Genomic DNA, 122567 nt, shown 5'->3' on the forward strand with positions numbered 1-122567 from the left:
GATATGTTGGTGGTACCTTGGGGTGTCGGTCATGGGATCGGACATGTGGAGCACTTGGACCAAGTGCATAGGTTGAGTGGCGGGGATGCCATTCTCGGGGCTAGTAAGCCTAAGTCCAAAATAGGACTTACGGAGGTTGTGAGTAAGACTCCTCCAAGTGGTCGGAAGTGCGGTTAAGTGACTAAAGTAGAATGGAAAAATTAGTTGCTTACAACTTAGTATCGGAGCTGTTCCTTAGTCCGACTCTTATTGGTGGCCAAGCATATCACCACTTGTATTGGAGTTGGAAGGTCCTAGATATGGACATATCCTCGAGGAGTAGTATGTCGAGAGGACATGGCTCTCCACTCAAGTTCATGCGTGAACTTGTGCACGATGTGGTGGATGGAAGAGGGCCAGTAAGGGAACGACTTTGGGATCTTGGGAACAGTATAAGGGTTTCTTCAGAGAGCTGAGGATGTGATCCAGATGAGTGTTTGATGCAGCAAACGAGCTAATGTAGTTGTGGTAAACAACTATAGTTGGGATCACGGGGAAGATGCAGACTCCAAAAACAATAAAGGAGTCACAAGATTACCCTTATATGGTTGAGGCTGGTACTCATAAATTTGAGACTGGAATTGTTGACCGTGGGAGGTCAAATACAGAAGAGGGCACCAGTCCTTGAAATGGTAGCCGGGGTTACCTCTAGTAAATGCTGGAACAACCCAAGGAGTTGGGGGTGTACTTAAAGATGAGTTGCGATTCTCATCACATGGACAAGTAGTCATAAGGGGCAAAGGTTAGCCCCAAGACAATCATCAAGTGTCAGAGTAACACTTGCAAAGATTGTCCTTGTAAGTAGGACATGAATACAAAAAGTTGTATTCTAGTGAGTTGGCACCTCTAAGACTGAGACCTCGCAGGTTGTTGGATTAGCAAAGTCCAAAATGCTGGATGACTCAAGCGGAGTCAGGGAATGGTCCTAAGGGATTGGTTGGAGCATTTGGACCGAGGTGTATGGTAGCCATGAGGTATGGGGAGGATCATAAGATCCAAGTATGAGAACAGTAGGTATCTTATTGATGGCAGAATGTGCCATACTAAAGTTGTGGGAAAAATGTTTCCAGAAGAAAGCAACTTTGGCCTAGAGTTGGGTGCAAACACTATGGTGCGGTGCTAACGGATAGTTAGCATGAGGAGCAACTATATTGGTCTTGGCAAAGACCTAGACACTAATGAGTAGTGTCATAAGGGTAGGCTCATGGGGCTGATGGTGTGGAGACACCAAATGTGCCAAGGTGTGATACCTTGAGTTTATGATGGTGGGTTCATAAAAACCCCTTGCCAAGGGAATCCCAACGGAAGCAGGAATGGCATTGCCTAAGCTGGAAGGCATGCAGTTGGAGTGTGGTGACCCAGATAATGATGGAGGTGTGGAAGCACTAAGCAATGAGTGGTAGGACTTGACAACTATGGGGCAACTAAGCAAAAGGTGCAAGATAATTGGTTAAATGGGTAGAAGGTAGCTACCCAAGACTTCTTGGGTGATAAATTGCTTATGTTGCGATATAGTAAGTCAATGTCGTAAACGAGAATGCTCATTGTCAGGAGGCCATCATTGGGACACCCAAACACTTTAGAACACCAGGAGGTGGTGTTTCGTGTCGCAAGGGCAAAAGATAAGGCCCAAGGGACTAAGTCCCTAGCGAATGATGGATAGTAGGTGCTATCCAAATGTCCAAGGTTGTGGAGACAGGAGAAGACTGTCTACCCGAATTGGACAAATCCAAAAATGGAATTTTGGCAAGGCTAGTGATGGGCATGTAAAGGCCCATAAGTAGCAACGTTAATCCCAATGTGTGGGATTATAAGGTGAGCATGCCCATGATTGAGGAACCACTCCCTAAGCTATCGGGTAGGTTCATCCCTAAGAATATTTGCTAAGGCATAGTAAAATGTGCAAAGCTATCCTCCTACTCTGGAGGAGAATAACCAAAGGAAACATATGGGGCCAAAAGGCAAGTAGTATTGGGATGGGACTGAACCATAGAAATCGAAGGGCATATCCAACGGTGGTTATGCAAGTTGGGAGTGGAGAATCAAGAGGGTGCTCGAGGATGTTGTTGCTAGCAACCGTGATGCCATGGAGAGTCTAAAATATGGAATTGTCCATGTTAGACTATATGGCAACTATAAAGCTTGCGAAAATGGAGGCCTTAGCAAGCTAAGGGACGGAGTTCCTTCAAGGTTCCCAAAGACGATTCTAGGTAGCTTAGTACCTAGAAAGGCCAAGTGTAAATGGTTCATGGAACGCGCGAAATCAGAGTGGCGCAGCAGAAGCGTAGTCTTGAAGCTTACCATGAGGCAAAGTTATCAAGGTTAAGGAAGTAGTTCCCGAGTGTTCAAAGAGGGGGCTTTGAACGAAAGTCGATGGTCAAGGACTTTCATGCAGGAACCATATTACAGTGGTCGGAGGACTTGCCAAGCGAGATTGGCAAGTCGGGGGAACAAATACCCTAGTTGAAGGTGATAACTTCAAAAAGGGTGGGCCATGGGGCCAAGCATGGAGGAGTCCATGCATGATCACAGATTTGTCAAGCGAGAGGACTTGGCAGTGTGGAGGAACTAGGTTCCTAAGCTGTGATCTATAGCGCGCTTTAAGTACATGTTGGTGCACCGGCGTGGGGAGTCACGCCAGGCATCCGGTGTGATGCCATCCGTAGATGCATATACAGAGGTTGGGTTCGAGTCCCGACCCTCTAGTGCTTGGGTTTGAGTCCCAAATCACTAGGGCGTGGTGATGGTTTGGAATATGAGGACACTAATATTTTGGTGGTCATGGACTTTCAGTGGGGAGACTGGTTTGGGCACACCGCCAAGTGAGGGATGCCTCGGAGTCATGATGCACGGTTAGATTGCTTAGTGTGAAAGCTCAGCATATCTAACTTGAACGCTTTGGTGCAAGTGGCACCAAGGACGTGGTGAGTGAGATGGGGACACCTAATCTCAGTTGCTATGAACCCTTGGCCATAAGGGCTGGCTTGGGTGCACCGCCAAGTGTGGGGGATGCCCCCGGGGTTATGGTCAACAACTTGAAGGTCTAGAAGACCAAATACCTCTTGGCAACTCTGTTAAGGTGCCAAGGTGAGATCACTAGGTGATCTTATGGCCAAATAAGGACAAGGTCCTTGGTTGGCTAAGGAAGGAAGTTCCTGGTTCAAAATGTTGATTTGAACTATTTAAGATGGTGTGGCTTGGTCAAAGTGATCAAGTGGGAAGGGTACCTAAGGGAAATAAGCTATGTCCGTGCGATGGTATAGTGAGTCCAAGGAAAGTAGTTTTTATAAGAGACCCATGGGAGGGTCACGAAGTTGGGCTGTGGATAGAGCTCATAGCAGAAGATGCTAAAGAGACGTACTAGGAGTGAACATCCTCCAGACTTGGCAAAGAAGAGTCTTTGCTATGGAACTGAAGGGATACCTCAAAAATGGAGGTAGCGATCCTGCGTTGTTGGGTGCAACAATCAAGGATAGGAGCAAAGGACTAGTGGCCAAGTTTGGGCCATGGAATTTAATAGAAGGGATCCAAATGACAAAGTTAGCCAAGGAACACTAATGTGTTTGATGCTAATGGCTTGTGGGAAAGGAAGTGGACTTCCAAGGATGGATTCCTAAGTGCTCCAATTTGGCGAAGTAAAAACTCCAAATGAGGGAGCGGCAAAGTAGCCAAAAGATAGGGCCGTGGAAAGCCCTAGCACAAATTATGATAACCGGAATTTAGTGCCAAAGGTGGCATGAAATCGAAGAGAGGATGATGTTGCCCTCGAGTATAGGACTTCCTAAGATGGGGAAGTGGAGTTGCACAATAGGTGCAATGCAAGGTGTCAAAGACACCCAGGAAATTGACTTCGAGGAGTCAAGAATTAAAAGTTCCAAAGTGCAAGGGTTATATCGATGAAAGTGAGACCACTCAAGAATGTATAGTGGGATCGAGTTAGAGAAGGTGTCTCTAACAGGTTTAGTGAGAACTAAACCAATAAAAGGAGAGAACCACCACAAGTGGTCAAATGAGCCTCTAAGTCAGGGAGGCTATGCTCCTTAGAGGATGGACAAGGCATGGTAAGCTTTCAGAGTACAACCATAGACAAATATTGGCTGGGTGCCAAGGATGGAAATGGTAATACCTGCGGGTGTTACTTTATAAAAGGGTTTACCGTTCGATGAGGACATCGAACTTCGTCTATGGGTGGTGGACTTCTGAGACACAAAATCCCTAGGCCCCAAAGTGGAGCCGGAAGGGCACCACGTGGTAGTGGCCGAAGTGAAAGCCAAACGAGCGTAACACGTTTGGAGTAAAAGCTCCGACTTGGAAGGTCAAGAGCAAGAGTGGAACTCCCAACAAAGTGCTCGAGGAGCAAGCACGAGGCAACCAATAAGCAAGGCTCCAAAAAGGGACCCAAAAAGGACCAACACATGACACGTGGAAGTGTCCGAGATGGACCGAGATGGAGTCCGATATGGAGTCCGAGATGGAGTTCGAGATGGACCCGAGTTGGGGTTCGAGGTGGAGTCCGAGATAAAGTCCGAGATGGACCGAGACGGAGTCCGAGATGGAGTCCGTGATGGACTGAGACGGAGTCCGAGATGGAGTCCGAGGAGGACCGAGACGGAGTCCGAGATGGAGTCCGAGGTGGACCGAGACAGAGTCCGAGATGGAGTCCGAGATGGAGTCCGAGATGGAGTCCGAGATGGACCGGAGATGGAGTCCGAGATGGACCCGAGATGGACCCGAGATGGAGTCCGAGATGGAGTCCGAGATGGACCCGAGGTGGAGTCCGAGATGGACCCGAGATGGAGTCCGAGATGGAGTCCGAGATGGACCCGAGATGGAGTCCGAGATGGAGTCTGAGATGGACCCGAGATGGAGTCCGAGATGGACCTGAGATGGAGTCCGAAGTCGAGACCGAGACCGGGACCGAGACCGGGACCGAGACCAAGACCGAGATCGGGACCGAGACCGAGACCAAGGCTGAGGCCGAGACCGAGCCCGAGCCCGAGTCCGAGTCCGAGTTCGAGTCCGAGTCCGAGTCTGAGAGGGTGAAAGCCCAAAGCATTCGTCTCCCAGACCCTGGAGGGTTTGGTGAGCTCCAAAAGTATAGTAGGGGGAGGACTGCAGTGGAGCCAGTTGGGCCAGGAAAGGCCAGTTTGGCCCAGGAAGGCCGGACCCAATGTTGGGTGATGAGCTGCCCACTGGGAAGTCCAAGACTAGAGTGAACACAGACCGACAAGCGGGGTAGCTTGGTGAAGTGTTCAAGAGCCGGCTCTAGTTCCCTCGGGAGATCGTCTGGCCGATGCTCCCAGTCCAAGTGTGGGTGGCACTACTTACTTGGATACCTGGTGTGGCTCAATGGAACCTCGCTCTAAGCCCATGGCTAGAGCACCTAAAGGCGAAAGGCAGGGAGAGTACCCATGAGGCCCGCGTAGGGCCACGGTGTTCCGAAATGTTGTCCCAAAGTCCCAGACTGTGGAAAGGAAGAGGAGTAGTCCTTTGGTGTGGTGACCAAGGACACGGTCACACAGGGAGGAAGTCCTAGAGGACAGTGGGACTTAGTGGTCGGGCCCGTGGGCCTTGATCCAGTGGTAGTGTTGGCGAGCACGGCTAAGGACGAAAAGGGACTTGATGGGGACTGGAACAAAGATATTGGGGAAGGCTAATCCCCATGTCTGTGGGCATCTTAAGGATGCTAAGGAGTGGATCTGGGATGATCACTCGTGGATGGATAGCCCAGTATTTGAGTGACGGGACTGGGATGCAGGTGGTGTCAGACCATTGTTGTGACCAAGGTGAATGGACATGGCCTTAGCGTAACAGGCTGATATGTTGGTGGTACCTTAGGGTGTCGGTCATGGGATCGGACACGTGGAGCACTTGGACCAAGTGTATAGGTTGAGTGGCGGTTGAGTGAATGCCATTCTCGGGGCTAGTAAGCCTAAGTCCAAAATAGGACTTACGGAGGTTGTGAGTGAGACTCCTCCAAGTGGTCGGAGGTGCGGTTAAGTGACTAAAGCAGAATGGAAAAATTAGTCGCTTACACATTGGCATGCACCGATTGGGCTCTCAAGTGCAGTCCGGTTACAGATGGCGTCTAGCCTCACGCCATCTTAGGATGCAGCCTCAAGACATCTGATGCAGTGGTGAATGGCGTGTGGCCTCACGTTATTTCCAGCTGCTAGCTTTTCATCTGTCAGCTCTAATTGTTGTGCATTTCTGAACAGGCGAGGAATTGCGTTCTTCTTCCAGCCACTGTCAATGTGGATGCAGAGAAGGGGGAGGAGCTCACCAGTTGGACTTTCGGGATGGAAGGCGAGGATCTGAGGCTGTACAACACAGATGGTGGGAGAAAAGAATGCATGGGGATCCTCATCCAAGTGACAGACACTCCATGCAGTTCCATGCAAGAATATGGACTGGCACTTGTGGTAGAGACAGCGTCCGCCTTCAAGATCCACCTTGCACATCCTAGCGGCTTCCCGGAGGGGGGCAGCGGCTATGAGGAATTCCTAGAGGGAGCTAGGGAGAGGTTGTCCAGGAGGCCCACAATTTCAAAGACACTGCGGGTCTATGAAGATCACATGGAATCCACGAACTTCACCTACGGCGATGTTCAAAAACTATATTCCGACATTGAGCCGTTGAGAGTGACTCCAGTTCGCGAAGCGAAGGGGAAGGGGGTCGATCTGGAAACTACCCCGAAACAGAAAAGGGTGGTCAAGCTCAAGCCGACATCCGACTCTCCTGCTCCAAAAAAGAAGCTACTCGGTGATGCCATTGCCTCGGGTTCGAACACTACACCCACCAAAAAGAAGAGCCGCAAAGAGCAGAAAGAGCAAAAAGAGGCAGCAAAAATCGTCGCAGATAATAGTACTTGTTACTATTCCAACAAAGTATATACAATCGACGTGAGCCACATCGACATCCAAAGCAAATACAACCACAGGCTAGTATCTGATGAGTGGGTGGAGAAACTGAAGCAGAAGATGCTGGCAAGTCCAGTAACACCCGACATCGCAGACGTGATCCCCTACTACCGAACAATGAAGGGCGAGACGAGGTTTCTAAACTTGATCAATAGGAAGGTGTTGGACGATCAGAACATCCGGTTCTATGCCGTCTCCAGGCAGCATTCTAGCTTGGCGATGCAAGAGATAGTTGTGGATATTATGGTGGGCGAGGAGGTGAAGAAAGTCTTCAAGACAAGAGTTGTCCGCCTGATAAAAGGCAACTCACCCCTCCGATCTATCATATACATCTCCCACACGCAGAATGTCAAGCAAGAAACGTGCTACAAATTGGGTCTGCACGAGACATTGGCACGAACACGGAAGCTCTGGGTTTAACTGAAGAAGCCACAAAAACCAGGACAAGGACATGCACTAGCAACTAGCGCCTTGCTGGTAAGCCTCGTTGCATGTGGCATAGCATGTGGCCTCACGCCATTTCCATTGCAGGAATTCTCGAGTCTTCTCTCGAAAACACTGGGGGTCAATGACACACTCAGCATCCATAACATTCTACTCGCGACAAAAGTTGTTTTTGACAAATGGGTAGATGTGCTGAGGAGGTACTATGACGGGGAGTTGCTAAACTCAATGGGTGTGGAGGACGGCCGGAAGCCCAATGATTTGAAGCTCAACGCCTTGCGTTTCTCGCGGTCTCTAGACGACGACGACCTTCTGACAGTGGCTAACGCTCTTCTACATGGTGAGGTAGTCTTCAACAAGACCAAAATGACTCCCGGCCATATTGTGACATACGAGGACTTGTGCACGACTCTGAGAGCTCGTGCGCTATTGAAGGATTGGATCTTCGAGCAAGTGGCCATGGAGAGGGTGAGCATCGACACCATGCAAGAGATGATGGAAGAGCTGGAGTTGTCAAATGAAGATATCGACGAGTACGTGAAGGGGGCCCCCAAGTTCATCGATCTGCTGCGGGATGCCACGAAAAGTAAAGCTGAGAAGTTGGATCAGTATCCAAATTTCATTAAGAGGGATGTCGACCGCCGGCTTCAGAAACAGCTCGACCCCGCAGCAGAGGCCTATCGAGAACCTTACCGGGTATACGTGAATTCGGATGAGGATCAAAGGTGGAGGAGCATCGTTTCCCGCGAAGATGAGCAGGTCAAGAACATCTTTTGTGTGATGGACTTCACAAACGAGGAGATCACTCATGCAGACGAAGTCAGCTCCATCATTGACTTAATGGTGGGACTTGCGGAGGTGGAATCTTTAGTCCACTATATGATCTACGACTCCGAATCCTATCACAAGTTCTGGAAGGCCTTGAACGAGGTGAAGGCTCGGTTGAAAGGCAAGGAGATGCGGGAGATCCATGGGATAATGGCTAAGAAGAAGATACCGACGAATGTCCGCATCTTCACACTCGCCCTTGTTATTGGTCCTGCAGCAGAGTGGGACTAGAGTGACTTCCCAGCTTCGTTCGACAAGGCCGATCGAATTGATCTGAGGGAGGTCAATTTACCTGTGCCTGAGGAACTGAAGACGGCTATGGAGCTTTGTCTGAGATGGCATGTATTTATTTAAAAATGTAACTTATTATGGCATGGGGTTCCATGCCATTGTATTAATATTAAAAGACAATTCTTTGAGAGGATTTGCATTATACTAGAAGTGTTACAGTGTGTTACAGCATGTTATTGGAAGTCTACGAAGTTGTTTTATTAATAAGGGGAAAGTAAAGATTGAATGGGGACTTGGGCTCCACCTAGACTCGGAGCAACTGAGCCAATATTAAAAGGATGGAAAGAAATTGGATGACGATGACAAGGAGAAGAGAGAGGTGAAGCAGTGGCAGGGGGAGGAGAAGTGATTGAGTAGACATTTCCTTGTTTAAAATAAAATGGCATGTGCCTCAATGCAATTGAATTTTGTTATATTTATATACTATATAAAGGTTTGGAAACCTTATTTTACAAGTGGGATAATGACAATTCCCACTTTAACGAAATAGAGCTTCTTTACTAACTACGTTTTTAATGTTGCATCTTGCAGTCTAAGCCTGATTAGTCTTTTGATAACTTTGATATTCCTTTTTATTGCTTGCACTTTGTGGAAAACTTTTCTTCGCTTGCTTTGTGTTTTTTTCCGGATTTCATTGGCTATCTTTATCATGAACTTATGCAAATCCCCTCCCCCTTGCTAATTCCACTTTTCTTTTATGTATCCATTGAGTTCCCCATCATCAAAGTTTTTTCTTGATATTGGTGGAGGCCTCTTTGTTCCCCACCTCTTTAAGATGGGGAGAGTCAATGATATTGAGTTATGGTCTGAGAAATCTTTATATCCTATGGTAATATCCAACTTTCCACTATTTTGACATAGCTTGGGTGACACATAAAACCTATCTAGTCTTTGTTGGATTTCTTGTTGTTGGTGTTCTTGCCATGTGTACCTTAGTTGGTGTTGCATAAAACCGGGGATATTGTAAGTATCTTCAAGCCCTAGTGCAAACACTACTTGTGCCCACGTTGCTCTTTCTCTTTTTGTCCTTTTATCTCTCATTTCTCCCCCTTCTTTGTCTAACTCTTTTTCCATAAAGTTGAAGTCTCTAGTGACCATCCATGTCAAGGGTTGTGCAGGTAGTTGGCATACTAACTCATTCCAAAAATCTGCCCTTTTGGATAAGCTCTCTATTGGCACATACACATTCAGGAAGCTCACTAACATATCCCCAATCCTAAATTGAACACACTGTGCTCTACTCGGTATCAGTATTGGATGATCTTCACACAAGGATTCCCATGATCCTTTTACTACTATTAGTGTACCTCCACTATATGAGACTGCCAAATTCCAAAAATATTTTCCCTTTGTAAACTTATAAACTAGGTCCACATTTGAGAGTTTTATGCTCTTGCACACACAAGAAGTCAAAACATTGAGTCACTCCTATTTATCTAAGATATTGTTTAAGCTTTGTTCTCTTATTATTCACAATTGATCTCTCCTTTCTTAGTCCTCCCACATTCCATGTCCGTACATTGATGTTAAACATTTTAGAATCCTTGGACATTGCCAAGACACTATCTCTCCACCCAATGATATGGTCCCATTGAATGGAGTGGCCATGCAAATAGGATTTTCATAGTTCCCCATAACTTAAATGAGTTCGGTGCCTACTCCATGAAATGATCTTCTCGAATCGAGAACCTCTGCAGATTCCAATTGAAGTTGTACACCAATATATCTTCTAGAGTCTGGCCATTATCTTGTTCTAGTGCATAGCTGACTCTATTGTCGATCCACTCCCCCAGAAACTTGGGAGGAGCTCTACTTTGAAATGGCTCTTCTCAGGGGAGTAAAACCTAGTGGACATATCCCTTTTGCAACATCCTCCATTCTTGATCTTGATCATGATTGTTGTTGCTCAGGCCCACAAGCTCTCTATGTTGTTTATTGTGGAGGCAGCTCTTCCTTATCTTGGATGGTCTCTACTTCCAGGCCCTATCCCCTTGCCTCCTCCCCATTATGTCCTTCCACGACTCTTCCTGTCAGTCTTTAGCCTTCCTAACCTTTGATTTGAAGCTTCTTGCTTTCCCCACTCGAGGCCAATTTCTCTCTTGTATCTCTTTCCACTCTAGCCTCCCCATTTCTTCCGTTCCAAGCCACTTGCCGCTTTTTGTTGCTCCTCGCCTAACTCCTGAGCCTTGCCCCCCCCCCTATTTTTCGCCTAAGTCTTTCACATCCTCCGATACTATTGTGACTATCACATTGTGATATGCCAATGCTGCACATATCTAGTCCGCTATCACAAAACCTGCTGGGACCGTTCCTTCCACTATCACATGGATAGTTTCTTTGGCCCTTCCCACTTGCAGTTTTACAGCTCTTCTATAAACTCTTCTGGGTCCACTTTCAACACATTGTTTGCTGGCCCATGTGGCATTCTGGGTGGCATTATCTCTTCAATATTCACTAGGGGTGGTCCAAACTGGACTATGGGTGCATCTGAGCACACAAACATTTTTGAGTACTATGACAGTAGGTACCCTATTTCCGGCCTTTTCTTCCCTTTTGGGGATATCTCGACCTCTGGAGTTAACTCTTCCTAGAGCTCCTTTGAAGACTACGCCTCCCATTGTCCTACCTCTTCCCATTTCCCTTTCCCTTTGTCTTCCCTCATCCTATTCCACATTTCTTGCCTAATCAGTGCTTCATATGTTCATGTTATCAGATCCATTTCCCTTGGTCCCTCCTGTCTAGCCTCCTACTCTCGTGCTTCCTTACTGGCCTTTTCTCTTTCTTGGCTCACTTCTTCTTCCAGCAGCTTCTTTGCATCCTCTTCTGCCAGGCATTTGGCCTCTTGCTCCTTCCTTTTATTTACTTCTTGAATTTCTTTGAAACAAGGAGGGTGTAAGCTCTTGAGTTTGGACTTCCCGAGAGGTCACCCAGTACTATTCAAACCCAAGGACACTTAACCCCAAATATCCCAAGACCCTTAACCGATTGGAAAAGGCCAGTAAAGAAGCACTTATGGATCGTCTCTCGAGTCGTTCCTTTTGGTTGCTTACAATCCACCATGCTTCTCTACAACTTCACGCCCTTGTGAACGGAAGCTGAGAGCCGCAGCTCTCCCGAGAGCCCCACTCTCTTAACACCCTACCCCTCAGGTCAAGCCCAGCGGGAGCCCCGCTCTCTTGACACCCTACCCCTCAGGTCAAGCCCAGTGGGAGCAAACTGGACCAGCCAGATGTCAATCAACATGTGGTGCAATTCCCCTAGCCAACCAACAGAGTCGGACCCGAGACCTCTCTGATACCAAATGTAAGCTCTTGAGTTTGGACTTCCCGAGAGGTCACCCAGCCCAGTACTATTCAAACCCAAGGACGCTTAACCCCAAATATCCCAAGACCCTTAACCGATTGGAAAAGGGGGTGCACTCTTATTCATGGGCCCTTTCCTTCTATATTTGAACCCCTATGGATCGTCTCTCGAGTCGTTCTCTTTGGTTGCTTACAGAGGGCCTTTGTCCAATAGGCAATTTTGCTTTACTTGTCATTTGATCCTTGCAGGAGATGCCACCCCTACTTCCTTCCCAATGCTTTCTTTTTCCACCTTTGCTGCTGGATTTTCCTTGCCTTTCCCTAGAAATTTGGTCACAAAGTTCCTTCTGGGTGCTCTTAGAAGGGGCACTCCCTCGTCTTTGCTTGACTTCGTCTACCTTTTATTCTCAACATTGACTGATGATACCTCTCCTACCAATACTTCTTTTGGGTCTTAATCCTAAACTTCCGACAGTTGCACTCCCTTGGCTCTCCCTCTTGCTGTGCTCATCCTCACTATTGTCTTGGCTTGTGGCATTTTTCCCCCGTTGCTTTCCCCCTTTTCTCCTTTTGACTATTGTTTTTCCCTTTGCCCCTTGCCTACTTTCTACTTTCCCAACCCTTCCCTTCCTTGTCTACCTTGCACCTCTTCCCTTTCAGGGATTCTTTCTGATTTCTCCCTTTCTCTTCCCTCTTTCTCACCCCCTTTTTTTTGTCTTCTCTTTGTCCCTCATCTATTACAGAAAACAATGCCCTCTGAATTGACAAGTCCCCTTTAAATAGCATTGACCCTAGATGCCACATGTCACTTCTTAACTTGATGTGCTCTGTTCCACGTCCTTTCCTGTCCACATTGACAGTCCATATGATGGGTTTCTCGGCTTCTTCGGCTTCTCCTTAGATACTACACCACCACACATCCCTTCTTTAGATCACCTACCTATCGTTTCCCATGCATCTCCATGTGTCATTCTGTCCTTCTTCCCCTCTCTTTCAATAGTGACCGGTCCAGCTCCTTCACTTCCCACTCATTGGATGGGGATGTCATCCTCTCTATCCTCATATTCTGCTAATTTGCCAAGATCTTCGCAGTTATGCCCCTTTTCCCCTCCTTTAAATCATTCCTTGGATTTCCTATGCCCAGTGTCTTTTATGATATTGCCAAATGTGCTGTCGATTTGCTGGAATTCCCATTTATCTGCCGCCTAGCCATTGTCTCGGGATTCCTAGCTTGCTCCATCCCTCCCATCTTGTTTTGCTGTGTGTCTACTTTCTCTTTTGTTCCCTCTTTTCTACTCTGGCACATCCTAGTTGTCTAGATTAGCAATTTTTTGCCTTTGAACATCATGATCCTATTTTGAGTTTTTCACTTCTTTTCTTGAGCATTTCTTGGGCCAACAAGCTTAGTCTTCCGATTTAAGCAAGATTCCCTATGTGGAAATTAACCTTACCTTTGTCAACTGGGTTTTACTTATTTATTCTCTATAAAACCATAAATTCTAGTTAAATTAAATTAAATTAAATTAACTAAATTAAATTATCCTTACCTTTGTCAACTGGGTTTTCTCTATAAAACCATAGTGTCTAGTTTTGCCATGCTCGAAATTGGAAAAGAGCAGAGAGGTAGGGGTTGAGGGGGCCAGAGCCATACTAAAGCTCAAGGTCGTGTCCGTCGTGGTCCATGTGGTTGATGTCCCAAATAGGGAGGTCAAGGGACTTGGGGAGGTACACATTCCATCACTTTTGGACAAGTGATGCCTTGATATCTATACTAGGGTGTGAATTGGATTAAGGTGGTTTATTGGGATGTACAGGTATAAAAAAGCTGTGATAACTCTTCTAAAGCATCACTATTAATAAAATCTTGCAGCTCTATAATATACAATTGGCAATAATTTGAGAGTCTAGTTTTAGAATGGTATAGGATTTTGGCTAATGAAGATATTGAAGTAGTTTTTGTTCAACTTTATATACATTTTAGTTGAGTTTTTTGGTTTGCATAAACAAAACCTATAAAGTCTTAGTGGATATATTTAAAACATAAAATATGGAAATGGAATACAGAAATGTTAATTAGCCCAAAACCTTAGCTTATATATAAGAATGAATGGTCTGGATTGAAATCAATTTGATAGCTATCAAAATCCCATTATGCTAATATTAGTATATGGCATTGTAGTTGTACACTTGGACCTCACATCATCCCTTCTTCTCAGAATGATGGAAGACAATCAAAGTTCTCTCTTGGACGGGCTGAGATCTAAAGGAACATCAGGAGGAGACATTAGTGAATCTATAAGCGGTGCCAGTTATTCTTGAACCCTTTGTATAAAGTGTTTTAGCCGCTGCACATACACAATTTTTGGAGGATTGGTCTATTGGATGTCATGCCAAACCTTATAAACTTATGATCTAACTTGCTGCAACACCTAATATGGTCCCTTCCACTAAGCAAGAAGCCTATTAGACAAACCATATACCGTAAGATTGGGAAAATAGATTAGTTATCCACTTTATATGCCATAGATAGATGATAATGGGAGTTGTATGTAAGCCATAAATTTTTCCTTTTGTAGCGCATCTTATCTCTCTTCCCTTAAACCAACTGGAAAAGGGGCAATTGCTTGATGAGAGAGCCCTTGGTGGCTATTTTATCCCCATTTATCCCCCAAGGTTCCAAGGATCCATAGTGACAGTATATCCAAATCTCATCCCATGATCACATGCGCTACACTCACCCCCCCTTCAGAGATGTCAATGTCCTCATTGACTATTGACTAGGAACCCCTATTAAGCCAAAGGGAATCAGCACCTCCATTTCTGCACTCAATCTACCAATCCTTCCATTGTGTAGACCAACTATTCCATGTGAGGCAACTAGTCATCCACCCGTACCGAAGTCCCACGGTGGATACCTTCGTCCGTGGATACACCACACAAGAGGAAGGACATACGCATGGATGTCCAATACGTACGATTTCAAATTTAGGGGTAGGAATATATCTTGCTCAAGGGTATATTATATTTTTAAGTAGCCACTAATCAATGGGAATCGAACCCGTGCCATTTGCTCCGATACCAACGGTAGCGCACCTTATCTCTCTCCTCTTAAACCAACTAGAAAAGGGGCAATTGCTTGATGAGAGAGCCCTTAGTGGCTATTTTATCCCCATTTATCCCCCAAGGTTCCAAGGATCCACGGTGACAGTATATCCAAATCTTATCCCATGATCACATGTGTTACACCTTTTCAATTTGCTAGCTTTAAGACTGGTTTTCAGACCTCATTATCCCTACTAGACTTTTGGAACCCCCTACAACTTCCCCCATGGGAGACACATACTTTGGGCTTTCACCCCACGACCTATATTAGTATTCAAACTCGGTCTTAGACTCAATCTTAAACTCAATCTTATATTCGATCTTAGACTCAATCTTGGATGCGGCCTCGGACTTGGTTTTGGACTCGATCTTGGACTCGATCTCGGACCCAACCTTGGACTCTGTCTCGGACTCGGTCTCAGACCCAATCTTGGACCTCGGACTTGGTCTCGAACTCAGTTTTAAACTCAATCTTGAACTCGGTCTCAGAGTTGGTCTTGGACTTAATCTTAAACTCAGTCTCAAACTCGGTCTCATCCGATAAACTTTTTATCATTTCAATTGTGGTTTCAGGGATCCTTTATCCTACAACACCTCGTGTTGGTTCCTTACAACTACACCACCCATAAAAGAAGTTCGACACCCACATCGATCATCTCTTTTTAATCCTACAACTTGTTGACCATGTCTCCGGGGGCATCCCCCCATTTAGCGGTATACCTAAGTTAGCCTCCCCGGCCAAAAGCCCATGACAATGGAGTATAGATGTCCCTATACCTCTCATCTCACCACACCCTAGTATGGGGTTGGGACTTGAACCAAGCCTTGCTTTACTAAAGGGTTGGGATTCGAACCCAACCTCCATAGAATATGTCTACAGATTTGACATCCATGTGGGGAGTTGGGCATAGTTCCTTATGCCTGGTCAACCTAGTTAAGCCATGTTAATTAGCTTACTTTTGGCGTGCCTTCATGTCCCAATGTATAATATTACTCAATTTTTCAAATAGATTCTAGGTTCTCCTCGGGTTCCCATGTTGCTTCTCAATGTTGAAATCCTTTCCACTTCACATGGAACTCCCTCACCTCACGTTTTTGTCGCTTGTTCATACGCACATTAAGAATGGCCTCGACCTCGTATTCCTCTTCCCCTTGGATGACCTTAGGTAAAGGTTTTATTTGGTTTTTGTAAAGTGGATCCTTAAAGTACGGCTTGAGGAAGTTCACGTGGAACATAAAGTGCATCTTCCCCATCTCCTAAGAAAGTTGGAGGTGGTAAGCCACTTTACCAATTTGAGCCTCAATTTCATAAGGCCCTGCAAACCTACTTAAGGAATTCAAGATCAGTTCATTTTCAGGAATACATGCATTTTACCTTTGGGTCAACTTCCAGTTGATCCCACTTGGTAATTTTAGGTTCTTAGTGTTCAGCCACACCTTTTCCCTATGTTAGAATTCTATGTCTAGATGTTTATGGTTCACATATTTAATTTGCCTTTGTTGAGCCTGTTCCAAGGAATCCCTTACTAAATTCCAAATGTTGAGTCTTTTATTGTTCACTATAGGCAACTTTCCATGATACTCGGCCACACCGAGTTCCACAGGATCTTCAATAGCTTGCCTATTGATGACTTCCCATGGACTCACCTCGATACTCAAATGTAATGAGTTGTTATAGCACATTTCTGCAAGTTCCAAATGACTTACCCAATCAGTCTTGTCTCTAGAGACATAGCATCGTAAATAATCCTCTATCTGTCTATTCACCTTTTTCGTTTATCCATCTGTTAAGAAGTGTTATTGCCTCAAACTTAACTTAATACCAAATATCTGTTTGTGGGTGATACACTATGCTGAATTTCAACTTGATGCAATATTGTTCTAGAAAAGTTCTTCAGAACTTACTAGTGAAGATCTTATCTCAATATGAGATAATTTTTCTTGGCCTTCCCTGCACTTAAACCACTTGTTTGAAGAACAGCTTCACCATATATTTTGCATCCACTTCTGTTGTGGTATGAAATGTGCCATCTTCGAAAACTAGTCCACCACCATAAATATCACATCAAACCCCTCACTTAGGGGGAATCCCATGATAAAATCCATTGTAAAGCATTTCCACGGACGATTTGGAATTCAGAAGTTTTGTAACAAGCCCCACTAGCCTTAGTCATAGCTTTGACTTGTTGACATGTTGGATATGTCTTTACATAGTCTTGGACGTCCTTAGCTATGTTTGGCTAGTGATATTTTTTCTTGAGTAAACCCATTGTCTTAAGCACTCCACTATATCCTGCAAAAGGTCCATCATAACACTCTTCTAGTCTTTTCTTCAGTGGGTGGCTTGTCTTTTTGGTGAGCATCTTACACTTCTTGGTTCCTTAGCAACACTTTTTGTGTTAAACCATCATTCTCAGATGTTATCTACACATCATCCCAAAAGGTTGATGTTGTGTTGGATATCACAAAATTCAAGCTTGTGTTTCGACTTAGAGCATCTACCACAATATTGCTCTTCCCAAGTTTATACAAAATCTCACAATCAAATTTGGCCAAAACATTGGCCCACCGACCTTATTTCCCTCTCAGGTTGGGCTGTGATAAGAAGTGTTTCATTGCCACATTATCCGTGTAAACTTTAAACTATTTCCTAAAGCAATGTTGCCACTCTTTAAGCGCCTTGACCACCGCAAACAATTCTTTTTCGTGGGTAGGCCACTTTTGTTGAGCCTTGTCCAACTTTTTCAAAAAGAATACTACTGAATGGTTGTTTTGCTTCAAAATTGTGCCCAATACAAAATCTAAAGTGTCTGTTTCTACCTCAAAGTCTTTACTAAAGTTTAGTAATGCCAACATAGGAGCCTTCTTCAACTTCCATTTAAGGTGGACAAATGCTACTTTACATTCTACTATTCATACCATCCTCTATTTTCCTGTTTAGTCTGTTAAATGTAGGATTACTTTTGAATAGTGTTTAATAAACTTTCGGTAGTAATTGTATAACCCCAAGAATGCCCTTAACTCGATGGTTGTTTCATTCCTGGATTGTTTGGACCTTCTCAGTATTCACCTTAAGCCCATCCTTGCCTACCATATGTTGGAGAAATTTTACCTTTTGTTGAGCAAAGTCATTTTTTTTTTTTAGCATATAAGCTCTATTTCGTTAAAGTGGGAATTGTCATTATCCCACTTGTAAAATAAGGTTTCCAAACCTTTATATAGTATATAAATATAACAAAATTCAACTGCATTGAGGCACATGCCATTTTATTTTAAACAAGGAAATGTCTACTCAATCACTTCTCCTCCCCCTGCCACTGCTTCACCTCTCTCTTCTCCTTGTTATCGTCGTCCAATTTCTTTCCATCCTTTTAATATTGGCTCAGTTGCTCCGAGTCTAGGTGGAGCCCAAGTCCCCATTCAATCTTTACTTTCCCCTTATTAATAAAACAACTTCGTAGACTTCCAATAACATGCTGTAACACTTCTAGTATAATGCAAATCCTCTCAAAGAATTATCTTTTCATATTAATACAATGGCATGGAACCCCATGCCATAATAAGTTACATTTTTAAATAAATACATGCCATCTCAGACTGTTATTTTTTGCCTCCAACGCCTATACAATAATCTTGGAATTTCATCACTCTCCACACTATCAGGATTTAAACCCAATAGTAATGCCATCTCTTCTCTAATACGTCCACGCTCATGTTCAGTGGTCGAAGAACCCATCCGGTTGAGCAAATTATGGAGATGCGGATAGTGCTTGGCTAGACAATATACATGCCATAAATGATGACTGGTGTCTGTCCGATCAAATGGCTTCTGATATACCGTTCCATCTGCCATTTGGTTGATTTCTGCAGCCACCTCCTGGACTGGCCGGTTCTCTATCACCATCGCTCCAAGCCGTTTTGCAAGGTCCCCCAGAACATACGGTTTCTTCTCCCTAGTTTCCATACTGCAAGAGATGGGGTGCACTGCATATGTGTGTTCGCTGCAGTTTTAATCGGCGAGTCATCGATGATGAGGATTTCACTTGACCTAGCGGTCCGGTTCATCACTACAGCCTCTGGCTTGACGAAGATGGGCTTGCTACCCCTCACATGGACCATAGTCAAGCAATCCTTCTGCGTTAGGAGAAAGTCAAATGGTAATATTACTCGCGTCTGATCGTGCATCATCTGTAGCAACGTTAATGCATTGTGGCGCATCATGGATGTCCAAACTCCCAATTGCAAATTGAACCCGGCCCTCTGTTTTAAGTGTCGCATGGTCATTATTAGATCCCGTAGTTTCTCCCGTGTGATTAATGTGAATCTGTCTCTTTTGACCAACTTGCGACCGCAGGCTTTGGAGGGTGCAGTGACATTCGAGGACGAGCCACGCTCATGGGAGAAAAGGACACCGTTCAGATCAAAAACGATACAGTACTTTCGCCGTGACTCTGAAATGAAATGCGTCAGCATAAAAAATGGTACAAGTCAATTTTACCATCTACAATATTAGCGAATGGTGCTCCCGATGGTCTTTCAGAGGGTTTTGGTCGAGGAAACGTGAAGGGCGGAAATACTCTCCTCTGCAATGTGGGGTCAATCGCATCCGATGGCGTGTGGGCACATGCCATTTCAGCTGTAGACTCTGGTACAACTGGCTCAACAGTGGCATGGGGTGGTTCCGATGGCGTGTGATCACACGCCATTTCAGCTGGTGCCTCCGTTGGCAAAGTGGACATGACCGAACAGGCAGCAGGGGCGGTGTAGGGAGGTTCCAACGGCGCGTAGTCAGACGATTGGGCACATGTTGAGTCCGTTGGAAATGAGGATACGACCGGCTCGGCGGCTGGGGTGGCCTCATGCGGGTCCAATGGCGCCTGGTCACCGTCAGTTGGATATGTGGACAAGATTGACTCAGTGGTATGGGCAGCATCAAGTGGAGCGTGGTCAGCTTGCTTGGCGTTGATATGGATAGTAGCCTCCACCAGCTCTGATGACTCTTGCAGGCAAGTAGAGTCCACTGGCGGATCCATATGCATGTCCAAATATCTCCCTTCGATTGAGATGGTATCCTCCCTACTGGCTACTAAAAACAAACTCATTAGCACATTGAATCGACTATACTGTATTTACCATCAACTGCTATTGGGCGCACTGCTGATTCTGAAGGATTGGACATATGTTTTGACCCTTGCTTGGCACTATCCTTCCTCGACACTAAAGGCTAGAGTTTGTATCTTAATTCAACTGAATAATCTCTACTTACCATTTGCTTTGCAACCTACATGGACAATGTTAGAAATGGTAAAAGGTTAGGAATGGATGTACTATTATTTACCTGATGGTTTGTCTTGTATGACCTTCCTCCGCTGCTCTTTGGCCACCTCAGGCTGGCCATCGTCATCATCATCGTCGTCGTCGTTATTATGATCGTCACCATTGTGAGGACCATCCAAGTCCTCTTCATCCTCCTCTTCTTCGTCCTCCTCTTCTTTGTCCTCCTCTTCGTCCTTCTGCTCTTCCTGCTCATTATCTTTCTCTGGCTCCTCATCCCCCTCCTGCATTTCTTCCATAGGCTGCTCAGGCTGGATGGCTTGTTCTTCCAGGACCATCTTGGGAAAATCATCTGGCCGAGTCTCCATCTCAAAATACAAGACATCCATAGCCTGTTTTAGTGCGTGACCTAGGACCGTATCCTCACCCGACTGTCTTAACATGGTTTCTGCACGTTCTTGCACCCTTTGAAGACGACGAGATGAGAAAAACGTGGCCCTGACTTGAAAAGCATCCCTCATCCATTGTACCTCTCCATTGAGATTGGGGAAGGGGAGTCCGCCATAGGAATCTGAGTCAGGAGGTGGTGACCGCGAGGCATTACCTATCATCTTTTCGTTGCCCTTCTTCCTTTTCGAATCAAACGCCTCTGATCCCGACGACTGTCCAACGTGCTTTCGCTTTTTATGACCACTGTCAGTTTGAGCTTGGCTGGTGCTTGCCTGTTTTGCCTTTGAAGAAGTGTCTCCTGCAAGGAATGGCATGAGACCACACGCCATTGCAAATATAATTTGTACCCCCTTTTTTCCTATTGCTTGTCTGTTTGTCCTTCTTCGACGCGCCACCAGTGCGCTTTTCAGTCCTCGTGTCTGAATATTCACAACGATCTATAGTCAAAATGGCGTGAGGCTTCACGTGACCTTACCTTGTGCAGGTTGTGAGCTCGGCCCAACAGTAGCTGTTAACGCCGTTTCAGCATCTGGGGGTGGCCACGCTCCTGCATACAGAGCTTGTGAGATAACATTTAAACTTAAAGTGTGTACTCACCAGGTTCGCAGAGAAGATACTGTTTTTCTTTGGCAACTGTAATTATGTGCTTCATTGAAGTCACCTCTTCAATGGAGTTTGTCACCGCAACACACGGGACACCCTTGAGTAGTGCGGCTCGAAAGAATAGTCTGCCGCAGTTGTACTCGACAACGCATTTGCCCTTGGAGTCAGAAGCAGGTGCTATTGCGTTGAAGACCCAGCTGAGCATTTCCCATGCTGCACCTGGAGCTTTCTTTGGATTCGAAAGCTCCATAGCCGTCTTCAGTTCCTCAGGCACGGGTAAATTGACCTCCTTCTGATCAATTCGATCGGCCTTGTCGAACGAAGCTGGGAAGTCACTCTAGTCCCACTCTGCTGCAGGACCAATAACAAGGGCGAGTGTGAAGATGCGGACATTCGTCGGTATCTTCTTCTTAGCCATTATCCTATGGATCTCCTGCATCTCCTTGCCTTTCAACCGAGCCTTCACCTCGTTCAAGGCCTTCCAGAACTTGTGATAGGATTCGGAGTCGTAGATCATATAGTGGACTAAAGATTCCACCTCCGCAAGTCCCACCATTAAGTCAATGATGGAGCTGACTTCGTCTGCATGAGTGATCTCCTCGTTTGTGAAGTCCATCACACAAAAGATGTTCTTGACCTGCTCATCTCCGCGGGAAACGATGCTCCTCCACCTTTGATCCTCATCCGAATTCACGTATACCCGGTAAGGTTCTCGATAGGCCTCTACTGCGGGGTCGAGCTGTTTCTGAAGCCGGCGGTCGACATCCCTCTTAATGAAATTTGGATACTGATCCAACTTCTCAGCTTTACTTTTCGTGGTATCCCGCAGCAGATCGATGAACTTGGGGGCCCCCTTCACGTAGTCGTCGATGTCTTCATTTGACAACTCCAGCTCTTCCATCATCTCTTGCGTGGTGTCGATGCTCACCCTCTCCACGGCCACTTGCTCGAAGATCCAATCCTTCAATAGCGTACGAGCTCTCAGAGTCGTGCACAAGTCCTCGTATGTCACAATATGGCCGGGAGTCATTTTGGTCTTGTTGAAGACTACCTCACCACGTAGAAGAGCATTAGCCACTGTCAGAAGGTCATCGTCGTCTAGAGACCGCGAGAAATGCAAGGCGTTGAGCTTCAAATCATTGGGCTTCCGGCCGTCCTCCACACCCATTGAGTTTAGCAACTCCCCGTCATGGTACCTCCTCAGCACATCTACCCATTTGTCAAAAACAACTTTTGTCGCGAGTAGAATGTTATGGATGCTGAGTGTGTCATTGACCCCCAGTGTTTTCGAGAGAAGACTCGAGAATTCCTGCAATGGAAATGGCGTGAGGCCACATGCTATGCCACATGCAACGAGGCTTACCTGCCAGGCGCTAGTTGCTAGTGCATGTCCTTGTCCTGGTTTTTGTGGCTTCTTCAGTTGAACCCAGAGCTTCCGTGTTCGTGCCAATGTCTCGTGCAGACCCGATTTGTAGCACGTTTCTTGCTTGACATTCTGCGCGTGGGAGATGGATATGATAGATCGGAGGGGCGAGTTGCCTTTTATCAGGCGGACAACTCTTGTCTTGAAGACTTTCTTCACCTCCTCGCCCACCATAATATCCACAACTATCTCTTGCATCGCCAAGCTAGAATGCTGCCCGGAGACGGCATAGAACTGGATGTTCTGATCGTCCAACACCTTCCTATTGATCAAGTCTGGAAACCTCGTCTCGCCCTTCATTGTTCGGTAGTAGGGGATCATGTCTGCGATGTCGGGTGTTACTGGACTTGCCAGCATCTTCTACTTCAGTTTCTCCACCCACTCATCAGATACTAGCCTGTGGTTGTATTTGCTTTGGATGTCGATACGGCTCACGTCGATTGTATATACTTTGTTGGAATAGTAACAAGTACTATTATCTGCGACGATTTTTGCTGCCTCTTTTTGCTCTTTTTGCTCTTTGCGGCTCTTCTTTTTGGTGGGTGTAGTGTTCGAACCCGAGGCAATGGCATCACCGAGTAGCTTCTTTTTTGGAGCAAGAGAGTCGGACGTCGGCTTGAGCTTGACCACCCTTTTCTGCTTCGGGGTAGTTTCCAAATCGACCCCCTTCCCCTTTGCTTCGCGAACTGGAGGCACTCTCAACGGCTCAATGTTGGAATATAGTTTTTGAACATCACCGTAGGTGAGGTCCGTGGATTCCATATGATCTTCATAGACCCGCAGCGTCTTTGAAATTGTGGGCCTCCTGGAAAACCTCTCCCTAGCTCCCTCTAGGAATTCCTCATAGCCGCTGCCCCCCTCCAGGAAGCCGCTAGGATGTGCAAGGTGGATCTTGAAGGCGGACGCTGTCTCTACCACAAGTGCCAATCCATATTCTTGCATGGAACTGCATGGAGTGTCTGTCACTTGGATGAGGATCCCCATGCATTCTTTTCTCCCACCATCTATGTTGTACAGCCTCAGATCCTCGCCTTCCATCCCGAAAGTCCAACTGGTGAGCTCCTCCCCCTTCTCTGCATCCACATTGACAGTGGCTGGAAGAAGAACGCAATTCCTCGCCTGTTCAGAAATGCACAACAATTAGAGCTGACAGATGAAAAGCTAGCAGCTGGAAATAACGTGAGGCCACACGCCATTCACCACTGCATCAGATGTCTTGAGGCTGCATCCTAAGATGGCGTGAGGCTACACGCCATCTGTAACCGGACTGCACTCGAGAGCCCAATCGGTGCATGCCAATGTTGCTACTAAATGGCATGTGGCCTCATGCCATTTTCTACTTGGCCTAAAAGACTTACCATTTGAAGCCGAATGGAGGCCGTGACAATCGAGGTCGGACTCGCTGGTGAATGTGCACTGTGTGTGCAGCGGATCATAGCAGCAATGCTACTCTGCCACTTACAGTTGGAGAGTGGCGCTGAAATCTCCCGGGACGCCAAGTGGGCTGCGTATGGGTGGCGGAGTGGGCGGCGGAGTTGGCGGCGAAGTTACAAACTGGGTGTGTCTTGAAGTGGACGCCGATGCACACGAGCGCGATGCGAGCGCGAGTGTGATGCAAGCGCGAGTGGACGCCGATGCACACGAGAAACCTGTAGAGAAGGTAGATGAGCACGAATGTGAGCGTGATCGCGAGTGGGAGCGCGATGCGAGCGCGAGTACGAAGCAAAATGCAAAACCTAACCTCACACGCGGGAAATGTCACAACGGTTGGTAATCCCGCCATATCATCATTCCTCGGACTTGGGCGCCACCATTAATTTCTAGATTGCCGCGCGCATGCAAGCACGCAAAATCCAAAAGAAATCCGCAACGTCATCATTCCTTGGACTGCATGCACGCGAAATCCAAAAGAAAGATCATGATTGGGATATCATTTAATACCCTCGCTATATTTATACCATGCATGATTGGATATTCCAAAGCATCTTGTATTTCCAAAAATGGCAGATGTTCAGCTAAATAAAGAAATTCTATCTGTTTCTATTTTTCTCTCAAATCAATATTATAGCGTGTGGGCTCATGCAATTTTGAACCAAAGAAACCCAAAAAACGTTGGACCCAAAATATTTTGAAAAAACCCAAAAAACCCTAAACATTTTAAACCCAAAAATCCAGGCATCCTGTGGCATTATTCCTTGAATGGCGTGTGGGCGCATGCCATTTTCAGGGCCAAATGCTAAATGGAGAAAAATTCCCTTTCAGTGCAAATGCTGCAAGAGGCAGATGCCGAGCACAAAGGACTGTAACTACCTCACATGACACAGATAAACTTTTCTCTATTTGGCAAAGATAAACTTTATAGCGTGTGGGCTCATGCAATTTTGAACCCAAAAAATGCACCAAAAAATTCTCGGCGTCATCTGGCATTATCTCTTGAATGGCGTGGGGCCACATGCCATTTTCAGGGGCACATAGGAGTATATTCCTAGGATATTCTGACACGCGCGAGATTTTTTTGAGTTTTCTGGAGATCCAACCGTTAGATCGCAACTAGATTTTACAGAATGGTATACAATGTCTTTCTTGATGACCCTGCAAAGAAGCATCTCGATCGGACACCACATGAGACCACATGAGCCTTACAATGTTTCAGGGGCATTTGCCATAGATCCGACCGTTATTTTGCTCCAAGATTTTACAGTTTGGTGTGCATTGACCTTTCCATCGACACTGCAAAGGGACATCACAATCAGATGCGGGATCACAAGAAACTAACTTCACTAACTCTGGTTTCACCAAGATCTACGTAAGGAGTTATGAAATGAAAGGACCCTCTCTATTGAAATGTGTTTATGGTCCTAGGGGCATTGTGACATATGAAAGGATTTTGCATCAAGTTCTGTATTTGCATGTTTATCAAGCTACTGAATTGCTAAACCCTAAACCCTAAACCCTAAACATGTGGCAAATGCTGCGTGAAGAAAGATGCCCTTTCTGGGCAAATGCTGTAAGAGGCAGATGCCGAGCAGATGTATCTTAGGCTAGCGAAGGGGACAAACGAAAGCTAGCTATAAACATGACGGGATGCAAATAGATTACTACACTGGTCCTGCGAAAATCAAAAACCATAATTGAAAACATTGAAAATGCAAAAAGAAAGGTTTATAATATTTTTGAATTTTAAGCAACCAAAGGAATGTAAGTAGGGCATGTGTTTGTAAGTTTAAAAATGCCTCAACCACTTAAATTCCCAAGTAAATAAAGCTGTTTCTATTTTTGGTACAGGTAAACTTTATAGTGTGTGGGCTCATGCAATTTTGAACCCAAAAATGCACCAAAAAATGCTCGACTAGCATTATTCTTTGAATGGCGTGTGGCCTTATATTGCCATAAATGGACGTACACACACAGCATAATTATTCCTTTACACGGCGAATAATCTTGGCGCGGATCGCTGACATGGCATGGCAAAGTTCGAATCACTGACATGGCACAGCTGGATCGAGGCAAGGACATGATGTGACAAAGTTCAACCTCCGACAGCAAAGTCTAGAAGCTACTCAGTTTGAAATTTGTCAGAGGAGTTATAAGATCTGGTTTGTCAGAGGATTTGATGTGACGTTCAAGCGTGTGTTATTTTTGAATTCTCGAACTCATTCCTAGGTCTATCATTTTTGTGCGCCGTGTTCTTGGTTCCGCTGAGCGCAGTGAGCGCTGCTTGTGTAAGCGGCGTTGTGAGCTGTGGTTTATGCGTCTACGAGCAGTTGCGGCATTGCGAGTGCCATTGCGAGCGGCAGTTTATGTGAGTGGCAGTTTGTGCGAGCGGCGCTACGAGCAGTTGCGGTGTTGCGAGCGGCACTGTCTTTGGTGTGGCTACCGCTTCCTCTTGATATTCGGCACTTGTGCTTCCTGGTATGTTCACCATGGAATGGCTTAGGACCACATTTAGAAATGGCATGAGGCCACATGTCATCTTGGGCCCTTGCAATTTCATGGCTAGCGTATTGTCATGTATGTTTTTACTTGCCTGCAGCTGTGTGTATATCAAGATGGCATGAGGCCTCATGCCATCTTTGGCCCCTGCTAGCCTATTGCCATATTCCTTTTGAACTGTATATATTTTTGTATGGGTGACTAGTCACGCACACAAAAATATATACAGTTGCAGCAAGGCAAAAGGAATATAGCAACAGGTTAGCAGGGGCCAAAGATAGCGTGAGGCCTCATGCCATTAGTGGTACCACTAATGGCATGAGGGCTCATGCCAATTTTGTGAATGCGAAATTTCACGTGGGTGTCAATAGCATGTTTGAATAATGGCATGTGGCCTCATGCTATTGAGGTTGTTTGGTATGTTATGATTTAAGCCATTCTCCAATCATTTTTTGTATGGTCTTAACTTCTTTTCTGCACTTTCAGAATGGCTTTCAGGGTTGGGGAAAAGGTTTACATTTTGAATGGTGGGAAGAGAGTTGCAAAAGGGACCCTTGTGTCTATGGATCGGAACTTTGTTATACACTGTCAAAGGCTTGGGGAAGGCAATGTTGCTGTATCAGTAGAGACTGCCTTCGATGGGAATGTGGTCGCTATTGAACAAGGAGAGATGGTCGTTGGGGTAAATGTTGTTGTTGCCTTGAAAAATCTTCAGAAGAAAGCAGATGTTGGGGACAGCGCAAGTGCGACGCATGTTCCCTCCGTGGATCTTAAGAACCGTGCTACATGGATTCAGGCGAAGGTGTTTCTAAACAACCCCGAGGGGGAGGTGGTAGCTGAGGGCTTAGCCACAGTTGTCGATCCAAGAGATGCGATTGCTAATCAAGAATTGGGCTGGGATGATATTGGAGTTGCGATTTTAGAGGTTGTTGACACAGAAGAAAACAGTCTGACTATTGGAAGCATTGTGCGGTGGAAATTGAGGCACTTAGTGTTTGAGAATGTGAAGGATTCACAATCAAACACCACTACAACTGATGACAGAACATCTCTTCATGGGAAAAGAAAGTACACCTTCCTAAAGCGCAGCCAAAGGGATCTGAGGAACGAACCGAAAAGGCAGAAAATGGCGATGGAGGTTCGAATGGTCTCGACAGTTGCTTGTTGCAAGAGGAGGTGCTGTCAACATGCTGATTGGGATGCTATTGAAGAGGAGAGAGCAAGATACAAGACATTGTCCTGGAAGGCAGCTCGCAATTGTGTATGAGGCATTACGGTCATCTGTTGATGCTTCAGAACATCAGGTGGGGGGCATGGTCTTCCAGAGGGGTTTGGTCTGCATGAAGGCATGGAGAATCATTTATGGAGTCCCTCGAACCACATTCTACAGAATCAAAACTGAGTTCGAGGAATAAAGGGTTCAACAGGCAGTCCATGGGAACGACGGTACGCACAAAACCAGGGGTCATGTTGTATATGGAGAGGCAATCTTCAAGAGGTTTGTCGAGACATGTAGTGAGCAGCAACCACATAAAACCCGCCTCTTGGAAGATGGAACACGAGACACCCAACGAGTTCTCCCTTCCATGTATACCAAGGGGGCCATATTGGAAGATGTGAATCGGGAACTCCAGAGTAATGGCTACAGGAAGCTGAGCCAATCTAGATTTAGTAGATTGTGGAGCAACAGGTTTAGGGATGTGAGTATAGGAAAGTACTCCAGCTTTTCAAAGTGTGACGAGTGCACTGCTATCAAAATGGCTTTGTCGAAGAATTCTTGCAGCGCTCAAGAGCGAGAGACGTTGGTTAGAAGGCGGCTCGACCACAACATCGAGCAGAGAAGCTGCAGGACTGCATATTATCATTCCATGGAGAGACTTGACTCTTACCTCTGCATCATCCACAACAAAATGGACCACAAAAAGACGTGCTTACCTCGACTCAATCCTGCCCCCAAGGCAATCTCTTCATCCATGCAGCTGCCTATGTCTCTGTTTGGCATAATCGCTCATGGGCATGGTGCCCAGAACTATGGGAACTTCTTTGTACCTCTATGGGGTGGCGGGGGTGCAAACATGATGATTGCGTCCCTAGCAAAACACTTAAGGTCTCTGCAAAGTGCGCAGACTGAGCTGAATGGCCAACCCTTGCATAAGGCCCTTGTCGATCGAACCCCATACAGGGTTCAGCTGGAGGAGGAGCAAAGGCTTGCAGTATCGCGTGGGGCCCCATGCCATCCCAGTGAATATGTTGGCCGTCAGATTGTAGGGTTATCACGTGAGGCCTCATGCCATTCCGACGAGGCTGGTCGGTCGGTGAATGCACAGCCTCATCCAAATGAAGCAGAATCTCAAGGAAGTTCTTGCAGCCGATGTGGCCTTCCACCCCATCTTCTGCTCCAAACAGACAATGCTGGCAGTGAGAACAAAAACATGTACGTCTTCGCGTACTTGGCGATGCTTGTTGCCAAAGGCATATTTGAAACGGTTACACTTGGCTTTCTCATGGTTGGGCACACTCATGAAGACGTCGATGCCATGTTCAGTCACCTGGCAGAGTCCCTCCGGCGATCCAATGTCCTCACCCTCCCACAACTCTACGATGAATTCCAAAATTGCATCAAAGGCACTGTTGAAGCTGCACTTGTGACAGAGGTTCCAGACTTTAAGGGGTTTGTAAGAGGCTACATTAGGGACGGATCCGAAACGCTGATTGGCCACTCCAAGCCTCTTCAGTTTCATTTCAGCATGTGTGACGATGCTCCAGTGATGAGGTACAAGATGAGAGAATGGGACACAGTGTGGCTGCCAGTGGACAGCATTGAACTCTTCAAGAGAGATCCCATAACAGGGGAACCTATGATTCCTCAGGGTTCCCCACGGCCGATGCACCCGGATGGACTCAAAGACCAGGAAAGTATAGTGGCCGGGATTAGACAGCATATTGCCTTCTGGAAGAGGGGGTTGGTGTTTGGTGGAGAATCCTATTTTCAGAGGTGCAAGCCTTTGCTCGAATACTGGGAGAAGATTATATCTACTATCCAAAATGGGCCGGTTGTATATAAAGAATTGGAAGAGTCCTTTTGGCCAGAACCCAGAGCACCAGATAGTAGCGGAACAATGTCCTCTGGAAATGTAGTGACAGATAATGATGTTGAGGATCACTATTGTGGGCCGAGGAACAAGAAGCCGGATTCAGCATTCAATCCAGTACAGGTCTGCAAAGGAATGGTCGTGCTTGTCAGACCCAGTAATAAAAAACAAATGATATGGGTGGGGCGCTGCATCACTGATGCAGAGGAGGACGCGGAAACTAACTCCTTCAATGTAACTGTGGAGTGGTTCAAGCCAAGTTCCGGATATACGAAGGATTGCCTAGAAAAGAGATGGGTGCTGAATCCAAGGGATCCCAGCATGAGCATATCGGTGGATAATGTTGTGCATGGTTGGATGCGGAAGCAGAGTGCCACCATCACCTTGCCAGACCATGCAAGAGATGCAGCAAGAGCATTCATAACCCGGGTTCAAGGTGAGATTTATTAATATTCCTTTACTAAGTTTCTAATGTATTTTATTTCAAGGTGAACAATCCGAATCTGAATCAGAGGAGGCGTGATGGCATGTGGCCTTACGCCATTCCTAGGTGAGATGATACAAATAACAAGTATAAATTCTTAATTGTTCTAGCAAATCTTACTTAAAGTTTAAGGTGAACAAGCCGAATATGAATTCATCGGATTGTTATAACAAATTGCGAGGTGATGGCATGAGGCGATACGCCATTTGAGAGTGGTAGCCATTCCTATATGAGGTGAGTGAAATATTTATTAGAAATACCTCATTCAATTGTGCACTTCTAAGTCTTGGTCCACTCAGTACTGTTTGCATGTTTTTATTTTAATTCTTTCTCTAAAATGTTATTTAGCATGTGGCTTCATGCCATTGCTCTCCACAATCATGCATTGAATTTTTCTATCCTTGCATAAGACTTCTCCATATATATAGCATGTGCGCACATGTGATATGGTTCATTAGGCCTGATATAGTGTGTGAGGTAAAACAAAGATGATGTGACATATGCATTTACCAATCACATGTGCATAAATCTAATAATATGGCGTGTGGCCCATATTAATGGCACATAAACCGATATTGTGGGCTTACGTGCTTTATGTACCATCATTCCCTTGCAGCGTGTGTGTTGGTTTCCTTTTATAACACAACGAACTCCATATTTTAGGGTGAAGAGCGTTCTCATGGCAAGCACAAAATCTGTAAGTGAGGCAGAAAAGGAGACGGGGAAGGAGATAGGTGAAGATGTAGAATATATAAGTCTTCCAAACTCCCCGTACTATACTCCAGGTGATCATTTTTCTGAACAAACGGCAACATTAACAACTATCGAGAACGCCCCAGTAACATTAGAGACAACAATCCAAAGCAAAACAACTGACCCGGAGAAGGATGATAGTACTGCTGAGAGTACCAAAAAGGAGGTGTCCACTAGCGCTTAGGCTTATAATGGCGTGTGCCCTCATGCCATTTACTTGATCACCAAATACCTTTTTCCCTTTGCACTAGTATATCTTAATACCGGTTTGAGAAATAGAATGGCATGTGCCCTCAGGCCTTTTACTAAATCACCTTTGAAAGAAATGCAAGCCTCTATGTCGTAAAAAAAAGGTATTAGAGAAATTCCTTAATAATATGAATGTTATTTAGTTTCATGAAAATACACTAAGGGTCAAATGAGTTAAATGACTTCTCCAGACTAGCAATGCCTCTTGCTACACCTTCACAATTAGATTCGTTAGAAAAAGATAACATTGAATAATATCTAAATGTTCTCACCATTAAATTATATGTCTGGCTAATAGGAATGACGTTCATCTTGGAAAGCTCACCACACGCTCAATGAACAAACAAATAGTGTGTGCGCGCATGCTATCGCTCTTCTTTAGCTTCAGATTCGGCTTGTTCACCTTGACAGTGAGATTTATTATACAACCAGATGGACTCAGACTGGACACAAAGTCACCGCGCTAGTCACCATGCCCCAGATATGTCTAGCCCCTGGACAAAAAACATATAATTTCACGTCATTTTCAAATACTTGAAAATTTGTACCTAGTCCCATTTTACTGAATAAATCCCACTTTAACGAAATAGAGCATAGGTGTAGTTGAAGCTGAAAGAGAAGTGGAGTTACCTGAACACATTGTAGACAAGTGCTTCCAAGAGATAGTTTTGAGAACCAAATAAAAAGTTTTTCACATGACTCTAGAGTCTCTCAAGTGGGAAGGCCCAGGAGACATAATCCGAGAAATCCCACTATGTCGATTCACTCAGACAAGCATCATTTGGTTTGCTTCACTACACTTCGTCAATATGGACATCTATAGTCTATACAAATAGAATGGCCTTGGGACAAACATAGATATGTTCCTTGTTTTGGTCTTCAAGCCAGGAATGATAAATACCTTCTCGATGTCACCGGAAATCGAGAAGGTTTGGGATGATATTTGGAAAATGAAGTCCCGCGAATTTGACAACATGTTTATGAGCCATTCTAAGACTCAACAATTTGTGGGGAAAATGTTCTACATTATTGACGGGAATCATCGCTAGTGTGTGTGGATGAAGTGCATCAATGAATGCTTCCAAGAAGATCTTGTCTATCACATCAATGTTCTGGTTGGACATGTACATGCGAGAGGATCTCTAGATGTGGCAAGGCTTGTGATAGCTTGCCACAAAATTAATGCATAAGTACCTCTCCTTCTTCAATCACTTTTAACAATTTGTGTTTTGCAGGCTGGGACAGTTTGTAGTGCAGAAACAAAGCCTAGTACATAATATCGAGCAGATCCCAATCTCAATGAGGATGCAGTCTGCAGCCACTATGGTGATGATTTAGCATCACTTATTTGGCATCAACGAGGTCATCAAGATGCCAATAGATGGTACAAGAATTTAGTGGCTTTTATGACAACTGTGTGGAGTAAGGTATGTTCTTCCAAGTATACTTCTTATCATAGAATGTTTGTGTTGTCTTCAGCCATTGGTGAAGGTTAAGCAAGATGCATATGCATAGTCGCATCGAGCTGAAAATGATTAAGAACTCTTGGAGCATTTAGCTGCAATTGACAAGAAAATTAACAACACAAAGAAGACAAAGGTAAAGAAATTACTTAGTGTGGCTGACCTTTGATGCCCAAAGGAGTGGTTTGATATTATAATAGAGATTTTTTGTCATGAAAGTAAGTATTGTTTATGTTTACATGAAGGTTACTCACAAAAGTTATTTCTTAGTGGGCAAAACTCCAGATGAGATTATTTACAACATCTCAAAGTCAAAACTTACATATGAGGAACAGATACACATTCTGAACGACCTCAATAGCAGACTCAGGGAAGGAGAAAAAAGTTTGGACAGTATGATGGAGACTGTGAGGAGGATCGTCTACATTTCACAAACTGTATATAAAAGGGAGATGTTTCTAGCGCCTTTCATAGGGGATGATCCTAAGCAACTTCCATTCAAGGACTTCAACACCACTGAGCTTACAAAACTGGGAGAGGACTGGCTGCCAAAGAAGGCCACAAGCACGACTCCATTTGATAAACAACTTGGCCAACCTTACTTTATGTGTCAAGCGGCTTTTAGGTAACATACAATTTTTCAACTATACTCAATTTGTTTATATTCTATTATAGGTATCTCCAATATAGAGGCCTTCCTCTCGAAACACCGGTATGCACACGACTCCTGAGGCATGGTGTAAGAGATGGAGGCATGTACCCGACAACAATGAAGTTTCCAACAGCAATAAAGCGAGCTTGTCCTTGGGAATTTGAGATGCTAGATTATACACCAACTCACCGAGAGGCTGCAAGAGGCAACAATGAAAACGTGCCAGATGACAAAGATGATGGCCATGAGAATGTTGACACTATTGGTGCCAATGGCAAGGAGAGTGAAGATGAGAACGACTTGCAAGAAATTCCTCCAGACAAAGTCTAGCAAGAGAACCAGAACGTCAAAGAAGTTCTACTTCGACGAAAGCGTGCAAATCCATATCTAGAGGAATTAGTCAACAATGATGATGATCGTCCAAAATGTCCTCGTAACCGAGGAACTTCTCGAGGTATATTTCTCTTAATTCTCTCCTTTTCTTAATTCCTCAAAATGGTTGCAAGAAAAACTGTCAGGAGTAACTTCATTCCAGCTCGTCTTGATGCTCGAGAAGAGGACCTGGAAGAACTTACATCTACCACACGCCACATGACGGTATGTAAATTTTTCTTAAGTTCACATTTTATCTTTGTCTTCTCCCCCTGGATTCACCTTGTTTCTCCAGTGGCATTCCGTGGTGAAGTTGGGATCTTTATTGGCTCCTACAGTTCATTGATGGCATCTTTTGAGGAGGATGCTGAGAATATAGCTATCCTGCAAAAGTGGGAGTGCTTTTGTTAGAAGATTCATAGGTGGCCGCTCAAGAGCACAAACTTCATGTTCTTTGATATGCCAGATGGTCTTCCAGACGCTAATGATGATGTCCCAAGCTAGAACAACCTGACTGAAGACCACTTGAAAGATGCATTCCTTTTGGCAGCAATTCTCCTTCACACAACTGGTCAAGTTACCTTCATTCTCCTGAATGACCCCCATTGGATGTCCTACCTTATGAGGTATGCAAGTCGAGTCAACTTCAAGAGGTTAGCTTTCCGGGTGCATCATGGATAGTGTTGGGGTCGAGACCAAAGGCGTCCTAGACATGCCAGAGAAGGTAAGAAATCATCTTCTGTTTTGGTTGTCTCTAAAGTTTTATTATTCAGGTTATGATGTGGACCTACCATGTGTTCTGCAGAAGAGAAAATGACAGTTTTGGTGATAGCGAGCGTGCTGCAAGGGTTTTGCTAGGGTATGATAGCTTTACTGACATCATACCAAATCTCATAGACAACAAGATTTGCAACACATTGTCTGGGTATCAGTTCCGATCTCCATCGGCGATGCATGTCCTACTTGAGCTTTATTGCCCAACTAGGGGTGTTGTCATCGATTGTAGGTAATGGTTCGATAGTCGAAGCAGCACGTGACTTTGGTAGATCGGTGTTTGCGATTGAAGAACATGAGTTCTTCAAACGCCGTCTTAGAGGTTTTCATCCTTCTCTATCAGTTGCTTCTAGGAGGTAATTTATGATGTTTTAAAAACTTATAAATAATATATATTTAGTTTTCTAGAAGTCTTCCTAGGTATGCATGGCACATCATATGCAATGTGTAAATTGAGCAGTGGTATGAAAAATCTATTTATTAATGATACATTAAAAGACAATTGAATGCATCCACTTGCAATGAGAAAGATATGTCATATGTCAATGTGATAATGATTGTGACATTGACAGTGTCAGTGCAACAGATAGTGACAATGATAGTGTTAGTGACAAAGACAGTGCCAGTGTTAGAGATGACAAAGTTACAGTATCAGTCTGTCAAATTTCATAATTACTAGTATTATGAGTTTATTATCTATAAGTAATACAATTTTGTTAATAAAAAAAAGGCGAGAGGGAGGGGGATGGATAATATCATAGTGTAAGAATTATTAGTGGCTGGAATTTTCAGTAGGATGGCATAAAAATACCACATTCAACACTTGTGGATGTAGGATTTACTAATGGAATATTATTCCTCACTATGAAATGATAATGATTATGTGTTCTTAACTCTTTCTTGATTTTTTTATACATCCATTTATGCACACCTTCCACACTAGTTCTTGGGCAGTTGTGACAGTGTTCTAGAAAAGTTTTTAGACCCATACAACCTTCTATTTTATTTAAATAAAAGTAGCAGATGGGACACTGGAGATAATATGTGTTCATTCTTTCAAAAGTTTCAGCCATATCAAGAGCAAGGTCTTGAAGAAATATCTGGCATCGCTCTTGAAGCACATGAGGCAATCCAGTTTTAGTAGCAACATCTAGAACATTATTTAGAAGAGGGATCTCTTATTCAGTCACACTTGGGGCTACAAAAGAAAAAGCTTCACAACAATTGTTGTGTGGAGGGAAGGGTGAAATGTTGGTAGAAGTTGGAGACGAAGGTGGAGACTCATATAAAATACATGGGGGTTAAGTGTGAATAGCAATAGCATTTTCCCTAGCCATTCCTACACTCTAAACAAATTGAAATTTCAATGTTGAAAACATCCTTTGTCGGTATTTATACTAACAAAAGATCTAGGGGTTCTTGAAAGTTTAAATTGTCAATCTCAAAAATGGTACTTCAGAATTATAACAATGTCAAAACCACTTGTATATATAATAATATCTTTATACATGCTAGAATAATATCATTCTTGAAAATATAAGATTCTCCACTTTACTCATAAAAAATTAAACTTTTGAAAAAACTATGCATGACTTTCACATTACATTAAAGGGTGGCCTAAATATCCTATATTCAGCACTTACTAATGCAATGTTCACTAATGGAATATTATTCTCCACCATGAAATCATAATAGCTGTGTGTTTTTAATTTTTTCTTGATTTTCTTATATATCCACGCGTGCACACCTTCCAAACCCACTCTTGGGCATTTGCGACAATGCTCAATAAAATTTACCAAACCCATGCAACCATCTATCTTGTTTAAAAAATGTTGTATATAGAACACTAAAGATAATATGTATCTACATTAAGCTCCTATGCCATATCTAGAGCAAGATCTTGAAGAAAATATTGACATCACTTTTGAAGCATTGGAGGTAATTCAACTCTTTTAACAACATCATAAGGAAGGAATTCTTATTTAGTTCCACTTGAAGTCACAAATGGAAAAGCTTCATAACAACCCTCAAAATGAAAAAGAAGATTGTTGCATAGAGGTGAAGGTGAATTATTAGTTGAGATTGGAGATGGAGGTGGAGACTTATATGAGAGGCCTTCGAAACCAAAAATAAACTTTTTCCTAACCATTGCAACACACAAGAAAAATTAAACTTCCCAGTAATAAGAATTCTCTAATTAATATACTATATTTCAGTCTCAAGAATGATGTTTTATTATTACATGACAATATATTGAATCATAATTGTCAATCTCAATAATTTCAACCTATTATGAGAGACAAGTGGTTATAGGGTTTTAGAAGCTAAAAACTAGCATATAATTAATACGTAGCCTTATTTTATATAGCTGGCTTGCCATATATAATAATGGCAAATACACACAGGCATGTAAGTATGCCTTTTTGCAAGATTACCTTTCAATATCAAAATCATATATAGATTTAACTCTTTGATTTGTCCATATCATATATCTTTGCAAAGACAAAACATATCAAAAAGAATAAGATATATATAAAATTTTACTTTTTTTAAAATAATATTTTAGTGAATTACAAAAGCTATTATAGAGTGGATTTATTAATGCTTTCCACTGTGCTATCCATTTCTTCTTTTTTCTTGCTCTAGATTGTTGTTTCGGAAGTAACAGGAGCATTTTTATCAATAGTGACAGTGGTCTTCACATTCCCGGATGGGTAATAAAGACTAAGCGTGTAATATAGAGATTGTGGTAGTGAAACAAAATTAACATTCTCACATTTCTGTATGCTAGAATTACTTACAGATTTTTTGTCTTCCTTACTTCCCATCTTTGTAAACCCTAAAGAATGAATGAGTGAATTAGTGTTTCGAATTATTTATATATATCTGGTCAATTATTGAAATGTTAAAATGTTGAAATGTACAATAGAAATTTTAGGTTCATTTGAACTTCAATATTCCCATTTTATTTGGAACCAATAAAGCCCAAAAATTTCTATGGGTTCAAATGAACTTCTAATTCTAGAAATTGTATAAACTGTATTAGAAAGATTCAAAAAATAGAAATCTCTCTGAACCATTGATACTTAAATTCATAAATTTCAAGTTCACCAAAGAATAACATTTTTCTAACTTAATATTTCCTTATAAGACTTATGGTTGACTATGTTGACTAGCATTGACTTGAGTTGAATTGAGCTCAACTTGTGAGCTCAACTCAACTTTGGACCATCCCCCTTTAGGGTGTTTATCATGAGATTGAACATGTGAAGCACTTGGACCAAATGCAAAAGCTAAATGGCATAGATATCATTCACAGGGCTAGCATGTCCTCAAGTCTGGAATAGGACTTATGGAGATTGTAAGTGAAACTCCTCTAAGTGGTCAAAAGTGTAGTTAAGTGACTAAAGTAAAATGGAAAATTTAGTTGTTTACATTCTGCTTATGACTACTTGACTCATTGGGTGGAAGTTAATGCTCTTGCTAATGCATTTGCAACTATTACTAGATACTTCCTCCTCAATTGAGTGGTGTTCTAACATTCTTATCCTAAGTAAATTCTTTCAGATAATAGTTCCACATTTATGGCTGAGGCATTTTACATTTTGAGGTCTCGATTAAAGATACACCACACTTTTATGAGTGCTTATTATATATAGTAAGATGGTTTGGTTAAGCAGCTCATTTAGACCTTTGAAGGCATGATCGCAAAGTATATGAACTTTCAACTTTCGAATTAGAATGGTTATTTACCATCTCTTTTGTATACATATGTCATATGGGTGCAAAGTTCTATTGGTGCTTCACCATATAAAGTTCTATAGGGTCATGATCTGATACTACTAATGAAGTTGAATTTACCTTCCCGATTGCCATGAACTACTAATGTTAGGTCTTGTAATTAATATTTGACAAGCTTTCTTCCACTTTTCTAAGCAGAGTCTACCGAACATTTTGGCCACATACAAGTGGGACAACAATGGCAGTATAATGTAAAAAACCAACTCCCTAAGATGTTGTAAACTAAAGGATTCCTAAAAATACGACCGAAATGATAAGGAGTTCATCAAATGAGACCGAGTCCAAGATCGAGTCCGAGACCAACTTTGAAACCAAGTTTGAGATCAAGTCTAAAACCGAGTCCAAGACTGAGTCCAAGACCGAGTCCGAGACCAAGTCCGAGACTAAGTTTAAGACCAAGTAGTTCAAGACCAAGTCCGAGACAGAGTTAGAGACCAAGTCTAAGATCCAAGATTGGGTCCAAGATTGAGTCTAAGATCGAGTCTGAAATAGAGTTTGAGGTTGGGTATAAGATTGAGTCCGAGACCAAGTTCAAGGTCGAGTCTGAAATCGAGTCTGAATACTAATACAAGTTGTGGGGTGAAAGCACAAAGTGTGTGTTTCCCAAGGGAGCTACAGAGGGTTTCAAAAGTATAATAGAAATAGTGAGGTCCAGGAATAAATCTTAAAGGAACTCTTTAGTGGTGCTTCCAAACTAACTTGAGGTTGAGACTGGGGCTTAGAGGCTTTAGGTGGGAATGAGCATGGACTCGGGTGGTGCCAGACAAACCACCCAAGGAAGTGCTCAAAAGCAACTCCCACTCCCAGAAGGGAAACTAACTAAAGTGCTCCCAGCTCATATGGAATGATGCCCCACTTAAGTACCTTGTGGTTTATTGATCCTCGCCCTTCCTAGAGCTTGGGCTTTCCCTTTGGGATGGAAGTGGGGGAATAAAGATACCTATATCAGGCTATTAGGCCATAGTGTTTCCCCCCCGTGTCCTGAAGCAAGTGTTGCACCTAAGGCTTGAGATTTAAGGTGTCCTCTGATCAAGTCTTAAAGTACCAAGGGATGTTATCAACCTGGAGGCTTGGTGTGTTTGGTTGCTTATGCCTATGGGGAGTGCAATAGAACCTTAAGTCTAGTCTAACCTAGGGAGGGGGATTATGAGAGAATTTGGGAATTTGTGGATGGATAGATAACTCTCTATTACTTATATAGTGAGTTGTTGAAACTAAGTAGGACCAAGTAGGAGCTAGTACAATAGGCAGAAACCTTGGTGAGGGAATTTAACTAAAGCCAAGGCCATGGTGGTCGGATAGATGAGGTAAGCTAACAAATTAAAAAGGAAAAATTTGTGGTTTATAATTTAGTATCAAAGCCTTTTCCTTAATTCTAGCGAAGGACAAAGACAGATTGTTGAGAGATGGGTAAAGCAGGGTGTAAAAGGAACCAAGGTAGAGATGGAACCTTTGATTAATTAAGAAGCTATGGATGAGGAATCTTTCAATGAGAAAGACGTTAGTGAGGAAACTTCCAAACAAGAGTCCGATGGTAAAGTTTGATTGTCCAAGGCTCTTGTCACGCTTTAGCTTGTGTACAAAGGTCTTTAGTAGGGCATTGATTTGTGCCAATTATCCTCAATTATCCTGAAGAGGAAGAAAATGCAAAAGACTATAGATGTTGGTAGTTGCACAAGGTGTGGACCCTTTGGCAAGGACTGAGGTGGAACCAAACAAAGTCGAACAAACCGAAGTGGAATTAATCCCTTAAACAGTTCCCAAGTACAAAAAGCCCCATCAGTCTTCAAGAAAGTAAATGACTATAAGGTGGTAGAGGATTGGTTTTACAATATAGAGGATTACTTCCAAGCGTTGTAATTACCAAATTTGAAGAAGATCCCATGTGTGAAACCATACTTGGCAAATAATGCTAAATCTTAGTAGAGAACAATAGAGGCTAACGAAGGACTAATGGCCACTTAGGAAATGATGAAGGTGAAGATTTGCCTGATTTACGTTCCTTCAAATGCTACTTTGCACCTAAGGGATTAGTTGAATAAGCTGAAACAGATAAAAACCATTCAAGAGTATGTGAATGTGTTTATGGCATTCATGGCATTCATGTGAATGTGTTCAGAGGATCCTTGTCATGGACATAGGCCTTGAGCAAAGTTACATTTGCTCTCTTTAACATACAGTTTATGTTTTTTTAGTTTTTCAAACACTTTTGTCAAGTATTCGGCATGCTCTTTTAGCATCTTCCTATAGATCAAGATGTTTCAATATAGATACCCACAAAATAATCTAAATAGAGTACAAAAATGTGATTCATCAGCGCTAAAAATGTCATTGGTGCATTATACAGCCTAAAGGGCATCACTAAAAACTCAAAGCTTCCATACCTTGTCTGACAGATTGTATTTTTGACATCTTCCTTTACTACCCTGATTTGAAAGTATCCTGACCTTAGGTCAATCCTCGATAAGTATTTTGCCTTTCCCAACCTATCAAACAAGTCCTCAATCCTTGGTAAAGGGTACTTCTTCTTCTTTGTATACTTGCTGAGCAACTGATAGTCTATGCATATGCACATTGAGCCATCTTTCTTTTTCATAAATAACACCAGCACCTCATATAGCAACTTGCTAAACCTAATATACCCTTTTTCCACCAATTCCTCAAGTTGACACTTAAGCTCCTTGAGTTCCTTTTCGTTAAACCAATAGGGGGGAGGAACCACTTCCTTAGCACCTTCAACCAATTAAATTTTATGTTCTATAAGTCGAGTGGGGGGTAACCCTGCCAGTAACTCCTCTGGCATGGTATCTCAAAATTGATTTAACACCCATTAGATCACTAAAGGTATTTCTTTTATTTCTACCTTTGTGTCACTCCCCATTGAGAGTAAACACAAAAATGCTGCCTTAGTTGCTTTAGTGAGTTGTCCTCTCGTGAACACCATATTCAAGCAGGAGTCTTTGGCCTTACATTGCCCTACCTTTAGATCCTGGGCCTCCACCCTAGATTATTTTCCCCAAGCATTCGTCAATATCACCAGGTTCCTACTTTATCCATGCAAAGTTATTATAAATTGATTGAACCAATCCATCCTAAAAATTACATCAAATTCCGCCATGTCTAACATGGTGAAATCCATATCTACTTTTTATATATCTACTTCGACTCTTGTTTGTCGAAATACTTTATTTGTGCTTTTACTACCTTGAACAAACTCTATCATCTTTGGTTCACCCAACTACTACACTGTTAGTCTGGCTTGTTGGACTATATCTGTAGCCACAAAATTATCCGAGCACCCATGTCAATTAGAATCTTAACAAAGTTACTTCCGAGCTTCCCTTAAAAGGCTAGTAAATATCGCGAATAACTCTTTATCAAAATTGTTCGTGTAATAAGTAATTTTGAGCTAGGGATTGGATTATATACCTCAATTTAGATTTCACCTGATTTAATGACCATCTTGGCTTTGGCTTTCTTTGGGTAGGGACATTCTCTCAAAATGTGTTTTGCTTCACCGCAGTTGAAGCATATATTGTTTCCCATACTACTAGCAGACTTATTCTTCTTGTCAATGGGTTTGTCCCTCTTTGCTTGATTCCCCCATGTACTTACTTACTGGCCACTGGATTTACCTCTTTAAAACTCTGAGGACTCATTTTTAGATAAACTCTTCTTGAACTTCCCTTTGCCATATGTCCCTTTTGGTTTTGCTCCTTTGCTAAATATGGACCCTAACCCCGTCCTTTCACATGTTATCATTGAAAGTTGCATTCAATGCTTCTTTGTAGTTGGTCAGGTTCCAATGCATCATATCACCTCAAGCCCATGTTTGTAAATCTAATATGAAAGCATGGAATGCATCCATATCACCCATGTCTATTGAGCAACTAGTAGTCTATACACATACACATAAATTTATTTTTCTTTTTCACAAATAACACATACAAGCTTACATTTGGTATTAGATAGGTCTCAGATTCAACTCCGTTGGTTGGCTAAGGGAATCACACCACATATTGATTGATATCTGGTAGGTCCAATTTGCTCCCAGTTGGGCTCGACCCAAGGGGTAGGATGTCAAGAGAGCGGGGCTCTCGGGAGAGCTGCAACTCTCAACTTCCGTTCACGAGGGTGTGAACTTATAAAGAAGTATGGTGGATTGTAAGCAACTAAAGGGAACGATTCGAAAGACAATCCATAAAGGTTCAAATATAAAGAAAAAGGGCCCATGAACAAGAGTGCACCCCTTTTTTCAATCGGTTAAAGGTCTTGGGATATTTGGAGTTAAACATCCTTGGGTTTGAATAGTTCTAGGTTGGATGACCTCTTGGGAAGTCCAAATTCATGAACTTATAGGGATAAACCATTACCTTGGCACCCTTGACTAGCTTGATTTTATGTTCTATCGATCATGCAAGGGGTAACCCCGTTGGTAACTCCTCTTATATGGTATCTCGAAAATGGTTTGACACCTACTAGATCACTAAAGGTACTTTTTTTATTCCCGTTTTTTTGTCACTCCTCACTGAGAGCAAGCACAAAAATGTTACCCTAGTTCCTTTAGTGAATTGTCCTCTCATAGACACTATGTTCAAACAGGAGTCTTTAACCTTACTATAACACATGTAATCATGGGATGAGATTTGGATATATTGTCACCGTGGATCTTTAGAATTTCAGGGGATAAATGGGGATAAAATAGCCACTAAAGGCTCTCTCATCAAGCAATTACCTCTTTTTCAATTAGCTTAAGAGGAGAGAAATAAGGTGCGCTACACTTACATTGCCCTACTTTTAGATTCTGAGCCTCCCTAGATTGTTCTCCTTGGGCATTTGTCAATACAACCAAGTTCCTACCTTATCTATGTAGGGCTACCACAAACCAATTTAACCAATCCATCCCGAAAATCACCTCAAATCCCACAACGTCTAACCTAGTGAAATCTATGTTTATTTTCCCTATCCTTACTTTAACTTTTACTTATCGAAGTACTTTATCGGTGCTTTGGTTACTTTGAATAAACTTTATAGTTCTTAGTTCACCCAGCCATTATATTGTTAATCCAGCTCGGACTATGTTTGTAGCCACAAAATTATCTAAAACACCTATATTAATAAGGATATTAACAAAGTTATTTTTGAATTTCCCTCGAAAGGCTAGTAGATGTTGCAAATGACTCTTTACCAAAGTTACTTGTGTTATGAATAATTTTGAGCTAGGGACTAGATCATATACGTTACTTTAAATTTCACCTGACTTAATAACTATATTAACTTTGGCTTTCTTCGAGATATTCTCTTGAAAAGTATCCCACTTCACTGCACTTAAAGTATATGTTATTTCTCACACTATTAGTAAATTTAACCCTTTTATCAGTGGGCTTGTCCTTTTTCACTTGACTCCCTTACGAATGTGTCTCAATGATGGACTTCTTTGATAATAAATATTTCCTTTTTACAACATTAATTTATTATATCACAACATAAAAAATTTATCGCCTAAAAGATATATCTAACCTTTTTATCCCAACAAACAAAAAATCTTGTATCATGATTGTGAAATGCTGTGCTAGTAACATATGCCCAATGCATGTATCTTAACAAATATTTGATACAATACCAGGCACAAAATCATCTAGTGGAATTTAATTCTATCTGCAACAGTGCAAAACAATAGTCTCCATGATGCAAAAGATTTGCTTGCCAAATTGCCATATCAAACGTTGCTGTATTGGAACACAATGATTGCTGCAACTTGGGCATCTTTCTGAAATAATGAAAATGTTTGACGAATGTGGGTGGACAACAGTGTTGACTGCTCACTTCCACCAGGCCAATCAAACGAAGCTCTCCCATAAAAATCAATGACGTAGTACCAGACGAGATATGCTTTGTGCTCGTGTTGCTCGCTTGTAGCCACGCGGCAATGTACTTCCAGTCGATGATGATGGCGGATTTTACAATCCAGTCCTCGAAGTAAAACTACTGCTGCGTTCTAGACATGCTTTCGCGATCCTGGCATTTGAGCGAGGCTAGAGATCTCATCAAAGCCATGCCTTTCAAGGCGGATGCCTCGGACTGGAGGTGCTTGCTAGGAGCTAGCAGGTCGCCGAGAACGATTCAGCCCAAGTAGACGTTCCTCAGCAGGACGTACCCGACTGAGCTCGCGGCCTCAATCTCGAGAACCAACTGTGACGCTCGAGCAGCTCCACGATCCATGACTTTGCTCTCCCGGCACGCTTGGAGGAAGCTCGTCCACACGGACGCGTCCGGGACGAAAGGCATGCTCGCGATGAGCTCCTCCGAGTCTCGCAACCGGCCGGACCGAGCGAGCGCGTCCACCATGCAGCTGTAGTGCTGCTTGGTCCCTCGCAGCCCAAAGTCACCGATCATCGAAACGAGGCAGCATCGCCCATCCTCGGCTTTTCCTCGACGACTGCAAGCGATCAAGGCCGAGACGAAGCACACCTCGTCCACCATATCCAGCAGCTTCATCTCTCCAAACACGTCGATGGCTTCGCGGTAGCGGCCATTGTGAGCGTTGGCCGCAAGAACAGCGGCCCAGGCCACCATTTCTCGATCTGGCAGAGTCTCAAAGATGAGGTTGGCGCTGCCGGGATCACAGTTGTGAGCGTAAGCCGTGAGCATTGCGTTCCAGGAGACGCTGTCCCGCTCGGGCATGTTGGAAAAAAGGAGCCTGGCTTCGGTGACATGCCCGTTCTGAGCATACGCCGATAGCATCGAGTTGGAGCACACAAGATCGTGCTCCGGGAGAGCATCAAACATTCTCTTCGCGTCATGCAATCGTCCAGCGCGAGAGAATGCGGCCATCATGGCGGTAGAGAGCACAAGATCATGCTCGGGAATGGACTGGAACACCCCCGCGGCTTCTTCAAGTTGGTGGAGCTTTGCTCCTGGGATTTGGGAATAGGCTGTGAGAATCGTGGTCGCCGAGACGATGTTCCTCTCGGGCATTCGATAGAACAGCTCCCCGGCTTCGTGTAGGCGATTGCTGTCGACGTAGCCCGAGAGGAGAGCGTTCCATGAGATTAGATCCCTCTGCCGCATTCGATCGAACAAGAGCTTGCTATCGTCCACTCGGCCGTTTTGTCCGAACAGTCCCAACATCGAGTTCGACACCACCAGATTCCACTCGGGCATGGACTCGTAGAGTGACAGAGCTTCTCTCAGAGATCCCCTGTTTACAAGAGCGCTCACCATGGCTGCCCATGCAAAGAGATTTCTTTGTGGCATACCATCGAACAGTAGCTTTGCGTCCTCCAAATGCCCATTTTGGGCATAAGCTCCGATCATAGCCACGGTGGTGACAAGATTGTGCTGATCCATCCGATCAAACACAGCCTTTGCTTCCTCTAGTTTTCCATTTCTTGCAAATGCTCCCAGAATTGCCGTGAACGTCACCACATTCCACTCCGGCATTCGATCAAACAACTCTACGGAATGTCGGGTTTGGGCAAGTACTGCTAGCATGGCGTTCCACGTTACCAAGTTTCGCTGTGGCAGCAAATCGAAAAACTCTTTAGCCTCGGTAACGCGACCATTTTGAGCGTAGGCTGTTAGCATGGCATTGATGACCACCTGATCCCACTCAGGCATCCGGTCATACACATCCTGAGCTTTATCAAGATGCCCATGTCGGGCATATGCAGCGAGCATGGCAGTCCAGGCCACAACGTTCCGGTCGGGCATGGAATCGAAGAGAGCTTTGGCGCGAACAAGATCTCCGTGCCGCGAGTACGCAGAGAGCATCAGCACCCATGAGCAGCAATCCGCGCCGCCGCTGCCCACGATCGTGTCGAAAGCCTCCCGGGCGTGGTCGAGGCTGCCACACGCAATGTAAGTCTCGATCACCTTGTTGGCGATGAAGGCGCTGGAGCGAAGGAGCTCCGGCGAGACAATGGCGCGGAGCTCCTTGGCACTCTTGCAAGATTCCATGAGCGCCAGATCCATGGCGCAAAAGTCTACATTTTCGAGCTAAGTCAAGCTTAGTCCTTGAGGAAGAAGCCAATGTGGAAACGTGTCGGATCCCGACAAACGCTGTAAGAGATCTCAAAATACAATTGTTCGACTACAATTGAAAGAAAAGTTCTAGTCCTCTTTCTCGATTGCCGAGCTATGGATGAGGTCACGGCACTGTGATTGCGCACGGCGACAAACCAAGACACCTCTCTCTAGAGTATGGCTCCAAAACGCTCGCTCGCCATAGCTTTCGATCAATCCAAACGAGAGTTTGTTATGAGGCACAGGAACAAGCTCCGTCACGAGAGGAGGAGATTTGTACAAGAAAAGAGCTAAAACGACACTAGACATTGATGGTCGAGGCTGCCCAGCTCGTCCCTTTTCCAAAGCTGCTCGATCCCCGCGGCGAGTACTTCTTGGCCAATTGATCCACCTTGAAGGTCGCACCGCAAATCTGGCCCTTGCTGTCCACGCGGGGCATCGGCTTCATCTCGTTGAGGGGGTGCTCGTAGCTGTTCAAGCCCACCACGCTCGCGAAGAAACATCCTGGAGTTTTGGCTGATCAGATCATCGCTCTCTAGAGAAAATCGTGCAAACCTTGCGGGAAGGGAGCGAACGATTGACCGCAGCCTTCCTTGAGAAGCGTCGCATTGTCCGAGAAGCAGAGCGATCCATCGGCGGCAGTGCCCCAGAAGAACGGGACCTTGCCATGGGAATCCTGATCAAGGCGAAAGAAAGGGGGAGTTCTTAGCTCGAGGATCGATCGATCGAGGGAGAAATTGCTTACGCTGGCAGTGAAGACTCCTCGGGCCTCACGATCATACAAGACAAAGGCGAACTGGCCACGCAAATCTCGCACGACTTGGTGCGCCGGATATGGTTCTCTGTCGCGCAGAGCCCTGTAGGCTTCGATCACGAACAGCACCTCGCTGATCGATTTGGGGAGGCCATACGCTTGGCGCAGCGTGGGGAGATTCTCCAGCATGCCCTCGAAGAGGCAGAAGATGTTATCCACAGCCGCGAAGCTCCTGTAGCATGGTTAGAAGCTAAGCTTCCAAGAACACCGGAAGAACTTACCTGGGCCTCAGGAGAGCTTGCTGCGAGTGAGAATAGATCATCTTGCAATTCTTGTCTGCTTGGATCTGGACGGCCTGAGGGAACGCCCTGACGAATCCCTCCGCGAGCTCCACCGCGCTGCTGCCATTGGAGCTGTCCTTCGGATTAAGCTCCTGTGGAGCTTCCGCCACGGATTTGTGAAACACTGCCAACATGATTACCGCTCGATCGAATCCCTTTCCCTGATCGCCTGCGATTTGCCCACGCAAATCACGAGAAGTTTACTCCCACGCACCCCTCGGATCACCAAAACCTTGCGTGGCTATGGCGACCGCACAAACGCACGAAGATTCCCTCTCTCCCCAAAGCTCTGGAGCCCTCTTTTAAAAGCGGGAAGATTCGGCCAGAGATTCTTACCAGGCTTTACCTTCACATCTCTTGATAAAGTTTATAGTGGAAGTTACCAAGGCATTTTCTCTGTTCCGGTTGCCTCTTACCGGCAGCTGGATGCCCTAAACTGGCATTTGGGGGTGGGTGGCAGGGCCAGTGGAGAGAGGGACCACGGCGGCCAGCAGCCAGGCGGCCGGCGAGGAGAAGCCGTGCCGGGATCGATTCTCGTTGTGGTTACGGCCGCATTGCCTTGACCTTATCCAGCATGATTGTACATAAGGTGAAACGTGATGTTGACAAAAAATTTCAGTGTCACGATCTCGATCCAAATGTGGGACCCAGGGATAAAAAAATCTCTTCCTTTGCTTGTTCTAGCTACGTCCAACCATCGCTATAGTGTTGGGTGATCAACTATCTCGCTAACAAGCCACTGCTTTCACTGAGAGTTGAACTCAGGACCTCCCGCTTACTAAACGGGTGCTCTGACCAACTGAGCTATGAAAGCTTATCGAGATGGCCTTTGCTGGCAGGTCGAGAGCTCAAAGCTCAATTATGCCGAGAATGGGCAATCCACCAATGCAAGGTTTTTGTTTGAAACCATGCCTATTTGCAACATTTTCTCCTGGTCTGTGATCCTCAAGTCTTACTCGGGATCCGGGCAGATTGAGCAGGCTAAGCAATTGCTCGACGCAATGCCCGAATGGAATGTGCTTATCTGGAACACGATGGTTGTAGGATAAGCCCAAACCGGGAATGTTTCGCGGGCAAGGCCACAATTTGACGAGATGCCCCAAAGAAATCTCGTCTGCTGGACTTTCGATGATAACTCTCCTTCGCGGAGTCGACGCTCCAGGCAATGCCAGAATATGCGCTGGTGACGTGGAATTCCATGCCCCAGGTGTATGCCCAAACGGCTGCTGACGGAAGTTTTTGACGGAACGCCCGAAGTAAAAGTGATCACATGCAGCACAATGCTGACGGTATATGCCCGTGCCGGGCATTTGGATCCATGTTCCAGTCAATGCCGGAGCAAAACGAGGTGTCCTGACGCGATATGCCGAGAATCTTGAGGTGTCAAATACTGTTTGACGAGATTCCAGAGCCAAACATCGTGACTTGGACGATCATTCCGGGCATCTCCGAGATGCCGAGAGAACGTTCAAGCACGTCCCTTGGCACGATGCAGTCGCGCTAAACGCAATGCTTCAGGCTTACGTCCTCAAAGGGAGAGACGACATGGTTTGACAAAATGGGATTTGCTTCGAGCGGGCATTTGCATTTGCACGATGCCACGGAGGGCCTTCCTCGACCCTGCTACAGGCTTTTGCAGATCAGATTCGCGAGAAAAACCTTAGATTTTATGCCGGTTCCGATCCGCGGATTGCCTGCTGCTCTTATGATACTGTCCAGCATGAGCACCGACGAGGACATTCACGCCTATCGAGATCTCCGACGCGCCTGCCTCCACGTCTAGACATCCAGCGGCCACACGCTGGGAGCTGCTGCGGGCGATACCCTCGCAGCCCATCTCGTCGGCATGGCGATCGAGGCGGCGCCTTCTAGACCCAAGAGCCCTAAAACCTATCTAGGGCTACAGCTGTTTCGTTGGCGCGGCGGCGGAAAAGAAGCGCTTCGAGGATCTGGGAGCTCCGATCGGCTGCAATGGCGGCGCGCCATCAGGCAGTGGTGCCATCGCGATCATCGTCGGGTGACGACAGCCTGTGGGCACGGGTGAGCAACAAGGTCGTGCAATCGTCGCTGTACCACAAGTCGAAGCGCGCATTGTCCAGCGCCTCGTACGCCAGCAAGAAGCTCATGTTTAGCACCGGCAAGGCCGCCTGGATCGCGGGGACGACGCTGCTGGTTTTCGTGGTGCCGCTCATCATCGAGGTGGACAAGGAGCAGCAGCTCGCGGAGCTCGAGTCGCAACAGGCAACGCTGCTCGGTGGCGCTCCCCAGCAGCCCGGACCACCGTGAATGAGGCACGTAAGTTCTTCGTTCCCTTGTTCTTGTTCTTCTCTCGAGGATGATCTCTGGAGCTTTGCTCGTTCCTTGTTCTTCTCGAGGATGACCATTTGATCTTTGCTTTCTTCCACAGGAAATGCGAGAGAGTTTTCAGTTTTCGCTGTAAAGAAAAGGAGAGAAAGTGACTTGGCAAAGGTTTGTAGTGGCGCAGGTCTTCCCGAGGCATAGTAGAAGTCTAGAGCATTCGAGGTGTAGTTTTTCCCTGTGCTTTTCTCTTACAGCTCTTCCGAGTGATTGATTCAGTGTGCGGACTCCGCTTTTCCTGCGGGGTGGTCCTTTCCTTTTGACAAGTTCAACGCAATAGTGTAAATCTCTAGTGGCCGGCAGCAGCAATCGCATCTCCAAAACATGCGAAGTTCTTCCTGCCGTTTGCGCAACTTGCCTGGTAGGCTGGTACACCAATATTCCCAATTTGCTCCTTCGGGCCGGAAAAGTATGGAAAAGTACCACACCCAGAGAACAATAAGAGTGATGGACCAAACGAGCAGAAGAGAAAGCAAGAGATTCCAAAGAACCATTATACCTTGGAAATAGCATCTCGTTTAGCAGCCGTTGGATCCCTCATGGCTCAAGTCGGGATTAGGTCAAAAGGCCAAGGCTAAAAACATAACGCCCGACGGCATTAATTACGCCCCTAGGCGGTGACGTGCCGGAGAAGACCGACACGTGTCGCCTGTGCCGACGCGGCGGCCTGCTATTTGCGGCGCATGATCACGAGCGCGGCGGGCCAATCACAGGCCGCCGACGTCCGGGCCTCGTACGGAGAGAGGTTAGGTCTGTACGGCCCGGTAGTCCCTGCCAGGCTGGCACATATTCCGGGCAATTCCCAGCCGCCATCGCCAAAGGGGGGTTTCCAAAGAGTTGGACATGGCTCCCTATATAACTACCTCGCCCTGTCGCCCAGTGCTATCGTCAGTGATTGGGAATTTTTCTTTTGTGCGTGAGTGGCTTCTTCTTCTTCCTCTCCTCTGGGATACATTCCCATAGTGGGTGATTCTTTGGGCGATTCTTTCTCCGCTTCTTTTGATTCGTGGCTATGGAGGAGAAGAGGGCGAGGGATGGGGACGAGGAAGATGAAGATCCCCGGGAGTGTCTCAAGAAGCTGTGTAGAGGGCTGGGGATCGTGGAGGAGGAGCACCATGGCCTCGCGTTGGATGAAGAGGGCAACCGCGAGGTGGCGCTGGAGGAATCCAGCCTCGCGCGCGAGGAGCTCCTCTCGGGCGTGATCAAGAGCCTGGAGGAGGAGATCAATCTCTCGTCTGGGTCGTCGTCGCCGGCGCCGGTGGAGCAGCAGCAAGAGGAATCCTGCCAGGAGATCTTCGCGACGAGCAGCCGGCTGAGCTATCTCCTGGAGGCGTCGGACGACGAGCTGGGCATCGCGAGCCCGGCGCTGTCGGAGGCGGATCTCTCGTGCTCGTTGAGCGAGCAGCAGATCCGCGCCAACACCGCGCTGGATCTGCTCGAGGGCGAGGTGATCAGCCTGGGCTTCCCCGAGTTTGAGGAGGAGTGGATCCGCAGGGCCGTCGCGACCATGGAGATGGTGATGGAGTCTTCTTCAGTGGAGTTGGATGGCTCTTCCACGGTCGCGGGGATTGAGTCGCCATGTCAGCCACTCCTGGTCGAATCGTCGGGCTCGTTGTGATCTCTCGCTTCCTCGCAAAGAAGAGGAATTGGATCGGCCCTTGTGAATAGTAGGAAATTTTTTTACTTTGCTTTGTATTGACTTTTAACTCCGGCACTGACAATAGAATGCATCAATCAAAGATGAGGTGGAGTGGAGAGTGGATCATCAAACAGGTCACACTCTCTCTCTAGCTGGAAGAGATTTTTTACTCCAAATGTCCTGTCGTACAATTGGCCAATCCTGTCGTACGATTACTTGTGTGGTGGAAATTGATTAGCGGTTATGCGTTCTCAACTTTACTTGGCGCATTGAGGGAGCGCCAAGATCGAGTTATGGAGACGCGACGATCTGGAGGATTTTCATTAGAGAGCTATCACTATCACTCACCATAGAAACGAGAGAGATCAAATCTGGGCGTTCACGACACGGAAAAGTTGGAGAGTCTCGCGGGAAGGAAACTCTCGATTTTCGTCGCTTTGACTGGGAATCTGGAAATCCTCGCCCCGCCTGAGGTACAAACACGCGTAAGTCAGTAAAACGGAGAGAAAAAAGAGTAAAAGATGAAATCGAGGATTCACTCACACTGTAAGATTCGCTGGATTGATTCGCCTGTGAGTAAGGTGGCCCACGCATGCTGCATTGGAAGACGGCGCGACGAGACGAGCGATTTTGGGTCCTTGTTGCCGCCCGCCCGAAACACCTGCGAGATGGAAAACGCAGTGATGACAACTACAAACGACGAGGAAGACTAGAAAAAAGAGATTAGAAAACTTAGATGGGAATGGGAATCGAATACCTCGTGGGAAGAAGCTACACATGGTGCTTGGCCCAAGTCGCACGCCTTGGAGCCTCCATGGAAAGTGCGTGCGTCGTCCACCACCAACACCAACGCTCCCTTCCCTGGAATGAGAAAAATGCCGAGAAAAATGCGCTGCGTCCCCCGGACTATCCATTTGTCAAATCCTGTCACCCCGCCTCCTGCAAGCTTTGCTGCTCTTCTGCCTGTTCCACCAACCAGTCGGCCCGTTTTGCGTGGGTGCTGGCCAATGAAAGTCCAAAATCCCGGTGCGTATCAATCCTGTGTGCCTCTGTCTCTGTCCCTTTCTCTGGCCCCGTGGCGATCATTCTGTCTCGTGAAAGGCGGGCGGGCGGGCGGGCGGAGCCAAAGGTTTGCAGTCCAGACACGCACTCTGCATGGGCGCATCCTGCACAAAAGCCGTTCGAGAGAGCGTCAAATCTCTAAGTTTGCATGAAGTCTTACCTCCCGGGGAAAGCTTTGGACATGTTGAACAAGCAATTACATTCCCAGGCAGCGTACGCGCTGTCGTTACGCAACATTTTCGTGGCTCGTTGTCACCCGCTCCATCCATTCTGTTGAGCCGAGGGACCAGACAACGGGCTTACTTCCAGATTCCTAGCCTTTGCCACTTTCCGGACGCTGCCAAACAGGAGCACTAGATAAGCCTCTGCTGCGTCGCTGTCGATGACCAGGGACTTACTGAAAATTCTTCATCGAGCTGTCACGGTCCGGAAGCAACCTGGTTTCCGGCATCAAATCGGGTACCGCCTGTGAAGAAGATTCGAAGAACAGAAACGTGGTCACGCTTGTTGTACGTTTCTGGTTTCCTGGCCAGCCTGGTTCACCAGCTTGCGCAGCCCGTAGTCCCTCAACTTCTGAGAATTCAGCTTCTTGATGGCGGACAGGTACTGAGCAGCACCAGACGGCATCTGATCTTTGTTGGTCTTGGTTATCGGTTTTGACCCTTCTTTGCGCTTCAAGACTTCGAGAGCTTCTGCTTGGACCTCTTCAAAACAAATATTTATGCGTCAGTAACTACTAAGAAGCAAATAAAGAAATCACGCAGACCGGATGTTCCTCTCGCGGCACTAACTGCGAATTCTCGCTCCGTGATTGCTTGAGGCCAGTCCTCAACGCATGTCATGTGTTTCATGGCCATCTCGTAAGCCTTTGAAAAGATCGAAACAGTCAGGGACAAGGAAAGCTAGCTAATAAATAGAGTCCCTTACTTTCACAGCGTTGGAGAAGAAAAAACTCCTCGAGCAGGCCCTCGCAAAGTCCATCCATTCTTCCGCAGATACAACCAGCTCTGGATATTCCACGCAAAAGGTCTCTCGCAGTATCAAGGTCTCGTAACGAAGAACAAATTGTTCCTTTCACACGAACAAATTTTCGGCTTTAGATATGAAAATCAAAGAAGCTACCTCAATGTCACAGGCTAGATCGAAGCAGCATTGGAGGAAGTCGAGCAGCTCCAGCTTCTCTTCGATAGGGATCTGCGCGGCGGATCTCAAGCAGGCGCTGGAAGCCTCTCGGAGCATTTCTTTCACGGTGGAATCGAGACCAGGGTCCAGCATGACGCGCAGCTTCTGAAACGCAAGATCATACCTGCGAATCCAGACGCTGCATTGGCTCCCGCAAGAGCGATCAAGACCTTACCTCCTCGACATTACGAGCGACGCGAACCTTTGCATCTCCATCGCAAGCAAGCGCCTTGAATCCGCCATTGCCGCCAAGAAACAAGAACTAGGGTTTATACCCCATCAAAATATTTCTTCTTCGTTTTAAAATCCCTCTCCCAATTCTCTCGCGCGCTTGGGAATGGAATCTCATCGTCAAGGAACGAACTCGATCTCTCCTCTCTGCAATCCCTTGAACACATTCAATCCGCCCACGGCGCCAGCGCTGAAGCTCCCATCGATCACGAGGCTATGGCCGCTGATATACTTCGAATCATCGCTGGCCAGGAAAAGCGCGGCCTTGGCCACGTCCTCGGGCGCCAGCATCTTCCTCAAATCCTCGCAATTCTCAGAGCCAGGGCAGGATTTCTCATCCCGGATCTCGAGATGCCTGAGATGCCGCCCCACAGAGCACAGCAAATCCGTCAAGACCCCATTGGGTGTGATGCAATTCACGCGGATGCCATAGTGGGCGAGCTCCAGCGCGCACGTCTTGACGAGCCCTAGAATGGCGTGCTTGGTGATGGTGTAGGGGTGGAGCGCGAGGCCGGCCACCATAGCCGAGACGCTGGCGGTGCACAGAATCGACCCCTGGACGTGCTGCTCAATCATGACGCGCGACGCGTGCTTGATCCCCAGCGCCGCCCCTCTCACGTTCACAGCGTAGAGGAAATCCAGCTCGGCCGCCTCCATGGAGGAGATCGACGGTGATGGATGCCGCCCATTGAGCACGCCGGCGTTGTTGTGCATCACATCCAGCCGTCCAAACTCGGACACCGCGGTGCGTACCGCGCGGACTATGTCGGCCTCGCTGCCCACGTCGCAGTGCACGTAGCGGCATACCGCCGGGCCGCCGACCTCAGCCTCGAGCCGGGCGCCCGACTCGTCGTCAATGTCGGCGATGACCAGCCTTGCGCCGTTGGATGCGAAGAGCCGCGCCGTGGCGGCGCCGATGCCGTTGGCTCCGCCGGTGATCACCGCGACCTTGTCCCGGAGGAGCTCTTGCCTGGAAGAAAGAAATAAAATCGCTCCAGCATGCATTCCTGGCCTGATTCACCTGGTGTGCTGTTGTTGGTCGTGATTGATTTTCGTGGAGAAGAAGAAGCGCCCTCCTCTTTTGGATTGCTGCCTAATTCACAGGGATTGGATTCAGATAGATGGTTGCGTACTTTTGTTCCAATCCAAGTACCTCAAGAGCCTCCTCCCAGACAATATCATACTCGCGTCTTCACTCCAATTCGTATCGCTCCTCTCCAGAGAAGAGAGCTGTGGTCACTCGCGCTTATTGCTCGATCGCTGCGAGATATCTGTCGACTAAAAACCCGAATCACTCCAAAGTCTGTTGCTGCTGCTAGCGCTGCCGCGGCTGTAAGAGCGGCCATTATCAAAGCTCTCGCGACATGCTCCCCATTAATACGAGAAGTAGAAGAAGAAAGACTAGTAAAAGAAAAGGAGATGGAAAGACACAAAAGGGCTCTCTGTTCCTCGACGATAGAGACTCGGAGCTCTCTCTCAGGCTTAACAAAATGCCTGACACACAGCCCGACAAGGACCGAGAGAAAAGCCCACAAAACTCGAGAGCTTTGCTTGGATCGAGAAGGAAAACTTCGCGCAAATCATGCCCGACAAAGCCTCTCTTCCAAGCTCGCTCACGCTTTCGGCGTCCTTGTGTGTGTCTGATGCGCATAAGTCTTCGTTTTCCTGCCGCACTGTTTTGCCAGACGTGTGTAAGTTGACAGTGCATTAGAACTAAAACAATCGGATTCATGGACATCAAATGCTCGGCTTTGCTACAATCAAATCGAAAGCCATGGACGATAACTCTTGTACAACACAACCAAATCAAAAGCTTCTAGAGAGTTAAAAGGTGGTACAACTTTCGTCAAAAGAAGCTCGACCCTTTCACCACCATGTAGAAACCCTGGTTCATCACAAAGTCCGTGATCTTCTGGTAGAACTTCTCCGTGAAATGAACTCCATCCCAGTTCATGTGCTTCGACAGGGATTTGCACACCGTGGAGGTGCTGCAGCCGCATCCGGGCTTGCTCGCGTCGCAGTTGTAAGTCCCCGACCCCGACCCACAGCACGCCTGCAGCTTGCTGGCCGGATCAAAGCCGTAGTCCTCCGGGCTCTTGTACATGGTCAGCGCCGCCGCGAACACATCCCCATACACGATGTTCTCACCGGCATCGATCCCCTCGAGCATCGCCATCAGCGCCTTGTTGAATTCCATGCTCACCTTGCTGATCTCCTCGAGGCAGCCGAATCCATCGTACTTGGGACTGGATCCCACACTTTGCTGCAGGTAGAGCGGCAGGCACCCCTGCGGCGGGAGATTCATCACCAGGAAGCTCTTGATCCCCTCCTTGGCGAGACGGTTGATCCCGTCCTCGATGGAGCCGATCACGTCGGGGATCTTGGCCACGATGGCGCTCGGAGAGGAGCCGCCGATGATCATGTAGTTGATGTCGTTGCCGCCGATGAGTATGATCGCGACGCCGGATTCCACCGTGCCAGTCGAGGGGAAGTGCGAGGTGGCGTGCGAGGAGGAGCAGTCCTTCTTGAAGTTGACGAAGCTGTCGATCTGGTGATCCAGGCTGATGCCGCTGGGGAGCGTTGGGCTCGCGAAGTCCTCGTTCGCGGTGGCGCCGGCGATGGCGAAGTTGACGCCCTTGGTATAGTCTAGATTCTTGTTGCTCCCGTCGTCGTAGGGTGGCAAGAACTGCGTGCCAAAGTTGTCCATGGCGAAATCTAGCCATAGCCTCCCGTCGGAGAACCTCCCCGTGGCCTTTTTGAAGTACGTCATGCCATACGGGAGCTTCACCACCCCGCCCGACATGCTCTGCAAGTTTCCCGTGTCGGACAGCGAATCTCCAAACGCCATGAAGTATTTGGCGGCGTAAGTGGTCTGAACGCAAAGGATCAGCGACAAAAAAACCAAGATCTTCCACTCCATTGCCACTGCTTGCTCAAACCCCAAGGATTACTATCAAGTTTATTTTTAGTGTTTTACAGAAGTAACACGATCTCTTTGAACGGCTGTGATTTGCCAGAAATATTCTATTTTCTCGTCTTATTTATAACTTTGTGATTTAAAGGTAAACACAATGCTTTGAACTATGTTTTAAAGTTGAGGTTTTGGCCAAGAAAGGGGAGCCCCCCGTCGTCACAGGAACCTCTTGAGATAGGAGCTTGCGCTCATGTAATCGATGTGAGGGTAAAGGTGGGACGCGCTCACGTCGTCACTGATGTCGAAGTTGGAGCACTCACCCTTGTAGAAGACGTGATAGAAGATGGAGAGCGCCTCGTTTTTCGGTGACGGTGGTCCTGGAAAGAGCGCTCGCGATTAAACAAAAGAGAGAACGACAACAACACGTCAAACCCACCTTGAAGATCTCTGAGAAAGTCCTCCTCGGGAATGTGACACTTTACCAGCGTCACACCGCTCATCTCCTCCCACATTTCGACGACTTCCTTCTGCGACAGGACGTTGGCTGGAGGGCGAATGTAGATCGTCTTGTTTACCGCCCTGGGATCGTCCACAGTGCTCAACGCGTATCGCCCAACATCCGCTTCCACGACCCAGACCACTGCCGAAAGAAGAAGAAAAGAGAGAGCTCAGTCTAAAAGCACTGCAAGCCATGAATGCATTTGGCAGACCTTTGGCTGTCCCGTCTCCATAGATGAAAGCTTTCTCCTTGGGAGGCATGAACTGAGCGAACTGCGCGAGTGAAGACAAGAAGTAACCAGCGAAACAGTTTGCCGACACGAAAGTATGGGGGATCCCGGCTGCCTCCACTGCACGCCTCACCTCTCGCTTCGACTCAAAGACGTGGTTTCCCGGCTTGAGAGCGTGATGCATCCGGTCGGGATCCATTCCAAACTCCGAAGGTAAAAATCTCTGCGGCACGCACCAAACTTCAGATGGATACCAATAAATTGGCACGGACCTTTATGTTCCCCGCCTGCTTGATGGCCTCCACCAGCTTGAGTTGAGAGAGCAGCCGATTCTCTGCCATCGCCGAGACCACCACGTCTACTTGCTTCAGAGCGGCCAACAAACTGTCGTTGTCATCAAGAGATCCCTGCTAGCCAGAGAGAAACGAACAGTCAGAAAAGAAAAATTGCAAGCCAACTGTTTACCTCCAAGAGCTTGGCCCCCTGTGCCTTGAATCCTAATACTATTTCCACCCGCGTTATGTCGTGAACAACGTCCGGCCGCACGAGGAGGTACGTTGGGTGATTTAAATCCAGCGAAGCTTGAGCCATGAGCCTGCCGATGTATCCTGTGCATCCAACAACTAGAACTCGACTCTTAATTGGCTCCATACCGACGCTTCTCAGCTAAAATCTATCTATCTATATGGTCTTTTGATCACAGGAAATGGACGAGCTATAAAAAAGGCCCCAGCACGACCAAACGAGCAGACAAACAAGAAGGCAGACAATGTGAAGAAAAAGAAAAAGTAGAAACATGACTATTATGCACGCAAGTTTCTAGTAGAACCTTCTCTTTGTTCAAAGTTTCTACTTAGTCCTTCGAAGCTTCTACTTTAGTTCTTCGAAGAACTTCTTTGATCTTCTCGTTGCTCACAACTTTCTTGGAACTTCTTTGATCTTCTATGGCGGATTGTCACTTCGAGCGAGTGAGAATTGGAAGAGTTTGCTCGACGATCGAAACATATTGGTCAGCAGCACATTATACATACGGAGTGCTTTCCTCCTGAGCACCAGTTTCGTCACTCGAGCTCCCCCATCTTGGTGTGTCCCCGGAAAGCTCCCAGCAACCCCAGCTCTCGGGCATCGCTCTGCATGGCCGAGACGAGCACCTCGGCCTCGATCAAGTACCTAGCCCGTGCGGAAAATCCACCACGCAGCAAAATTGCTGCTTGAGAGGAACCAACTTCCAGTCTCTCGTCATAGCAAGGCCGGATCGAAGCTTTCCTGCGCCAGGAGAATCCAAACGAAGCCTGCTTCTCCTGGAGTTTGAGTGAGAACCATGGGGTGGAAGAGCTCCAGCGTCGAGTCCGTCTGGCCATTGTAAGCATACGTCTCAAGCATCGTGTTCTAGGCCACAGCCACTGCAGTCACTGTGTCAAGGCCATAGTCCAGGCCATCTGCGGCATCTCCTCAAAGACCGACTTTGCACGCTTGATTGCCCAGTCTGGGTATAAGCGGCCAGTAGCGACGTCCACGATACTACATTGGCGCCGGGCATGGAGGGAAAGACCGCTTGGCCTCCTCGACATGCCCGCGCCGAGCATACGTCGCCGAGAGCAACGCAACCATGTCCCTACTTGGCATGTCCTCGAAGAAAAGCCTGGCTTCCTCCACACACCCGCCCCGGGCCTACGTTGATGTTCATCATGTTCCACGAGCAAGGTGATACTGTCAAACACGATTCGTGCCTGCTGGACGTTTCCCTGCTTGCTGTAGTGCTGGAGCAATTGGAATGCCATTCTTAAGAACCTGAGAGCGCGAAGTATGTCGAGCTGGGAAGAGCAAGTTTCCATCCAGAGCTCGGACCATCTGAAACAAAGAGTGAATCCAGTAAATCCAGAAACCAAAACCACCTCGCTTTTCGTTTTCTTTTCTTCTGCTGCTACATTGTAGACAACATGGAAGATATAGGATCAGTTAGGAAAACCAAACTTCCCCGGGGATAAAAGAGCCGCGCCATCGTGGTACGTATACTTACAAAATGATAACCGAGAGCCTACCTATGAACAAGACAGCGATGGTAAGCACTAAATAATTTACTCTGTTGCAGCGGCAGCTCGGGCCGTGAGCAAAGGTTGGAGCGCTTTCACCACGATGCCCATGTTTGGCCTAAAGTCCGCCTCGTATTGCACGCACAGAGCGGCAACAGCGGCCATCTATGCAAGAAGAACGCAGTTGGAAGAACAGAAAAAAAAAAAGAAAAGAACTTACCTTGGCAGCTGCTTTTACAGGATACTCTCCTTTCAGCATTGGATCCACACATTGCTCGACTTTGTCTTCGCTAAGTCTGGGTGTGGCCTGTGATCGGATCAAACAACACGTTGAAGTACCAGATACCGCCACTGAGCTTGTCAGCCTACTTACCCACGTTAAAAGGCTCTGCTGTTCACGAGGCTTTGAGTGATCCACTGGCTTTCTCCCAGTGAGGAGCTCCAACAAAACCACGCCAAAGCTATAGACATCGCTCTTTTGTGTGAGCTGACCTGTCATAGCATATCTAAGCCAAAAAGCGTTAGACTGAGGCTTGGAAGTTATAACCGCTTACTCTGGAGCGTGGTAGCCGAAAGCTCCAAGTACACGAGTCGAGTGAAGCCTTGCGGCCGTGTCCGGTGCTTTATTGGAGAGATTGAAGTCGGCTATCTTTGCTGTGCAGTCGTCGAACAGGAGAACGTTACTGGACTTGATGTTACGGTGAATTAGTGGTGGAGAGACTTTTTCATGCAAATATTTGAGCCCCTTCGCAGCCCCTACTACGATCTTCACACGCTGGGTCCAATCCAACACCGGACCAGGCAAAGCACCTTTAACACCTTTTCTCCCTGGTGGGACATGACTCGTAAGATTCGAACATCTTGAAAAGGCTCAAAACGTACCATGGAGTATGTCATGCAAGGAGCCCATCGTTGCAAACTCATACGCCAAAACACGGAGTGGTCCGTCAACACAGTATCCAATAAGCTCAACAACGTTCTCATTCTTTAATCTCGATACCATGGAAATCTGAAGCACCACACGAATGAATAAAAAAGTAGAACGCTTGAAAAGCATACCTCAGCAAGAAACTCCTGATCAGGCTGTGAATTCTTGTCGAGCTTCTTTATCGCAGCTTGACCACTTCGCAACTCCGCAAGGTAAACTCGGCCATAGGATTCCTCACCGATGAGTGACTTGGGACCAAAATTCTCGGTGGCTTCTTTTAGCTCGTCAATACGAAGCATTGGAACAGCAATCGGTTGGACTCTGGCAGCTTGTCCAGCTCTATTTGCTCCTTCATTTGCTTTAGCAGCACCAGGGTTGCCTGAAAACCAAGCAAAGAACAATTATTTTCACACAGGAAAGGATGAAGAACTTACCATTTCTCACAGTAGTGAACGGAGTATAACGCTCCCGACTGGCTGTGTGCCGTCTCCCAAGACAATCGCCTCGTGCTCGCTCTGATGCGGCACAAGAAGAGAAAGCGCATCCCATTGCTTCGCTAGACCTTGCCCCAGGTCAAAATATTTACCCTACACCTGGAAGAATCGTATCGATGTTAAGACGCCAGCTTTGACCGTGGTCAACGTGAGGCGGGTATTAGAGAAATGATTGCATTGGAATCTTCATATTAGTGGTGTTGATGAGGTGTTTGAGGACTATATGAACTACAAGCTCTGAATAAGAATTAACAGGATGCAAGAGGCATGGCATAATTACTATGATATGTGGGTGTGTCAAACCACTTAAGGTTGGATATGATAATGTTTTATACAAAGCTAGATTGACTCAAAATTTTAACTTTTTCTGGTGTAATTATTTGGTATGGTTAACCAATTTAGAAAATGCAAAGGCTTTAATAACTAGTCTTTGATGGTGGAATTAACTTAAGAAACCTTGTGTTGTGAACAAGAAACCATTAGTGTCTATTATAAATGAGTTTAAAGCTGTTTTTCATCTATATTTTTTTACAAACTCCTTCCTCTTTTTTTTTATGTCATCTTGAGTTCATGTTTAAGGGCTCACTCAAATTCCAAACATGATTGAATGCTTGGAACTTGAATTCAATAGGAGCATGACTCTCTACTGTTGTGCATTTAGCTCCACCACCATACCCAACTCCATTGCCACTCTATCCATAGCCACACTTGGATCCATTGCTCATCACACTTAACTTAATGATCTAACCAAGTGCCCATAAATGTAAATGATATGTATTTATGTATATTCATATACAAAACACTTTAACCTAACTAAAAATTAAATGTAAATCTAAATTACATAAAACATGGGTATAAATAGGAGGTCTATTTATGTCTTTTGTTCTTAGAGTTGCTTATATCTTACACTTGTTCTTATAGGACATTTTTAGGTGGTGATTATGTTTTTTTCATTTTGATCAATTCTAGCATGCAATTGCTAGCTGTAATCCATAAATTTTCTGTTACTAATTTGTTAGTTTACCTCTTTTATCCTAGCTATAGTTAAGTTCTTTTGCCAAGGTCTTTTTTTATTATATTATCTCCTTAGTCTTATTTAACTTCAACTACTCACTGCAAAAATAATGAAGTGTTAGCCTTCTCTTTATAGATTTTTAGACTCTCTATTTCCCAATTTCTTTTCTTGGAATAGACTAAACTTAAAATTTGGGTATGCTCCCTACAAGCATAAATAACCAAACACTAAACCTTTAGGATTTTAACATCCTTTGGTATAACAAAACTGTAAGCAATTAAAGAGAACAATTCAAAAAATGATCTATAATGTATTAAATATAAAAAAATGCCCTTCTTTTTTCAATTGGTTAAGGGTCTTGAGATATTTGGGGTTAAATGTCCTTAATGTAACTTCTTAGAAAGTTTAAATTTAAAAGTTTACAAAAGTTTATAAATGGTATAAGAAATGTCATGAGTTTTAACTTCTATTTATGAAAGTGTAAAGTTGCAAGAAAGTTCTAAAATACAAATCCTAAAGCCCTAAAAATGGAGCCGAAAGGGTGCCACATGGTAGTGGCCGAAGCGAAAGCCAAACAAGAGTAACACGTTTGGACTAAAAACTTTGATTTGAAAAGTTGAAAGTGGGAATGGAACTCTTAACGAAATGCTTAAGGAATGAGCATGAAGTAAATAATAAGTGAGTCTTTAGAAAAGGGACACAAAAAGACCAACACATAACACGTGGAAGTGTCGAGATGAAGTTTGAGATGGACTTAAGATGGAGTCCGAAATAGAGTTCAAGATGGACTTAAGATAGAGTCCGAGATGGACATGAGATGGAGTCTGAGATGGACATAAGATGGAGTCTGAGATGGACATAAGATAGAATAAAGTCTAAAATGGAGTCAAGATGAAGTTCGAGATGGAGTCCAAAATGGAATTGAGACTAAGACTGAGACTGAGTCCGAATTTGAATACTAATACAAACTATTGGGTGATAGTCCAAAACAATCAGGAGGGAGGGTCAAAAGTATAATAAAGACAATGTGGGGGTTGGACTCTAGTGGAATTATTTTGGGCAAGAAAGGCCAGTATAGCCTAGAAAGGCTATACCCATATATTAGGTGATGATATAACCACTAGAAAGTCCCCACATATTAAGTGATGATATAACCACTAGAAAGTCCAAGGCTAAAGTGAATATGGATAAACAAGTGAGGTAGTTTAGTGAAGTGTTCAAGAGCCAGATTTATCTCCCCCAGGAGATCGAATGGTTGATATTCTCAATTTAAGTGTGGTTGATATTCCTAATGTAGCTTATTGGAACTTTGCTCTAGCTACCTGTAAGATCCTTGAATTTATTGGAACTTTGCTCTAGCCATCTGTAAGATCCTTGAATTTGGATTTCCCAAGAGGTCACCCACCCAGTATTATTCAAACCCAAGGACGCTTAACTCCAAATATCCCAAAACCCTTAACTGATTGGAAAAAGGGGTGCACTCTTGTTCATGGGCTCTTTCCTTTTATATTTGAACCCCATAGATCATCTCTTAAGTCGTTCTTTTTGGTTGCTTACAATCCACCATGCTCTCTTGACACCCTACCCCTCGGGTCGAACCCACCCTCGGGTCGAGCCCAGTGGGAGTAAATTGGACCAGCCAGATGTCAATTAACATATGGTGTGATTCCCTAGCCAACCAACAGAGTTAGACTTGAGACCGCTTTGATACCAACTGTAAGATCCTTGAATTTGGACTTCCCGGGAGGTCATCTAACCCAGTACTATTCAAACCCAAGGACATTTAACTCCAAATATCCCAAGACCCTTAACCGATTGGAAAAAGGAGTGCACTTTTGTTCATTGGCCCTTTCCCTCTATATTTGAACCCCATGGATCATTTCTCAAGTCGTTCTCTTTGGTTGTTTACACCACCTAGCTAGGGCACCCAAATGTGGATGGTGAGAAGAGTACTCATGAGGCTCGTGTAGGGCTATAATGTTTTGAAATGTCGTCCTAAAGTCCTAGATTGTGGAAAGGAAGAGGAGCAATCCACTTATGTAGTGACTAAAGATGCAGTTATATAGCAAGGAAATCCTGGAGGTCATTAGGATATAATGGTCGGGCCTGTGGGCCTTGACTTAGTGGCAATGTTGATGAACACAGCTGTGGATAAAAAAGGATTTGGTGGGGATTGAAAAAGGGATATTAAGGAAGGTTATTCCCCATATCTGCAGGCATTCTAAGGATGTTAAGGAGTAAATCTGGGATGATCACTCATGGATGGATAACAAAGTCTTTAAAAGATGGGATTGTGATGCAAGTAATGTTGGACTATCAGTATGACAAAGGTGAATGAGCATGGCTTTAACATAACAAGCTAATATGTCAATGGTACCTTTGGGTGTCAGTCATAAGATTGAACATGTGGAGCACTTGGACCAAGTGCAAAGGTTGAGTAGCATAAATGTCATTTTCGAGGCTAGCAAGTCCTTAAGTCCAGAATAAGATTTATGAAGGTTGAGGGTGAAATTCTTATATGTGGTCGAAATTGTGGTCAAATGACTAAAGTATAATGGAAAAATTAATCATTTACAAAAGTGAGTTACAACTTTTACCTTCCATTTGCAAGGATGTTCACAACAATTTCCATTGACAAGGGTATGAATTTACAAGAAAGTGAGTTATAATTTTTCCCTTCCATATGCGAAAGTGTTTATGAGGGTGTGGACTTATAGTGAAGTGTGGCAAATTGTAAACACCCACCCATAACTACTAATCCTCAGTTCTAACTAATTTAGGGTTGGGACCTAAGGCAAAAAATTCTTTCAAGACTAAGTCTTTTTCCTCATTCTCCTTATTTAAACGTGTTTTAGGATTTGATCACGTGATATGTATTCTCCTTATTTAGACATGTTTTAGGCTTTGACCACATGGTATATATTAGTATTTAGACTTACACTTGAGAGTATAAGAGAGCAAATTCATCATAGCTGAGGTACTTTGGAATAGGCAAGATCAAAATATAATTAATGAACTCCCATTTGGTTAAGAATGATTATAACTCTTTTTTAATTAAATCTATTAATTGAATCACCTATTTATTTGTAGAAATTGGATAGATCCCTAAGGCAACAGCCAACCACAATACTTTTGATTGTTCATCCACAATATAATCCTCAATTGAGATATAAGGTAGGTGAGAGATAAAACTAGTTATTTCCATACAATGTTTAGCTTTTCTTTTTGCAAACAATGTGTCCTAAACAATGATCTTTCTATCATCGAAATCAAACAAAAGATTCTACTGCCAATTGCATGCTTTGATAAATAGTGTGTGAATAAACCATGCTTACATATAAGCCACTTCAATATAATACCAGATTGATTATTGGCCTAGGAAATGCCACCTAATGTTCTTTAAAAAAGTTACTTTAAAACTATGAAGAATCTTCTCCCTCTTTATATTTATAATTTTACTTTTTGAATGCCATACCATGTACCATGCGCCAACACTTATGCCCCCCACCCACCCCTCACCCCCATACTCAAACAGGGGATTTGTCGCCCAGGCACCACACATTGCATCGCCAGGCATTTGGATTGTAATGGCAAAACAATGCAGGGTTTCACATTATAGTACACAAACCAGGCACGAACAGTGGAAGCTATTGTGCTGGCGAGAGACATTTCTCTAGTGCAATTACGGAGAAAGGCAAAACCCTTGTGCCGAGATCTCTTTGTAGATCACTCGGCCTTCTGACGCAATGAACAATCATCAATTCCCTGTTCTATCGTGGAGCATTATCTCGCCGAACTTACCGTCTAGACAAGAGGGTGCCTGTTTCACGCAAGTATAATCAGTAGAGACTGCTGTTTGAGAGAAATTACGTCATTTTCTCGTTACCTCAGATTCATCAATCATCCGGCTCTAAACTACAGTTTTCATCTGTTGAGCTCAGCGGGTAGCGGTCGGTTGAATCCTCCTGCAAGCAAGGAGCGGCGATAAATTCACAGGAAATCGAGAAACCATAAATAAAAATAAAAAAACAATGCCCACCTCTTCTGTTCATGTACTGCCGCGGCTGGCGCTTGGAAGCCAGCTTCACCGCACTCTGGTTTGCATCAGGCACGCATTTTCCCTGCAAGGAAGAAAACAAAAGAAAAGTTTTAGACCTCGACCAGACAGAATAAATGAACCAACCTTGGTGGAGTCGAAGTTGAGAGGAATGCCAAAGCTCTTCATCATGTCTTCTTCGTCCGCTAGAGGCTCCAAAGCCACGGGCTGTGGTGGCTGCTCCTGCGGCTTCTCTGTGGCGCTGGGCTTCACCTGTGCCTCTTTCTTTCGTTTTCCATCGTGCTTTTCGGGTGTCACGGACTTGGACCGTGCCCTCTTCCTGTAATCCCTGTGATTCCTGTCAACGGGCTCCCTATCCCGGCGATCCCTGTCCCAGTCCCGATTATCTCTGTCGCGCTCGCGATAATCCTTGTCACGCTCGCGATCGCGCTCGCGTTCGCGGCCTCGGTCTCGATCTCTTTCGCGCTCCCTGGCATTTCTGTAGCTGTGACCGCCGCCGCTCTTGTTATCCTTCTCTTTACTATGGTGATACTCACCGTCGCGGGGGTGCCGCTTCCTCTCTTCCCGCTCCCCCATCTCCTCCAAGCCCTAAACCCTAACCTGGTAATGAGAGATCTGACCGTTAAATTCTAACGGATTAAGCTGTAAAACCAATGTTTATTTATAATCGCCTCTCTCGTGGTAAACAATTTCTTTTCTTTCCCACTCGAGCTGCTAAGAATGAATGTACAAATCTGCATGCCACAAGAAATGTTGGAAGAGCTGAGAAATCTCCAAGAAAAAAAAGAATTCCTCCAAGAGTAGGAAAAAATAAAGCTTTCACCTACAAACTCGTGCTCTGCTGCAAAAACTCTTCTCGCGCTCTCTCCGGTGGTCACAACAAGAGAAGATCTTTCGTGTCCTCCGAGTTGAGCCTGGATGCTAGAACGTTCGACCTTTGGAGCCGGAACTTTGGCTCCCGGTCTTGACTTCCCTGCCCGACTGAAGGACTAGAAACAGCAACTTGGTACCTCTTGCACGAGCTCGAGAGTGATCCTTTGTAGGAGAAGGCCAAGTTCACAGCTTTGCCGCGGTTGTCCAGGCCAACCGCCGGGCCTCCACCTTCCATGAAATCGTCCGGCAAAACGTTCATAAACTTGAGATTGATTTCCATGCTTCCTTTCGGTGGTATCATCCCTGAAGCGGGCGTAACCTGGAAGAACAGAAAAGCTTTCATAAACACACTCGGAGAAGTGTGTTACCTGTAACCAAGGTGGGAGCCCGAATCCAGCTCTAACCGTTACTCGAGCCGCTGCGCTTACAGTGGCTTCTGCTGGATCGCCTTCGCAGCGCAGCTCAAAGACTACGCACTGCCTGCTGCTCTCGTTGATTGCTTTGAGAATAGAAGGCACGCCGTCCTCGAGGATGATCTTGTTAGTGCTGACAACCGTCTCCGGTACAGAGTTGAGCTGATCCATCCACTTCTGGACGTGAGGATTGTTCAACATTAGCTCGCAAAATGCTCTCCTCCTTGCTGCTTCGTTGATCACAGCAATGTCAACGTTAAGTAGACACCTCACAGGTTTGTGGTCACTGTCTAGTGCATCCATACACGAGTCGTAGCTGCGGCCACATCCAACAATGAGTATAAAAACCATATGGAAAGATGAGACGGAGAGACACTAGCTTACGATATTACTGATGCTGACACTGGGTGCGAAAGATTAAATTTCTTCTTGGCTTCTGTCCCATCGTAGCTATCTCTAAAAATTACACGATCACACCAAGCTGGTATCCGTTTCTTCTCACTTGAATCATAGCCTGGAGCGGAACAAAGACATCAACCTAAAGTCACCAATAGAACGAGGCTTACCGAGAGGGTTACTGTATCCCTTGTCAAACTTGTAAGTTGGCTGGAATCGTAGGGGGCCCTCTCGCATTCCCTGGAAAACTCTTCCACCGGTCATCTCTATACGTAGTTGATCCTTTGGAAGTAAAACTTCCCATTGTCTGGACGATATCAAGTCTATTGCGTCTTCATACGCAAGATCATCTATCCTGTAGTTGAAGTCTCCAACCCAAACAATCATGTCCGCATCCGCTAGATCGGGCATCACTGCTTCTATGACGGTTTCCGACTCCTGGAAGCCACACAGCTTTCAGTTTCCATCTTTAAACCAAAAACAAATCACGAATCCTTACCACTACCTCCTTTCCCACTTCCTGTCCGTCAGGAGACGCAGTTTTACGCACGGTTGCCCCACGGAATGCTGTAGAGAGCGCATTTGGATTGACACAATTGCTCCACAATGTTAGCTAGATCCCAAGATGAGGACCTATTGGATTCAGTCAAACAGAACTCCAATAAGGTTTAGGTAAGACATGCAAGCAGCTCGGTAAAATTATAAACGACTTAAGCAAGTACCTGATCCACCGGAAGAACGACCAAATTTCATCTGATGGTAAATGTGCTCAAAATCCGCGTTTCGTCGACCAACGGCATCCATGTGTGCAGCCAAGTGACTGCTTAAAAAACAAAAAGTTCTTCTGTAAAGGAGGATTTTAACTCCTACTCCTCCCTAAACAAGACAAGCGTTTGAGAAAAATGCCACAAAAGTTGAAACACTCACTTTGTTACCAAGAGCACGGCCAAACCCACAGGGAACAGCTGCAGCATCGATCTCTCCAACAAAAGGAATAAGTTCGTTTCGGACCCTGCCCAAGAAAAATGAAAAGAAAAAAGTTCAGAACAGAACACAAGATAGCACTTGGCGGACTTAGTCATTTACCAGACACCAATAAGAATCCCAGCAAGTTGACGCGAACCAACACGAACAAAGTCCTGGTTCTCACCCAGAGCTGCACCGAGATTATCCAGCCACCATTGTCCATTCGCACTGCTCTTCTCTTGCAATCCTACCTGTAAAGAAACCATGTCGACGCAAATCAACAAGTTTTCTCATACCGTTTCTTTTGCTGCTGCCATGGCAATAGCTCCGGCACTCATCTCGGTCTCCTGCAGTCCTACAAACACAACGCCAGCGTGTGTCGCAGATGCTAGCCACATCTGCATGGATTTCAAGCTCGCCTTCTCCTCTGCTACATTCCAAGTTCCTGCTAGAATTTTAAAAGTTCTTTCTTGCGTGTATGTTTCTGCCTTGGACTGCATCTCGATCTGAAGTATCCCATCAATTGGACAAGGCGATCCGATATTCCAACCGCGAATGCCACCGTGAAGAGCCATTGTGAACACGAAACTCCCACACTTTTCCATATGGACAATAGCGGCACTGTGAGCTATCCACACCCCGAGGACCTTGCCTGTATCTGCAAGCACTTGAATTCGACCGTCCGCATAGCCCACCCAGATTCTAGTGCCCACCGCACACAAGCTGCGAACGGGAACCGGTATGAAGATGGTTGCCTGTAACCTGTTGCCCAGTCCATCCCATTGAATGATCATTCCACTTGGATATCCTCCCCATACTGTTCCATCAACTGCGGCCACCAATGCGTCCACCTTCTTACTATCGTCGCCACCTTGACCACCGCTGGCAGCCCGTCGAACAGCATCAGCAGCTCCAATAACGCGCTGGAAAAAGCTTAACGTACCAGCTTTTTCTTTCTTTGATGCTTTCGACATCGAGGACCTGACATCATCGTCCCACATACTGTCCCGAACAGGAGAAATATCTGGGCTGGAGAATTCGGACTGAACACTCGGCCCAAAAACTTTTAACACGTCCCTTGTTCTCGCATCCCTGCCAGAGAATCTACTCATTAGTCAAAAACCAATAAAAAGTTTCCACAACTTTTTACCATATCGCAAGAGCGAGCGGTCCGCCGCTCCAAACTCTCCCATTCGCGTGCTCCGACAGCAGAAAGTAAACATCCGTATTGGCAAGGCTGGTCGCACCAGCAGCAGTTCCACGGGCTCTGAGGTCCACATAGGAGCGTGCCATCAGTGACGCCGCAGACATAGTTTCTTCTTCTGCCCGGCAAAGAGCATGAGACGTTGTCTCCCATGGCCAAGCTCTGATAGCACCACCGTCAGAGCCAGTCCATAACTCCCCTGACAAGCAAACACAAACTTAGCTCAAGCACAGCTCGTGCACACAAAAATAAGCTCCCTTACCATACGTGGTGATGACCATGGACAACACCGGAGAGCGGTGAGCAATCCAGCACAAGCTCGGCTCCGTTCTTCGCTTGGACCTCACAAGTTCCTCGGTGCTCCAAGCCCTGACTTTGCCATCCCTGTGTCCACTCCACACAAGCTTGTTGGCAGCGTCAGCGACGAGGCATAGAGTCATGCCTTCCACACCCATATACGTGAAAGCCGCGGCATCGATATCGTCGGGAGGATTTCCATCGCCACCACTTCCGTGAGACATGGCATTCGCGACGTCCCAGACTTTGAGAGCGCCATCGCATGCCAGCCACACCGAAGAGCCCGTGCAAGTGAGAGCTCTGGCTGGCTGGTTGGTTCTCATGGGCGATGGTCTTAGATCGAAGGGGACGGGCCTGTCCGGATCCACGGGGCCTCGCAGAGGAGGCTTGTAAACACCTTTGCCACCACCGGCGATGAATTCGCTCGAGCGCTTCACGACTGTGGCTGGCGGCGATGCCTGTGGACTTAGCTTGTTGAGACTCCCGCGCAAGGGGATCACTCCCTCGGAAGCTGACGGCCCATGCAAAGCTCCGGCGTGGGCCTTTGGTGGCGATGACGATGGAACGGCGGGCTTGAGCTCTGGAGTGCTTTGGGAATGTCGGACGTTCTTGGTGGAAGGAGCTTTACTACTGCTGCTGTTGGCAACGGTCTTGTTTGCTGGCGACGATGAGACGGAAGGAGGCGAGTAGCGATCGTTGGTGTTCCTGGCGACGAACGGGCCATCCGAGGGGCTGTCGAATGGATTGGAGGAATTGGAGGAGTTGGATGAGGCTGGGAAGAGAGGAGGGACTCCCGGGATCGTTGTTGGAGGCGTCACTGGAAAATCGCCAGTAAGAAGGTCCGGCTGGGGAGAAGGCGTTTGCTGCTGCTGCGTGAACTTGCGATGCTGCTGGGATGGTTTGTAGGGCGTGGAGAAGGAATCCGATGAGCGGAAGTCCGTGCCGCCATTGCTTGCTGCCGCTCCTCCTCCCGCCCACCCGAAAGGATCCGACATCGACGAACTGGTCGCTGGATCATTGTCATCGCCGAAATCAATCAATGAGGGTAGAGCGCGCTGCCGCTGCTGCTGTTGCTGCTGCTGCTGCTCGCGCCGGCTGGGCGACGCCATAGGCACTGCCGCTCATGAAGAAAAATGCAAGCGCTGGCACTGACCTAGACGATCCCGCGGCAATCGATCCTGGAAACCCTGATCCAACCTAAATCCACACCGATCGATATGCTCCAGATCCTCTCCCAGCGTTAGCGACTTTCTCTGCGATTCTTGCGCTCCGCGCGAGCGATTGGAGCGTTGGAATCTGGGCCTCCGTCGTCTCTCCCACGAAGAACAGCCACGATCCAGGGGTCGTGCCGGAATCCCTCCCCCCTCTCGTGTGAACGTGTGTTTTAAGCCCAAGAGGATATCCCCTGGCACAAATCCCGCCCATATCCTGGCCGTCCATCGCCGCCCTCCGCCGGCCGCCACGTGTCCGCCCGCCTCTAGATCTAGATCTGCCGGTTTTTCTTCCAGCTCCAGCGACTATATATGTTGATCGAGAGTCTCTTATAATTTGAAACACGATTTCGGCGCGAGAATAGAATTTCTCCCGCGGAGCTCGCTGACAAAAGAATCCACCACGCAACGCGATTGAACCTCCCTCTGAAAGGAAAGTTTACACGCAATGTCCGGATCGTACCGCCGACCAAGTGATCGACCGATTGATCGCGAATTTCTTTTGATCGTTGTCACGGAGCTGTTCTCTCTTGTCCAAGAAAAAAAGAGCCCTAGCTATGAAATCTTGGCCTTTGTGTGTGGTGATCCAGATCTCACGGGGTTCCAAACACTTGTCGCGCGGCCACTCCAGCCACATTTTCTTTGACAATGGGAAGATTGGAATCCCACATATCTATCGAGATACCTATGATTGCGGGGGACGCGAATGATGTGTTGGCCCCGCCCAATCCATCACTGTCGTTAGTTCGTCCCTACCAATGGACGAGAACAGGGTTTAGGGTTTATCCCAAGCCCTATCCTGGAGCCCTCCTCCTCCTAGGGCCATGGCCGCGCTTCTGGCCGACGGCATTGCCGCGGCGCGCGTCCTCTCGAGCTGCCTGGATCGCGGCGCCAGGGATCAGAATGTCGCATCGGCGCGATTTGTTTGCAGGAGCGTCAAGAGTCCGCATTTGCTTCACCGGTAGGCGCTGCTTGTGATCGCACTGGCTGATTTTCTGTGGCAGATCGAAGCACCAGCAAGGATTGAAGCGAGCTGCTAGCATTCATGCCACTGCTTCTACTACAGGTACTCTTTGTAGTTTTTAGATGACGCCCGCATGAAAGGATGTGTTCTAGGTTTGATCGCGCCCGAGGAGAGCAAGACGGTGCATAGCTTGCCGCAAGGGGAATCGTGGTCCGTGCACAAATTTGGTGGGACGTGCGTGGGAACTTGCGAGAGGATACAAAATGTGGCTGACATCGTCGTCGCCGATCCATCGCAACGCAAAGTCGTGGTTGTCTCGGCGATGTCCAAGGTCACGGACGTGCTCTATCATCTTGTGGAGGCTGCGGGCTCTCGGAAAGAATCCTACATTGAGTCGCTCAATCTTCTCCTACAAAAGCACAAGGAAACTGCGAGAGCGCTGCTAGTTGAAGGAGCGGACCTGGAGAAGTTTCTAGCCAAGCTTGAAGACGACATTCGGAACCTTCAAGCCATGCTTCGTGCTATATACATTGGTCCGGTTTGTGATCCCTGTGCGTGAATTTTTCCTTCTGACGTGTGTTGTGTGCTTTGGCAGCTGGACATGCTACGGAGTCTTTCACAGATTTTGTTGTCGGACATGGTGAACTATGGTCTGCTCAAATGCTCTGTGCTGCTGTGAATAAGGTACACTTGATTGTGGAGATCACCTCATCTGTTTATCTTTTAACAGAGGGGTCTCTCTGCTGCATGGATGGATGCAAGAGAAGTGCTTGTTGTTACTCCAACCAGTACAAACCAAGTCGATCCCGATTTTGCATCGTCCGAGACGAGGCTATTCGATTGGTATGCACGCAATCCAGCTGACACCATTATAGTGACAGGCTTCATAGCTAACACACCCGACAACGTCCCAACCACGTTGAAACGAGATGGGAGCGATTTTTCTGCCGCCATAATGGGGTCTTTATTCCGTGCGGCCAACGTGACGATTTGGACTGATGTAGATGGGGTTTACAGTGCTGATCCACGAAAAGGTATGGCTAAGACTTTGACGAAAAGAGAAATGGTGTCTTAAAGGCTGAAGATGTCTCCAGTAAGCGAAGCCGTTGTGCTGAGCACCCTGTCTTACCAAGAAGCTTGGGAGATGGTAAGAGCAATCTCCTTTTTGTTGAAGCTCTGACAACACGGTGTTCGCAGTCCTACTTCGGAGCAAACGTGTTACACCCACGAACAACTTTACCTGTGATGAAGTATAACATTCCGATTACAATACGGAATGTCTTCAATCTCTCTGCTTCTGGGACGAAGATATGTCGCACTACTTATGAAAGCACCGATGACGAATTTCGGGCAGCAGATTCAGTGGTCAAAGGTTTTGCAACAGTCGATAACTTGGCACTGGTGAATGTGGAAGGGTAAGAAGCTTTATTAATACCTGCTGGCTACTAGACGTGTGCTTTTGCTTTCAGCACTGGAATGGCTGGTGTGCCCGGAACCGCGAGTGCCATATTTGAAGCGGTCAAGGAGGTTGGCGCAAACGTTGTTATGATCTCTCAGGTTAGCATTTGACTTGTTGGACCTTGTGGTGATACTTCCGTATGACAGGGCAGTAGCGAACATTCCGTCTGCTTTGCGGTTCCAGAAAAAGAAGTGAAGGCAGTGTCTAAAGCTCTCGAGAAAAAGTTCAAAAGGGCCTTGGACGCCGGAAGACTGTCTAAGGTATCTCCTCGTGTTTGACTCTTTCTTTTCTAATTTAATTTTGTTACGTGCTTTCAGATAGAGATCGTGCCGAATTGTAGCATTTTGGCGGCAGTTGGACAGAAAATGGCTAGCACTCCTGGAGTCAGTGCGACATTATTTGACGCCCTTGCGAAAGTAAGAATCTTGAGTTCTTGCTGTCATGTTCCAACCTGTCGACGCAGGCAAATATTAACGTTCGGGCCATCGCTCAAGGTTGTTCGGAATATAATATTACAGTGGTGGTGAATCAAGACAACTCTGCGAAAGCTCTTAAGGCGGCACACTCTCGCTTTTATCTTTCGAGGACTCCTTTGGCCGTGGGCATTGTCGGCCCGGGCCTTATTGGAGGAACACTTCTTGACCAATTGAAGGATCAGGTATGAGTGAATTTCTTTTGAACTTTCGAACTGCTTTTAATATATTTTATTTTCAGGCAGGACCCCTGAAGGAGGATTTTAATATCGATTTGCGGGTGCTAGGTGTTATTGGATCGAAGAAAATGGCCCTTAGTCATTCGTAAGTGCATGGAAAACTTCTGCTGTGTATGAGCTTCCAAATTCTTCTAGGGGCTTGAACCTTTCAAATTGGAGATCTACTTTGAAAGAGGAAGGTGAAGAAGCAGATCTCGAAAAGTTTACAGCACATTTATGTTGCAGTCATCCGATCCCCAATATCGTCGTTGTAGACTGCACAGCAAGTTCTGATGTACCAAATTGGTACTATCCATGGATGCGAAAAGGCATGCATATAGTTACGCCAAACAAGAAGGCTAACTCAGGCTCTCTCGACAAGGTAATCGTCAGTATTTTTTCTGCTCTAATGACCGAGCGTTCATTTTACAGTACTTGCGTTTGAAGGAGCTTCAGAGAAAATCGTACACGCACTATTTTTACGAAGGGACTGTCGGGGCAGGACTGCCAATCCTAAGCACACTGCAGGGGCTACTTGAAACTGGCGATAAAATCCACACAGTCGAAGGAATTTTCAGGTGAGGATTTATTATGCGTGACAGCGTATCTTGTTAACGATTCTAAAACGCAGTGGCACATTGAGCTATATATTCAACAACTTCCATGGTCAAAAGACATTCAGTGAAATTGTCAAGGAGGCAAAGGCTGCGGGCTACACAGAGCCTGATCCCCGTGACGATCTCTCTGGGATGGATGTTGCAAGAAAGGTAAGTTGTCCCTTTGATTGATAGAGATCATAAAAGTTTTTCGCCTGTTCAGGTTATTATTCTAGCTCGGGAATGTGGCTTGAAGCTGGAGTTGGATGATATATGCCTGGAAAACCTCGTTCCAGAGCCTCTGCGAGTAAGTTAACTCGGTGCCTTTCCTCAACACACATGATCGGCATCTTTTTTCCAGGGATGTGAAAATGTGGATGAGTTTATGGACAAGCTTCCCGAGTACGATCAGGCGATTGCAGCTAGGAGAGAGCAAGCTGAAGAATCAGACGAGGTTTTCCATTCTCTGCTTTGTTTCCAGACTAAAACCGGTCGTTTTTTCTTCTATCACACCAGGTGCTGTGTTACGTGGGTGTAGTCGACGTACTCGCGAGCCAAGGCCGAGTTGAGCTGCGGAGATATCCAAAGTCACACGCATTCGCGCAGCTCTCCGGGAGCGACAACATAATCGCCTTCACGACTGCGAGATACAAAAAGCAGCCATTGATCGTGAGAGGACCCGGAGCTGGGGCCGAAGTCACAGCTGCGGGCGTTTTTAGCGACATTCTCAGGCTCGCATCCTACTTGGGAGCACCTTCCTAGACAATCTCGAGCACCAAAAGCTAGAGAAAGAAGAACAACGAGGTATGACATTTTGAGAAGAAAGATCTATGTTTTATTGATCTCTGGCTTTCTACGTTTCCTTTCAGCTAGAAGAACCTGTGAAGCTCATTCCATAAGTCGTTCCAGCCATCAATAAAACAGTGGTCATTTGCGAGACGACGCGAGCTCTCATCCAGTACTGGCTGTGCTTGACGTTGCCCTTTTTGAAGCTCCACAGGCCACTCGCGAGAATTGCCGCTGTAGCGAAGCACCCTGTTCTTCGTGAAATTAGAAATGTCCGCCCCAGAGGATGGCGCAAATGCGCGAAGAGATGGAGCGTACCTATGGGTACCAAAATGCTGCGCGGCCTTTTGTTCGCAAACAAATCTTGCGTCGCGTCCGAGTCGGTCCAATCGCTCTCGTTCTTGTTCACAACCTCCCCCATCCCGAAAAACCCTAAAACTCGACGAAGTAGAGAATATTCTTTAGCGCTGCCACGTGTTGGTGAAAGCTGTCCACGTGTCACAATGAATCTCCTCCACGTGTCACCAATTTCAAGAGTTTAGGGTTCTATGCGAAAAACTCGAGAGAGAGGCCTGTGCACAGCTAGGGATCGCATTTTTGGGGTGGATTCGAGCTCTCAGGGAGGTAAATACGATAGAAGTAGCGCCAGGAAGCAGCTCGATCAGGCGGTAGCAAGGCTCGAATCGGAGAGATCTGCGGCTAGCCGCGACAGCTACGAGCAGCTCTTGAGGCAATGCGGCAGCTGCAAATCCCTGGTCCATGGGAGGCGTGTCCACTCCCACATTGCCAGTGTGGGGAAATCCCTTCTCGGCCCTTGTCTCCAGAACGCGCTGGTCCAAATGTATGGCAAATGCCGCAGCATGAAGGAGGCGCTCGCGGTTTTTTCCACCATAGCCAGGAAGAACACGTACTCGTACAACATTCTCATCTCCGCGGCTGCCAGGAACGGCCTCTACAGAGAAGCTCTCAACGCATTCGAGCGCATGAAAAGAGAAGGGATTCCTCGCGACAAGTTCACGTACGCGGATGTGATCACCGCCTGCTGCTCCCTCAAGGATCTGGCTAGAGGCCGAGCTGTTCACGCTGGACTCCTCGTCTCCGGCATCCAGCCGGATGATTTCCTCCGCGTGGCTTTGCTCAACATGTACGCCAAGCTCGGGAGCTTGGGCGAGGCCACCCGGATCTTCCACTCCATGCCGACGGACAACGTCGTCGCCTGGAACGTGATGATCGCGGCATTCTCACAGAGCGATCGGCCATCCCTGGCGCTCGAGTTCTACTGGAAGATGCTTGCCGGGGGCACAAGGCCGGACTTTTGCACGCTCATCAGCACCCTGAGCGCCGTGTCATGCTTGAGGCTTCTCTCGCATGGCCGCGCGATCCACGACTCGATCCAGGCGCACGGCTATTGCTCGGACGTGATCCTGGACACCGCGCTCGTCGACATGTATGGAAAGTGTGGCAGCCTCGACGACGCGAGGATGGTTTTCGACAAGATGCCCGAGAGAGACATCGTCACCTGGAATGCGATGATCGCAGCTTACTCCCAGCACGGCCAAGGGGACAAAGCTTTCGAGCTCTACGCGGAGATGGAGCCGCAGGGATTCAAGCCGGAGCTCGTCACACTCGTCAACCTCCTCACCGCGAGCTGCTGCTTGGGCGATTTGAGCCGGGGGAAAGCAATGCATTCCCGGATAATCGACGACAAGCTGGAGCTCACGCTCGTTGCCGAGAACGCCATCGTCAACATGTACGCCAAGTGTGGGAGCCTCGCGCAGGCGAAGCTCGCGTTCGATGGGATGATCCACCCGAGGGACGTGATCAGCTGGAACGCGATCATAGCTGGGAATGCCGAGAACGGTGGCACCGAGACCTCGCTCCAGCTCGCCAAGGACATGGTTCTCGACGGCGTGGCGCCCGACGCGACGACTTTCACCTGCGTGCTGCTGTGCTGCAGCCATGGAGGGCGGCTGGAGCAAGGTAGGAGCTACTTCCTCTCCATGGTTTCGGATTTCCAGCTCTCACCATCGTCTGCGCATTACCAGAGCCTGATCGATCTGCTGGGACGGGCCGGGCGGCTCGAGGAAGCGGAGGAGCTTATGAGCGTGATGCCATACCAGCCAGGAGTTGCGGGAGTGCGAGCTTACCTGGGGGCCTGCCGGACGCACTTTGACGAGGAGAGAGGATCGTCTGCTGGAGAGCTCGCCTGGGAGATGTACCCCGACGATCCCTCCAGCTACGTCCTCACGTCAAACATCGTTCGCAATACCGCGGTATGATCCTCTCAAAGATCTTTCTTTTCTTTTTTGATGGAAGTCTTTGCCTCAATCCTGGCAGAAGAAAAACTCTGGATATCATCTCGAGAGCTCTTCCTGGTGGCGATGAAAGTGGTCATCGACTATGGCATCAAGTAGCGGTTCCACAAGCCCTCCGGAATCGCTATCTAGCAAAGCGCCCATTGCCACAGACTTGTGGGGAGCCGTGTCATACATCTCCTTGGCATGCGTTGCCCAGCCATGGCTAACCAGAGCTCCTATCCAAACAACGTACGCCGCATTCCCGTGGAGAGGCATCAGCCGAAACGCTTCGCTCGCTTCGTCCACAAGTCCATTGCGAGCGTAGCCACGCAGCAGCACTGTCCACAAGATCGAGTTTCGCTCACGGTTGCTGTCAAAGACCATCTTTGCCTGTTCCATGGCGCCCGCCTTCGCATAAGTATCAACCATAGCCGCCAACTTTGCAGTAGCGTGTGCCCGCGGTATGTTTTCCAGGACGCTAGTGTCCCACTCGGGCATCTTGGCGAAAACGTTTCGAGCATCTTCGTCCTGCCCGGCTCTCGCCAGAGCCGCGAGGATCGTGTTCCAGGACACTACATCCCTCTTCCCTTCCATCCTCTCGAAGCAATCCATGGCTTCCGGGACGCGGCCACACTTGGAGTAGCAACTCAGGAGCGCGTTCCACGCGACAGTGTCGACTTCTCGCGAGGGGATCCGATCGAACGCCGCCTTTGCATCCTCGGGCTTGCACTGCTCCGCATAGCTTCCAATCATAGCTAATCCCTCTTCCTTGGTGTTCTTGAGCGAAATATTTACGCCAGAGCCATAGAGAATTTTACTTACCAGATTCATTAGTTTATTCATGTAGATTCTTGCAACTTGCCTCGCCGCCCTGAGGTACGATCACGCTCAAACGACCTGGATTAATAGCAGTACGATCACGATTGCAATGAACGGCCTGGATTGATCGTAAGCGACTGACGGTGTAGATCAATTTCAATTCATCTTTCTCCTGCGCGGAGCCAAATTTCCTTTCTTTCTTCTACCGCCATGGAAGTTGTGATCGAATTTGGGAAGCACAAGGGCCAGAAGCTTGGAGAAATTCCTCTTGGCTATCTTCGCTGGGTATCGACTAAAATGGCGAACGAGAAGATCGGGAAGATCGCAATGGAAGCTCCCCGGCAGCGGCAGATCTCGACCCCATCGCGGGTGCCAGTAGAGCAACAATCGCCAGCGCCAGGTGATCTCTTGATCTCGATCCCAGGTGATCAAGATCATGAAATCCAGCTGCGCCGCGGGCGTCATGTCCAAGAACGCACAGGGGTCGTCGAATTCGCGAGCGTGGATCTGTGCGTCTCTGCACTGCGAGGCTTCAGCGGCGGGATCGTCGAAGCCCGGGTTCTGGAGGAGCGCGTCATCTCCAGCGCTAGAGTGTTCGCAGCAAATCGCCGCTACTTGTCCAACCTCCTGCTGCTCGCCTATGGCAAATGCGGCGGGGGCGTGAGCGACGCAGTCCGGATCTTCACGGCGATGAGCAGCAAGGATCACTACTCGTGGAACACCATGCTCAAGGTCTTTCTCGACAACCATCTCTGGCTGGAAGCGGAGAGGCTCTTCAACGAGATGGCACCTGGAGTGGCCAACTGCATCGCTTGCACCGCGATGATCTCTCTGTATTCTTCGCAGGGGAGAGTGGCGGACGCTTGCGCAGCCTTCGATCGCATTCTTTCGCCGGACACGACTGCATGGAACGCCTTGATGGCGTGCTTCATGAGGAACGAGGTCTCCACTGATGCCCTCACTGCGTGTTTCGAGCGAATTCCCCACAAGGATCAAGTATCATGGAACCTTCTCCTTGCAGGGCTGGGGAGAGCTGGGCATCTCGCATTCCAGAAGATGCCCGTGTGGGATTTGGTTGCCCTCAACACTTTGGTCGAGAAGAGGGGAGCTGCCGGCGAGAGGGCGAGAGAAGAATCGTGTGATCTGCGTGCCAGCGAGAAGGACATCGTCTCCTGGGCTCTCCTCCTGCGCGAGTATGCCCACAATGGGCAGCTCGAGGAGCTCGGCACCTGCTTTTTCAAGATGCCGTGCCACAACGAGGTGGTGGCAACGCTGGTGCCATCCGCCTTTGGCAAGCAGGGATACGTGGAAGCGGCAAAGGCCGTGTTTGATCGAGTGCAGGGCTTTGGATCGTGGACCGCGCTCGTCACGGCAAATTCCCACGCTGGAGAGCTTGGCGAGGCGGAAAAGGTTTTCTACCTCATGCCAATGTGGGGCATAGAATCGTCTACTGCGATTATGTCCGTGTATGCAAGAAACGATGTGGTGGACAAGTGCGACTGGGTGTTTTCCGATCTCATGCAACACCGTGACGCCACCACCTGGACCGTGCTCATTGCCGCATATGCTCACTCAGGATATTATGTCTGCGCGCGTTCCGTTTTGGAGAGGATGCCGATGGCGGAGCTCACGAGCTGGAATGCAATGCTCAACTCGGAAAGAGAGGATCATCTAATGGAACTGTTCAACGAAATGCCGGAGCGCGACATAAACTCCTGGACTCTCATGGTGTCTGCATTTGCCAAGCGCAGGGACATGTCTACTGCGCTGAAGCTTCTGGATCTGTGCCCGGCGTGGGCAGCCAGCGTCTGGAACGCGGTGATTTCTGGATATGGACGCCATGCTTGCGTTGAAGAGGCAGTGGGGACGTTTTTCAAGATGCTACTTGACGGTGTGGAGCCCGATTCCGTCACCTTCGTCTGTCTGTTGGGAGCGATGAGCTTTGCTGGAGATCTGGAGAAGGTGAGGGCATGGTTCCTGGTTCTGCGGGACTTTGATATTGAAGAGGAGAGGAGGCACTACTACTGTGTGATTGGTGCGCTTGCTCGAGCAGGCAGGGTGAGCGAAGCTGAAGAACTCCAGGAAGCCATGCCCTTCACTGCCGATACGGGCACCATGTTTGCTCTACTAAATGCGAGCAAGCTCGAGGGTGACCGTAAGGGTGCTTCGAAGGCAGCTCGGAAAGTGATGAGCCTGAAGTCAAGTAACACTGAAGTTGTCATGGCCAACATCTTGCTCAGTCACGCCAACAAAGGGCGCGTGACGTTCAGTTTTCGTGCTGGATGATTAGGAGAGGCACTAAAAATTCTGATAAGTTGAGTATATGATGCAAATTTTGCGTGGTTGAGAGTGTCGGGAGTCAAAATTTTGCGAGGGTCCAGAGTCAAAAATGATGCTGCTGTGAAACTTGGGTTGCCACTCTTGGCTGTCTATTCCCTGCTGAGAATTGAGATGCTGATACCAATCTCACTTTCGAAAGCTGTTGCAAAAATTGTGCAGCTTCGACCTGGCTGTGTCTTTGTGAAGAATGGAGCTAATCTGGAGTTAGGAGCTGGTTTCAAGCTACAAAATGCTATCTCGGCTGTCAGGAAAGTCGTGGAAAAATTCGTTAAATGAGGCTGAGAACCTCGCCAACTTCGTAGAATATTATCCCGCATTACTAAAATGTTGCATACAACTTCTTGGAATAAGAAAAATAAAGAGATCAGTCGTATTTCCACCGGATGACGAGTTGCAAGACGTAAGTTCCGTCCTTGCGATTTGCAAGCACTTGTCGAGCTTCTGCTGATGGCACCACTGGGATTCTTCTCAGGGAGTACAGGGAGATAGCTAGAACGCACTGCCTCTGACCAAGAACGCGAGAACCATGATCTACCTCTTAACCCACTGAAATCCCTTGCGAGCCTTTGCTCGTCCCGGCTTCTTTCTCTCCACGATTCTTGGATCCCTGGTAAGATAGCCACCTGCGATTGCCAGAAAGATCAAAACAATCGCAACTCAAAGCAAAAGATTTTTACCTCGTCGTAGGGGAAGCCGGAGAGACGGATCAAAAAGCTGGATTGCTCGGCTGATGCCATGCCTCACAGCCCCTGCCTGCCCTGAATTCCAAGAAGAGAAGCAAATCAGTTCTTGCGAAGAATGTGACACGAAGAAACCAAGAGAAAATCCAGACCTGAGAGACCACCACCTCTCACGAGTGCTTTCACGTCAAACTTTCCCAGCGTGTTCGTCACGCAGAATGGCTCCAGTATGTGGACGCGATGATCCAGCTGCCTGAAGTAGAGATCGTGGCTCATCTTGTTCACCATGATGTTGCCACTCCCCTCCGAGAGCCACACACTGGCCTGGCTCGTCTTCCTCCCGCCTCGAGCATACGATCGCCCTTGATCGTCCACCACTCTCACTCTCGAGTCGGCCAACTTCTTGAGTCTCTGCATCTCAGCCACTCGCCGCTTCTCCTTGAGGCGCATCTTGATCTCGTCCGGTGACAGCTCCTCCAGGATCGGTCGCTGCTCGTCGGGGAAATCCTCCGACTTGAACCAGCTGCTTAGCTCCGCGTCGGTCAGAGACAAAGCCCCAAAGAGCTCTCCAAATGTGGGCTCTTTCTTCCCTGCACGATTGCATCCACTATCGATAAGAAATTCGATTAAGACGAACAAAAGAGAAATTCGACTCCCCAGAAGAAAGAAGAACGCGAACCCTTTCTAGGCTAGGAGACTCACCTCGCTTGGATTCCTGGGCCCTCCGGATGGTGTCCGTCTTGACATCCTGGATGATATCATCCAGCATCTCAATCTGGGCGTCGCGCTCCTCTTTCCCAGCATTGGCATCACTAGGCCGATCGCAGAAGTGCCGACATCCGGAGGAAAGCCGCCAGCGTCCATGCCTCCTCAGTGCCAGTCGCAGCATTAAACCCTAGAGTTGCCTCAACAATGTAAGCATCTATTAGTCGAGGTAAAAGAGCCCGAAAGCTCGTGCACAACCTCGCTTTTTGTAAATGCCTGTAGAGCAAGTAGAATCGGTTAAAGTTTTCTTTTTTCCTGCCAAAATTCCTGATTTTGTGAAAGTCTTGCGGAAGAACCCTTAAAAAGTTGACAAACGATGGGGTTAGAGCTTGCAAAATTATCCACCTTTAGAAAGGAAATGATTCGCCATCGAAGGCGAGCAAAACGTCGACCTTCTGTCAGAGGGTACATCTTGCTCACAAGAACACTGGTTTTTTCGAATCATCTTCAAGCTGCTTGTTTTCAGTTGTTTAGGCTTTTCATCTTTGTCTTTTCATCCCGTGCCACTCATCAAGCATTCTTTATGGTGTGCTAAACAATTTCAGCTTCTTTGCTTCAGCGTTGGAAAAGCCAAACCACTGTTTCTTGGATTAACAGCAGCTATAAGATGAAATCCACCATGGATGTACTGCACGGTCTCAACTCGCATCTAGTCACACGAATATTATTGTCACCTAGAATGAGTTAAGCAACGGGTGGAGGAAATGTAACATTTTTCTTACCTCAAGGATAACGTCCGCAACCACCCCGTGTGCATTGGTAAGGATTCTCCTGTAAGAGATCGCAAATCCTGGAGAAGGAAAAAAGACAAAAAGAGTTCAACTCAGAAGAATCGAAGCAAGGTAGGGTTGGATATTATGAAAATCTTGACAACACTGCTGATTAAGTCCTAAGGTCCTCCAGAAAAATGTGGCAAATGAATTTTAAGAGATAAACTGGTATGCAACTGCAAATCTATATAAAACATTATATAAATTATTGACCATATTAATTGATAAAAATGGCATAGTTATGGATTAAATAATCATAATAGAATAAATATTCTAATTATTGAAAAATAATTAAAAAATTTCATGATACCAAATATAACAACGCTTTAAATATCACTTCTATTATAAACTATAAAAGGAAAAAAAATCAATTGATATTAATATATTGTATTCATAATTTATTAAGATGGTTTTTCATTAAAAAAACTAGGTCTAATACCATATACTATTATTAGTATAGTGGAATTTTAGTCTATATGAAAATGGTTTCAATCTAGACCATTTGTTCTTGTATATATTGTAAGGTTTTTGGGTTAATTATATATACACATTTTTTTATTTCATAGACTCACGTAAATGTTCTCTAAGGAGTGATTGGATTTATACTTTTTATTTAAATTTAACGTTGCATTCTCTAAATCTTTTTTTCTTTTGTAGTTTTCTCATTCCTTAATTTTTGTTTTTGTTTTAATTAAATTTATCTTCTTGATTGAGGCCTGTGAGTCTCAAAAGGTTAATTGTGTATCCAAAAGCTTTGTCATAGGTTTTAAAATTTTGTATCACTTGTTGATAATTTGTTGTTCTAGCATTTACATTCTTAATATCACATTAAAAACAATTATACTTACTTTGTAAAGACTAATTCTGCAGTTACTATTTATGGCTGGTGGTGCTTTTAATCTTCATTCAACACTTACTATGATTCTTCTATTTTAGGCAGATATATAGATCATTATGTGATTAAGAATTTATTTAGGTTTTTATATTGGTGAAGATCCAACATAATGTTGTCTGGTATATGCATATATTAAGCTCATGATATGTTGTAGAAAGTAAAAACTTGTAGAAGTCTTTCTGTTAATCAAAAATCCAATTTAATATCATTCAGTAAATATATATTATAAGTAGCCAAAGAGAACAACTAGAGAAACAATCTATAAAAGTTTAAATATAGAAGGAAAAAGGCCCATAAATAAAAATGCACCTTTTTTTCAAATTAATTAAGGGTATTGAGATATTTAGGGTTAAGTGTTCTCATACTAAGCTAGACAACCTTCTGAGAAGTCTAAATTTATAAACTTACATTTGATATTAAAGGGGTATCAAATGTAACTCTATTAATTTGCTAGGGGAATCACCATATATTGAGATTGACATTTAATGGTTTAATTTGGTCCTGCTAGGCTTGATTCGAGGGGTAAGGTGTAAAGAGAGTGTAACTCTCAACTTCCATTTATAAGAACGTGAATTTATTTACAAGGAAGTATAGTGGATTAAGCAATGAAAGAAAACAACTCAAGAAGCAATTTATAAGTGTTCAAATATAAAGGGGAAATGACCTATGAACAAAAATTACACTTCCATTTCCAAGCTTATAATATGTTATAAAGGATGGTGAGAGTGTGAGACATAAACCCCCTAAATCCCAAAGTAGAACCAAAAAAGTGCAATATGATAGTGGTTAAAGTGGAAGTTTAATAAGTGTAACGTGTTTGGACTAAAAGTTTCAATTTGGAAAGTTAAGAGTGGGAGTAGAACCCCGAACAAAGTGCTTGAGGAATGAACACAAAACAATCAATGAATGAATCTCTAAAAAGGGACCCAAAATACCTAAGATGGATCTGAGATAAAGTTCAAGATATAGTTTGATATAGACCCAAGATGGAGTCTGAGATGAACCTAAAATGGAGTTCGAAATGGATTTGAGATGGACCCAAAATGGAGTTCGAGATGATATCTGAGATGGACTCAAAATGGAATTTGAGATAGAGTCCAATATAGACCCGAAATGGTAGACCCAAGATAGTAGACTTGAGATGGAGTCTAAAATGGACCCAAGATAGAGTTCGAGGTCGAGTTCGAGACTGAGATTAAGACCAAGTCTAAGTCCAAGTCTGAGTTTGAGTCCAATTCCAAGTCCGAGTCTGAGTTTAAGGGTGAAAGCACAAAGCAATCATATCCTAAACCTTAGGGGGTTTGGTGAGCTCTAAAAGTGTAATAGGGGGAGGACTTTAGTGGAATTAATTTGGTTAGGAAAAGCTAATATGACCAAGGAATGCTATACTTATGTGGTGGGTGATAAGATAACTATTGAGGAATTCAAAGTTAAAGTGAACACAGATAGACAAATAGGATAATTTGGTGAAATGTTCATTAGTTGCCCCGGGAGATCAAATAATCAATGCTCCCAATCCAAGTGTGGGTGGCACTACTTACTTGGATACCTGATATAGTTTATCAAAACCTCACCCTAACCACATGGTTAAGGCACCCAAAGCTAGAAGGTGGAAAGAGTACCCATAAGGCTTGTGTTGGGCTATAGTGTTTCCAGAATGTGAAAAAGAAGAAGAGTAGTCCTCTTATGTAGTGATCAAGGATATAGTCATGTGGTAAGAAAGCCCTAGAAATTAATAAGACTTAGTGGTTGGGCCTTCAAACCTTAACTTAATGGTAGTGTTAGCAAGTATGGTTATGAATAAAAAGGGATTTAGTGGGGATCAAAGACAAGATATTGGGGAAGAGTGTTCTTATATATTCGGGCATTCTAAGGATCTTAAAGTGTGGTCATGAGATGACCATTCATGGATGAATGGTTTAATTTGTGGGAGAGAAGACATATAAATGCTTACCTTTTGCACTTAGTCTAAGTGCTCCACATGTTTGATCCCAACAAACACCCAAATGCATCATTAACATATTAGTCTACCCATGAAATGAGAAAAAGGTGAATAGATATAGTTTAAATGTAACGGCATAAATACCATATACAGGACTAATATGTCCCCAAATCAGGAATATAATTTACAAAGGTTGTTAATAAGACTCTTTCAAGTGTGTGGTTAAGTGACTAAAGTAAAATAAAAAATTTAATTATTTACAGAGAGTTAATTGTAATTTCTTATTTGTTTGAGTTAGTAGCATTTGATTTGATAGAGCCTTTTATATAGTCAATTTCTAGTAATAAGTATATCATTATTGCTTTTAATTACTTGAGTTATCAAGTGAAATTTAGTGTTTTTACTAGTGCATCTACAATAACGATTAAATACTTCTTCCTTAATCAAATAGTGTTTTGATATCTTTGTTAAGAGTGAATGCTTTCCAATAATAATCTTGCATTTATCATCCAGAAATGGATGGTTCAGGGGAATGGCTCTTTAGAACTTTCAAAACGATGATAGAAAAATATATGAACTTTTAGCATTTAGATTGAGATGGTTATTTATTATATCTTTAATACATATATATCATATAGGTGTAAAATTCTATTAGTGTTTACCATATAAATTCTTATATAATCATGATTTATATTCCTATTGGAGTTAAGTTTACATTCACAATTATTATAAACTGTTGATAATAAGTTCTAGAGTTAATATTTAATAAACATTCTTCTATTAATTTAAGTGGAGTTTATTGAGCACTTAGGCCATGTACAAGTAAGACAACAATGGCACTATAACTCTCATCATCATTCATATATAAAGTATAAAGTGGATGACTTAGTATTAATTTATTTTCCCAATTATAGAAAAATATATGATTTATCTAAAAGGGTCTTTACCTACTGAAAGGGACTATATCAAGTGTTGTAGCATTTGGCTATAACTTTATGAAATTTAACACAACATTTAACAACTCAATTCTCCAAAAATTATGTATATGTTGCAATTCAAGTGTTTTGTATAAAGGGATTAGAAACAAATTACACCACCTACAAATCTATTAGTGCCTTTTCTTAATGTTTTTTTAAATCCTAAACTTTCAATTAAATTAGTCTTAATTGATTTCTATTCTTCAAAGAGGAAGGGATGATAATTGCTATTCTTCAAAGAAGAAGAGATGATATAAAGTTTATATATACAACTATGATGCTTTATACTATTATTAGTATAGTGAGAATTTAGTTGGTTTCAAGTTGGACCATTTTTTATATAAGTTATGGTTTTGAATATGCATATTTTTATATTTCATGCACTTTAATTTTTATATTATTTTATAATTTAAAAATTCTTAAAAGTTTGGAATAATTTACATTATATTGAAAGAAAAAATATTATAAAATTAGGTTTTACATTCTATTAACTATTAAATATTATGGAAATAAAAATATAATTTTAAAAAAAATACCAATTCTTAATAATTTATTTTAGGTATTCCAATAATTGGTAATTTAAGAGAAACATTTTGTTCTTTTATATGATAAAAATGAGAAAATTTGCTCTTTTTAATGTAATTTTTTATGTTACAGTGTTTATAAAGCAATATGTTCAAAAATATCAAAAATAGTTTTTTCTCAGCAAATTGCTTAAAAAAAGTTATAGTATTGACATAGGTAATTTCATTATAAAATTCTTTGCCCCATTTTTATGATAGTTTTATTTGTCATGTATATATAAATAAAAGAAAATAAATAATCTATATAATTTTTGGAAAGTTTTTATTATTATTGTAAAACCTATAAATTAGTTTAAAGCATTTCTAATTCAATAAAATAATGCCCATCAAGGCTTTTAACTGGTTTGATGTTTGATGTTACTATTAATGTATGTATATTCTTTTAATTTTGGCTTAAAAATCTTATTAAAATAAAATAAAAATTCTTATTAACAATTGATATCAAACAAAAATTCGTTTAACCAACGCAAAGATTTGAGAATACAACATACGAGGCAGGATTATCATCGTGCTCTTGTTCTAGTGAAACCCTTATCATCTCCCCTTGAACTCTACAAGCGCCAGCCACACTTCTCCAGCTCACAGCATCGGGCTCAAATGGCATGCCGTGGAAGAGCTCCTCGGCACGCTCCAGCTGCCCGGCCCGAGCCAGGACATCGATCACGATCATGTAGAGCTCGGGAGTGAGAAAGATTCCATCGTAGTCACTAGCTATGGTCGCAAAACAGTGACATGCTACTTCCACCATGCCTGCGTGACTACACGCACATAGAACACTGACAAAGGTCGAATCTATGGGAGAAATCCCGTCGAGGATCATCAACGCAAACAGCCACAGCGTGTCGAGAGCTCCACCGCTTGCGGCATGAGCAGCGATCAGGGCATTCCACGAGACGGCATCACGATGGAGGTCGTGGACGAAGAAGAGATCTCTCGCCACCTCCAGCTTCCCACATTTCGCATACATATCAAGAACGGCGGTTCTCATCGACAGATCGGTGTCGAGTTTCTGTTCCACGATCTCTTCGTGGATGATTCTTCCCACGGATAGCGATGGAATGCTCGCGCAGGAGTTGAGAGCTGCGAGAATCGCTATGTGGTCGATCCTAACACCCTCGAGATCCATCGCGAGAAACAGCCAGAGAGCTTGCTCGTGATGCCCGTTCCGGGCATAAGCGTGGATCATTGCAGTCCAGCCCACTGGATCATTGGATTGAAATGAGCAAAAGAACTCCCGCGCTTTCTCAAGATTTCCATTGTCGGAGTAGCCTCCCAGCATAACAGTGCACGAAACATCGTCTTGCTCGGGCATTCTATCGAATATCCTCCTCGCCATAGCCACATTTCCGTTCCTGGCGTAGGCTTGGAGCATCCCAGTCCAGGACACGATATCTCTCCGCGGGATCTCATCGAACAGAGCTTTCGATTCCTCGATCCGGCCCTGGCGTCCCAGTTCCTGGAACAAATCCATCCATGCCAGTGCATCCCTTTGGGGGATTCTGCGGAAGAGCTCCTTCGCTTGCTCGAGCTTACCCTCTTTGGTCAACCCAGCCAGCACCGTGTTCCACGACACGAAATCTCGCCCTGCCATCTCGCCAAGCAGCAAATCCATTGCGATCGAGGCGTGGCCGTGCTGCGCATACGCCGAGATAACAGTATTGAGCGAAATCACATCAGGTTTCTCGATCCTGGCGAAGATCTTTGCAGCGCTCTCGACATGCCCTCGCTGGGCATACGCAGCGAGCATGATATTCCAAGAAACGTTGTCGCGATCCGGGATCTGGTCGAAGCAGTGCCTGGCTTGGACGAGATCGTTGCTTTGGACAAATGCCCGGATCATCGTGTTCCACGAAACCACATTTCGATGTGGCATTCGATCAAAGGCCTCCTCTCCTCTGCGACAGTGCCCTCTCTGGGCATTTGCCGTGACCATAATATTCCAGGAGTAAATATTTCGCTGGGAGATGCGATCGAAGGCGAGTCGAGCTTGATCCAGGCAGCCGCACTGCGCATACATGGCGACGAGGAGATTCCCAATGAGAGTATTGCGATCGGCGCCATCTCTCTTAAGCTGCGAGTGGAGGCGCTTGCCCTCGAGCAATGCCCTGCTAGCAGCATACTGGCGAACAAGAGAGGCGGCATTCATTAATCGCCATTAGGGTTTAGGGTTTATTCGATGGCGATCTAGCGAGATCACAATGGCGCTGTTTAGATCGCTAGGTAGAGCCTCTCGGGCAGCTGCTGCGCGGTTGTCCAAAAACAGCGTTAGATCGTGTAGCTCCCAGGCTCCTCCCCGGATTTTAGGAAGTAGGAGATTTTGCGATGCTCTGGGGCGGCCGAGCGGCAGCCGGCATTCGTGCCGGCATTTTTGTAGCGCGGTGCCGCCGATTTTTCTGGAGGACTTGGATGTTGAGAGGAGAGATCCCCAGGGTGGATTGGACGCTGCCCTCAACAGTGTCGTCAAGATTTTCACGGTGTCGAGCAGCCCGAACTACGTTTTGCCTTGGCAGAAGAAGCCTCTCCGCGAACTCACTGGCTCCGGTATGATTTTCTTCTTCTCTTTCGATTTTTCCTGGAGTGAACTCTTTCTTGCTTTTCCAGGATTTGCGATCGCTGACAGGAGAATCCTTACGAATGCACACGTCGTCGCGGATCATAGCTATGTCATGGTCCGCAAGCATGGATCGGCCGTCAAGTTTCGTGCCAAAGTTCAAGCTGTTGGACACGAGTGTGATCTAGCGCTACTCCGGGTTGACGATGATGACTTTTGGGAAGGGATTGAGCCGCTTGAGCTGGGTGATATCCCATTCTTGCAAGACTCAGTCGCTACCGTGGGCTATCCTCAAGGTGAAAGAAAAGTTGTTTCTCTACCCGTGTTAGTTTAAGCTGACTCCTCCTTGCTTTCAGGTGGCGATAATATTTGTGTGACTAGAGGCGTGGTTTCAAGAGTCGAGCCCGTGCAGTACATCCACGGTGGATCTCATCTGATAGCTATACAAATTGATGCTGCTGTTAATCCAGGAAACAGTGGCGGTCCGGCTATGTATAATAATACAGTCGTTGGAGTTGTGTTCCAAAATCTTTCCAATGCTGAAAACGTTGGGTAAGGAAGCTGAAATTGTCTTTCTTCTTTGTCTCGAGCTTGTGCTTTTATACAGATATATTATTCCCGTGCCAGTCATCAAGCACTTTCTGAGCGATGTAGAAGAAAGGGGACGATACATAGGCTTTTGCGGCTTAGGACTCGTGTGCCAATCAACTGAAAACAAGCAGCTGAGGGATCACTTGAAGATGGATTCGAAAAAAACCGGTGTGCTTGTGAGCAAGGTGTACCCTCTGACGGAGGTGAGCAACTACATCAAAAAGGACGACGTCTTGCTTGCCTTTGATGGTGTCCTTATCGCAAATGATGGCTCAGGTATGTTTCTGCGGCGTTTTTCCTTTCTAACGGTGAATCATTTTGCAGTTACTTTTCGAAACAGGGAGAGAATCTCTTTTGTGCACTTAGTGACCATGAAAAGAGAAGGCGAGTCCGCTGCTTTACGAGTTTTGAGAGATGGAAAGGAGATCAATTTTAACGTTAAGCTCGCTCCGGTATTATTCATTATTGGTATCACTGCCGAGAACTAACGTTGTGTGTGTGCTCCTTTCAAGGTGAAACCTTTGGTACCAAATCACCAGTTCGAGCGCCTTCCAAGTTATTACATATTTGCCGGTCTGGTCTTTGTGCCACTTACATTACCATACTTGCACGAATATGGTGACGATTGGTACAACGCTTCACCCAGACGGCTTTGTGATCGGACCTTCTCCAAGATGCCGAAAAAACCAGGAGAACAGTTCGTCATCATGTCACAAGTAAGCTACCAAAACTCTTATTGTTGACGATACAAAAAAACTCTGTTCATAGGTACTCATCGATGACATCAATGCGGGGTACGAGAGGCTCGCTGAGCTCCAGGTACATTTCTGGATTCTAGTATGTTATGGAGACCATTTTGTTTATACAGGTGAAACAAGTCAATGGCGAGAAGATTGTGAATCTTCAGCACCTCAGGCGCCTTGTCGAAGGGTGCAAAGAGCCTTACATTCGGTTTGATTTGGATGATGGACGGGTTATCGTGCTGAAGTATGAATCTGCGAAGGAGGCCTCGTTGCGCATTTTGCAGAACCATCGAATATCGTCAGCGGTGTCCACGGACCTCTTGGAAGCAGATAAAGAGGAGGAATCAAGCGACGATGCTGAGAAGGAAGTAGGGACCTTGTGATAAGCGTCCTGCGTCTTGTCTTTTCGAGGTGCAGTGCACGATTTTTATTTCTTGTCACAGTTCGATTCTTCCGCACTGCGAGGATTCGCAAGAGTTTGTCCAGTGGATTTCTCACAGGCTAAGCAGGAATTTTGCTGATCCCGTCCTGGTACGTCTTTGAACAAGGAATAAAGAAAATAAAAAACATTTAACTTCGCTTTTTCTACAGGAATTTACAAAAGTGTGTTCCACCACCTCTAAAAGAGGATTCCGGCTGTGGCTGCTCCCCGGGGTATTGACGGAAGCTCGTCCTTTCGTCCTAGCCTGTGCACAACCTTCTGGTGAAACAGCTCTCCGTCCTCTCGGAGCTCCACCGGCAACCTCAGCGTTCTCTGGATCGTGTCCTGGACATCGGTGTAGTACCCGGCACAGTCCCTGTACATCTCGAAGATCATTCCCAGCTGCATGTCGTGCGAGACACATCCGGCGAAGAATGCCCCGATGCTCAGCAGCGAGGCCGGTATGGGATGAGAGTTCGCAAGGTTGGCGATCCCAGCGAGCAAAGCCATGGCCGGACCAGCGATGGCGAGTCCCTTGTTCACGCTCAAGATGATCCGACACATCTTCAAGTAGTTCTCCACGTCCTTGTCCAGGAGGCTGGAGACGCGCAGCAAGTCCTCCTCGATCTTCCGGCTCCAGCCATTCGAACTGGACGTCTCGGAGGCGACGCGGATGATCGGGGCGGAGGGGTCGTAGCTTGTCCCGGAAGGTGAGGGGGAGATCTTCTCCGGGAACTTTGGAAGGCCGCCGGGGGTGAGGGGGAGGGGATAGGCCTGGTCCAGGGCGTGGAACTTCGAGATCCTGTCCTGGAAGAAGAGCCTCGAGTCCTCCCGGAGGGACGGGGAGATGGCCAGCGTGGAGTCGATCTCCTGGAAGAGGTTAGCGAACTGGCGTGCCGCGGTGCGCTGCTCCTCGGCGAGCTGCGATGGCTGGAACTTGTTCACGGCGGCCATGACGAGAGCTGCGAAGACGTCGAGGAGCCCCGCCGAGAGCGCCAGGCTGAGGCCGTGAATGGAAGATCCGTTTAGAGCGGAGAGGACGCCCGCGGTCACCGTTGCCAGGCGGAGGCTGCCTTGGAAGAGCTTGTTCCAGTCGTCTCGCTGCTGGGCGATGATGGAGTGCATCTCCTTGCGGTCAGAGATGGAGGCCTGGAGGATCCGGAGCTTGGCGAGAAGCTTCTGGTTCTCGAGCATCGCGGATTCGTCGAGCCAGCCCTTGAAGACGTCGGCTGCTGGCTGGACTCTCTCCACGGCGGGCGAGAGCTTCACTGCATTGATCTTTGAGGAGGAGCAAACTTGGGACGGACCCGTTGACACTGCTGACCGAGGAGGAGTTTTGATCCTTGAGAGTGGCGAAAAGCCATAGCTTTCTCCTCCTCCAACAGCCTTTATCCCCATGGCTTGGGCGCTGATGTTAATCTGCGAGGACATCGCCATAGCTCCAATGATTTGCAGCTCTTGTCGAGGTATCTTGCAGAGGTGGAAGACAGCCTGGTGTGAGAGCGAGAGAAAACGGATGAAATGAGATATATGTGCCCCTAGAACAAGGGGATAGCAGATTTTATAGTCCGGAATGGAAAGAGCCGGCAATCACGGCCGTGATTCCGGAATGGAAGCTTGCACTCCCGCGTGGACTGGGAATAGTCTTGACCGGAACAAGCGATGGCGATAGTCAACAAGAAGACCAAGCAAAGTTTAAAGGTTGTAGTCAACAAAGCCAAAGACTAAGCACTTAGTAAAGCGTAAACAAGCGTCACTTTATTAGCCGTAGTTATCAACAAAGGCGAAGACTAAACAAGATTAGCAGTAGTAGGCTATACAGCATATCCTTTGGCGCGATTGACTTACAACGAAGGCGAAGACCAGGTAAAAGCAAGCTTCTCTTATTTATCCTTTCCCGCGCGATTGACTTACAACGAAGGCGAAGACCAGGTAAAAGCAAGCTTCTCTTATTTATCCTTTCCCGCGCGATTGACTTACAACGAAGGCGAAGACCAGGTAAAAGCAAGCTTCTCTTATTAGTTTACAGTGTATCCTTTCCCGCGCGATTGACTTAGAATTCCTCCACTTCCAAGGCATCCTTGAGAACTTCATACACCTCTCTGGGTCGCGACTTCTTCATCCCCACCGAGAAGTAGACCTTGTCGCCGGGATGATCCGTGGGGACGGAGATGGCGGCCACCTTGACCCAGATGAGAACTTTGGTCTTGATGCCCTCCACGTCCACGAGCTTGCCGTGCTGGAGAGTGGCGGTGACTGTGGCGGCGTACCTCAGAATGGACGAGTCCCGGAAGCAGCACTCGCAGATCCATGGGAGCATCACGGTGAGCTTGCCGGTGGCCTCGTCGAATTCGTAGTGCGTGGCGTTCTTGGGGAAGATCCCTCGCGGGAGATTGTAGCTGTGGAGGAGATCGGGGAGAGGTGTTTGCATCCTTCCTGAGAGTGTGAGAAAATGGAATTTGTTACTGTGGGGAATGTGGATCGAACGGCACCTTTTAGGCGGTTGAAGAGAAGCTTGGCGCTCGTCTCTACGGTGGAAGATAGGGACTGTTGCAAGGGAGGTGTAAGGGAATCGAAAAAAAGACCTAGAATGCAGCAAACCATACATTGAAATCGTCGCCGATGGAGTTCATCTCCTTCTTTGCCCGCCGTGCCAGCAAGAAGCTACTCGCTTTGGAGAGTGCGCCCTCCATCTCCCTCTGCCCAAAGAACCCTAAAAAGCTTTGCCCTAAATGGTAAATTCAAACACTATACTACCAATTTAATCTACATTGCTTAGAAACTTTAGCGTCTCTTTTGGAAGAGCTTGTGTGAACAAACCATTCCTCACCATTGTTGAAGTTGAACATTTCCGTGCCCAAGAGGAGGTTTGATCTGAAGCCTGCCAATCTCTTGCTTGCCTTGTCCTCTCCATAGGCCTTTGCAAACAAGGCGTGAACTTGGTCGAATTTGGCATCCAGATTTCTCATCCAGGCTTCACTGCAAAGTCCCAATAGTGTGAAGCGAGTCAATATGTTTTCTAGATGGTTACCAAGATCTTCCTTGATGGGTTCCATTTACTCGCCAGTGATCGAGGATCACAAAATCGTCCTGGAAATATAATGGCAATGCGTCTGCCAGCATCCTGTTGCCCGCTGTCTAGAGATTTTTACAAGCAGCAGAGATTTATGTAGTAAACGAGCAAAGAAACAAAAGGCTTTTTGCGAGAATTACCGTGCGGTATGCAAATAGCTTGTGGCAAGCATGTTCCACGAATAAGAGACCTCCTTCATTCATAAGATTGGAGACTATCTTCATAAACTTTTGATAGTTTGTCATGTGCTGCGCAAATTTTCAACAAGTTAGAACATCAATGATGGAAGATTTAATATTATGCCTCGAAAACGCCGATGCAGAAGATCCTGTCGAAAGTCTGCGTGATTTTGGTGCTTGTTATGTCGCAATCAATTGCCTCAACGTTTACCAGGCCTCTTTTTCTACGATACAAAGAAAAACGACGAGATCAACTGTGGCACCAGAAAAGAAAGAGGAGGAAACTGCTTGTTGAACCTGCATTCCTCTCGGATGTGCTCAGTTTGAACTCTCGAATCGGATATGGAAGTAATCTGGCAGGAAGGAAACCTTTGCGCGATATACAAAACCAGTCCGCCATAGCCAGATCCAAGATACGCTGCCCGCCCTCGATTCGTGCTCTGTCGCAGCACAGCTTAAACATGGCTTCCTCGGCTTGCTCGTCCGTGAACGAAGGATCCTCGTACAACAAGATCCTCGTACAACAAGCAGCTGATCATTCAGTTTTGAGCATTCTAATTGTCATGAGATTTATGATCAAATCTTGGGTTCTTCTTACCTGTACTTGAGATGCTTTCTAAGAAGGAGTTTGAAGAAGTCAACATCATAGAGCTCGTCCCGGAAAGAGCCCCTTGCTTCCATGACGGGCATTTGCTTGGCATCTACAAAACAAGATGTGACAAATCGATTGATTCGACTAGAATGAGAGGGAGAACTTACTCTGGACGAAATTAACAAGGCCCTGGAGCTGCTCTTCTGCAGAGAGTCCGTACAAGTAGCGGAGCTGCAATGCCACATCCTGGCGGATTAGCCTTCGCACTAGAAAATCTGGCAGCTTTTGTAGGACTGGGTGCAACACCCCGACAGGCTCGAGCACCAGCGTTTCCATGATTCTCAATTCTCTCCGTTTGCTCTCCGCTTCAGTGGGCAATGCTGACGCTACTTGCGCAGCGTAGAAAATATAAACTATTTTAAAAATGTTTTGAAAACAAAAGGATTGGTAATGATTGAACCTAATAAGCTAATCCAATTGATGGCTCGTACGTACTTACAATTTTTCTTGCCTCCTGACATTGTTTTCTCTTATATGATGCCCATTATTTGCCAAAAAGGAAGCTTTTTCCTTTTTTTTTTGTCTTTCCTATCTTGAACCAATATATATACAGTCCACTTGTGCTGCATGGGACATGGATGCAATGCATGGTTCAACAAAAAGAATAAGAAAAAGCTTTGATATATTTTATGAAGACCCACTAAGCATTAAATTTATTGGCTAATTCCTGATATAGGTGTTTTGAACATGGCTATAACAATTATTATAATAAATCAAGATATATATAAAAAAAAGTTCAGCTTGTTAAGTATCGTACCAAACCTTATAAATTTGCAATCTAAATTGCCATAATACACAATACAATCCCTTCCACAGAGTAAAAATCCCTTCAAACAAATTATATATTGTAAGATTGGGAAAATGAATTAACATTATATCATCCATTTTATACTCTACAAGTGGATGATAATAAAAATTGTAATGCCATTGTTGTCCCACTTGTACATAACCCAAATTTTCAACAACTCCATTTGAACCAATGGAAGAATACTCATTAAATAATGATCCTAAAATTTTATTAACAACTCATAACATTTCAAATATAACCTCAAATGGTAATATCATACCATTTTTATATAGAAGTTTATATGGTGAAGCACCGATATAATTCATGACAAACTATTATAAAATAAAATAAATATAAAATAGTATGAAACAAAGGGGAAAAACCTTAAAGCCATATTTAATATAATTGCACTGTAACTAATTTGTATAAAGGAAGGTCAAATGTTTAATTCAACACCATCTATAACGATTGAAGCTCAAACTCAAGATCACATGTATGCACAATTAAGTCTGCACTATTCCACACACACATATATGTATGTATATATATGTATATGTATGTGTATGTATGTACATATGTATGTATATATGTATATATATACATGTATGTATATAGTTATTGTTATTGCTACACATTGTTATTTACAATTGTATCATGTAGTAAAGTTGGTCTTCATTCTTTATAAGCCAAATAATAAAAAATAAACTCAAACCTATATCAACTAACATAGACAAAATAATATTGCTATAAAAATGAGATTGGGAAGTAAATATTAAATGAATTGGTGCTAAATGAACCCCTTGATAGTACTTCCAAAAAAGAGATAAAGGGATTACTAACTTATTCAAGCAATGATCTTCCACTACTCATAGAAATATTTATTTGTTAAGACCTTCCATCACAACAACACTAATGCCATAGCCATAATTATATTTTCACCCTTGTCCTTTAACATGGGTAGCAATAGCATCAATCTCTATCAGAACATGAATATCTCCCATTAGGAGTAGAGTTGAAATATGTATAGCTATAAATGGGAAACATAATGTTTTATAGCATTATGTTAGTCAAATAATGCTATCAAGGGTAACTAGAGTAAGTGTACAAGTCTTATAAAATTTTGATAAAACATTAGCCACAATATGCCTAATTTGATTTGCTTTAAAATATTTTGCTTCACACGAAGCAAGAAACTTTAGAAGTGAACACCAAATTACATAATTAACTTAAACAACTTTTGACAAGGATTTTACAATTGTTAAAAAGGCATTGTCATAGTCATTAGCATATTTGAATGGGTGCTTAAAGATATACAATAAAAGACTCTAATTCACATAAATGGTTGCATTTATACCATTATATCATTGCAATGTTGTCAATTGAGAAACATGTGTAAACTTTGAATTTAGACTTCTTAAGAAATCATTTAGCTAATTTTTAACTCCAAATATCCTAAAACTCTTAATCAATTAAGAAAAAAATGTGATCTTTTATTTATGGGCCCTTTCCTTTTATATTTGAACCCTAATAAATCATTCTTTACTATCTGGGAAACTAGTGGGCATCATCCCAAAAGTTATAGATGGTATTCATTATGAAATGATCAAACCAATTATATATATCATTCTCAGAATTTTTATGGAAAAAATCTAGATGGATGCGAGGATTAGCAGCAAAGATAAAAAAGATGCACTATATGCCATGAAATCTACTACCAATTAAGTTTGATTATTCAATTGCAACTATACAACATTGAATCATTGCACCAATTGTTACTCTAAAATCAAAGAAGAAGGATATGATTAGTATGCTACTTTACTATGAAAATGAACAAAAAGAAAAAAAGTAAAAGAGAAGAAACAAATAGTCAAATCATATTTCAATTGCTATAAAAGTGATGTCTATGTGTATTCATTTGGATGGCTTTTATAAGCTCTATCACATTATAATAAGAGCTGCCCCTTAACTCTAACAATATGAATGTATAGAATATTGAAATATGTATATTCAATTAGCCTTAAAACCCTAGAAGAGTATTATCATGTTAATAATAATATATTCTCACAGTTTGAATTTATAATAATATTTAACTGAAAAACCTAGAAATAATTATGAAATAAAACTAAAATAAAAAATAAAACAAAAAATATGTTATAAGTGTTGAATGAAAAGTCAATATAAACACCAACTAATAGTTTATATTCATTTATTTCATATTTTATCGTTTAATAATGAATTCAGATATAATAACTAAAAGTGGTAGGTAAATAAAAAATTGGGTTAGATGAATATATCTAATTGCAAATAGATAAGTATTTCGTATATAAAATCTATATATTATGTAATAATTTAAATAAATTTTATTATTATATTTTGTTTCTACTTGATCAAAGATATATAATATCCTCAAAAATACAAAAAAATTGCACTATAAATACTACAACAAACTGAGTAATTTTATAGAAGTCACAAATCAGGAAAAAAAAAAAAAGACTTAATAAGAACAAAATATTAGAGGAATAGACATGGTTTATTTTGTAATGGACAAAAATATAATCTAATTTTGATTATTAAACTATCTTGTGTTGTTATATACTATCATATATTATTTTAATATAACTGCATTTTTGTAAATATAAATATGAGTAAAGCTACCAAATGTTTTTGCAAGAGCAAACACCACCTACAAACCTGTGAATCCTGTTGGCATCCTTCACAACAATCTCTCGTCCAACAACCTTGGACAAAAACTGGGTTGCGTCATGGCAGTCATAACACATTCTCAAATTCTTGGTCACCTCAACTTTGGTCCCAGGCTGCGTAGAAATGAAAGCGTAACCAAGCGCAAGCTTCTCACTGTGGCGGCACAGAAGCTCCTCTTTCGCTCTCTCCTCATCGCCGTCATCTCCCAGCATCGTCACCACATTAGTATTTGGAACATAGCCAGCCTCTCTCATGAGTACTTCCAGCCTCGCAAGCTCCTTGTGAACGTTCTCGATTTGGGGATGCGAGGTATCCCCAACAACGAATCTATGAAGCTTGCCTCCGACCCTCACCCGGCTTACCCCTGGAATCCGCTTCACGTTTCTCGTCAACATCATCTCCTTGACAAGTTTTACATCGTCTTCGTTTCCATCCCCACTGCTAAGAGTGTTGGCCAACAAGACGTGAAGAGAACCGCTTCTTGAGTCCAATTCCAGTGCTTTCTCTACCATACGCTTTGCTCTATCGCAGTCATTGAAGCTCCTGCAAGCTCCCAGAAATGCGTGCCAAGCTACCTCGTCCGGAACGAAAGGCATGTCGAGGATCAAAGCTTCGGCTTTGTCCAAGTGTCTTGCTCGCCCAAAGAGATCTATCATGCAAGTGTAGTGCCTCTCTGTAGCTTCGATCGCGTAGTCTCCCACCATCAAATGAAAGCAGTCCCTCGCGTCCATCACCTTCGCGACATGGCTAAAACCATCCAGGAGGCAAACGAACGAGACCTCGTTTACCTCAATTCCTTCCATGGATATAAACCGAAGAAGCTCCATTGACTCCCAGACCTGACCGTTTCGCGAGTATCCCGCAAGCACTGAGTTGAGCATCTCGGCTTGCCAGCACGGAGCCAACACTAAAACCTCGCAAGCTTTGCTAATTTGCCCATGTCTGGCATATGCCGCAGCGAGCAAGGTCCACGATATCGAGTTCCTCTCCATCATCCCGTCGAAAGCTTTTTTGGAATCCAGCGGCGTAGCGTGGCTGGCGTAGCATGAAAGCATGGCGTTCCATGAAACTGTGTTTGTTTTTGCCATCTTTCTTAGAACAAGCTCGGCCATCTCGACTTCCCCGCTCGCCACATAGGCGGAAAGAAAAACCGTCCAGAGAACGACATCCCGCTGCTCAGCATAAAAGAATCTTTCTTTGATTATATTCATGCTATCTCTTCCGGTGATCTCGACTATGCGCGTAGTACACGCCGTTGCATCCCATTGCGGCATCAAATAGAAGACCCTTTCCGCTTCAACAAAATCCCCAGCATTGGTATTTGCAGTGACGAGCAAAGTCCACATTGCTACACACCTCTTGGGGGCAATATCAAATGTTTCTTTGCACTCAATTGCGCAGCCATGCCTGGCCAAAGCTCCTAACAAAACAATGTACGCCACAGTGTCGTGTAGAGGCATCAACCAAAACGCTTTGCTCGTTTCGTCCACGAATCCATTGTGAGCGTATCCACGCAACAGCACCGTCCACAAGATCAAATTCCACTCGAGGCTACTGTCAAAAACCACCTTTGCTTGTTCCATCTCGCCAGCCTTCCCATAAGCATCAACGATTGCCGCTAAGTTGGCGGTGTTTATCTGCGGCATTTTGTCCAAGACGCTGGCCGCAGCATTTGAATCCCCTGCTCTGGAGAAGGCATTGAGCAAGGAATTAAACGAGACTATCGATCTGCCACCTTGCATGTCATCGAACTTTCTCTTGGCATCTGCGTCGTCGTGCGAAGGGCATGAGTTCCAAGAGACGGTGTCCCACTCGGGCATCTTGGCGAAAACGTTTCGGGCATCTTCGTCCTGCCCGGCTCTCGCCAGAGCCGCGAGGATCGTGTTCCAGGACACCATATCCCTCTTCCCTTCCATCCTCTCGAAGCAATCCATGGCTTCTTGGACGCGGCCACACTTGGAGTAGCAACTCACGAGCGCGTTCCACGCGACAGTGTCGACTTCTCGCGAGGAGATCCGATCGAACGCCGCCTTTGCATCCTCGGGCTTGCACTGCTCGGCAAAGACCCCGATCATGGCCGTGCAAGAGATCTTGTTGGCCACCACCCCCTCGTCCTCCATCTCGCGGAAGAGCTCCTGGGCATCGCTCCACTTTCGATTGTCGAGAAAGACCTTGAGCATGGTGTTCCACGAGTAGTCGTCCCGGGAAGCCATGCTCGCGAACACTCTGTGAGCTTCGGCGACGCCCTGGCACCTCGCAAACATGAGGATGATGAGATTGGAGAGGTATCTCTTGTTGGCCGAGAACACGGTGCCACTGGCGAGCACCCGGCGATGGAGAGCCTCGGCCTCACTCAGCCCACCACGAAAGCTTCTCAGCGTCGAGATACAATCCTCCGCTCGCGCGAACGCGGGCTCCCCGCGGACGACGTTGCGTGAACTTCCTCCGAGCTCGCGATCGCTAGGAGGAATGTTAGTAATTTCTTCTAGAACTTGCCGGGCCATCGCGCCGATCTTCTCGTCCTTCATCTTGTCACACATCCAGCGCAGGTAGCTTTCTGGTACTTCCAAGAGGGACTTACCCTTGTGCTTCCCGAACGGCAGGATCGTGTGCATTCCTTCGCAGAGATCAAGGAAAAAATGAAACTATAGCCATCAAGAACCCTAAACTCTCGTTCCATTCAAACATTTCTTTCTAGAGGGGGATTCTTCCTTTTCTACTCTACTTGGATCGTTCTTGGCTGTGGTCTGGCAGGATCGTGTGCATTCCTTCGCAGAGATCAAGGAAAGAATGAAACTATCAAGAACCCTAAATTCTCGTTCCATCTTTCTACAGGCTTCTCTACTCTACTTGGATCGTTCTTGGCTGTGGCTTGGCGACCTTTGGAACCGTGACAGTGAGAACCCCATTCTCCACTTGGGCCTTGATCCCGTCCACATTGGCATTCTCCGGCAGCCGGAATTTCCTCATGAAGCTGCCATAGCTGCGCTCCACGCGGTGCCACTTGTCGGTCTTCTGGGCCTCGTGCATCTTCCTCTCGCCACTGATCTGGAGGGTGCGCCCGTGCTCCACCGTGATCTTCACGTCCTCCTTGCTCAGCCCTGGGAGATCGGCCTTGAAGACGTGGGCGTCGGGCGTCTCGAGCCAATCCACGCGGGTGTTGGCGGCGGCGCTCGCGTCCCTGGCGACCTGCTTGGAGGGCTCGTTGCCCCCGCCGGACAAGATGGACGAGAGCTCCGGGAAGGGATCGAAGACGCCGCCATTGTCATTGCCGTAGAAGAAGAGAGCCATTGCCTCACTCTGCTTAAAACCTAGGAAAAGGAATCGCTAGAGATGAGTTCCTGAACGAGCCCTGCCTCGTTTTATACCATCCAGCGCTGGCAATTCTGGTAGATTCTAGGAGATTCTAAAGAGATCTAGAAGATTCGAAAGCATATGCCACCAACGGACCTCAAGATATTTAAAGTGTGGATGATGGCCCTCTCATAGAAATTCTGTTTAATGATGCCTCTTGGATTTGTTCTTGAGTAGAAACACTCCTCTTTCTTATCTATATTCTCAAGAAAGATTGGAACAAGTGTTTCTTCCTGTAAGGAGTAACTTTTCACGAACTTTTCCTTTGTTCTTACTGTATTCTTTGGAGTGAGATCTATACTTTGCACGAGTCCATGTCATGTTTCCACCCAAACGAAGATCCATCCAGATGCCATGGATATCCATTCAGGTGGAGTAGAAAGAAGCAAAATATTATATAATGTACAGACATACACAAGCACCTGGTAATATCATCTACCTTAGAGCAGCAATCCAGGAAGAGTCATCTCCTCGAAAACTTTTAACCGCCGCCCCGTCCAGCCTTGATCACACTCTTCGACGCTTTGCAGCTCGCGATCTCTTGCGGTGGTCTCCTCCAGATCTCGCAGGAGAGCATCGTCTGCGCTGTCAAAGCTGCTAGCCAGGGACCGCCTCGCGGCAGCCGCCCTGTCGTCCTGAAGAAGAACATCTTTCCAGGTGACCGATTGATCCAAAGCTTTCTTTGGCTTTTCCAAGCTGCTCGCGGGTGACTGCCGGGCGTAAGCTTTGTTTGTCCAATCGGAAGTGAGCGGCAACCGCGACTCTTGCTCGCTGCTCGAGGGCGGGCTCCAAATTGTTTCATGTTGCTCGTTCTCGGTCTCATAACTCCTCTTTCTCGAGATCTTAGCTTCGGAGGTCTCGTTATCGTCTCCATCGTCGCTAAACCCGGAGGTTGCAGCCAGGATTTCCGGGAGGTGGTGTTTCAGCGAAGTTCTAGCCGGAGACGATAAGGGGTTCCACGAGCTCTCGTCTACATTGAGTTCCACGGAGGAAGTCGTGGCCTTGGCACTCTTCCTTTGTACGGACTTCATCTCTCTCAGCTCGACCAGCACCTCCTGGGCTCGCTCGTACGTCTTGCGTTGCGAGGGAGATGCATTCCAGGCCGGGGGAGCCACGCTCTCGAGTGTAACCCTTGCATCGTGAAGCTTCCCTTGCTTCTGGAAGCAAATCCCGAGGTTGCAGACTTTGTTGCTGTCTGGCTCTATCGAGAGAGCTTTCCTGGATAAGTGGTTTTGTTCCATAGTGAGCATCGAGGCAATGGGAAAGAATCGAAATACCTGTAGACAGCCTCGGCAGCAATATAGTTCGATTGCTGCATATAAGCCCATCCCAAGTTTCCCTGCAATTGAGATCTCAATAAGCTCTCAGACCTTCGATCTTAGAATAGAAAAGCGATCTTCTCACCAGCAAGCGAGACGCCTCTTGCTCGATCGATACTTGAAACTTGCGTCCCTGTGATCGAGCTGTTTTGGTTCGCTTCCCGTTAAAAGCGAGACCTTCATGGATAAGGTGGAGCTTCCGTTTTAACAGTGCTATTTGGTCGTCGAGGCGTCCACACCTCTGCGTCAAGGCAACACCGACACTTTAGTCAAAGAAAATAATTAAATAGCTCTAAACTCGTCGAGAAGCCTGGCTTTGCAGTCTTTCCTACCTTGTAGAGATCCAAGAGCACATTATCCAAGGCTTCTTGTGCCTGATCCGTGCAACGATCACGCAGAGACTTGATCGCCTCAATCGCCTCCTCGGGCCTGTTCTGCTGTTTCATTACAATGGCCATGTCCTTGAGGGCGCTGTCCACACGATCTCCCGCATTGATAGCCGCCCAGAACAAAGCTATAGCTCGATCTGGATCCTTGTCGACAAGCTGCGATCAAGCAAGAGGAAGCTCAAGCTTTTGGGAGAGAGAGAGAGAGAGAGAGAGAGAGAGAGAGAGAGAAGAGAGAAGAGAAGAGAAAGAAAGAAAGCCACAACACTTACTTGGACGTGTTTGGCTTTGACATAAGGAGTGTCTCCCACGGGAATTTTGTGTAGAACATGAAAGCTCTCCTGGAAAGACGCCGAATCCAAGTTGTAGCGATCAATCCACATCCTTTGATCTTGCCTCCCTCTCAACAGCTCAAGCCAGGCGAGAATACGACCACGATGCGACTAAATCCTCCAATGCATCATCACACTCGATTTGCCGCTCGCATTTCTCGATTTGCCGCCGCTTACCTCGCCCTTAAACCCTAATCTTCCACGCGAATATAAGGTCAAGGATCGATGGATGTGTGTGTTGTGTGTGAGAGGGAGAGAGAAAGCTTTGCTACTCCCCTCCTCTACCGGTTTTGCCTCCATTTATATGTAATAATGTGGCCAATATCATTGGGAGCTCCGTACACCCGAAGAGGAGTTGCACTTAGACGGAAGGAGGACTAGATACATCCAAAACGATGCACCCAGTCTTGAAGCGTCGATTCGCAGCAACGCGGCGACACGCGAAAGTCTAAGAAGCCAAAGCCCGGTCGCGCTCCGTCGTACATGTATATTCCAAATGGAGCACCACTGGCGGATATTACAAGGATATCCCTTTATTTATTAAACCTGACTAGGTGCAATGCACAAGAAGAGGCATATTCGGTTTGGACTGCGGAGGCTTGGCCACGTAAAATTGTGTTTCTTTTTCGATATGCCTCACTCTTCCAGGCGTGGTTGGCAATGTATGAAGTGTTTCAAGTCCGCGTGGAAGTCTTCCAGGAACGCGTCAAGTGATTTGCCCTCCATGGCGTTTAGCGCAGTAAATCGTTTCGTTAGATGCTCCAGAGGTGACGACTCGTACTGGGAATATCAAAAAGTTTGGTCTAACCGAGTATAAGCGAAAAATTCGATATACCAACCTTGGCTTGCTGTGTTTTCTCGCACAGGAAGATTGCAAGCGTTGCGTCTGGCACCTATGAGAAATCACACTTGTAAGTTTCATGTCAAGGAAGAATGGAAAAGTTTGGAGTAGCTCTTACGAGTGCCTGGTTACGCAGGCATAGCCGTGCGCAGGCCGAGGCTGTTTTCATGAGACTCTCCAGCGTCGCCAAAGAGACTTCGTCGCTCTCGGAAGCTCTTCTCAGCAAGAGGTAGTATCCGCTTATCAGTTGCTGTGCTTCGTCAGCCATTGTCACGCTCTCGATGCTCGATGAGAGGCGGATGCGATGCCTGGCGGAGCCTCGGATTGCGGCACCTTCGCTGAAGTCCAGGATAAACTTCCGGATAGAATCTTCGCCGAGACTTTGCTCCTCGAACAGTGGAACAACGATGTCGAATTTGTTGAGGAGTTGGCGATGAAGCAGCTCTTTGCTTCCCTGTTTGAAGACTCCTCTCTCCCGGCGGGGATTCCAAGTCGCGTGAACGCCCCAGACGGTTGAGGTGCAAGGCACAACGAGCTCTGGACAGTTCTTCATGGTGAGCACCTCTTTGTCCATGGCGTCGCACAGTAGCTTTAACGCCTCTTTTGTAAGGAAGTCCTTGCAAACGTCGACGATGCAAACACCACCACTGCTCAAAGCTAAGCTCCCTGCGTGCAAGCTCCCGTGGTCAGCAGATCGACCGACTGTTGCTAGCAGCTGCTTCTTGTCACCGGAGTGATACACTGACCGTGTTGAGCATGCTGCCGCTGCTTTCAGCAAGGCCGTGATCGTTGACAGCGAACTCATGGCCGTGAAGAGTAAATGAATTCGCTTCCTGTTTGACTTCGTCTCTTGTAGCGTAGAAACCAGGCTGAGAATCACTGCCACCCTCTGGTACTTGGTTGAAAACCTGAGGTATCCACACTCCTGGTCTCCATAGAACTGTTCTGTCAAGAGCTCCAGAGAAGCTGTGCTTTCTTTCTCTGACCAAGGACTCAGGTCTCTGGGAACGAGCGTCAAGATATTGTTGGCCTCGATCTGAATTTCTCCAAACAAGTTGCTGCTCTTGGGCAATGAAGTCGGAAGAAAGCTCGTTGTGTAGACATGTCCCAGGACAGACACCGTGTCTCCGACATCGATCCTTTGAGTCAAATCGTCAAATAGATGAATTCGAGCAAGCGGCTGGTTTATCACGTTGCCTGTGGAAAGGCTGGGCGAAGGACCCAGAAGCACCTCCTAGAAAAACGTTCCAAGAGGTTCACAACACATAAACTTTATGAAAGAAAGAATTTGGATAGAAACCTGGTGACGAATGTATATAGCAGCCGACTCATCCTCATAGAATCCGGCAAAACAACAACGTGGGAGATGGATTTCTTCCTTGAGCTTGTGATAATCATCGTGGACGGAAGCGCAGCCCCTGCATTTAAATCTTCTCATGAATGGAGAGTATCCAGAAAAGTTACGTCAAGGAAAACGCTATGAAAAGCGAAGAGAGAAACACGCTGAGAAGGATATCTTACCGACGGTATGGACAGCATAGGCGACTCCAAAGACGTGAACGAGATTGCCATTGTCATCCATGCTACAATCCTTGCTCCTGAGGCGCTCCATTGGCGATACTTGAACCGGAGCGGAAGAAACCCTGATCCACAGCCGAGAACCGGACAGCTTGAAATCACGCTCTTCCCGATCGGAATCCACCCCCCGGAGCTCCTTCAGCCGCTCAAGCAGCGATATCGAGAGCTGTTGGGGCTGATTCAAGATCGCCATGCCGAGCTCCAAATCCCAATTCAACGCCTCGGAAGCATCGATCGGCACCACAATGCAGTCATCGCCTTTCTTTACCTTTGCAATGGCGTCACCGAGAGATCCATCGCGCAGCAACCACAGCAAAGCTCTGTCCGCCATCGTGGACATAGCTAGGGCTAGGAAAAAGCCCGCCAAAATTCAAATAACAAAACTAGCAAAAACTATTCTACAGCCGCCCGTGGGGCTCGAACCCACGACCACAAGGTTAAGAGCCTTGCGCTCTACCGACTGAGCTAGGGCGGCAATCGCGAAGACCCTTGGATGCCCATCTAAAGAAATCATTAACCTCAACTTACATAATTTCTAGATACTTAAGTAAAAGATGGAATGTGTTTGCTCAAGCTCCGAGCAGCAATCGATGGATTGGAGAACAGGCAGCGAACAGTCTTTGATCTCACATCGCATTGCGCATCGCTCCTCCAGATCTGTCGCAACGCCAAGGCGGCGGCATCGGAAGGACAGCGCCTTCACGCAGTCCTTGCTCGCTATGGGGTCGATCGATCCACCTTCCTGGGCAATCTCATCGTCCAGATGTATGGCAACTCTAGGAACCTGGCGGAGGCGTGCGCGGCATTCGCCCAAATCGCGCAGCGCAACGAGTTCTCGTGGAACTCGCTGCTGCTGGCATTTGTGCAGAGCGGGCGTCTGGACGATGCCATGAAATCGTTCGATCGGATGCCGCAGTGGGATGAAGTTTCATACAACACGATGGTTTCTGCGTACTGCCAGATCGGACACTTGCATCTCGCAAAGGAGATGTTCGATTCCATGTCCTGCCCAGGAGTTGTGACATGGACCACCATGCTCTCAGCATATGCCCAGAACGGGCATCTTGGCGAAGCAAGAGAGCTCTTCCTCGCCATGCCCGAGAAGAACACCGTGACTTGGAACACCATGATCCAGGCCAATCTCCGCGAGGGATTCGTCGAAGATGCCTGGTGCCTCTTCTCGGTGATGCCCTCCCGGGACGTTGTCTCTTGGAACATCGTCGTCACTGGGCTCACCCAGATCGGCGAGCACGCCGACGCCCACCTCGTCCTCGCCAAGATCCCCGCTCGGAGCATCTTCACCTGGAACGCGATGCTGTGCGCCAGCGTACACGATGGGCACCTCTCCACCGCGAGGATAATCTTCCGCGAGATGCCCGAGAGGAACACGATCTCCTGGAACGCGATCATCACTGGGCTCGCGCACAATGGCCAGCCGCAAGAGGCCCAGGCTGCGTTTGAGGAGATGGAGAAGAGGGACGTGATCTCCTGGACGTCGCTCGTCGCCGCCTACGCACAGATCGAGCGCCTGGATCGCGCGCGCGCGCTGTTTGATCGGATGCCCGAGCAGGACGTTGTGGCCGGGAATGCGCTGCTTATGGGATACGGGCGAGCCCGGCTGGTAGGCGAGGCTTGGGAGATCTTTAGCGCCACCCCTGCTCGAGTGAGCCTCACTTGGAACCTCATGCTCCAGGCTATGGCGGACAGCCGCTGCCACTGCGAGGACGCGCGAGAGCTCTTCGAGAAGATGGCCCGGCACAACATCGTTTCATGGACAACAATGCTTAGCTGCTACGCAGAGGGCGGTCAGGATCAATCGGCCAAAGAGATCTTCGACGCGATGCCTCAGAGGAATCTGGTTTCATGGAGCGCCATGCTGCGTGGATTTATCCAGAATGGTCATCTTGACAATGCCGTGAGAATTTTCTACAAGTCTCCAGCGAGGGATCTAGTCGCGTGGACGCTTCTTGTGAGCGCTTTTGCGGAGCGAAACGAAGTAGAAAAGGCGAAAAGTTGGTTCAAAGATATGCCACAAAAGGATCTAATTGCCTGGACCGCGATGCTCACAGCATTTGCCGTGAATGGGGATTTGGATCGCGCCTGGAATGTGTTCCACAGGCTTCCAGCGAGGAACACGGTCGCCTGGAACGCCATGATCGCGGCTTGCGGCCAGAACAACCAGGGATCACGGAGCTTGACACTGCTGGGCTTGATGGACGTGGAAGGGATCCATCCCAGCGCGACGACTTTCATCAGCGTGGCGGACGCTTGCACGAGCCTGACGGCGCTCAAGGAAGGCCGGCTTGTCCACCAGGAGATCACGCTCGCCAGCGGCGATCTCAGCTCCTCCGAGTCTCTCGGAATCGGCAACGCGCTGGTTAGCATGTATGGCAAGTGTGGCAAGCTCGACGAGGCGCGAGAGGTGTTCGCGGGGATGATCCAGAGGAGCGATATCACCTGGAACGCGATCATCGCCGCGCACACCCAGAACCACTGCAATCTCGGCGACGTCGCGGAGCTCCTGGAGTTGATGCTTCTCGACGGCGTGGCGGTGGACGAGATCACGTCCGTGAGCGTGCTCACCGTGTGTAGCCAGGCAGGGCTTCTCCTCCACGCCAGGGAGTTCTTCCACTCGATGAGCCGCGAGTTCTCCAGCGCTCCAGGGGCGGATCACTACGCTTGCATGATCGATCTCCTCGCGCGGGTTGGCGAGCTGGAGCAGTGCATGAAGCTGATCTGCGCCATGCCTTTCCAGGCGGATGGGATCTCGTGGATGAGCCTCCTGGGCGCTTGCAAGGGATTGGGCGATCTCGAGCGAGCATTAGTGGCGGCGGAGATGGCCGTGCGCTTGAATCCCGAGAACTCGGCGGCTTACATTCTCTTCTCCAACATTCTAGAGAAGGACAAAGGATGATCCGCGATCGTGGGCGAGCGCGTTCATGGATCGAAGCGATTGCATCCGGCTGCTCGAGTCGTGCAAGAGCCTATCGCTCGCGGAGACCGCCCATCGGCGCGTCCGCGAGGTTTATCCCGCGATCCAGGACGATGCCTTCCTCTCCAACAAGATCGTCCAGATGTATGGCCGCTGCGGGAGCGTGGATCGCGCCAGGATCGCGTTCGAGAGGAGCCAGAACAAGGATCCGAGCTCCTGGGTGTTCATGCTTTGCGCGTACTCGCAAAACGGGCACCTGGACGATGCGAAAGAGATCTTCGACCGGATGCCGGATAGGAATCAAGTGGCCTGGACCGCGATGCTTACGGGGTACGCGCGGGTCGGGGATTTGATCGAGGCCAAGCGCGTCTACGATCGAATGCCGGAGTGGGACGTGGTTTCTTCCACCGCGATGCTCAGAGCGTATGCCCAGAATGGGCATATTGTCAATAGTGAGAAGCTCTTTAGCGAGATGCCGGAGAAAAATCTTGTTTCGTGGAGTGTAATGCTGGATATGTTCTCACACAACAATGATCTTGCGAAGGCGAGACTTTGTTTTGACAATATGCCTGAGTGGGATGTTGTTTCCTCGACTACAATGCTTGCAGCATATGCCCAACACGGGCAATATTATAACGCTGAAGGGGTCTTTAACTACATGGAGCACTGGACTCTAGCTACTTGTTCCACGATGCTCGCAGTTTTTGCACAGAGTTTCCAGGTAGAAGAAGCTAGAAACTTGTTCTCGAGTTTGCCGCAAAGAGATTTCGCGTCGTGGATTGCTATGTTGAACTGCTATGCTCAAGTTGGTGATGTAGACCAAGCAAAGATTGTGTTTAATCAGATGCCCGAGTGGAATCTCGCCACCTTCACGGCAATGCTGAACGCGTTTGGAGCCAATGACAAAGTTGACGATGCGAAAGTCTTGTTTGATTCCACACCCGAGCTCGACATGGTACTTTGCACTGCCATGATCGAAGCTTATGCCCAGGCCGGGCATACCGTTCTTGCAAAACACATATTTGAACAGATGACTCAGCATGACATTGTGTCATGGAACTCGATGCTATCAGCTTACGTTAACAAAGGTGGCAGCCTCAATGGTGCTAGGGACGTGTACACTCGGATGCCGTGCTGGAGCGTAGTCACCTGGAACTTAATGTTTGTGGCATATACCCAGGAAGGGCATCTGGAACTGGCAAGGCTCTTGTATGAGGAGATTCCAGTCCGAAACCTAGCATCTTCAACGATTATGCTCGAAGCGTACTCAAGAAACGGCTACATTGAAGAGGCTAGTCAAATCTTTGCACAAATGCCTGTGCAAGATCTTGTTTCTTCCACAGTCTCTATCAATCTTTCTGCCCAGTGCAAGAATTTGTATTTGGCGAGAGAGATCTTTGAGAAAATGCCGGAGCGCAACGTTGTCTCATGGACCGCACTCTTGAACGCTTACGTTTCAAACTCCCAATTGAACTACGCGTTGTCTTTGTTTCATACTCTCCCTTCGCATACTGTTGTAACTTGGAACACCATTGTGGCAGCGTATGCCATGAACGGGCATTCCAGTACTGCGCTCTTTCTCTTCTACTCGATGAGGATGGCAAGCGAGGCTTCACCGGATGGAATCTCGCTCTTGTCCGTTCTGGTCGCTTGCAATCACACGGGAGACTCGGAGCTCGCAAGGTCTTTGTTCGTGTCAATGTCGCTGGACTCTGGGATTGGAGCTAGCAAAGAGCACTATGGCTGTATGGTTGATGTCCTGGGAAGAGCCGGTTACCTGGACGAGGCCGAAGATCTTGTGAACAACATGCCGTTCGAGCCCGATGTTCTAGAGTGGATGAGCTTGCTTGGAGCTTGTCGAGGCTATGGCGACGCTGCTAGAGGGACCAAGATTCTGGCCCGGATTGTGGCGCTGGATCCGAGAAACGTCGCGGCGTTCGTGTATCTCGCTAGAAAAATACAAAGTTGATCCTGTATGAATATGAATCCGTGCCTTGTTATTGTATGGAGGAAAGAAAAACGAGCCTATCTTAGTGAGCTGCTTGTGCAGTTTGGACGCTGTTTCGCATCAAGCTGATGACAGCAGCTGGATCGGGAGCTCCAAAAACTGAGCTCCCAGCGACAATACAGTTGGCTCCGGCATCGGCAGCTTGCTGGATCGTCGAAGGGCCGAGACCACCATCAACCTGTGCGCGGAAGATTTCAAGTAGGGAAAAAGAAAAACTGGTTTCTTGTACCTCGATGTCTAGTGAAGGATATCGAGATCGAAGAGCTTTCACCTGTGTAGAAAGAAGAGATTTACAAACGGGTTTCAGCACGAAAGATTGATTGTCACCTTGCTCATTGTCTCCGGCATGAACTTTTGACCTCCAAAGCCCGGCTCCACCGTCATGATCAGCACCAGATCAACATCCCCGCTATCCACCTGAAAGAATTGTTACACAAACTTTTCAAGTAGCTAAAAACTTACCAGAGGAAAAACTTCCTCCACGGGAGTTCCCGGCTTGAGGCAAACTCCGACTCTCATGCCGCTTTCCTTGACCTTCTTCGACACTCGGTCCCAGTTGTCTAAGAAGAAAAATCAAGCTTAAGTCATAAAAAGATAGCTGCAAGAGATGAAACCTCGAGAAGCTTCAATGTGGAAAGTAAAGCCTGACGCTCCGGCCTTGGCCAGAGGCTCCACATAGTCGAGTGGATTCGTGACCATGAGATGGCAATCCAAGTACGCACTGTACAAAAAGAAATAAAAAAATCCAGAGTCTCACTCGGCCTCTACCTCGTGTGCTTCCTCAGCGATTGGATCACCGGAGCTCCAATCGTCAAATTTGGAACAAAATGCCTGTGGGATCACACAAGATCAGAGCTCTCCTAGGCCACATTTCTTACCCATCCTGCAAAACAACGCAATTCTCTCACTCGATCTCAAATGCGCTCGCTCGCAGCTGGGATCACATACCATAATGTCCATGTGTAGCCAATCCGCGCCGCAATCCAGCATGCGCTGCGCCTCAGCTGCGAGATTGGCGAAGTCGGAGGAGAGCATCGAAGGCGCGATCTTGGCGCTCATCTTGCAAATTGATCACGCACTTCGCACCCTACAAGCCCTTAAATTTTTATCAAAGATTTCATAGAGAAAGGTTTAGCTCGCACGTTTGATACAAGGCGTTGACATGGCCGAGTTGGTCTAAGGCGCCAGATTAAGGTTCTGGTCCGCAAGGGCGTGGGTTCGAATCCCACTGTCAACAATCCCATTTTATCCTTGTTTAGGCTAGTTTTCTTAATACTATACTTAAACCAGTGTTTTTTTCTAATCATATTATTATTTATTTTATTTCTACAAAAATAAACCAAACTTGATTAATAACATCTTATCCAAAATCTAAGGCTGGGCACTAAGGCTAGGGAAAAATGAGTAGCTACACTCTACATCATCAAACCTTCCTTGGTTTTGCTCGTAGCATGGAGCAATCCACGAAGAATCAATCATGTCATACGCAAAAGGGTACAGTGTTCCAAAGGTGGCCTTCTTGTAGAAGCACGAGAACACCACCATATCCCCAGCTACCTCAAGCTTCCAATCGTGGTCCTCTTCCTCATGCATTGGCGAGCATGCCAAATCCCTCCACAGCACCCGCGACACAAGCACCCATCCCGCTAGCTCGTAATTTAACTCCCATATGGAAAATCCCAGCGAACGGTAAGTTGTAACGTCTTGCCAAAACACCAGCTGCGAGGCTAGATAATACTTCCCCTTGTACGTGAATACGAGTCGGCTTAGGGGCGTCCAACCTTCCCAATCACCTCCTCGATCGATCTCCGGATCAAGGTTTGCGATGGCCGCCCTGTCGTAGTGTGACCAGAGCCTGCTGCTAGGATCATACGCGAGAATGAGATGAGCCACATGGTAAGTATAGATCGCATTGCCTCGAAGCGGTGATCCCTGCGATGTGTCGAAGGAGAAAGGCAGCCCACTCTCCCATATCCCTGCCTTGGAGTCGTACTGCATAGGATAGACGAGGTACATTTTCTCGTCCGAGAAGAATTTCATACCATTCTCGTCAGCTGGGCCAGCATCACTATCCTTGGTGTAGAGCACCACAATCTGATACGACCCCTGATCTTGATCGTGTAGCATGGAGATCGTCAGGGAAGGAGGGGGCAATACGTCGCATTCCTCGATGGGTGGAGGAGGGAGCGTTCTCCAGGAATTGGTGATAGGGTTCCCCACGGCCAGCGCCAACGAGGATTCGTGCTCCATAAGCCTGCCACAGACCAGCCCATTTGAAGAACAAAGGCCCACGAAATGTGAGCCATGCGGTCCCATGGTCAAACAGCAGCTGGCTGGGCCGCCCTCTTTTGGACGCCACAGCTCGACATGGTTCTGCAGCGTCATCCGGTAATCGTAGTAGTTATCGAAATCGCCACTGGCAAGGGAGAGGAAGAAAACTTGAAAGGAAAGGACTCAAGAATCTGCATACTTATACGTACATGTCATCTGGCACCTCTGTTCTGACCCGGAGTGCACACCATAGTTGCCGTAGCGACGGGCTGGACGCATACACTGTGGTGAAGCGCCGCGAGAGCACCGCGCGGTACCATGACTTGCAGACGGCTCGCAGCCTGAAGAGATCTCGCAAGTTGTGCAAGAAGCTCAGGATGTAGAGCACCAAATCCTCTTCTTGCAAGCGCTCAAAAGCACCACAACAGCAACTCTGATCCATTTTGACCGCAGAGAGGAAAATGGAATGGGATTGTTTATTTTAAAATATGACAGATCTATTTGTGGCATTCTTGGTTGATAAGTTGAAGTTACAGGAGGTAACATTGTTCTTGATCCTCCACGGATATTGTGCAAGCTAATTCGAAAATGGGTCTGATTTGGGAGCAAGGAGGTGTGTTGAGTACATTCTCTGGATGGTACCGCGAGCTGGTGGTGCTTTAAGGGTGTTGTGATGGCTCCCATTCAATTGCAATTGGCTCCCCTTCAGGTTGCCGAGCTAGGCTAGCCATTAGATGCTCAAGGCAGGCAGCTTGCCAAACGCGAGTTCCTGAGTAGTGCTGGAAACAAGAGAACTTACAAGAATGGTGCTATAGTTTATTTTTCATACTACACACAGGTATATTCATAGTCCTATGCTTTTCAGTTGGGCATGACAGTAACTATAACACAATCAACATGAAGAGTTTGCAGTATTTCTTTGCATTTTTCCTTCATGATACGAGCAGTGTTGATGTTATACAATCTTAAAAATATTCTAAGAATATTTCTTTCTACCTTTCCATCTCACGTAAAAACTCAGCAAAATTTAAATAAATAATAGAAAGATCATTAAAACTACTTTTCATATAAAATATTTATAAAAATTAATAAATTTACTATTTTCAGAATAAAACTAATTATTAAATTTTATATTTTTGCCAAAAAATAGTTTCTTTTATTAAAAATTAAAAATTTTTGATCACTTTTGATCTGCACAATCCTTGGCAACCATGATTCTAAATTACAGTTCACAAACAACCAACTTATCTTGTAGATTCAAAGCTTTTTCCCACATGCTTGCAAGATAATTGTGCATCTAAAAATGGATTTAGTTACAAAAATAAAAAACTTTGCTTAAACCATTTTTACTTTTTTAACAATCTACGTTTTATTTTAGTTTTAATAAAAGAATACTCTCGAATATCCTAGGAATATAATAGGATATGCCTAGAATCTATTAATTTACCGGAATTTGGGAGCCAAGCACTCCTTCTGGCTACAGCAATTGGGAAAAACGGAGCTGGATTATGGACCGCTGGTTTGTGGATGAGCAACAGCCGCTCAAGCGATGGTAACGAGAAGATCTTGGACGGGATGGGCCCACGGCTCTAGGCGATTGTAAGCGTCTTGAGCTTACTCAAACAGAAAATGGAATGTGATTGTTTATTATGTTTGACAGATTTATTTGTGGGATTTTCGGTGTTTATACAGCAGCTCTAGTAGTATTACACATAGCAGCAGCCGTTCTCCACCGATGGGCTATTTTTTATGGAGCGCACACTGAAACATTGACCACGATAGGCGAAACCAGCTCCTTTGCAGTTATGGAGGCTACTTCGATAGTGAGTCTGACTTTGCAAGCAGGGAGGTGTGTTGAGGACATTTTCGGGATGGCAACTTGCATACAGAGCTTCCCCGCGAGCTGATGGCGTCTTGGGAATGGCGTCAAGGCTCACATTTGTGTCCCTGTGAGGTTGATGAGCTGATGTTGCCTCTCCAGTGCTGTTGAGGCTAGCCGACTGCTGCCCAAGAGCAGGCAACTTAGGAAATTCGAGGTGAATAGTGGGAGAAACAAGTAGAGAAGTTGCAACAACAAGAAGAATAAGATATGCTGCCATTATTTATTTTTGATAGTAGACATTGGAGTCATATTTATAATGAACTATAAAGAGTTTGCAGTACATTCACAAGCTTTATTTCTTCACATTCTTTTTGCATGATATGAGAGGTGTTGACCAGTTGTTCTTATTGCTCCATAGGTTTTTTTGGCGAATTTGTATCATTCAGAAATCCCGCAAGTAAATGTAGATTAAATCTTGGCAATAAGAGACAAGTTAAGCTTGGCTTGAAAACTTTTCTAGAAGTGGAGACATTGGCAGTTGATATGGATTGCCACCATCGCCTTGAGTGGCCTTGCAAGCACCCTCAAACGCTTTACTACAAATAGTCGCCCATTCCATCTTTGTCCATCAACAGCTTCGTCACTCCCCTGAACATCCCACCTCAAGAAAACTTCTTGATTGAGAGAAAAAGAAAGAAAGAATGGAAGGGCGAGTTTCTTTCGCTTGATCATGGCTTCCAAATCTGGCTGGCGCTAGAATGTTTTCCATGTTTAAAAGAGTAAACTTGGTATGGGTATCACGTCAGCAACAATGGACAGCCCCCGCAAACTTAGTAGATCTTGTCCCACTCATCATCATAAAACAGAAGAACTCGGAAGTCCGACGCTGCCACCATATCTCCCATTCGGGCAGTTCATCTTGAGCAGTGCTAGGAGCCATCTGTATCACTGTATAATCTGACTAACTCACCGGACAGTCGTGGGATTTCATTTCAACGTGAAGCTGTGGTCTCATGTTCCAGTGCTTTTTTATCCTTCACATCTCCTGCAGAGACCACCTCCTAGACTCTGAAGATGGTTTCTCCAGATCATTATAAACTCGGCAGGAAGGTAGCAGCTTGAGAATTAGATCACCTTACCAAGCCTCTGGCGGAGGGCGATGTGGCAGTTCCTCGTCCCAGTCATGCTGGGCTGAAACCTTTGAGCTTCGTTCATACCTGAACCTGACATTGAGCTCCAGCTGCTTAAAATTTGGAAATGCGCATATCAAAACTTATTGGATCAGCTGGTTTAGGATTGTAGGCAAAAACGTGACAAATGTTTATATGGGTTTAAGGATTTTGAACAATGTGTATTAGAATAGCAGTAGTGGATATACCTAAAATATACTTAGAATTATGGGATATTCTAATCATCCTTCTATATTTAAAAGAGTAAGGGTGACATATTCAATCGAGATTCTTTTCGAGAGATGAAGACACGTGGGAAAAACAGCTGATAAATCCAATTGCCAATTCTATATCTCCAAAGCTACACTTGTCTGAAATTGTATATCTTTGAATCTGCTGTCCTATTCCAGCTTGAGTTACAGCTTTTGATTTATTCTCTAACCAGAAGATCCTTAAAAGCGCCGAGAATTGTGAATATGAAAGCAATGAGTGTTCCAATTCGAGTGTCATCCTGCACTCACACAGCAACAGATCTAATGTTCATCACATATCTTGGTTGGTTTGTGTGCTCAATGACACTGACTAACAGACCATTTCAGTATTTCCTTTAGCAGATCCCAAACTGCAATAGAAGCATTGCTACTGTAAGAACAAAAATATTATTTTCTCTTGTGTTTTAAAGTTACTGCTGAGGTCATGGGAGCAGCAGCGCCTACAATTTTCAGACTCAAAGTAGGAGCAAGTAACTGATTTTCCATTCTCGCCCTGTTTCTTCTTGTTTGTACTGTTTTCTAGAAGATTAAGTGAAACATTTTGTCAAGTATGCCTTGTAAACCTGATTGGAAGCTTTGCTCAAGATGAAAAAGAAAACACTCTCTGGCACTGTCCAGCTTCCAGTGGAACTGTGGAAATGGATCAAGTTTCTCTACTTCCTCATCTTATTGTGTCCCACTTATTGAATTGTGAGTGATTAGAAAGCTCTTTAAATTTATGATAACGAATTAAATATACAAAATTTTAGGAGACCACTACTTCACTTTGGTTCTTTGGAATGATCCTGGTGAAAAACTTTGAGGCTTACAAAAGTGAACACTCAGAAGCAATCACATGTGGAAGCAGTGTTTTAAAACTGATTACATGGTCCTTGCATGTTTATGGTCTAGAAGTCTACCCCTTGTCCCACTTGTCCATTTTGATTCTTTGGAGGATGAGAGAATGTAGGAGCTGGAAGACTACGCTGTTCAAAAGGCCGAGGAGACCACGGCTGCCAATTACAAAGCTCTCAATCTTGCTCAATAGATCACTTCCGTCATGCTTCATGAGCAGTGCTCATCAGATCTCGCACACTCACAATACTGTTGTAGACATTGATCACGAACTTAGCTGAGTCAATGACACTTTCTATCTGATTTCTCTTACCCATCACTTTTGAAAGTTTCATTGGATTCCATGGTGAGAAACTGCTCGGTAGTCTTGGAGGCCTTTTTTTGAGGACCAGACTCATAACATAGCAGGACCAATACTTTCTCTATGTGATTCATTCAAGAGAAAAACCTATCATATGGCGCAAAGATCCACTTTGGGATTGAACTGGAGTAACTCCAGAGGTGTGACTCATTACACAGCAGCCCTTGCTGACTCATTGTTCATTTCTGGGTCACATCATCTCCAAAGCCTCATCTTTTGTCACCCTATTTTTGGCGGCTATAACTTGGATATTGCTGGTTCCAGCAGAGACCTCTCTAGGAGTCGATAGTGTCTCCTAGATTTCCAATCCTTCTCCTGATGAGTAGCAAGCTTCCAGATTGAATGAGCAGTAAAACTTGCTTAGAACTTTTTACCATTACTCAACCCTGAGATACTCTTTGATCCTGGGAGCTGCCTACTTCTTCCCCAAAGAAAACAATGTTGTGAAAGTAGGGCTTTGCAAGGGAACTCTACTCTGGAAGCATTGAGAGGATAAAAACTAGCACCTCATGGCTACCTCTGCATAGTATCATTAGATACCATGAATCTAAGCAGTAAGAAAGCTAGGAATGCAAGCTAGGAGCATGAATGTTGGGCTAAAGGACCTGTTTCAAATGGCAAGAGCATGAATGGATATGTCAAGATTCGTGCTTGAGGTCGAGCACATGCCATGCGGTCATGTCCTCGGTGGGGCAGGACATGGCTACACTGTTGTCATTCATGCTTTTTTCTAACTGTTAAAAATGTTTTCTACACTAAGAAGCCTTTCTGTTGGCAGTATGGCACAGACCGATTGTGCTCCATAGAAGGTACAAGTCCTCCAAGGCTTCAAAGCTGCAATGCCTGCTTGGCTTCAATCAAAACTTGTCTGGGTAAGCTATGACAATCTAAAAACGTTAAATCTATTAACCACTTAAGTAACACAAGTTCAGGAAATATTATTAGAACCTCAAAAATGAATAAATATTAATTTACAGAATCATTAAAGTATATTTTTATATCAGAAAACTAATTTACATTTACAGAGTTTTATATCTACTTCCCATCAGAGCTGGGATCCCTGATTTTATTTTCTGCTGGAATCCCTGCTAATCTTTTTTCATTTATTTTTAAATGATTACAAATTAAAAGCAAATTAATTATTTGTAAACTTGATTTCTCTTATAAAAGGCTTTGTGATTATTATTACTCTTATAGATTTTATAAATGCTCATAATAAATCTTAGAAACATACAATACACACTAATTTATTCTATGTTGCACTATTAGCTATAAGTTTTCTATCCCAATAAAATGTTTTCAAATACTTATTTTGGTCCAGGGCAGCGGAGCTGGATTCCCTGCTAGTATAAATATATTTATAATTTATAAACTTCCCTAAACATTTCCTAGTATATTTTAGTATCTGTGTGTTTATAAATTATGAACATGTTTATAATTACAATAATTCAGCCTAAACTATTTGTAATCACAATTTTAGGGGAGGTACGGGAGGTGTATCTTGGGGTGGCCGGCCTGGTAAAAGTTTTTTAAAGTTTTAAATTTGCAAGCTTGCAAAATATATTTTAAAAAAAATATGTATGTTTAAATTGTTGTGACATATATGTGTGACTCACAAAATAATATTTTAAGCACAATTTTTATCTTATGCATTGCCCACCACATATGCATGGTAAAGTTTAAATTAATACCACATATGCAATTTTATATAAATGGTTAACTTTATGTGTTTCTTACTAACAATGCTCATTCTTTAGTTGTTTTTCCTTGCATTGTGTAAATTTTAACTCCATGTTGGTTTTTTTTTACATGTCAACAAGGTTTAGACCTAGGGCTTGTGGGCATGATATTTTTCAGCACATGAGCTAGATTTCTTAGCACATTTTGGATATTGTAAGTTAAGCTCACCATCACATTTCTTTGGTGAGAGTAATAAAAAACCCTTTACACAACAAACTATTACAATGTCAAAAACTTCAACACATAATTAAAAATGTGAGATTAAGAACACAAGAAATCCACTTAAGAACAGTAGTACAAAACAATATTAAAACTGCTTTAAACCATGCAATACAAAGGCTAATGCCAAATTTTTGAAGTTATATGACTACTCTCAAGGTGTGTTCAAGTTTTATTGCTAGAGAAGAAAGCAAGGAGATGGATGGAAGTTTCATGAAACTAATAGCACTAGAGCAAGGTATGGATTTGCATTGCTAAATAGCTCAAAGCAACAAAAGTGGAAATAGGGATTCAAAGCTTGCAACAATGTTGGGGCTTGGTAATTGGGATGAAGAGCTTATATAGAGATTTATCACTGTGGATTGGAGAGCAACTAAGTCATAATAATGTGTCTAGTTGACTTTTATTGCAAAGTTGGAACTATGGTCTTGGCTCAACAAGTTTTTGACTCAATACCATCAAAAAATCTTATGACCTAGACAATACTTGTAGCTAGATATGGTCACCAAAGAAATGTTGCCTTCATATTTAACAACTTTCACATTATGTAAGATCCCAACCTTCATTATGATAACTTTATATTCCTCTTGATTATCAACTCTTGTAGCCATGTGGGGCTTGTGAAACAAGGAAAGAAGTGTTTGTATGCAATAGAGATGAAATATAGGATTTTTTCTGGGCATGAGAACTACCATGGAGTGATTGATCTCTTGGGACAAGTAAACCAATTAGATGAGGCAATAATGGTGTTAGAATCTATGCTTCTAGAGTTGAGTTGTGTAACTTGGGTTACCACTCTCAGTGCATGTAAGAAGTGGAAAAATATATAGATTGGGAAGATTGTGTATGAGACTTTGGTGAAGATTGATAAGAGGAATAAAGTTGTATATATGCTTATAGCTAATTTATATAAAAATTAACATTTTCATGCTTTCTGAAAGAACAAAAGTTGGTGGCCGTAACAGAAAATGCACTAATTAAGCACTTCATTGTAATGTGTGATGTTGTGATAAGACAAGAAGTTCCTATTCAATACCTCAATTTTAGTAATGGTGCTTTTCATCCCACTAATCCATAGATCACTCATGAATTTCATCTTTAATGATATTGTAAAGGAAAAGAATAGTTCTTGAATATTTATCTCACATATATAAATTAGCACTGTATACTTGCTTGCGTAAAAACTGCATTACGTAATTGCTCATGTAAACATTCACTAGATTTTGTAGTGATATCATGTTATCTAGGATGACATGACATCAATTTTACAATCTAAGGTGTCATACCCATGCATATATGGTATACCCCATGTCATAATTATGTTTGGATTGCTTATATAGCAATCAAAAAGTGATTGTGTGCATAATATTTTTGCATGCAACTCAAAACATAAAAATAAATCTATACATGTATAAATATATAATACTCCCATGTGCAAGTTGCCATACCTAAATCACATTTTTAAAAGTATGAAATAGTAGATGGACTATGATT

The 122567-nt window shown here is 45.8% G+C and overlaps 26 protein-coding genes and 3 non-coding genes across 37 annotated transcripts; 7 read left to right on the top strand and 22 right to left on the bottom strand.

The window, feature by feature from the left end:
• Positions 1 to 44372: 44372 nt before the first annotated feature.
• LOC112344197 (pentatricopeptide repeat-containing protein At4g02750-like) lies at positions 44373 to 46223 on the bottom strand. The gene has a single exon (XM_024668506.1). It carries the CDS (start codon positions 46221 to 46223, stop codon positions 44373 to 44375), a length of 1851 nt encoding a protein of 616 aa, XP_024524274.1.
• Positions 46224 to 46486: 263 nt separating this feature from the next.
• On the bottom strand, positions 46487 to 47628 carry LOC9655334 (stem-specific protein TSJT1). The gene is made up of 4 exons (XM_002963759.2): positions 47310 to 47628; positions 47020 to 47260; positions 46830 to 46950; positions 46487 to 46778 (listed from the first exon to the last, which is right to left on the bottom strand). The coding sequence occupies exons 1-4, from the start codon at positions 47501 to 47503 to the stop codon at positions 46576 to 46578; spliced, it is 759 nt and encodes a 252-aa protein (XP_002963805.1). The 5' UTR covers positions 47504 to 47628; the 3' UTR covers positions 46487 to 46575.
• A 481-nt stretch (positions 47629 to 48109) lies between these two features.
• Positions 48110 to 48183, bottom strand: TRNAT-AGU. Its single transcript has one exon. It is a non-coding gene; the product is annotated as a tRNA-Thr (tRNA).
• Positions 48184 to 51392: 3209 nt separating this feature from the next.
• LOC9643624 lies at positions 51393 to 53853 on the bottom strand. 3 transcript variants are annotated; one of them, XM_024666307.1, is made up of 9 exons: positions 53786 to 53853; positions 53551 to 53734; positions 53356 to 53499; positions 53195 to 53294; positions 52827 to 53132; positions 52589 to 52765; positions 52124 to 52532; positions 51910 to 52075; positions 51393 to 51834 (listed from the first exon to the last, which is right to left on the bottom strand). In XM_024666307.1, exons 1-5 carry the CDS (start codon positions 53851 to 53853, stop codon positions 52927 to 52929), a joined length of 702 nt encoding a protein of 233 aa, XP_024522075.1. In that variant the 3' UTR covers positions 51393 to 51834; positions 51910 to 52075; positions 52124 to 52532; positions 52589 to 52765; positions 52827 to 52926. The 3 variants fall into 3 exon arrangements, with proteins under 3 accessions (XP_024522075.1, XP_024522088.1, XP_024522083.1); XM_024666320.1 differs by having other exon boundaries at positions 51749 to 51834; positions 51910 to 52027; XM_024666315.1 differs by having other exon boundaries at positions 51749 to 51834; positions 51910 to 52056.
• Positions 53854 to 53864: 11 nt separating this feature from the next.
• LOC9655336 (short-chain dehydrogenase reductase 3b) lies at positions 53865 to 55136 on the bottom strand. Of its 2 annotated transcripts, XM_024666282.1 has the most exons (3): positions 54995 to 55136; positions 54863 to 54934; positions 53865 to 54811 (listed from the first exon to the last, which is right to left on the bottom strand). In XM_024666282.1, the coding sequence occupies exons 1-3, from the start codon at positions 55021 to 55023 to the stop codon at positions 53962 to 53964; spliced, it is 951 nt and encodes a 316-aa protein (XP_024522050.1). In that variant the 5' UTR covers positions 55024 to 55136; the 3' UTR covers positions 53865 to 53961. The 2 variants fall into 2 exon arrangements, with proteins under 2 accessions (XP_024522050.1, XP_002963807.1); XM_002963761.2 differs by having other exon boundaries at positions 53865 to 54930.
• A 551-nt stretch (positions 55137 to 55687) lies between these two features.
• LOC9655337 (GDSL esterase/lipase LIP-4) lies at positions 55688 to 56761 on the bottom strand. The gene has a single exon (XM_002963762.2). It carries the CDS (start codon positions 56759 to 56761, stop codon positions 55688 to 55690), a length of 1074 nt encoding a protein of 357 aa, XP_002963808.2.
• An 89-nt stretch (positions 56762 to 56850) lies between these two features.
• LOC9655338 (bifunctional pinoresinol-lariciresinol reductase) lies at positions 56851 to 58209 on the bottom strand. Its single transcript, XM_002963763.2, has 5 exons — positions 57949 to 58209; positions 57756 to 57890; positions 57466 to 57706; positions 57192 to 57395; positions 56851 to 57132 (listed from the first exon to the last, which is right to left on the bottom strand). The coding sequence occupies exons 1-5, from the start codon at positions 58132 to 58134 to the stop codon at positions 56972 to 56974; spliced, it is 927 nt and encodes a 308-aa protein (XP_002963809.1). The 5' UTR covers positions 58135 to 58209; the 3' UTR covers positions 56851 to 56971.
• Positions 58210 to 59356: 1147 nt separating this feature from the next.
• On the bottom strand, positions 59357 to 61018 carry LOC9655339 (pto-interacting protein 1). 3 transcript variants are annotated; one of them, XM_024668384.1, is made up of 7 exons: positions 60879 to 61018; positions 60576 to 60823; positions 60399 to 60525; positions 60071 to 60344; positions 59890 to 60022; positions 59737 to 59823; positions 59357 to 59681 (listed from the first exon to the last, which is right to left on the bottom strand). In XM_024668384.1, exons 1-7 carry the CDS (start codon positions 60991 to 60993, stop codon positions 59562 to 59564), a joined length of 1104 nt encoding a protein of 367 aa, XP_024524152.1. In that variant the 5' UTR covers positions 60994 to 61018; the 3' UTR covers positions 59357 to 59561. The 3 variants fall into 3 exon arrangements, with proteins under 3 accessions (XP_024524152.1, XP_024524151.1, XP_024524153.1); XM_024668385.1 differs by having other exon boundaries at positions 59577 to 59681; positions 59894 to 60022; XM_024668383.1 differs by having other exon boundaries at positions 59737 to 60022.
• A 4517-nt stretch (positions 61019 to 65535) lies between these two features.
• LOC9655340 (U4/U6.U5 small nuclear ribonucleoprotein 27 kDa protein) lies at positions 65536 to 66619 on the bottom strand. 2 transcript variants are annotated; one of them, XM_002963765.2, is made up of 4 exons: positions 66137 to 66617; positions 65993 to 66074; positions 65840 to 65918; positions 65536 to 65773 (listed from the first exon to the last, which is right to left on the bottom strand). In XM_002963765.2, exons 1-3 carry the CDS (start codon positions 66584 to 66586, stop codon positions 65878 to 65880), a joined length of 573 nt encoding a protein of 190 aa, XP_002963811.1. In that variant the 5' UTR covers positions 66587 to 66617; the 3' UTR covers positions 65536 to 65773; positions 65840 to 65877. The 2 variants fall into 2 exon arrangements, with proteins under 2 accessions (XP_002963811.1, XP_024524010.1); XM_024668242.1 differs by having other exon boundaries at positions 65536 to 65918; positions 66137 to 66619.
• A 28-nt stretch (positions 66620 to 66647) lies between these two features.
• On the bottom strand, positions 66648 to 71527 carry LOC9655341 (type II inositol polyphosphate 5-phosphatase 15). Of its 2 annotated transcripts, XR_002991594.1 has the most exons (12): positions 70125 to 71527; positions 69809 to 70061; positions 68955 to 69750; positions 68779 to 68909; positions 68620 to 68704; positions 68415 to 68568; positions 68192 to 68259; positions 67863 to 68130; positions 67681 to 67810; positions 67252 to 67612; positions 66834 to 67202; positions 66648 to 66744 (listed from the first exon to the last, which is right to left on the bottom strand). XR_002991594.1 is itself a non-coding variant. In XM_024668240.1 (11 exons), exons 1-11 carry the CDS (start codon positions 71266 to 71268, stop codon positions 66885 to 66887), a joined length of 3708 nt encoding a protein of 1235 aa, XP_024524008.1. In that variant the 5' UTR covers positions 71269 to 71527; the 3' UTR covers positions 66648 to 66884. The 2 variants fall into 2 exon arrangements, 1 of the variants encoding a protein (XP_024524008.1); XM_024668240.1 differs by having other exon boundaries at positions 66648 to 67202.
• Positions 71528 to 72130: 603 nt separating this feature from the next.
• On the top strand, positions 72131 to 76032 carry LOC9655342 (bifunctional aspartokinase/homoserine dehydrogenase 1, chloroplastic). Its single transcript, XM_024668302.1, has 19 exons — positions 72131 to 72331; positions 72375 to 72436; positions 72487 to 72867; positions 72930 to 73018; positions 73065 to 73368; positions 73429 to 73481; positions 73532 to 73749; positions 73804 to 73891; positions 73940 to 74053; positions 74111 to 74209; positions 74257 to 74451; positions 74508 to 74590; positions 74641 to 74866; positions 74917 to 75062; positions 75116 to 75251; positions 75304 to 75387; positions 75442 to 75534; positions 75597 to 75884; positions 75950 to 76032. Exons 1-18 carry the CDS (start codon positions 72195 to 72197, stop codon positions 75840 to 75842), a joined length of 2754 nt encoding a protein of 917 aa, XP_024524070.1. The 5' UTR covers positions 72131 to 72194; the 3' UTR covers positions 75843 to 75884; positions 75950 to 76032.
• Positions 75893 to 76310, bottom strand: LOC112344139 (HIG1 domain family member 2A, mitochondrial-like). Its single transcript, XM_024668303.1, has 2 exons — positions 76185 to 76310; positions 75893 to 76115 (listed from the first exon to the last, which is right to left on the bottom strand). Exons 1-2 carry the CDS (start codon positions 76285 to 76287, stop codon positions 75946 to 75948), a joined length of 273 nt encoding a protein of 90 aa, XP_024524071.1. The 5' UTR covers positions 76288 to 76310; the 3' UTR covers positions 75893 to 75945.
• A 104-nt stretch (positions 76311 to 76414) lies between these two features.
• LOC9643625 (pentatricopeptide repeat-containing protein At1g11290, chloroplastic) lies at positions 76415 to 78982 on the top strand. The gene is made up of 2 exons (XM_002963369.2): positions 76415 to 78139; positions 78204 to 78982. The coding sequence occupies exons 1-2, from the start codon at positions 76415 to 76417 to the stop codon at positions 78249 to 78251; spliced, it is 1773 nt and encodes a 590-aa protein (XP_002963415.2). The 3' UTR covers positions 78252 to 78982.
• Positions 78983 to 79192: 210 nt separating this feature from the next.
• LOC112344198 (pentatricopeptide repeat-containing protein At4g02750-like) lies at positions 79193 to 81268 on the top strand. The gene has a single exon (XM_024668507.1). The coding sequence runs from the start codon at positions 79193 to 79195 to the stop codon at positions 81266 to 81268; it is 2076 nt and encodes a 691-aa protein (XP_024524275.1).
• A 318-nt stretch (positions 81269 to 81586) lies between these two features.
• Positions 81587 to 82936, bottom strand: LOC9643626 (30S ribosomal protein S9). Its single transcript, XM_002963767.2, has 4 exons — positions 82705 to 82936; positions 82155 to 82592; positions 82000 to 82080; positions 81587 to 81945 (listed from the first exon to the last, which is right to left on the bottom strand). The coding sequence occupies exons 1-4, from the start codon at positions 82889 to 82891 to the stop codon at positions 81854 to 81856; spliced, it is 798 nt and encodes a 265-aa protein (XP_002963813.2). The 5' UTR covers positions 82892 to 82936; the 3' UTR covers positions 81587 to 81853.
• A 5456-nt stretch (positions 82937 to 88392) lies between these two features.
• On the bottom strand, positions 88393 to 90081 carry LOC9655343 (pentatricopeptide repeat-containing protein At4g02750). The gene has a single exon (XM_002963768.2). It carries the CDS (start codon positions 90079 to 90081, stop codon positions 88393 to 88395), a length of 1689 nt encoding a protein of 562 aa, XP_002963814.2.
• Positions 90082 to 90108: 27 nt separating this feature from the next.
• Positions 90109 to 92270, top strand: LOC9655344 (protease Do-like 10, mitochondrial). Its single transcript, XM_002963370.2, has 8 exons — positions 90109 to 90476; positions 90537 to 90782; positions 90843 to 91038; positions 91094 to 91353; positions 91402 to 91529; positions 91590 to 91793; positions 91846 to 91896; positions 91946 to 92270. Exons 1-8 carry the CDS (start codon positions 90134 to 90136, stop codon positions 92201 to 92203), a joined length of 1686 nt encoding a protein of 561 aa, XP_002963416.2. The 5' UTR covers positions 90109 to 90133; the 3' UTR covers positions 92204 to 92270.
• Positions 92271 to 92371: 101 nt separating this feature from the next.
• Positions 92372 to 93847, bottom strand: LOC9643627 (probable F-box protein At4g22030). Its single transcript, XM_002963769.2, has one exon. It carries the CDS (start codon positions 93676 to 93678, stop codon positions 92440 to 92442), a length of 1239 nt encoding a protein of 412 aa, XP_002963815.1. The 5' UTR covers positions 93679 to 93847; the 3' UTR covers positions 92372 to 92439.
• Positions 93848 to 94041: 194 nt separating this feature from the next.
• Positions 94042 to 94981, bottom strand: LOC9655345 (uncharacterized protein At5g01610). The gene is made up of 3 exons (XM_002963770.2): positions 94848 to 94981; positions 94734 to 94788; positions 94042 to 94677 (listed from the first exon to the last, which is right to left on the bottom strand). The coding sequence occupies exons 1-3, from the start codon at positions 94932 to 94934 to the stop codon at positions 94295 to 94297; spliced, it is 525 nt and encodes a 174-aa protein (XP_002963816.1). The 5' UTR covers positions 94935 to 94981; the 3' UTR covers positions 94042 to 94294.
• Positions 94982 to 94989: 8 nt separating this feature from the next.
• On the bottom strand, positions 94990 to 95947 carry LOC112342861 ((S)-coclaurine N-methyltransferase-like). Its single transcript, XM_024665391.1, has 5 exons — positions 95791 to 95947; positions 95618 to 95717; positions 95455 to 95562; positions 95273 to 95379; positions 94990 to 95220 (listed from the first exon to the last, which is right to left on the bottom strand). The coding sequence occupies exons 3-5, from the start codon at positions 95557 to 95559 to the stop codon at positions 94995 to 94997; spliced, it is 438 nt and encodes a 145-aa protein (XP_024521159.1). The 5' UTR covers positions 95560 to 95562; positions 95618 to 95717; positions 95791 to 95947; the 3' UTR covers positions 94990 to 94994.
• On the bottom strand, positions 95791 to 96450 carry LOC112342860. The gene is made up of 3 exons (XM_024665379.1): positions 96253 to 96450; positions 96092 to 96194; positions 95791 to 96024 (listed from the first exon to the last, which is right to left on the bottom strand). Exons 1-3 carry the CDS (start codon positions 96419 to 96421, stop codon positions 95949 to 95951), a joined length of 348 nt encoding a protein of 115 aa, XP_024521147.1. The 5' UTR covers positions 96422 to 96450; the 3' UTR covers positions 95791 to 95948.
• Positions 96451 to 99583: 3133 nt separating this feature from the next.
• LOC9655346 (pentatricopeptide repeat-containing protein At4g02750) lies at positions 99584 to 102250 on the bottom strand. Its single transcript, XM_024668509.1, has one exon. It carries the CDS (start codon positions 102248 to 102250, stop codon positions 99584 to 99586), a length of 2667 nt encoding a protein of 888 aa, XP_024524277.1.
• An 18-nt stretch (positions 102251 to 102268) lies between these two features.
• On the bottom strand, positions 102269 to 102950 carry LOC112342852 (17.6 kDa class I heat shock protein-like). The gene has a single exon (XM_024665371.1). It carries the CDS (start codon positions 102924 to 102926, stop codon positions 102477 to 102479), a length of 450 nt encoding a protein of 149 aa, XP_024521139.1. The 5' UTR covers positions 102927 to 102950; the 3' UTR covers positions 102269 to 102476.
• A 359-nt stretch (positions 102951 to 103309) lies between these two features.
• On the bottom strand, positions 103310 to 105282 carry LOC9655347 (protein SULFUR DEFICIENCY-INDUCED 2). The gene is made up of 5 exons (XM_002963772.2): positions 104967 to 105282; positions 104641 to 104853; positions 104394 to 104549; positions 104267 to 104328; positions 103310 to 104207 (listed from the first exon to the last, which is right to left on the bottom strand). The coding sequence occupies exons 1-5, from the start codon at positions 105075 to 105077 to the stop codon at positions 103430 to 103432; spliced, it is 1320 nt and encodes a 439-aa protein (XP_002963818.1). The 5' UTR covers positions 105078 to 105282; the 3' UTR covers positions 103310 to 103429.
• A 2565-nt stretch (positions 105283 to 107847) lies between these two features.
• On the bottom strand, positions 107848 to 107920 carry TRNAK-CUU. The gene has a single exon. It is a non-coding gene; the product is annotated as a tRNA-Lys (tRNA).
• Positions 107921 to 108004: 84 nt separating this feature from the next.
• LOC112344199 (pentatricopeptide repeat-containing protein At4g02750-like) lies at positions 108005 to 110359 on the top strand. Its single transcript, XM_024668510.1, has one exon. The coding sequence runs from the start codon at positions 108005 to 108007 to the stop codon at positions 110357 to 110359; it is 2355 nt and encodes a 784-aa protein (XP_024524278.1).
• Positions 110360 to 110384: 25 nt separating this feature from the next.
• LOC112344200 (pentatricopeptide repeat-containing protein At4g02750-like) lies at positions 110385 to 112346 on the top strand. The gene has a single exon (XM_024668511.1). It carries the CDS (start codon positions 110385 to 110387, stop codon positions 112344 to 112346), a length of 1962 nt encoding a protein of 653 aa, XP_024524279.1.
• Positions 112347 to 112349: 3 nt separating this feature from the next.
• LOC9655349 (ribulose-phosphate 3-epimerase, cytoplasmic isoform) lies at positions 112350 to 113501 on the bottom strand. Of its 2 annotated transcripts, XM_002963774.2 has the most exons (8): positions 113334 to 113497; positions 113264 to 113268; positions 113154 to 113216; positions 113000 to 113106; positions 112848 to 112945; positions 112713 to 112802; positions 112615 to 112656; positions 112350 to 112563 (listed from the first exon to the last, which is right to left on the bottom strand). In XM_002963774.2, exons 1-8 carry the CDS (start codon positions 113442 to 113444, stop codon positions 112408 to 112410), a joined length of 672 nt encoding a protein of 223 aa, XP_002963820.1. In that variant the 5' UTR covers positions 113445 to 113497; the 3' UTR covers positions 112350 to 112407. The 2 variants fall into 2 exon arrangements, with proteins under 2 accessions (XP_002963820.1, XP_024524161.1); XM_024668393.1 differs by having other exon boundaries at positions 112350 to 112656; positions 113334 to 113501.
• A 40-nt stretch (positions 113502 to 113541) lies between these two features.
• Positions 113542 to 113622, top strand: TRNAL-AAG. The gene has a single exon. It is a non-coding gene; the product is annotated as a tRNA-Leu (tRNA).
• Positions 113623 to 122567: the final 8945 nt, after the last annotated feature.

The sequence above is a fragment of the Selaginella moellendorffii genome, unplaced genomic scaffold (genome assembly GCF_000143415.4).
Source record: "Selaginella moellendorffii unplaced genomic scaffold, v1.0 SELMOscaffold_3, whole genome shotgun sequence".
In the NCBI taxonomy this organism is placed as follows: Eukaryota; Viridiplantae; Streptophyta; class Lycopodiopsida; order Selaginellales; family Selaginellaceae; genus Selaginella; species Selaginella moellendorffii.

Bases quoted from the DNA above. Each gene is read 5' to 3' on its own strand.
- LOC112344197 (XM_024668506.1), bottom strand. From the start codon at position 46,223: ATGGATCTGGCGCTCATGGAATCTTGCAAGAGTGCCAAGGAGCTCCGC.
- LOC9655334 (XM_002963759.2), bottom strand. From the start codon at position 47,503: ATGTTGGCAGTGTTTCACAAATCCGTGGCGGAAGCTCCACAGGAGCTT. The intron at 47,261-47,309 runs GTAAGTTCTTCC...ACCATGCTACAG, and splicing joins CAAGCTCTCCTGAGGCCCAG to GAGCTTCGCGGCTGTGGATA. The intron at 46,779-46,829 runs GTTTGCACGATT...CCAAAACTCCAG, and splicing joins GTTCGCTCCCTTCCCGCAAG to GATGTTTCTTCGCGAGCGTG.
- LOC9643624 (XM_024666307.1), bottom strand. From the start codon at position 53,853: ATGGCGGATTCAAGGCGCTTGCTTGCGATGGAGATGCAAAGGTTCGCG. The intron at 53,735-53,785 runs GTAAGGTCTTGA...CTGGATTCGCAG, and splicing joins TCGCTCGTAATGTCGAGGAG to GTATGATCTTGCGTTTCAGA. The intron at 53,500-53,550 runs GTAGCTTCTTTG...TTCGTGTGAAAG, and splicing joins ATCTAGCCTGTGACATTGAG to GAACAATTTGTTCTTCGTTA.
- LOC9655336 (XM_024666282.1), bottom strand. From the start codon at position 55,023: ATGATATTGTCTGGGAGGAGGCTCTTGAG. The intron at 54,935-54,994 runs GTACTTGGATTG...CCTGTGAATTAG, and splicing joins TCTGGGAGGAGGCTCTTGAG to GCAGCAATCCAAAAGAGGAG. The intron at 54,812-54,862 runs GTGAATCAGGCC...TCTTTCTTCCAG, and splicing joins GACCAACAACAGCACACCAG to GCAAGAGCTCCTCCGGGACA.
- LOC9655337 (XM_002963762.2), bottom strand. From the start codon at position 56,761: ATGGAGTGGAAGATCTTGGTTTTTTTGTCGCTGATCCTTTGCGTTCAG.
- LOC9655338 (XM_002963763.2), bottom strand. From the start codon at position 58,134: ATGGAGCCAATTAAGAGTCGAGTTCTAGTTGTTGGATGCACAGGATAC. The intron at 57,891-57,948 runs GTAAACAGTTGG...TCTGGCTAGCAG, and splicing joins AGGGGGCCAAGCTCTTGGAG to GGATCTCTTGATGACAACGA. The intron at 57,707-57,755 runs GTCCGTGCCAAT...TGCGTGCCGCAG, and splicing joins AGCAGGCGGGGAACATAAAG to AGATTTTTACCTTCGGAGTT.
- LOC9655339 (XM_024668383.1), bottom strand. From the start codon at position 60,993: ATGGGATGCGCTTTCTCTTCTTGTGCCGCATCAGAGCGAGCACGAGGC. The intron at 60,824-60,878 runs GTAAGTTCTTCA...CTTGGTTTTCAG, and splicing joins GTTCACTACTGTGAGAAATG to GCAACCCTGGTGCTGCTAAA. The intron at 59,682-59,736 runs GTAAGTTCTTTT...CTTCTTGCATAG, and splicing joins CTGTAAAAGCAGCTGCCAAG to ATGGCCGCTGTTGCCGCTCT.
- LOC9655340 (XM_024668242.1), bottom strand. From the start codon at position 66,586: ATGGGGGAGCGGGAAGAGAGGAAGCGGCACCCCCGCGACGGTGAGTAT. The intron at 66,075-66,136 runs GTTGGTTCATTT...TCTTCCTTGCAG, and splicing joins TCAACTTCGACTCCACCAAG to GGAAAATGCGTGCCTGATGC. The intron at 65,919-65,992 runs GTGGGCATTGTT...CCTTGCTTGCAG, and splicing joins GCAGTACATGAACAGAAGAG to GAGGATTCAACCGACCGCTA.
- LOC9655341 (XM_024668240.1), bottom strand. From the start codon at position 71,268: ATGGCGTCGCCCAGCCGGCGCGAGCAGCAGCAGCAGCAACAGCAGCAG. The intron at 69,751-69,808 runs GTAAAAAGTTGT...ATTCTCTGGCAG, and splicing joins CCGCTCGCTCTTGCGATATG to GGATGCGAGAACAAGGGACG. The intron at 68,131-68,191 runs GTAAGGATTCGT...TGTGGCTTCCAG, and splicing joins AAGTGGGAAAGGAGGTAGTG to GAGTCGGAAACCGTCATAGA.
- LOC9655342 (XM_024668302.1), top strand. From the start codon at position 72,195: ATGGCCGCGCTTCTGGCCGACGGCATTGCCGCGGCGCGCGTCCTCTCG. The intron at 72,332-72,374 runs GTAGGCGCTGCT...TTTCTGTGGCAG, and splicing joins AGTCCGCATTTGCTTCACCG to ATCGAAGCACCAGCAAGGAT. The intron at 73,019-73,064 runs GTACACTTGATT...ATCTTTTAACAG, and splicing joins TCTGTGCTGCTGTGAATAAG to AGGGGTCTCTCTGCTGCATG.
- LOC112344139 (XM_024668303.1), bottom strand. From the start codon at position 76,287: ATGGGGGAGGTTGTGAACAAGAACGAGAGCGATTGGACCGACTCGGAC. The intron at 76,116-76,184 runs GTACGCTCCATC...CACGAAGAACAG, and splicing joins CAGCATTTTGGTACCCATAG to GGTGCTTCGCTACAGCGGCA.
- LOC9643625 (XM_002963369.2), top strand. From the start codon at position 76,415: ATGCGAAAAACTCGAGAGAGAGGCCTGTGCACAGCTAGGGATCGCATT. The intron at 78,140-78,203 runs GTATGATCCTCT...CAATCCTGGCAG, and splicing joins ACATCGTTCGCAATACCGCG to AAGAAAAACTCTGGATATCA.
- LOC112344198 (XM_024668507.1), top strand. From the start codon at position 79,193: ATGGAAGTTGTGATCGAATTTGGGAAGCACAAGGGCCAGAAGCTTGGA.
- LOC9643626 (XM_002963767.2), bottom strand. From the start codon at position 82,891: ATGCTGCGACTGGCACTGAGGAGGCATGGACGCTGGCGGCTTTCCTCC. The intron at 82,593-82,704 runs GTGAGTCTCCTA...GCAATCGTGCAG, and splicing joins GGCCCAGGAATCCAAGCGAG to GGAAGAAAGAGCCCACATTT. The intron at 81,946-81,999 runs GTAAAAATCTTT...TGGCAATCGCAG, and splicing joins CCGGCTTCCCCTACGACGAG to GTGGCTATCTTACCAGGGAT.
- LOC9655343 (XM_002963768.2), bottom strand. From the start codon at position 90,081: ATGAATGCCGCCTCTCTTGTTCGCCAGTATGCTGCTAGCAGGGCATTG.
- LOC9655344 (XM_002963370.2), top strand. From the start codon at position 90,134: ATGGCGCTGTTTAGATCGCTAGGTAGAGCCTCTCGGGCAGCTGCTGCG. The intron at 91,354-91,401 runs GTATGTTTCTGC...ATCATTTTGCAG, and splicing joins TATCGCAAATGATGGCTCAG to TTACTTTTCGAAACAGGGAG. The intron at 91,794-91,845 runs GTAAGCTACCAA...CTCTGTTCATAG, and splicing joins AGTTCGTCATCATGTCACAA to GTACTCATCGATGACATCAA.
- LOC9643627 (XM_002963769.2), bottom strand. From the start codon at position 93,678: ATGGCGATGTCCTCGCAGATTAACATCAGCGCCCAAGCCATGGGGATA.
- LOC9655345 (XM_002963770.2), bottom strand. From the start codon at position 94,934: ATGGAGGGCGCACTCTCCAAAGCGAGTAGCTTCTTGCTGGCACGGCGG. The intron at 94,789-94,847 runs GTATGGTTTGCT...CCCTTGCAACAG, and splicing joins CCATCGGCGACGATTTCAAT to TCCCTATCTTCCACCGTAGA. The intron at 94,678-94,733 runs GTGCCGTTCGAT...TCACACTCTCAG, and splicing joins TCTCTTCAACCGCCTAAAAG to GAAGGATGCAAACACCTCTC.
- LOC112342861 (XM_024665391.1), bottom strand. From the start codon at position 95,559: ATGACAAACTATCAAAAGTTTATGAAGATAGTCTCCAATCTTATGAAT. The intron at 95,380-95,454 runs GTAATTCTCGCA...AAAAATCTCTAG, and splicing joins AGCTATTTGCATACCGCACG to ACAGCGGGCAACAGGATGCT. The intron at 95,221-95,272 runs GTAACCATCTAG...GGGACTTTGCAG, and splicing joins ACCCATCAAGGAAGATCTTG to TGAAGCCTGGATGAGAAATC.
- LOC112342860 (XM_024665379.1), bottom strand. From the start codon at position 96,421: ATGGAAACGCTGGTGCTCGAGCCTGTCGGGGTGTTGCACCCAGTCCTA. The intron at 96,195-96,252 runs GTAAGTTCTCCC...CTTGTTTTGTAG, and splicing joins CCTTGTTAATTTCGTCCAGA to ATGCCAAGCAAATGCCCGTC. The intron at 96,025-96,091 runs GTAAGAAGAACC...CTGAATGATCAG, and splicing joins AGAAAGCATCTCAAGTACAG to CTGCTTGTTGTACGAGGATC.
- LOC9655346 (XM_024668509.1), bottom strand. From the start codon at position 102,250: ATGCACACGATCCTGCCGTTCGGGAAGCACAAGGGTAAGTCCCTCTTG.
- LOC112342852 (XM_024665371.1), bottom strand. From the start codon at position 102,926: ATGGCTCTCTTCTTCTACGGCAATGACAATGGCGGCGTCTTCGATCCC.
- LOC9655347 (XM_002963772.2), bottom strand. From the start codon at position 105,077: ATGTGGATTGATCGCTACAACTTGGATTCGGCGTCTTTCCAGGAGAGC. The intron at 104,854-104,966 runs GTAAGTGTTGTG...GCTTGATCGCAG, and splicing joins TCAAAGCCAAACACGTCCAA to CTTGTCGACAAGGATCCAGA. The intron at 104,208-104,266 runs GTATTTCGATTC...CCACTTATCCAG, and splicing joins GCTGCCGAGGCTGTCTACAG to GAAAGCTCTCTCGATAGAGC.
- LOC112344199 (XM_024668510.1), top strand. From the start codon at position 108,005: ATGTGTTTGCTCAAGCTCCGAGCAGCAATCGATGGATTGGAGAACAGG.
- LOC112344200 (XM_024668511.1), top strand. From the start codon at position 110,385: ATGGATCGAAGCGATTGCATCCGGCTGCTCGAGTCGTGCAAGAGCCTA.
- LOC9655349 (XM_024668393.1), bottom strand. From the start codon at position 113,444: ATGAGCGCCAAGATCGCGCCTTCGATGCTCTCCTCCGACTTCGCCAAT. The intron at 112,803-112,847 runs GTAAGTTTTTAG...CAATTCTTTCAG, and splicing joins TGGAGGAAGTTTTTCCTCTG to GTGGATAGCGGGGATGTTGA. The intron at 112,657-112,712 runs GTGACAATCAAT...CTTTCTACACAG, and splicing joins TGCCGGAGACAATGAGCAAG to GTGAAAGCTCTTCGATCTCG.